Genomic DNA, 144,179 nt, shown 5'->3' with positions numbered 1-144,179 from the left:
ACTCTGCGGCAGGTCCCCTATCAATCCCTTAAGGGCCTCCCCACCCGGTTGATCCCATACCAGCACTGACTGCAATTGTGCCGCCACAAAGTACTTTTCATAATTTGGGAGGCCCAGTCCCCCCTCTTCTCTAGTTCTCCGCAGTATATCTAAAGACACCCTCCTCCTCCCCGTACCCCACAACAACTCCCTAATCTTAACGTCCAGCATTCTAAAGAACACCTTTTTGGCCATATATGGTATGTTAGTAAAAAAATAGAGCAACCGTGGCAGAATGACCATTTTGCATAGCGCCACCATGCCCATCAGAGAAAGGGGCAGAACCTTCCAAAATTGGACCGAGTCTCCTATTTTAGATAGTGCCCTCCCTGTGTTGTGTACGAACGTGTCTGCCATCTCATGGAATACCCGAATACCCAAATACTGAAATGACTCTGTCTCCCATTTTATCCCCAACTCCGGCAACTCCTCCGGTGGACAATCCCTTAGCCCCCCTACCCGGAACAACACCGACTTCCCTGGGTTGATGCGGAAACCCGATATACATTGAAAATTTCGCAGTACCTCTAACAGGTCTGGCAGGTACACCCTGGGGTCGACCACATACAACAACAAGTCATCCGCATATAGGGATACTATATGCTTTTGACCACCCGTGTCGATTCCGGCATCTATCATTTCCTGCCGCAAGAACGCCGCCAAGGGTTCCAGGGCCAAGGCAAGCAGAATTGTGGAGGCAGCACACCCCTGCCGCGTCCCCCTTTGCAATTCCCACATTTCAGACACCCAGTCGTTAGTCCTCACCATCGCCAGTGGTTTCTTATATAAGAGGGCCAGCCATCTACAAATGTTTTCCCCGAACCCGAACTCCTGCAACACCCTGAACAGCCATCTCCACTCCAAGGAGTCGAACGCCTTCATGGCGTCGAACAAAGCTATTGCCATCTCCCGCCTCTGTGATTTCACTAGATCCATAATGTGATGCAAACGGGAAATATTACCGGATGTATTCCTTCCCCCGATGAACCCGCATTGGTCTGCATGGACCAAACCCAGTGCCACCCCCGCGAGCCTGGCCGCCAGGATCTTCCCCAAGATTTTCCCATCCATATTCAAAAGGGAGATGGGCAGGTACGCTGCACAGTCCCTCGGATCCTTCCTCTCTTTTAAGATCACCGTAATCACTGCTTCCCTCATCGACTCTGGGAGGCAATCCTTCTGAAAAGCCTCCTCATACACCTTTTGGAGCTGCGGCACCAGGAGGTCAGCAAACACTGCATAAAACTCTACCGGGAACCCGTCACTACCCGGCGCTGTGCCTCTTCTCAGGGGCGTTGCTAGGGGGGGGCTAAGGGGGCTATAGCCCCTGATCTTTTGGTTGTAGCCCCGGATAGAATCTCAGGAGCTACAGCCAAAAGACTAGCTAGCCCCCAGTCCCAACAGTTCTGACATCAGCTTAGCCCCGGGTCTTTTCCAGACCTAGCAACTCCCCTGCCTCTTCTCATTGTACGGATCGCCCAGCGAATGTCCCGCTCCCCAATCGAGGCCTCCAATTCCTCCCATTGGTCCTCCCCAAGTTTTGGTTAACCTCAACGACTCCATAAGGTCCTCTACGTCCACCTCCATGTATCCACCCTCGCTTGTGTACAACTCCTTATAGAATGCCACAAAGGTTTCATTGATCTCTCTCTGGGTCCCTACTACCTCCCCCGTGCTTAACTTAAATTGGGTTATAACTCGATCCGGGTTTTCCCTGCCTATCAGCCAAGCCAACAGCTTACCCGCCTTATCAACTTCCACATGTAGTCTAACATCCTGCCTACTGCTGTCAAAGAGCGACAGCTCTGCCAGAGTACCCTGATAGAGTTCCAGCTCCCGCGCCAAAGCCTCCCCCACCTCCGCACCCCTCGCCGCCTCCCTATCTAGTTCAGCCACTTGAGCCTCCGTTTGCTGCAGCGTACCTAGGAGCCGCTTACGCATCCCTACCGTCATAGATAGGCATTTCCCTCTCATAGTCACCTTGAAGGCCTCCCACAGCACTCCCCTAGACTCCACCAAACCCTCATTCAGCTGGAAATACGTTCTGATCCCTTCTCTAAGCTCACCAGCAAATGCCCCATCCTACAACACCTCCCTTTGCAAACGCCACAACAGCCGCGGGGGCCTCTCATCGGCCCCAAACAACGTAGCTACCAAGGGGGAATGATCCGATAGGGTCCGCCCCAGATACATCGTCTCACCAAAATGCCTACAATGCTCCCTTCCCGTTATAATATAATCCAGCCGCGAATAGGAACCGTGCACACCAGAGTAATAGGAAAACCCCCTTTCCTCCCCATGCTTCTCCCTCCACACCTCCACCAAATCGAGTTCCTGCATTATCCTACGAAGACTGCACGTCATATACTTCTTTGGCACCCCCCTGCTTCCGAACCCATCTAGCCATTCATCCAGATGACAATTAAAATCTCCACCCCAGATTATCATGTTCCCGCTGTATAACCCCATCATGCGAAGCAGCAAGGGAAAGTATTCCTTGTCATCCACATTCGGCGCATACAATTTAACAAAGCAGACTGCCCTACCCTCCCATGAGCACTGCGCGAATACCGTCCTACCCACCTTATCCTTTTATATCGCCTCCACCTTCAATGGTGTCCCCCTCGCCACCCAAATAAGCACACTCCTAGCCTGGGTTGAGTATGTCGTACCAATTACTTGCCCTCCCCACATTTTCCCCAGTTTCCCCAGCATCTCTGCCCCTGCATGCGTCTCCTGTATCAAGGCCACTTGTATCCCCTGCCTCTTCAGGAACTCACCCACTCTACGCCTCTTCTGGTAGCTCCCCAACCCGCGAACATTCCATGTCCCAATTTTCAGACTCCCTAGCCTACCCGTCTCAGAAGTTGGTGTCTTCACTCAAGTTACCGCCTCATCTCTCCCAACCTCTTTAATACCTACACTCACCTCTGCCCCTACTCCTACCACATACCTAATTGCTGCTGTGCCAAACTTCCCATCTCCTCCATATATCCAGCCCTTCCCTCCCGTGCCTGTCCCCAACCTGGCACCCAAACACCCACCCCCCCACTCAGTATCTCTTCCCCCCAGCTCCCACCCCACCCCGTCTCCTCCCCCCCTGTCCCGCGCCCCCCTAACCTCCCCCTTCAACTCCCGAACCCCACAACTACTATAGGTGAGCCCACCCTCCTGGGCACCCGCCCTCCCCCTGCCCCCTCCCTCCCCTTAAATGTTGACCCATTAGCTTGCTAAGCCCCCCTTCCTCCCCTTCCCCGGGGTTAGCCGACAATAGCGTTGTTTGATCTGGGGGGACCACCACCCTCCCCATGCCACCCCTCCACTATCATATCCCCCCCGCTCCCAGATAGATCGAACCTGTAGTGCTAGCTCCCATTCATCTCTCTCCCACCTTATCCACGTTCCACAACATCTTGGCGCACCGCCTCCTTAGGACCCTCGAGCGGAGGATCTGCCTTTTGCGGCCTCGTATCTAGCCAGTCCCACACCTCCCTTGGGGATGCAAAAACCCAAGACTTCCCCCCGACAACACCTTCAGCTTCGCCGGGAAGAACATCATATACTTCAAGTTAAGTTTCCGTAGCAGCCCTCTCACAGCATCATATGATCGCCTTTGGCGCTGCACCTCCAGCGTGAAGTCCGGGAAGATCCGCAACCTAGCGCCCCCAATCTTGTAGTGGCCCACCCTGCGGGCGTCTTGCAGGATGGCATCCCGATCTCGGAAATTCATAATTTTGGCCACCATCACCCTCGGCAAGGCACCCGGCGGCGGAGGCCGTCCTGGGACCCTATGGGCTCTCTCCACCATGAAAAGGGCAGACAAACTTTTAATCCCCAATGTCTTTAGGATCAGTCCTTCCACAAAAAGCTCTGCACTGGGGCCCTCCTCTCTCCTCGGTATTCCAACCAAACGGATGTTACAGCGTCTGGGGCGACCCTCCACCTCCTCTGCTCTAGCTTCCAGCACACGGGCCGCTCCCACCAGGCTCGCCACCTGGTTTTTGAGCTTCTGGACCTCGTCTTCCACCGTACTGACCCTCTGCTCCACTTCCGTCACTCTTTCACACACTTTACGAAAGTCCGCCCTCACCAGGGATACGTCCACCCCCACCTCTTTGATGCTCTCCTGGAGGGTGGTCCTGGAGACCTGTATCGCCTACATTAGCAAGTCCAAAGTCACTCCACTTGCCTCCCCTCCTGTAGGTCTCTCCCCTGCCTGGCACTTAGGCCCATCCTGTCTGTGCCCTCTGTCCTTCGCCTCTGTGTATTTTTCCATTCGCTGCTTGCTTTTGCCCATGGTGAATTCGGCGGTGGACCTCGCCCCCCGGCCGCAGGGTCCTCAGCTCCCTTGAGCACTAGAATCCCAAGACCAGCACTCACAAACACTCCTTGTGCCACCTGGGAGGCCCACTCCAAAACAGACCAGCTCCTGCTGGTATCACAGCACAGTACCTTAGTCCCTCACCAAGGTTCACTCTCTAAAGTCTGGTGTCACGAGCCTTAGAGGAGTCCCCAGTCCCCAGGTGTCAGGACTCTTGCAAAAGTTCCTTGTGGAGGCTCCTGTAGCAGTTCCTGGTGGTGGGCCGCCCTGCTATCCCTCAGCCCGGGCCCCCCAACCCCTCCAACCAGAATGCAGGGGCCTTCCCGCCCCCTCCTCAGCTCTCCCTACTCTGCACCCACTCCAGCCATGAGGGAGTCTCCGCTGTTCCAGTCCCGGTGACACTTCACCCCCCTCTGTCCACCGTGGGGGGCTGCTCACCCCTCTCGTCTGCCTTGCACCTGCGCCACCTGGGGAGTCCTGGGGGGCCACTCCTGAACCCCCCACTCACCACAAACAGGAGGCTCTCCCCAGTGGAATCCAGCTAGGGTATGCGCCTCCCCCCCTCAGCTCATGCGCCGGCTCTCCCTCAGCCCCTCCACCGCCTCCAGTCCTTCTGTGCCGTACCTTCTCCTCTGTTCCTGCCGCGGGGCCACACTGCAGTCCGTGCGCTCGGCCCCCGTCCTGCCACCAGTTCGCCGATGCCGATCCCCAGCCCAGAGGGCCCGGCCAGTTCCGCTCCGGGGGAGGAGAGGACCCGACCGCCTCACCAGTCCCGGGTGGCGCTCCTCCTCGCTGCCTCCCTCCTTCTACCCGGGTTCGCAGACTCTCACCGGGGGGGAGGGGAGAGACGCCTCCCAATTCTCTGCCGCACCACCAACTCCGCCGCCTCTAAACTCCTCTGTCACGTCGGTGCAGGACCGCCGTTCCCACGCCTCTCCTCCACCAAGCGGATGCGGGTATGCCCCTCAGACGTCTGGACACCAGGCGGATCGCCCCTCACATCTGCAGTCCGCCACCGGGGCCATCTTGAGCATGCTTCTTCCCGCCGGTCGCCAAAATTTCACCATGCATTAAGGCCGATCCCCCAGCGTATTCTCCTTCCAAATGAAATCATGCGGCTCCCTGTAAATCCAGCTTCCTTCCCCTACAACACCATCACCGCTCATGGAGGTTATTCTTCAGGATTTCGATAGGATTCCTGCGGTGGCTTGGGAGCTCTGTAGGTTTACCTGCTCATCGCTTGGCAGTTGGCCATGCCCCCCTACACTTTCATTTAAATTTCACCTCTTAAACAGTGTGTGATCATGGGCTTCTCATGTAATCCCCTATTGCCCAACCTGTCAAAATGGCCTGTCTCTAAACCTTTCAAAATTGTCAGCTCTTCAGAGTGATTTCATTCTCAATGTATGATCGCTAAAAGAGCCTGAGTCATGGTTTCACCGCCAATAGTGTTGCTTCATCTATAATAATAGTGAGCATTGATATGATTGCACACCACAGCCACTTGTTTCTATGCCCCCCAAGAGCAACACCATTTGAAAACCATGTCCCTCTTGTAATCTCTGTCCATCTTGACATGGACACATTCCTGGTAGCTTCTAATCTTCATCTATTATCTATTATATGGTATGTGTGGCTTTCTCATAGCTTCCAATTGGTCTCCTAAATTCATGCTTGTACATTGTTCCATTCTGTGAGGCTGCTAATCCTAGTCCTCTATCTATTCCTGACACCTTTTCCATACAATGTGTCCTGCATTTATGTCTCAGCCCGAATACCTTCCTCGTGGCGGCTATTAATAAAAGTGTCCTATAGTTATGCTAGAACACAAGTACCCTTGTCCTGGACTGCTAATGTGGCCCCTGAAGTGCTACTTGCTTACTACAATTACAGCAGGAATGAAGTTGGTAAGGGGACTGGCAGGGATACCCATGCTTATTGGGATTGCTGTGAAGCAGAACAGCAAGTTTTGGGTTGCTATCACAGCAAGGGGGCACAACCAGATATGCTGGATTCTTTCATTTCTTTTGTTCCGTGCAGGGGAGCCACAAAGGTGTCCGTGCCCCGGGCCAAAAAAGTTCTTAAGATGGCCCTGCCACATGCCTCTCACTCACATCACCCTCCTCCCCTTTCATCTGCTCTCAACCCGCCACCTACTTTTCCTCCAAGATTACCTCAAACCATGCTCCCCTTAGACCTCTTGCTCCTGCTTTCCCTCCCCTCCAAAATTACCTCTGGCCAATCTCCTACTTACATTCAATTTGCATCTCTGTCTTCATACAAAATAACCCCCAATTGATCCAATTTCTCACCCTCAACACCTTACTTCTTCTTTCTGTATATACCCCAAAGTCTCTCCTCTCTGAAGTACTTCAATGCCTCCTCCAAGTGTTTTGTCAAGATGCTACACCCTCCTCTCTCATCTTTTCGTCCTCCTAGACCTACTTTCTGACTTTACCTGTACACCATTCACTGTCAACAGACTGCTGGGCATTTATACCCCTCTCCTTCCTGCCTAGAAGCATCCCTTTGCTGCCATTGGACACTTGAGTCAGCTGTCCCTGGGCCCATCTCTGTCTGGGCTATCCCCCGGTGGGCCAGGCCTGCCCCTGGAAGTCTTCTCTAGCTATGTTCCCTCTTCAGTCTCCATCTTTTTCATGTGGTCCATGCATTCACTGTGATCGTTTGCTTCCTGTTTCCCTCCTGGATCAAGCAAGACTTTGCTTACAAAGGTTTTGGGAGGGTTCACTAGTCTGCTGGCCAACTTGCTGCTGGTTCTGTTTCCTATGCTCCTGTCCACTGCTCCCCTGTAGTCAGTCTGGGGTTTGTGAGGTAGATGTTTGGTCTCCTGTTCAGTTTCTGAGGGATGAAGTCTAGTCCATTCCCACTTGGGTAATGTGAGACATGCATGGCATCAAGAGAGATGACACAGACAACAGAACTCAAGTTTCAACAAACTTTATTAAAATGTCAGGATGGTGAAAGGCTTAACTTGCCCTATAACTAAGATATGTTTTTCTCTTCCGAAAGAAAATGACAGAAAGTCTGAGTCTATAAGTCCAAATCAAAGTTCTGTCTGTGTCCAAAACCTATGCTTGCCCTCACATCTAGAAATAAAGAAAGTGTGGGATTCTTCTCAACCAAAATAATGTTAACAAATAAAGTCTCAGCTGCTCTCAGCTCAGCTTAAATTCGTCTTGGGACTTCTGTTTCAAGCTCACTACTGTTCCAACAGTTGTTGGTCAAACCAATGTTCTGCCAAATCTTGCGGTTGCCTTCCCGAAGTTCAATTTAGCACAATTCACAAAAAGGGGCTCTTGAGGTTCCCTTCCCCAAGACAGCGTTTCTCAGTTCTTTAAGTTCTCAGGATTCGTTCACAAAAAGGGGTTCTTGAGGTTCCCATCCCCAAATCAGCAACTCTCAGTTCTTTGTGTTCTCAGGATTCCCTTGCCCAAGATTGCACTGCAGTACTCATATGACTTGCTACAAAGTCTTGTGCTTGTCACTGTCTAGGGCCCCCTGGTTTAGGTGCAGTTGTCAGACCACACGGTCCACCCATCCCAGGGCACACAGCCAGGCGCCCTGTGCTTCTCCTTAGCTTGATTGGCACTGTAGGTATACTTCACAATGAGGAACTCCTAGGTCTCGGCAAAGTTGTGAGACCGCACGGTCCACCCGTCACAGGTCGCACAACCATATGTTCCCCCGCTTGGCCTCTGTTGCAACACTCTTGCAGATTAGTCTTTTGCAAGTCTTCTCCACCTTGGTTTGTCAACCTCTTTGCTTTAGTACTGTTCGAAATGCTGCTTTCATTCAGTCTGACATTCCTTGTCAGTTTATTTCCTAATGTTCATTCAGTGTTTAATATGCCAGTATTTAATATACCTTGATTTTAATTCAAACAATACATCCCATTCCACTCAGCATTCAATATTGCCTATTTTCATTCCCACTGTACTTCTCATTCAGTTCTGTATTCAGGATTGCGTAATTGTATTCAAGCAGTACTTTTCGTTTAGTTCGGTATTCAAGATTGAGTAATTGCATTCAAGCAGTGTTTTTCATTCAGTTTGGTATTCAAGATTGTTCATATTTACTCAGTCCGTGAACCGCTACTTGCCTGCGGGGCTGGACTGGGAACTAAAAGAGGCCCTGGAAATAATTACTGGGGACCGAAAGAGGCCCTGGAAATAAAGTTCAAAGAGGCCCCATATGACACATTTTCAGCAAGCCCAATGCTTTGCCTATGAGAAAATGTGGAAATACCACAGAAAAGAGGCCCAGGGTGCAGAGGCCCACGGGGAAATCTCCAGAGTTCCCTAAAGGCCAGCCCACCCCTGCTTGCCTGCGGTTACCTGGGAGTGCTCCGGTGCTTCCGAGTCCCTCACCGGCTCTTTGTGTTTCCACCGCGGCAGTCCCTGCTGCTCCCGCTCACCTTCCTGCCAGCCGGCATGCAGCCCGCCTTAACTTTGCTTCCTCGCCAGCCACTTCTCTGCACATGCCAGCGATCGGAGCTGCTGCGCTTGCAGCCGTTCTGCTTTCCAGTTGGTTGACAGCTCCAGCTGTTCTCTTTCACTTTAACAGGCTCCTGGTTCTGTACCCACCAAGCGACTCCCTCGCACTGGTTCTTCTGGGTCTTCCAGGATCGTTGCCTGCCTCCCGACCTCCTGGTCTCTTTCCACCACAGAGGTTCTCTCTCTTCTCACCATGGCAGCTCTCTCTTTTTATACACCAGAGTCTTGTTAATGGGTCTCAGGTGTGTGTTGTTAGCTGATATGGTGACAAAGTGTTTTGTGGTTTGGCGTTAGTACGTACAGGACAATTGTGAAGCTGACTGCAGGAGCAGTTTCAGGCAGACAGCAGTCTGTTTTCATAGCTGAGCAAGTCAAAGGCGGGGATTACCATTCAAAACACCAGCCGCTCGCGGAGCACCAGAGTGTTTTGGCATTACCAAGTGCAGGACAATTGTGAAACGGAATGCAGGAGCAGTTTCAAGCAGACAGCAGTCTGTTTTCAGTACTGATCGAGCCAAAGGCGTGGCTTACCATTCAAAATATCGGCCTCTCGCGGAGCACGCAGAGTGCCAGAGTGTTTTGTGTTTTGTGGCTTGGTGGCGGGTGTAGGCAACAGTATACCACAACAGCCCCTGGGACAAGAACCCTGCAACTGACTTGATGCCTGGAAAAGCAGACCCAAAATCAAGGACGCACTACACAAGAAAAGGTAAGTATTACTCTAAAACTGTTACCCTTGCTGACACGCCCTCGAGAAATGTAATGGTCCACAGGGAGGCCTCTCCTGAGTCAAATGAAGAGATTAATATGTCGGCCACATAATGGGGGAAAATCACAGACTATTCTCAGTCAGATAAAGATGCCCCTGACCAAGAAGTGGTAAACGAGTGAGGCCAAAAACACTTCCTGGTCGGGTGACTTTGGGGATATATACAACTCCTTGCTTGAACTATGTTATTTACTTCAGGCCGCGGCATGGGCAAATGGGGCATGTTAAACTGAATTAAGGGACCAGGACACAAACCAAGTGCCACCCCTGGCTGAGAAACCCATACCCATCCTCTCATCCCCTGCATCCCCGCCCACCCAAACTGAGAACCCACGGCTTTCAGCATCCCCAGACCTCTTCCATGCCTCGGTATGGGAAAGGCATACACCAGTCTTCCTGATAGTAGCAAAGTGTTGGAGCAAACAAGCTCAAACAGATCAACTACAGGGTTGGTGCATTTCGCGGTAAAGATACTGCTCAAGCTGTGTCGGTTGATATTAGATGGTGTTCAAAAACAAGGCAAGACCTTATAATCAATGGAGGGGAAAATAATTAATGCAAATGACAAAAGACAAATGAAACTCGAACCACTGCACAGGCGCCCGAAAGATTATCTACGGGCCCAAATAAACGGCGAAAAACTCCTGACCCCCACCCCCATTAGAAACATTGATTAATGTGGGGGCTTGCTTACACATCGTCTTTCCATATCTGACCAAAAGGGAAAGAAGGATGGCAAAATGCACCAAAGCTCGAGTTGCAGTCAGTCAAATCAGTGAGCATCAAGAGACCCACAAAGCCCCTTGACCCGAGCACCTGAACTCTACTATTATTCATCTAGTACCATGGAATAAAAGATGCTCAAAGAAAAAAGTGGTACGGAAGTAAAACGCCCACTTAGACCAGTGAGGACTCTGACAAGTTGGTTGATGGGGGAGGAATTCCCGCCTGATACTCAGGGAAGAAACAAAGAAGCAAGTATTCCTCATGTTGCCCTAAGTGACTCTCAGTCAACAGAATTACAACTAGGTAAAAAAGATCAAACGCAGGCCACTCGGCCCCAGGGGCTGGAAAACAGGACTCAGGCTGTGGATCCTAAGCAAGGTGGTTCCCTGAACGAGGACATCCTGGTGATTTGGGAAGAAAAGATATTTACACTGGGACGAGGTCCACAGACTTTCACTGGAAATAGAACAAACAGGTCGGATGTATTGCTGGTGTGCAACAAGGTCCTGGCGCTTCGGTGTTGTCCTCGGCGACTTCAGCTTTGTGGAACCAGTGTTATCAGAGGGAGTTACTATGTTCGAGTACACTGTGTTTCTCCTGAAGTGTCTGAACTAGTTTCAGCACACCAAGAAAGCATTCAAAAGGTGGGTTACCTGATTGAGATGCGAAACGCATGTCCCAGTAAAGAGAATTGCTCAGGCTCAATCCTTTGCCCAAGTACTTAAAGGCAGTTTGGCAACAAAAGCAATCACAACGCAGGGGTCAAATCACTACCCGAAAAAACAGAAGATGCGTCAGGATGGGAGTGGTTCAAAAGATTCATCATGAAAATTCTGACATACATGAACATTAAAAGTGATGCTGATTCTGACCCTTAGCATGGGAGAAGGGGTTATAAGACAACTGGGTTGAGCAGACATCCAGACTAATAATGCGGGAAACCGAATAATGTGGACACTAAGATATATCTGTCGAGCTGCTAGAGCAACACGTTCCCTATTCGTGTCTCGGGAGGATACCTCAGGAGCAACGTGCTAGCCTTGGAAGCAAGACGACACGGAACACAACAGGTTCGATACTCGGGTCCGCGCTTAGAAACCTCTGGGTATTAAGAGCGTTATAAATAACTTATCATATCATATTTAGGTATGCATTACACTGAGTCTGTAAATATGATCTGGTTGAGATGGGTGATAGTTTAAGTACCCTTGCATTTAATACTGGGTCCTTGGGACATAGGAACCTACTGATCCAGTGTAATAAGCATACATACCCTGAGGTGAAAAGGGAAAAAAGACAGCTACGGAGAAACATCAGGAACGTGTTGAAATCCTTGGTTAATTCAGAGGAAAAAGCGCTTCAGATTAGAAAGCACAAAAGCGCATATAAAAAGTTCTATCTAGGTGTAAATTCTCTAAGATAAACGAACAGTGGCAACCATTGTTAACCGCATTGTGTAATAATAATACCAGAGACATCTGGCAAATGCTGTCCAAGATGAAAGATGATGGGCAGCGTAAGCTGGTTAACCCAATCCCGGCGCGGAAATGGACAACTTTTCTCACAAATATGTCCAACTAAACCCCACTCCTGGCGAACATAATACAAATGTCAAATGGTCCCTGTTCGTTACGAGGGCAGACATCCATACTGTCATAACGAAACTAAAGGGCTCTCGAGCCCCGGGATCAAACAGGCTTTCTAACGCAGTATTAAAAGCAAACACAATGGAATGAGCACAAATCCTTAAAATTCTATTTGATAAGGTATGTAAGCTAAGGGAGGTCCCACCCTTCTGGCAAAATGCAATTATATTGCCAGTCCATAAGAAGGGCGACAGAGTGCAGCCCGAAAACTACTGGCTGCTTTCACTATTAGATGTTAGAGGGAAGTTATTTGCCTCATTTATCCAGGCAGAAATGCAAAAATGGGCAGAAAACTGCAATATTTGGCATACAATACAAACCGGCTATCGCCTGGGATCAAGTACCATGCACAATATTAGGCTGCTTGATCAAATGATGGTACTTGAAGGTACTTGGTACTTGATCTTTGTCGACTTCACGGCGGCTTTTGATTCAGTAAACCGAGATAAGCTCTGGAGAAAACTTTGCAAATTGGGTTGCCCAGATTGGCGGGTGGACATAAATATCCACTTATATACACACAGAGTTCACCTGGATGATGAAGGCTCTTTGTTGGACGAAGTGGTTATAGACAGGGGGGTCAAACAAGGTTGTGGGTTGGCCCCCTGTTATATAACCTATATATGTCAGACCTTCCTGTAGCGATTAGCCCTGACTCGGGATATTCAGTAAAAGTGGGCTTGACCGTAGTCACTAGTGCCCTTCATGCCGACGACCTGGTACTTGTGAACGGAACAGTCAGCAGGGCGAGAGAGTAATTTAAGGTGTTACTGGAAGTTGCTGAAATAAATGACCTCACGATCAATATGAATAAGACCAAGATGATGGTCATAGCCCGGGGGAAAATCAACCGGGTAAAATTTGGCTTTGAAGTAGGCACATTAGAATATGTGATTAGTTACCCCTATTTGGGAATGGAACTCTCAGCCAGAGGAACCTACAACTTGATTATCGAGGGTAGGAGACAAAAGCAAGTCAACTGACATACATCATTAATACGTTTGCCAGGGATTCTGCAGGATATACCCTGAGGACATATTGAAACTCTACAACACATGTTTCATACCTGCAGTCCTGAATGGGCTTGAAGCTCTAGTAATAGTAGACCTGTCTTGGCTGGGGGTCTTAGAGGGTCACTTTTGGAGGAGGTTTCTGAGACTCCCACCAGCGATACCCATGGCGTTCATCAGATTGGAATTGGGCTTGGTATCACTTAAGGCGCAGGTGCAAACCCGACGTGGCCTGCTCTATCTTAAATCAAAGAGTGAGCCAAAATGTCCCTTGTTGGACATGCTGAGTAAAAGCTATGAAGATACGCTATGAAAAATTACTATAAAATAAATGAGGAATGCTTTCAAAGGGGGGTCCAATTTGAAAAACTTAAACGCATTTTCGTAAATAAAATGGAAAAATATGACTGGGCCAATAATTATTCTGAATTGGAAAAATTACAGAGCTATGGATCAGTGGTGGGAGTAACACATAAGTATTCACAAATGAAGTCTTACCTCCTAAGAACCCCAATCCCCCTGGTACAGGATTTTAGGATACCGCTTAGAATAAATCAGCTTCCTTTACTTTACTTTCCAAAGGGTTCATTCTCAGATGCCCACAGATCGGCAAAATTGCTGTATTTGCAAGGACCGAGACAAACTCGAGACGGCCAGACACATCATGACCCAATGTAGCATGATGAGCACAAGGTATATGGGCTTATTGGGCACATTTGTTAGTCGATACAACGACTCTATACAAACAGAGTAGTGTTGGCAGTTCTGTCTAAATACTGACATGGAGACAGTACAGATTGCGCTATATCGCCTCTAGTGTGAAATAAAAGGCAAAGTGGGCACATTCAATGAGCCAAATAAGAAAGTTACAATAGCTCAGTAACCAAGGATGCTAAGTGGAGTGGCGATTGAGTCCTGTGAAATGTACTGTATTGCTATTATTGATAGCCTGGAAAGGCAAATAAATGCGCACGTAAGTGTGAAGTAAGACAGAAGTGAATAAGGTTTTATGATCATAACAATATTTTAAATAATGGTTTTAGAGCTGGGAAGAACTGAATGGATATTTATTAATCTGCATAAAATGATGAATTGAACTGATGTCTATTAATTGTATAAAAATGTTTTGTAAAAAGTTTATTATGTGAACTAAATAAAACTAAAATTATTATTATTATTAAAACGATATTGCCTGACCATAACAAATCCAATTACTGGGACATGCCTGACCTTCAGTAGAGGATGTCTGCACACTCCTCTTCTTCGTCCCAGTACTATAGTGGTGTTTCACATAGGAAGTGTGTATTACTCTTAGTTCCCTCTTCTTCATCTCAGTACTATGTAAGGGTGAATGGGAAATTATGGGTTGGGATTGTATATAACCCATAAAGGCTGAGGAAGGGTCAGATAGGACAGTATTAGGAAAGGGGGGGATACTACAGCTTGCCCTTAGTCCCTCTCTCCCCAATCCCCAAGGACCCTTCACCCAAGTGATCTTCCCTCGCTTGTCCACCTCCAGGGTTGGGATCCAAAAGCGATGGCCCTTCCCGGCCACCTGAACAGAAGATCCCTGGGAAGTAGATGTGAGAGAATACCTTCTGGTTTCTCACAGTAACCAGTCCGTTCCTCCTGTTCCACACCCTTTCCTGTCCATTGGGCCAGGTGCCTTGTGGTACTTGTAGCTTTTCTCCGGCTGGTGCTTCTTCCTGGGATCCATTATCTATCCCAGGGATCTGAAGAGTCTGGGGAATATTGTTCATCATAGTTTCTTGGGAACCATCTGAAAGAATAGTAAAAGAGACCTGGCCATGACAAAGGATGATGGGTATTGGGAGAGAGACAGAGATACCAATGTACATTTGTGGCTCTGCGCATACCAGGGAGCTGGGACAAGGGTCCGGCCTCAACTCCCCCACACAACCTCTGGGGTAGGTCTGGCTCTAGTGTGGCCCTCGTAGGCCACCAACTCAGTTTGAGAAGAGTTCCAGGCCCCCCTTGGCAGGATCAAACCCATGACCCTGTCACAGTGCAAATGGTCCCCAAGCCATATCACTGGGATAATCAGGCTTACCCAATAATCGTTGGCCCACTGATTCTGAGCTGTTGGCTGTGTATCAGATTTCCATTTGCTACAGGAATCCCCACTGATTATTTGAATTTTCAGGAGCTTTGAAGGAAAATTAGGCATGCACTCCGGCGCTCAGGACGGCCAGCCACTCAACGGGTAGAGTACTGCTGACGGGCTACTTCTGGGAAGGCTCTTACATCTTGCAATGCGCTCGTTCCCACCTCCGAGCCATGTGGCACACCATGGACCCTCATACTGCCGTCGCCTCTGCACCATGGACTCTCTCCAGCCTATCCTACAGACCTGAGTTATTTTTGCATGTACCTTTCGTATGCAGGGCTCCTCGTTATACATTGGTTCTGGCAGCATCTCCTGGTATACCCTGTAACCACCACTGACCCATGACTCCCTGTTGTGTCTTCCTTTTCTGTCTGCTCCGCTTCTCGCAGCGCTGCTTCTGGAATGAGTGGCTGCCTGTTCCTGTTTGCTATAAGGCTAGAACTGTTATCCTTCTCATCAGAACGTTGGTCATTCTATATAAGAAAGAGCATGGTTTAGGGCCAGGCCTTTCCTGCAGATCGTGTGTATTTGTGTTTGAACAGCGCTTTTAGCGGCCTGAGTGTTACAGACTTTATACAAGTACCCCACATTAAGACTTCTGGAACTATTTTGTTACTCCTGTTCTGTTCTGTTGCTCGAGGGGTAGGTTCTTCTTTCTGTTCTCTGTTATCTCCAGTTCCCTGTTTTCCAGCTCTGACACAGGGTTGATCTGTATCTTTTCAAGATCAAGTTGCTGACCAAGAACCACATGTGATCAATCCAGGGTATTTGTTTCTTCTCCCGCTATGCTTAACACTCCTAGGGAACAGGGCAAGCAGGATCCCACTGGGTGTACCCCCGCCCCCACCTCTGGGAATAGGAGATTCCCTGAGAGGGATATCATTAATTTTCCCTATTCCCAAAGTCCCAATATCTTTGGTGGCTACATGGGTTTGAACTCCCTGTGAAGTGATCTCACTTGGAGTGAGGAGAGGCTGGAGCTGCCCACCCCCTTTTAGAGGTAGATGCCCACAGAACCAGAGAATGGCAGAACCCTCCTCCTGGGATGTGTGGCAGGACGAGGAGGAGCCTATGCGAGGCGTGGCAAGGAAAGCCAGTGCTAACCCACTGAATGAACACAATGCCTGACCGGTTCAAGAGCCGGAAGTGCTCCTTATTCCTCTCCGAGAATGGTGAATTCTTAGTTGAGTCTTTCGATCCATCTCCGTCCCACACCCGCCAGTGTTGCTACAGAAGCATTCAGGTGGAACAGTGTGATGATGGTGCATCATGTTATGCAGATGGTCTGAGTGGTCACATTTATGACCAATTCCCTCAGGCCTATGCCCTCCATAGCCACTAGGGTCCACTGTACCAGAATACACACTGGGAGCTCCCCATGCTCCAATAGTCTTGGATGTTGCTCCTCTCTGAGTCTCACTCTGCCAGGAACCATGATGGTGGTGTAAGCCATGATAGTTATCTGCCCATACCGGGTGGTGCGAACATCTTCCACAGGTCCGTCTGATGGTGCTCTGGAATTGATCTCTCTCTGTAAGTACTCCTGTTGGCACATGGGATGCATGGACAGTGTGCTAGCATATCACCGTCCAGACATCTCCCGACACAGTGCAGCCAGTGCATTGAACATCAGGGAATTGTATTCTATCACCGCCCCGTTTACAGGTTCTACACTCCAACTCCTACAGGCCAAAGCCAGGCTGTTGATGGGTGCCCTGACTCTGGCTTCATTATGTGAAAACTGAAGTCTGACCCGGTTAAACTCCAAATAGTTGCAGGTGTTGTCTCTGACACCAAGAAGATTCAGCCCACTAAAGGGTCCCAATGGGATGTGCAACCACTGTTTACCGTAGAACAGCTTGTACACGACGGAACCTCTCTGTCATCTTGGTGTAATCTTGTGGGTTTGTGCATATATGGTAGGAGTGGCTCTCCTGTGGCAGAACTACTAGAGCTGGAGCAGTGTGGTTAGTCATTGGCACCCTCTGGCTGCATTGGCTCTTGAGCACGTTGGAAGAGCTGGTGTTCCCTCTCCCGGGATGGCAGTGCAGAGCCTCTTCCATGTTCTAATGGCCTGAATGTCACAGTAGGTAGTGCTACAGTAGGCATCTCAGCAGATGCATGCCATGGATGTCTGCCCATAACTCTTCCACCTGATGTCTCAGGTTGTACACTGAGGGTGTAGATGGGGTCACCAGGTGAGTGAGTAGACTACATGGTGTCCTCCATGTCTCCCTCCCGGGTATGCACTTCCCGGACCAGTTCCTGAAAGGATGATGACTTCTGGGTCCATTCCCAAGGTTGCAGCTGCATCAGTATCAGCAGTATTGATCTTGGTGTGGGCATGCCCTGTTGCAACCTGATCAGGTTATGGCTGTTTGGTTAATCCCCTTCAGTTGAAAGGCCAGCTGGAAAATCGGTTCAGTCCTGGCTAGGTTTTCCGAGAGTCTCTCAGGCAGGTGGCATAGCATTTCGCCATCAGCTCTGTGCCAGATTCTGTAGCTCACGACTCCACCCAGCACATACATGTTGTCGTCCATGGTGATGTCTGGATGCATACAAGGAGCATCTGTATGACCTTTAGTGCAAAACCTTGCAGACACTCAATCGCTTGCTGCTGCTTCACCCGGTCCGAAGCTCTCCAGTCATGCAGGATCTGTTTGGTTTGGTCCATCCAAATCTGATATTCGTCTTCACGTCTCAGTGTTGAGATGGTTTTTGCAGCATGACTTTAAAAGTTTCACGCATGCAGGAAGCAATCAATCTGGCGCCTCTATCCTTAGAAGTAGAACTGGCTAGCACGCTAGGCACGGTGGAACTGGTGGTGCTGGCTGGCGAGGGCATGATGACACCTACACCAGGTGTTGCTGCAGGACTGGGCATAACGCTGAGCAACACAGGGCTTGGGCTAGGAATATGTGGTAGGCTAGTCTGAAACTGTGTCCAGGTGGGTAGAGCCCAAAGAGGATAGGTCGCTATTGGGTCTCTCGCAGAAATGGTGAAGGGCAATGGCTTCCGAGAGCAGACCACGATGCTGGACCCAGCTAGGTCAGGGGCTTTACCCAACACTTAACACAGCCATTGTGGGAGTGTACGGACACTGTCAGCTTGAGAACATGGTGGATGGGACAACTCCTCCGGACGTCACCTATAAGGAGCTATGTTCTATTGTAACTCCCTCACCCTCAGCACAGCTAATTAACTGAATCCAATCCATGAAGGTGGTACCTGTCTAGCTGGCAAATCCAGTATAATCGAACACAATGATCAAGTATATTTTCATAAAAACCCTATCAACAAAATGTCACAAATTAAATCGAAGGATGAAAAGGGAAATGTAATCTGGCTACATACTGGCTAAATTATATGTACACTGTACCCCAAGGACAAGAAGGTTGGCGGATAGGAGTGGTGTAAGACAAGCTAGGTAAAAGTGGGTAGTGATAGGCACAATGCCAAAGGGCGATCTCAGCTATGCGTCCGAAAATATAATGGGGAATGGTGGGGGCGATGTAGGCGTGAAACACTTTATTATAGTTGTATCTCTATTCAGCACCCTTGACATGCCATTTACGGGTTTTGAGTGCCGGCCACCCCTTCTCCGCTCCACCTGCCGCTTGTTAATAATACTGGGTTGTGGTTTGGTGAGAAGGAGTAGACATGTCAGGAAAAGGAAAGGCAGGTAGTAAGGAAGTAAAATACTAGGTTCTGAAAATATGGCTTTTAAACCCCATAAAATGATACACAAAGAGCAAGGGTGCTGGTGTACGATTTCCTTAGTATTACAGTCTCTGGCTTTGCCCCTGGGTCTGATAGTGACAAAGTCGCTCTAGTACAGCTGCAGTTTTTAGAGATTTTTATATAAAAATCAAAAATGTGTTAACACACTTAAATATATTAAAACGTAGCTATCCATAACATTATTTAAAACTATCCCAGAGTAAGCGGCTGCAGTAAAAAAAATAGAAAAATAGTCTAAAAAAATGTGCAATGTCTATAAAGTGCAGTTTATATAAAAAAACAATCTGTTAATAAAGGGTCCTGAGTTGTAGCAGACCCCTGTCCACGGATGCCTGGATGCAGTCTCAAATGAATTTCCCTCCTCCAAATTCTCACCCAGTGGTCCAGGACGACGACGACAACGAAAACAACAACAGGCCCACGGCAGACACTTGACCTAGTGTGGGCCGGGATTGGGTGTACTGGCAAGGAGGAAAGGAAAGCAGGAGGGCTCAGTGGGACTTGGGGGTCCCGCTGTGTTTGGCCTGACTAGCGTGGCGCATGATAAGTGGGGCCCCGCCTCACACTTGGGCGCCATGTTAAAGATGAAGTCCCACGCCGGGGTAGTGCACGGTGCGTGTCACCTCTGCTTGCAACCGAGGCTCCATTATAAAATCAAGGAAGGTTTATTTTGCTGCCCTCTGGTGACCGTCAGGCCCAACTCAATTAATGCCACTCGAGCCTCCCTTTACGTTCCTCTCTGTTTTCATTTGAAGGGGTCGCACACGTGCTGAGGGAATCTTTAATGTAGGTGCAGCCTATGGGATCCCAAACTGTACCACTTGTATTTGTTCTTCTATTTAGTTGAAGAAGGTGGTCAATTTCAAACAGAAATGACTTGCAATAGCATATTTACAGATCTTGGAGATGTTTCCACGAAGGGTGCCTGTACCTAGATTTAGACGTAATCTGCTGAATTGGCTTCGAACCAAGGATATCTAACAAGTCGCCCACCCACTTTACCTATCTATGCTTCTGACCTTTGGATGATTCTCTTGATTCTATATGTATCACACTATCGACCCTATTACTGTATTTATCTTGTACATTGTACCCATGTACCCCAAATTGTATGCATTGTAATTACCATTATGTTGTAACTAAGCTTCAAATATTCTTGTGTCTGCTGTGCCCAGCTACCTTAGGGTTTGGTGCACATTACCAAATAAACAAACAAACAAACAAACAAACAATAGCCCAAAGATGAGAACAACCAGTGAGTGTGTTTGTAAGGGTGCAAAGAAGTGGGACATACCCCAGGGACAAAAGAAAACGACCAAAATAAATAAATAAATACATGCATATGTAATAAAACAGGTGACTTACTAAAGTAACAGTAACTTAATGGGACAAATGCTTCAACTAAAGAGTATTATTTAAATATACCAAATTAATTTATTATGCCACTGGAGGCAATGGTGGGGTCAGGAGGATGAGGGGAGAGCAGGAGGAGATCCCTCATTAGCAAGTAAGGGACGTTTAAGCAGAGCTTTGAAGAGAGCCATAGTTGGGCTTGGTTTGATTTTTATAGGCAGTGGGTTCCAGTGGATAGGGAGAACTATTGGAAGCGAGTGCAGGGCAGGATTGGAGGGAACAGAATGGTGAGATACAATCAGACAGGTACTGAATGTCAAGGATTGTGTCCCGCTGTTGACGCTTACCTGCGAGTCACTTGACGGTGCGGATTGAGGCAAGGTCGCGGTGCAGAGTGATGGGTGAACAAGCAGGAAGTAAACGAACAACAAACCCCAATAGTGCGGCACCGGGGTGTGTTAGTGACACGCTCCCTACCCCACATCCACTAGCCGTCCACCATTAACGTGGAGTAAGGACAGTGAAGACTCACCGAGATGGACAGCCAGTTCCTGTTGGTTGTTATTGCAGAGGTGATAAGGTTTGCAGACAAGATGGCAATGTTCAGAACAGGTACTAAGAGGCAGGACAAGGAGGGCACGGTAACAGCCACAAGGCTTGAACAAGAACCAAGAACATCACAAAAAGTACAATTGTCAAAGACATGTACAGACTTTCTTTGCATTCCCTACTGCTTGTCAATTGTTCACACACCAATCCCTTTTATAGAGATTAATTTCAAAACTCATGAAATATTTATTATGGAATACATTTTCTTCTTATTTTATTAATATTTTCTTTTTTCTCTACCAGATATAATATTCATCAATATAGAGATAGTATACACAAACTAACAATCATTGATACACAATCTTTAACATTCTTACTACAATTTGTAATAAAAATCAGCTAATCCAATAATGCAATTCCATTATATATCATAAAAAAACCACACCATATTGTAATCACCCACACCTATTCATACACCTCAATCATACCCATTCTCATTCAAAACCAAACAATCATACTGTGCAACATATGCTGCTGTAAACCTTTTTTTTATAAACACATAATGACTATCTATTAGACCTTTAAAACAAATACATATTTATCATCTAACCATACATCACTGAGTTAATATCATATTCTCAAATTGTTCTGAACATGTACAATTCACCAGATACATATATATAGACCAAAAAACTGTCAAAATCCTAAAACGAGAAACTAGAATGATAGATATTCGTGTTGACTCGAGTTTCAGGACTGGTTGTTGATGAAATATTTCAACCAACACCCTTATCAGGACGTATGAGCAGTCTTCAATTTTGACCACAAAGGTGGGTGTTCAATTTGCTTGAGTCAACGGATTTCCTGCAGACATTTCATAAAAAAAGAGAACAAGTACATATCTAGATCAGTATTCTCAACTGCTAAATTTATTTAAACATTCTTTACTCTTTGCATCTGCCAAATTAATTTCAGGAGTTGAATCTCCATCCTCCTAAATTAACCTTACAACAGAAAACACCTACTGGTGAATCAGTCTGTCTCTATTCTGGCTCATTTTGTATTATCACTCAGAAAGTAAAATCAAGACCAATTTTATCTGTCTAAAGGTTTGTGGAACCATCCACCTTCACTGGAAAACCCAAAACCCACCTAGGACAACACTAAGTCAGAGGGAGAGAGGTACACTACAAAGGCCACAACACGCTGTGGCCAGAGACCGTGGAAAGCCACATGTAGCTCTATATATCAAAGCCTGGACCCAATCCTAGAAGAGCTCAGGCCTGTCTAACCAAAAGATGCTATTATTCCTGTATAAGTTTGGAATTGAATTACAACAAGGGGAAGAGAACTATCATTCCTATACTGTAAACACATCCATATTCGATTAGAGGAGGTTCCTTGCCCGGAGCGGGCCCCCGGCCTATCACAGTTTCTCTGCAGCCAAAGGAAAGACTGCCACTCTGCTACAATGTACGTGCCACTACTGCGCATGCCAAGCTTGCACACATGTATGTCTCTGTAGTATATAAAGAATACTTATCAAAGGAACTATGCGATTAGCCATTTGGTACTTCCAAGGAATACCTCACATTTGATTACCTTTGCAATAGGGATCTGGGTCACACTCTGCGGGGAGATACGGTAATTAACCCATGTGGTGGCAAATTGACGCAAAATTCTTAACTTCTGCGCTGTAGGCGGATATGTTGGCCAGAAAAGGAGCTCACCCCAATGGAATCTGTTGGAAGATTAACACAAAGCATTTTTGAGAGTGCTTGCAAAAAAGTATCCCTTTGCAGCCACAATGGAACATTTGCACATCCCTCTACGCTTTTACAGCATGCTTTCTTACTCGGGCATACAGGTACACCTGTGACCTTTAGAATTTGTCAACACTATATCCAACAGACCTGTTTATGGCCATTTTCGGTAGCCTGAACCTTCTACTCTCAGTTCCCAAAGTGAGTTAATGTGCAGGTCGGTGCACATGTATATGATTGGCATGTTATGCCCAGCCCAAGCGAGTCTGTCATGATCCGTCACCTAATGTTTGACCAAATCAATTTCCGGGAACAGCAAACTGATTGCTGCTCCCGGAAACAGGGCAATTAAACCGAAAAAAGGGGGCCTGAGGTAGCAGCCCATAACCTTGTTCTGAGTTCCATGGCATAAGAGCATTTGGGACCAGTCCTACTGATCCAAACCGACAGCAACCAAGGTTACACAGTAGAAACCACAACCAAGGGCTAATTGGAGGCTGGTCTCAAGGGACAGCAAGCCGGTTGCTGCTCCCGGAGCGCAGCCAGCGGGCACCTCAGCCAGAATCAAACTCAATCTATACCTCGTCCTTACGTGTTCGTGCCATGAACAGAGTGAACAGCCTTGCGGTCGATGCTTCCCACAGTTATTAGGGGTCATCAAATTAATTAAAAGGGAAAAAATGAGCTATAATCCCGCCCACCTCATGGGAAGGAAGGGGGGCAGGGGAGAGAGAGAGGGAAAAAGAAAACTGTCTGGTGACTGGGCGTCTGAACCCTTATGAAAACAAGACATCCCGCCATCCCTATAGTGCTGGATTACCTTTATGTGTGGGCAAACGTCATTGTACGATGCTGCACGCTCGAAACGCAGCATACCAACTCTGCTTCCCTAACCATGCAGATTTTACCTTCTGGAGGAACGGCACAAAACTGGCCCATTGCGTGCCACAGAGTTATTTATATGTTTTTCAGAGCCCTTAATGAGCAGGCTATTAGAGCGCAAAAAAGGAAAACACACCTCGTATGGCGTTAATTCAAACTGATATAGACTGGGGTAGCAAGGGGCCGCCGTATTGGAGTGGAAAAAGGACAATGTTATTACGCATTGCACATCGTGGCAGAACAAGAACCAAAGCAGGAGGGAAGGAGAACCAAGGTAAGGCATATCTGGTCAATATGGCATTGCCCATGTCACTGGTGCCTTTGGACGCACTGCGTCCCCTCCATCTGCCGCGAGTAAGCTGTGGCCTGTGACCACGACATCCCAAACACCACTTGCGGTGCACCACTGGAGAGACTCCAGGAGCCGCATAAGCACCCAAATAGGGCTGATGGTAAACTGAGGAGCAAGACCATTTATAGCTTGGTAGACAAGGAGAAGGAACTTAAAAAGTGAGCGGTTGTGCATAGAGAGCCAACCAGCATGTTGTCAATAGGTAGAAGTGGTGGAGGATATGGGTAGTTGTAGAAAGGGTGGGTAGCAAAGTTCAGGACTTTTTTGAAAGGTAGGAAGAAGTAGAGAGGAAGGCCAAAGAGTAGGTCTGATCAGTAGTCATGATAGTAGAGATTAGAGTTTTTTTAGAGTGGTTATCAGGAAAGGATGAATTTTCCGAATGTTGAAGAGGTTAATACGAGCAGCAGAGGCAATGGGAGTGACGCATTTTTGCAGCTGTTGGTCATTTTCAAAGAGGACCCCAAGATTGCGAGCCTTGGATAAGGGAGGAAGAAGGCCAGGTGTAACTTGGGAGCAAGATGATTTGTTTTTTGAAGAGTTCAGCATGAACCTGTAGAGAGCCATCCAGTGACGAATTGTATTGATACAGTTTGTAATCCTTTCAGAGGTGACTAAAGTGAAGGAGGGAAAGGAGAAAAATATTTGTGTGCCATCAGAAAAAAGGTAATGGTGAGAACCAAAGGATGAGATAACTCTACCTATGGACCAGGAGGATAGCTCAGGGGCAATGTGTTTGTCTAGGAAGCAAGATAACGCAAAGCAACATAGTTTTGAATCCTTCTCCCATGCCTACAGACTGGTCTATGGTATTAACAGGCCGATTCATGGAATAATTTGCGCGGCGCAAGTGGGCAAAAACGTGCGATTCGCAGTGGAATAGCGAAAATCGCAGTGCAAGTGCGAAAATCGCACGAAAAGCAGCGCACATCGATTCATGGAAGTCCGTGCGCGAGAAAACCAGCGGATGTGCGATAAAAAAGTGCGCGGCGCACGTTGGCGCACAGGCCATCAAACAGCGTGCGCCAGGTCACAGCGAAAATCGCACAGGCCAGAGCAAAAAGCGCACATAGCGCGGCGCACGCAACAAAAGTAGGCGGAACACGGGGCGTACCACTCGGAATGGGGAACAACTTACCAAAATGTGGGCGTCACGGGGGAAGCACAGGGTACAAGTGCGCGGAACGCCCACACGCTCGCCTACAACACGTATTCATGGAATAGAATAGGGCAAAAAAGCGCACGCTCAAACCAGCGCACAGGCACAAACACGACCGCCACAAGAAAGCAGGCGGTAGCGTCTCTGCGCCTGTAAGAAATGTGCGCCAAAAGGTGCGCCAAAAAATAGCACCTATATACACCCATGATGAATGCCCAATACTGTGGCCCTCCAGGACAAATGACGTGCAAAGGGGTACCCACAAACACAGACACGCGCTGACAGAAAAAAAACGTGTGCGTGTATACCGGGGTGCGCGGGAAGTCTCACACGCGAATTGGCCGGGTACATGGATTACAGGGGTGCGTGGGAAGTACCACACGCGATTTGTCAGGGTACGTGGATTTCAGGGGTGCGCGGGAAGTTCCACACGCGATTAGGCAGGGTACGTGGATTTCAGGGGTGCGCGGGAAGTTCCACACGCGATTTGGCCGGGTACGTGGATTTCAGGGGTGCGCGGGAAGTTCCACACGCGATTAGTCAGGGTACGTGGATTGCAGGGGTGCGCGGGAAGTTCCACACGCGATTTGGCCGTGTACGTGGATTTCAGGGGTGCGCGGGAAGTACCACACGCGATTTGTCAGGGTACGTGGATTTCAGGGGTGCGCGGGAAGTTCCACATGCGATTTGGCCGGGTACGTGGATTTCAGGGGTGCGCGGGAAGTTCCACACGCGATTTGGCTGGGTACGTGGATTTCAGGGGTGCGCGGGAAGTTCCACACACGATTAGGCAGGGTACGTGGATTTCAGGGGTGCACGGAAAGTTCCACACGCGATTTGGCCGGGTACGTGGATTTCAGGGGTGCGCGGGAAGTTCCACACGCGATTAGTCAGGGTACGTGGATTGCAGGGGTGCGCGGGAAGTTCCACACGCGATTTGGCCGTGTATGTGGATTTCAGGGGTGCGCGGGAAGTACCACACGCGATTTGTCAGGGTACGTGGATTTCAGGGGTGCGCGGGAAGTTACACACGCGATTTGGCCGGGTACGTGGATTTCAGGGGTGCGCGGGAAGTTCCACACGCGATTTGGCCGGGTACGTGGATTTCAGGGGTGCGCGGGAAGTTCCACACGCGATTAGTCAGGGTACGTGGATTGCAGGGGTGCGCGGGAAGTTCCACACGTGATTTGGCCGTGTACGTGGATTTCAGGGGTGCACGGGAAGTACCACACGCGATTTGTCAGGGTACGTGGATTTCAGGGGTGCGCGGGAAGTTACACACGCGATTTGGCCGGGTACGTGGATTTCAGGGGTGCGCGGGAAGTTCCACACGTGATTTGGCCGGGTACGTGGATTTCAGGGGTGCGCGGGAAGTTCCACACGCGAATAGTCAGGGTACGTGGATTGCAGGGGTGCGCGGGAAGTTCCACACGCGATTTGGCTGTGTGCTCCCAGGTATTACCTGTACACCCTCCACGGCCCCTGCAGGCAGCACACACCACAGGGGACTACCCTGCACACCTGCTCATGTCACCCACCACCCCCACCCCCCAGCCACCAGGGGCACCCTCCACCAGGCCCCCACCCAAATCACCCACCACCCCAACTCCCCATGCCACCAGGGGCACCCTCCACCAGGCCCCCACCCATGTCTCCCACCACCCCCACCCCCCAGCACTGTGGGGCACCTGCCAGCAGGCCCCCACCCATGTCCAACCCATGTCTCCCACCACCCCCACCCCCCAGTAGTGCAGGGGCATCCTCCACCAGGCCCCCACCCATGTCTCCCACCACCCCCAGCCACCAGGGGCACCCTCCACCAGGCCCCCACCCATGTCACCCACCACCCCACCCCCCAGCCACCAGGGGCACCCTCCACCAGGCCCCCACCCATGTCTCCCACCACCCCCACCCCCCAGCCACCAGGGGCATCCTCCACCAGGCCCCCACCCATGTCTCCCACCACCCCCACCCCCCAGCCACCAGGGGCACCCTCCACCAGGCCCCCACCCATGTCACCCACCACCCCCACCCCCCAGCCACCAGGGGCACCCTCCACCAGGCCCCCACCCATGTCTCCCACCACCCCCACCCCCCAGCACTGTGGGGCACCTGCCAGCAGGCCCCCACCCATGTCCAACCCATGTCTCCCACCACCCCCACCCCCCAGCCACCAGGGGCACCCTCCACCAGGCCCCCACCCATGTCTCCCACCACCCCCACCCCCCAGCAGTGCAGGGGCATCCTCCACCAGGCCCCCACCCATGTCTCCCACCCCCCCACCCCCCAGCACTGTGGGGCACCCTCCACCAGGCCCCCACCCATGTCACCCACCACCCCCACCCCCCAGCCACCAGGGGCACTCTCCACCAGGCCCCCACCCATGTCTCCCACCACCCCCACCCCCCAGCACTGTGGGGCACCTGCCAGCAGGCCCCCACCCATGTCCAACCCATGTCTCCCACCACCCCCACCCCCCAGCAGTGCAGGGGCATCCTCCACCAGGCCCCCACCCATGTCTCCCACCACCCCCACCCCCCAGCCACCTGGGGCACCCTCCACCAGGCCCCCACCCATGTCACCCACCACCCCCACCCCCCAGCCACCAGGGGCACCCTCCACCAGGCCCCCACCCATGTCTCCCACCGCCCCCACCCCCCAGCACTGTGGGGCACCTGCCAGCAGGCCCCCACCCATGTCCAACCCATGTCTCCCACCACCCCCACCCCCCAGCCACCAGGGGCACCCTCCACCAGTCCCCCACCCATGTCTCCCACCACCCCCACCCCCCAGCAGTGCAGGGGCATCCTCCACCAGGCCCCCACCCATGTCTCCCACCACCCCCACCCCCCAGCACTGTGGGGCACCTGTCAGCAGGCCCCCACCCATGTCCAACCCATGTCTCCCACCACCCCCACCCACGAGCACTGTGGGGCACCCTCCACCAGGCCCCCACCCATGTCACCCACCACCCCCACCCCCACCCCCCAGCCACCAGGGGCACCCTCCACCAGGCCCCCACCCATGTCTCCCACCACCCCCACCCCCCAGCACTGTGGGGCACCTGCCAGCAGGCCCCCACCCATGTCCAACCCATGTCTCCCACCACCCCCACCCCCCAGCAGTGCAGGGGCATCCTCCACCAGGCCCCCACCCATGTCTCCCACCACCCCCACCCCCCAGCCACCAGGGGCACCCTCCACCAGGCCCCCACCCATGTCACCCACCACCCCCACCCCCCAGCCACCAGGGGCACCCTCCACCAGGCCCCCACCCATGTCTCCCACCACCCCCACCCCCCAGCACTGTGGGGCACCTGCCAGCAGGCCCCCACCCATGTCCAACCCATGTCTCCCACCACCCCCACCCCCCAGCCACCAGGGGCACCCTCCACCAGGCCCCCACCCATGTCTCCCACCACCCCCACCCCCCAGCACTGTGGGGCACCCTCCACCAGGCCCCCACCCATGTCACCCACCACCCCCACCCCCCAGCAGTGCAGGGGCATCCTCCACCAGGCCCCCACCCATGTCTCCCACCACCCCCACCCCCCAGCACTGTGGGGCACCCTCCACCAGGCCCCCACCCATGTCACCCACCACCCCCACCCCCCAGCCACCAGGGGCACCCTCCACCAGGCCCCCACCCATGTCTCCCACCACCCCCACCCCCCAGCAGTGCAGGGGCATCCTCCACCAGGCCCCCACCCATGTCTCCCACCACCCCCACCCCCCAGCACTGTGGGGCACTCTCCACCAGGCCCCCACCCATGTCTCCCACCACCCCCACCCCCCAGCAGTGCAGGGGCAGCCTCCACCAGGCACTCACACATGTCCCGCTGCCCCCAGGTCCTGACGATACTCAATCATGGCAGTAATGGGCAGCATACCCAGCACAAACACCCAGGCAAGGATTGCATCCACCCACATAGTGAATGCAATTACATGATATAACCCCAATGGCAAGTATGTAAATGAACACATGTCCGTCACACACACATACACAATGGGTGCAAGTGAATGTCAAAACCCGTATCATGACATGTATGAAACCAATGAGAAAATACCACAAGTGAAAGTTAAAAAAACATGTATTAAAGATGAAAAATAAGTAAACAAATCAAACATACAACAATGGGGATAACAAAATAAATGGTCCATGTCCGAGAACAAATGTTAAAATAAAAAAAACAAAGTAATCCAAAAACAAATGTTGTCCAAAGCAATATCATGTGGAAGGAAAATAATGAAAAACCATTTCCTCATGGTGAACACAATAATTAATAAAAAAAAATGTTCTTCAAAAAGCAAACTATATACACGAATATTCCAGGGTCCATGAGCCCAACACCATAAATGAAACCTACTACTACCTAATGAAAAAAATATATACAAAAAAGTGGCCATTGTCCGAGCGGTCCAAAAAAATAAAAATTAATAAAGGAAACCTAACACTAACTAACTAAATAACTATATACAAAGGCAGCGGGCAAGTCCTGCGGCTCACTCGGTGATGTTGCTGGCCAGGGCATCATCGAACTCCATGTCGATGTCCTGGAGGCGGGACTCTGTCCTGGCCCCGAGGTCTCGCAGGGGTAACCCCATGTCCAGCTCAAACTCCCTGCGAGCTTCCTCGAGGCACTCAGCCCGCCTCAACGCCCTGACCATGGTGAGCCGCTCCTCTTCCGCCCGCTGCCGCTCCGCACCTATCCGCTGGACCAACTGCTCCCACACGGAAGACACCACCATCCCAGGGTTGCCCTGCCCTCCGGCCGATGCCTGCCCCTCTGATCTTGATGGCCCCGAGCCATGATGCCTCCCACGTCGAGCCCGCTGCTGCCTCCGACGCCACTGCCTCTGCCAGCACGACGGCATCCAGGCTGATGGAAACCACCGGCGCCGTCGTGCACGTGCCCTGCCCGATGATGCTGTCACATCTTCCATCTGCTGGGGTCCAGTTGCTGTGTTGTCCACCCCTGCTGGACCTCCGACTCCCAACTGTGGCAGGGATGGGATCCCCACCGAGCTGGCTGCATTGGTCGGGGCAGGTCCACAGGGGGCCCTGGTGGCATCTGGGCCGGAAGACGGCAAGGAGAACGACTGGTGTATAGCCTGCACAGAGGAGGAGAGGGCCGCCAGATTGGCCAACACATGCAGGAAACCCCCGAACATGGCCGATCCCAATTGGGCCACGTCGGCACGGTGCACTTCGTGATGACGTGCGTGCTCCTCCCGGGAAGCACGCACGGCATCACGAATCACAGCCGTGCGCATCGCGACCCCAATCAGGACCTTCTCCACACGGCCAGGGGTTCCCACGTCCGCAGGTGGAGGGGAGTCAGGTGACATGGACATCCCCTCTACCTGCGGACGGGCCTGGGACGGGGCATCCCTGCTGGTGCATGGTGGTGCACTCACAGGGTCAGAGACAGCGACATGCACAGGCCCCTCCACGGTGACCTGTGCTGCCTCCTGCCCCTGGCCCTGGACTGCACCACTTGCACCAGCAGGGATGCCCCCACCAGGCCCCATGTGTGCCCCAGTGGCGGCCTCCTCCTCCTCTATGCAAACCACCAACCTGGATGGCTCCTCACCGTCTCCCACCGTAGCAGGCCCCTGTGGGGGCTCACCCACCCCTTCCGCTGCAGCCGTGGGGGCATCCCCGCCGCCTTGCTCCACAGCGCCGTCTCCGCCCTCTTCTTCACTAGCCGCTGCGTAGAGGGAGACAAAGAACACAAGCATCAGGGCACTGTAAAATGGTCCCCTAGACAGGAAGCAATAGCAGATGAGCACCACTGTCAAAGTACACTTCCATCATGTCCCTCCACAACACATGGATCAGTCCAGGCAAAACACACACAGTAACAGGCATGGTGCATGCCATGGACATTTCCATGCATGTCCAATGGACTCTTGAAACATTCAATGATATGTAACTCACATGCATCATGGCTCATGCCTATCACATGCACACACTTCACCTCAGTCACATCCATCTGGCCCCAAACACACCAAACACAGCGGATACAAGGGTAATTTGGCTGCTTCACTGAATCTGTGCATTGTCACACACATGTGTCATGCATCCATGGCATGTACAAGTCACAGACACGCAGGTCAGGCACACAGACATGGCTACCATATATGTACCTGGCATCAGCACCCATCCCTCACCCCCACCCATGTCCAGGTACAGAGACTGGCATGCTCTCATGTTCAAAATCTGCATAGGGCTCCCCATGCGGCATTTGAACACATGCAACAACCATGTGGGTCACACATCACTGGTCGCACATGCATTACCATGATGTCCCTGCACACATACATGCATACATGGCCTATGGCACACATACAGGCAAGTATCATAGAACCAGCACACCGCAACATGCCCTGTCTCACACAGTAATGCTTGGACACTTACCGCTCAACTCCAGACGGGCCTCCCTCTCAAGGATCTGGGCGTGGAGCGCTGGGCGTACGTGTTCCAGGACCCTCATCTGGATGGAACTCATGCGGCCCCGGCCCCCCTCCACGAGGCGCCGGGCCTTCACAAGGGTCCTGGACCTCAAGTCCTCCCAGCGCTTCTTGATCTTCTGGATGTTGCGGGTTGCCACCCCCTCCGCGTTGATGGCAACCACACAGTCGGCCCAGATCCTCTCTCGTCCTTCCTTGCTGGCGCGGGACGATCCAAAGAGGGCATCATACTGCCCCAGGACATGCTCCACCAGGACACCAACTTCGGTGGCAGTGAAGCTGGTGCCCCTCTGCCCCTCTGGCCTGGGGTTGCCACTGGTGCCAGATGTGGAAGTGCCCGACATGGCAACCCCAGAGGCAGGTGTGGGTGGGCAACTGGGTCCTGGGGCTGGGCTGTGGAGCGATGTAATCCTAGTCGGGAGTCTTCAGTTCCAGCAGGGGTGGACACAGCAACTGGACCCCTGCAGATGGCTGATGTGCAGGCACCAAATGGCAGGGCACGGTGGCAGCAGGCAGGCAGGCAGGCAGGCAGCAGCAGATGGCACGTGGGAGGCTGCTCGGGGCACTGGGGGGCAGTAACTCGGCCTTCTGGGCAGGAGCGTGGTCTTCCGTGTGTTTTCGCGTGGCCAGCTTGATACGGAGTGATTTGGCACGTGAAAATCCGGCACGTCAGCGTGAAATCCGAGGAAAGGCCCTTAGCGCGTAAGCGCGTCAGCACGCATACGCGATTCTATTGGTCCAGAGTCCCTCAGCGCGTAAGCGCGTATGTGACGTGACCCGCACGGGTGTTCCCCACTCAGCACGTGATGACGGAGCACACGTGTAAATACTGCACGTCAGAGTGTCATCGCGTGTAATTGGACAAAAGTGCGCGTACACGCGATTGGCCTATGTACGTGTATTTCAGGGGTGCGCGGGCACTTACACACGCAAGTACGTCAGCGCACCTGTATCCCGTGGTGCGTGGGAATTTCACACGCTATTGGACTGGGAACCAGGTGTGCGCGGGTCACACGCTCGCCTAGAACACGCGCAAAGCATGAATTTGCGCACTTTAACAATAACAAGCTCAGACGCCAGGATGAACATACCGTTCCTAGCAGCAGTGGCAATGGGCTACCAAAGGAGGAGGAGGAGGATAGTCAGGGCCAGAATATTCATACCCAGAACCAGCCTTTTCGGGATGCCTGATGACCAGGTGTATGGAAGGTACAGGTTTCCACCACACATAATACTGGACCTGGTGAGTGAGTGGGAGGATGACCTCACATCACCCACCCTGTGCTCCCAAGCACTCAGCCCCCTGGAGAAGGTCCTCAATGTACTGCACTTCTTAGCCACTGGATCATTTCAGCGGACAAGTGCCATAGTGGGTGGGGTGTCACAGGCCACCCAGTCACGCTGCCTACACCAGGTCTTGAACATCATCACTGCACGCCCATCAGTCGCAGGCACATATACCTGCCCAGAACACCTGCAGAAAGGCATGCTGCCGCCCTGGATTTTTACGGTGTGGCACGATTCCCCAAAGTGCTAGGTGCCATCGACTGCACCCATGTGGCTCTACGTCCCCCCAGGGCATCTGAGCACATCTATAGGAACCGCAAGAACTGGCATTCCATCAACGTGCAGGTAGTATGTAATGCCAAGGGAATCATCACCTCAGTATATGCCAACTATCCCGGGTCCACCCACGACAGCTTCATTTACCGAATGTCCACCCTATGCCGGGACCTAGAAGCTGGGCGGCATGGCGATACATGGCTGCTTGGTGAGTATGTATGCCACTGCACATGCATGCATGTTGGATACTGAGCAAGGTCACAACCCCACCAATGATACCAATCACCACCTCCACAGGGGACAGTGCCTATCCTCTCAGTCCCCACATGATGACGCCAATTCGGAACCCCACCACGCCACCCGAGGTAAGATATAACACAGCCCACATTACAACCCGGGGCATAGTGGAGCGCACATTCGGAGTGCTAAAGTCACGCTTTCGCTCCCTTGACCGTTCTGGCGGGCAGCTGTTATACGCTCCCCCAGTAGTGTGCAGGATCATAGTGGCAGCATGTGTCCTGCACAACGTTGCAACACGCCGGGGCCTGGCCGTGGACATGGTGGTGGCCCCACAACCCCAACCACATGCACAGCCGCTGCGCATGGGAGGGGAAAGGGCACGGGGGGAGGCTGCCCGTACACAGCTAGTGGCTAATTACTTCACATAGTAATCACACCCCTGTGGACTGCACACTGGCCTGGCACATTCCATCTGACAATCAATGATGACTCATCCTGACACTGATCCTGAATGTCTGGAGATTCAACCGTGAAAAGCATATCAGCCTGAGATTGTTCACCTGGAAGTGTTACAATGTGTGCATCCCTACCCACACACACCACCAATGCAGTTTTGTGAAGAAACACATTCAAGCAGCTAAAATGAATACCCACTTGCTAAATGCAACAAGAGGACAGTGCCATATCACCCAACCCATCCCCAGCACCGCCACACAACACACCGTGCCATGTCATGCTATGTGCAGGTAAACAAAGTAATCCCCACAACATGACAAGTGTCGCGATGTACAGTGTCCCCAATTGAAACTTGCTACACCTGAAATGCTCTCTGTAATGCAGGACCAACAACAAACTTGAGCAGGTACTACCATTGACATGACTTCACTAATGTAATAAATCAGTAGTCTCACCACCTGGAAATGCCTGCACTCCCACCACTTCCAACTGTACAGTGTTGGCGCCATGTAGAGTTGTAGGTGCACTGCTGCCAACAAGGACCCCATCTCCAGACTAGAGGGCCTTGTGTAGACATGAGGAAGGGACCTGCAAATTGGGAGGCAGACACAGATGATGAGTTACACATCAATGCAACATGCAGTGTACAACACAACAGCAATATGCACTAGGAATGTATACACAGTATTGACTAGACTACCCACACATGTAGTGGGAGTCCAATGTCACCATGTACTTCAATGTCACTTGGGCACACCCTTTGCAAGCCCATGGAAACGGGAAGCAGGAGGGGTGTGTGTGACTCAAACCCAGGCATCTGAACCTAATACATGACAAGCCTGCATGTGCCCAGCCACAATGCAGCGTATGCCCACAGGAACCACGGAAGCCAACAAATTGTCCCAAAAGAATTGGGAAAAATATAAAAATAAAAATAAAAATAAAAAAAAATAAAAAATGGCCATTAATGGGCCCGGGGGGTTGGGGAGGCCACCCAGGAGGTCCGAGGACAAGGTGCACACCAAAACCCACCTGTGTGGATCCTGGGAAAAAAAAACACCTCCATGGGCTCATGGCCCACACGGCTACCCTATTGTGGGAGTATCACTGCTGTCGCTATTATCACCCTGTGCAGCTGCATCCGGAGGTGGTTGCACTATGGGAGGCAGCCCACGCAAGGCCCTACTCTCATGGCTGCAAGCATGCGGGTGTGGTAGGTCTCGTTCTGGAGGATGAGGGTGCGGAGGTCCCCATGCAACAACTCACGGGATGCCTGGACCTCCGCCCTCGTTGCTTGCATCTCAGCTGAGAGCGTACGGGTGAGACGCTCCAGCTGCTGTTCTGTATTTTGGTGTGTTGAAGCCTCAAGCTCAACAAGAGTCGTCCTGAGTTGATGTAGCTCCTGCCTCAGGGCTTCCCTGTGGCCCTGGGACTCTATGGAGATGGCCTCCTGCAGAGTCGCCAGTGCCGCCCGCCTGTCCCTGTTGGACGCCAACATGTCCTCCCTGTGTGACTGGCAGATGGAGTCGGTTGCCTGCTCTAGTCGCTCGATCAGCCTTTCAGGGGAGACAATGGAAGTGGCCACCCTATCCATGGCCTGAGCCATCATCTCGGATCATGCTGCCTGTTGGGTAGCCATACCGTAAATGGATTGCTCCCATGCGGTATTGCCAGGTGGCGTACGGCCACCACGTCGGCGGGCACCACACCTGTCTGGAGCAAGGCGGACTGCGCCTTGCTGTGCCGGCACTGCCTGAGGCTGCAGGACTGCATTCCCCCTCTGATCTGCTGGCCCAGGAACAGGATCAGATGTCGCGGAGTGTGACCCTGCATCCGTAACCACCAAAGGCCTAGCTGCCAACACTGACATCCCCATTGAGGGTACTGACCCTGGTGCAGGTGGGTGGGACAGAACAGAATCCCTCCCTGGAACACTCACCTGCGACGGCACGTAGGTCTCATCATCCGAATCAACAGCTGAGTACAGCTCGGGGGAGGTGCAGCCAGAGACACCCCTTGAGAGCATGACCTGCAGCACTTGTGGGTTCTCACCCACCAGCACACCACGTCCCTCACTGGTGGATGGTCGGCCCTCGGACCCCTCCTGGCTCTGCACCATCTCCACAACCCCAGCAGTATCAGGTGCGTCTTCCCCTGCAAAGACATAATAATAAAGAAATGGAACAGCCATTAGCACCATGGCACACAATGAGGGCTGAGAAGCAAGAGAACCAGTACTTGATTGACACATGTCCCACATGACTAAGACCCTCCCATGCATGCACCCTCACTGCGTATGAAGGGCAGGCAAATGGCACACACTGATGACACAAAGATGGAAGAAGAACACATTTTCTGCATGCTGCCTGGCAGTGGCATCACACATTGGCCTGTGATTGCCAGGTGACACACACATGCCATCACACAGATGGCATGTACCATTGCTATTGAGTGAAGATGGAGAGGAGGGCAGCACTTATTCATTCAGTCCAGTTCCCGCATGCAATAGCTTTTCTAATTCAAACAGGTCTGATTTTTCACCTGGAGCTGCCAGTCCAATATGGTCCAATTGCACAGGGACATGTGTGAACATATGATATCCAGGTAACAAAGTCACTCCACTTTACCATAGCCATGCCAGACGTGTGACTAGAGGACTGAGGAATGTCTAGTATAAGTGGTGGAATGCAAACAATCTGTCTGAATGAACATAGAAAAATAAGCAACAATTTTGTGGCAAGGTGACACTTCAAGGGCAACTGGGGTGCTGTTGGGCTAGATGTCTACTGTTGGCAGAAGGGATACTGCAATGGCCATATGCAGCTGCGCAGGATGTATTGCATGAAGCACATGGCTGACCCATACGACTCAGGCGCACACACTCTCACCTGGCACACAAACAGATGCCCTCACACACACACCATGCACATGGATGACACACACATGCATGTGCACTCACCGGACAATGCCTCGTAATCAGGCAGATCTCCCACGCCTTGGATCTGTTCCTCCGTGACGTAGGTCCCAGCGACTGACTCATGTGGAGTGAGTTCCATGTCTAATACTGGAGACCCACCTCCAGTCACTAGAGTTGCGGCATGACTTGAGGCCAGCTTCTTCTTTGCCCTGCGCTTTAGGTCATTCCAGCGCTTATAGCAATCATTGGCTGTGCGCCTCACGATTCCAAGGGCACTTACGATGTCCGCAACGGTCTGCCAGTGTGCCTGGCGTTGTGCAGGTGTGGTCTTGGATCCTGCAACAATGACCATCTCGTTATCATGTCCGGACACATACTCGATAAGTGCATTCAGTTCATCATCCGTGAAGCTGGGCTTCCTCGACGGGCCGGACTGTGTAGCCGTGTCTGGGGCATCAGCCTGTGCCGGACGAGCACTCTTCCTCTTCCGCTTGGAAGGTGGTGGTGATCCTGAGTGTCCTGCGCCACTCTGGACACTAGGGGCAGGAGCCCTGGTGGGCTCTGTATCAGGTGTGTGGGATTGCACACTCAGCATGGGAGTTGGTGCAGGCATTGGCTCAAGTGTAATGGTGTCAGGGGGAATGTCAGCAGGATGGACTAGGACCGACACTGTCCTGGCTGGGTGTGTGAGAGCTGGGGTGGATGGAGCCGCAGCTGCCCCTGCAGCCTCTCCGCCCTGCCTACTTGGGGCAGCAGATGACCAGATCCACGTGGCATGATGGCATCAACGTGCACCAGCGCACGTGTCGTAGCCCTGCTGACCTGGAAGTCAGCCATGGAGTCAGCCAGGTCTGGTGCCACAATGGGCTGGTCCAACAAGGGCTGAGCATGGATGGTGTCAGCCACATCAGCCTCAATGGGAGGGGGGGAGGGGGGCATTATGGGTGCCCTTGACTGGTCCTCCACACATGGGGGGACAGGCTCACCCTGCAAGTTACGACCACGTCCCCTACCGGATCCACCACGGCCACCACTTGTGGCTCTTCCACCTTTGCCACCCTTACGGAATCCTCGCCTCCCAGCCATGGCACTGATATTAATGTGCGTATGGGAGTGGCTGTAGACTATTGTCCTGGGCAATTGGGGGTCAAAGGGGTTGGGTACCAGATGGTAATTGTACCCTAGTGCTCTAGCAAGGCTGAATGTAACCCCTGGGGAAAGATGACGGGTCACGCAACGCACAGGAGGCCCAAAAAAGGGAGATGACGTGCACGCAACCCCTCCTAGACCACGTGTGCAGAAAGAAAAACCTGCACTACGCTGTGGCACCCAGTAACACAAGAATGAACGTATGCGTGTCACACGCAGCCTAGAATGACCTCTGAAGGGGTAGGCTACACACGGGGCAAGCACAGATGTTAGATACGTGCGTGACTCACCGTCTGCCAGGTAAAAGAGCGTGAAAAATGAGCGCGTTTGGTTGGCAACACCCCCGCCAAAAGAAGATATGTACGCTGTCTGAGGAGACAGGACAACAGTAGAAGGGAACACTGTTTGAGGGAACAGGCCCAGGTAAACCAGTACAAGAGAAAAAAGAGAAAAAGCTGTCAGAGGTAACAGGGAGTACGAACTGGAAACGCTGTGAAGTAAATCGCGTGTGAAACGACAAGAAGTACAGAATTCACCCACTCGCTCTCCACGAAAAGCACGTACAAGGAATTGGTGTTCTACACGTACCTTATATGCAGGCCCACACGTACAGCGTCACTTACGCGGCGTGTACGTGCTAGGCCCATTCCCACCAATTACACGCTTTGACACTTCTGCTTGTAGGTCCATTTTCACCAATTACACGCTTTGACACTTCTGCGTGTAGGTCCATTTTCACCAATTACACGCTTTGACACTTCTGCGTGTAGGTCCATTTTCACCAATTACACGCTTTGACACTTCTGCGTGTAGGTCCATTTTCACCAATTACACGCTTTGTAACTTCTGCGTGTAGGGCTATTTCCACCAATAACACGCTTTGAGACTCGGACGTGTCACGCAACTTATTCCTACGCGTGCACGTGACTTCATAGACGCGCATACGCTGGTGACGCGTTTACGCGCTAAGGGCCTTTCATCGATTTACACGCAGACGTGTGGAATTTTCACGTGCAAAATCACTCCGTATCAAGCTGTCCACGCGTACACACACGAAAGACCACGCTCCTGCCCAGGAGGCCAAATTACTGCCCCCCAGAGCCCTGAGCACGCTCCCACCTGCCATCTGCTGCTGCCTGACTGCCTGCTGCCCACGTGCCCTGCCATTTGCTGCCTGCACATCAGCCAGGGGTGCTGTTGCTGTGACCACCCCTGCTGGAACCAAAGGCTCCTGACTGCTTTTCCGTCGCCCCACAGCCCAGCCCCAGGACCCAGTTGCCCACCCACTCCTGCCTCTGGGGTTGCCATGTCGGGCACTACAACATCTGGCACCAGTGGCAACCCCCGGCCAAGGAGGCAGAGGGGCACCAGCTTCAGTGCAGGGAAGTTGGTGTCCTGGTGGAGCATGTCCTGGGGCAGTATGATGCCCTCTTCGGAAGGTTGCCCGCCGACAAGGAAGGACGGACTCGGATCTGGATGGACATTGTGACTGCCATCAACGCGGAGGAGGTGGCAGTCCGCGACTACGAACGTGTCAGGAAGCGCTGGGAGGACTTCAGGTCCAGGACCCTCAACAAGGCCCGGCGCCTCATGATGGCAGCAGATGCTAAGGGGTGGGGGGGGCCACTTGTCGGAAGATCAGATGAGTGTCCTGGAACGCATATCCCCAGCGCTCCACATCCAGGTCCTTGAGAAGCAGACTCGTCTGGAGTCGAGCGGTAGGTGTACATGCATTCTGATTGTAAGCTGTGCGTGTGGTGGTGTGCCAGGAGTGTGCAGGTTGAACATGTATTTTTATGTGGCCAAGTAGGGGGTGTGTACAGGGCTGTGAGGGTGACACATGCGAGGGGTCTCATGTGTGACACATGGATGGTGCTTGTGTGTGTGGCCTTGCATGGCACAGGATGTGGAGGTATGATTGTCAGGTGTGACATGGATGTCAATCGAGACACTGCGACAGTTGGCGGAGGTGTACACATGCATGCAGGTTTGGTGTTGTGTGTGCATGTGTAGTGTACTCCCTATGTTGCATGTGATGTGTGGATGACCTTTGGCTGCCCATGCTGTTGTATGTGAATGGATGGTGCTGGCTGTTGCATTATGGCTGTGGTATGGCTCATGTGTGCAAGTTGAAATGACATGTGTGTTGGGGATTGTGATGCCATGTGTGAGGTTTACCAATGCCACTCATGTATAACTGTCATGTGTGTATGAGTCCATTTTACAGTGCCCTGATGCCTGTGTTTTCTTTCTCCCTGTCTGCAGCGTCAACTGATGAAGAGGGCGGAGAAGGTGCTGTGGAGCACAGCGGCAGGGGTCGCACCACCAGCCGGAGACGCAAGGCCCGGATCCCCTCCCAAGTTGTGATCTCGTCGGGGAGTGAGGAGTCTGGTGCCACCTCCCAGGCCGCAGCTGGCGAGGGGAGGTCCAAGAGGCGGAGGTCGGAGTTGGACTCCTCGGCAGCAGAAGGGGCAGCTGGGACCCCACAGGGCCCAACGGGGGAAGATGGCACGGAGTCATCCAGGTTGGTGGGGGCCTGGTGGAGGGTGCCCCTGCACTGCTGGGGGGTGGGGGTGATAGGGGACATGGGTGGGGGCCTGGTGGAGGCTGCCCCTGCACTGCTGGGGGGTGGGGGTGGTGGGAGACATGGGTGGGGGCCTGGTGGAGGCTGCCCCTGGTGGCGGGGGAGTGGGGGTGATAGGGGACATGAGTGGGGGCCTGGTGGAGGCTGCCCCTGCACTGCTGGGGGGTGGGGGTGATAGGGGACATTAGTGGGGGCATGGTGGAGGCTGCCCCTGGTGGCTGGGGGTGGGGGTGGTGGGAGACATGAGTGGGGGCCTGGTGGAGGCTGCCCCTGCACTGCTGGGGGGTGGGGGTGGTGGGAGACATGAGTGGGGGCCTGGTGGAGGCTGCCCCTGGTGGCTGGGGGGTGGGGGTGGTGGGAGACATGGGTGGGGGCCTGGTGGAGGCTGCCCCTGGTGGCGGGGGGGTGGGGGTGGTGGGAGACATGGGTGGGGGCCTGGTGGAGGCTGCCCCTGGTGGCGGGGGGGTGGGGGTGGTGGGAGACATGGGTGGGGGCCTGGTGGAGGCTGCCCCTGGTGGCGGGGGGGGTGGGGGTGGTGGGAGACATGGGTGGGGGCCTGGTGGAGGCTGCCCCTGGTGGCGGGGGAGTGGGGGTGATAGGGGACATGGGTGGGGGCCTGGTGGAGGCTGCCCCTGCACTGCTGGGTGTTGGGGGTGGTGGGAGACATGGGTGGGGGCCTGGTGGAGGCTGCCCCTGGTGGCGGGCGGTGGGGGTGGTGGGAGACATGAGTGGGGGCCTGGTGGAGGCTGCCCCTTCACTGCTGGGGGGTGGGGGTGATAGGGGACATGGGTGGGGGCCTGGTGGAGGCTGCCCCTGCACTGCTGGGGGGTGGGGGTGGTGGGAGACATGGGTGGGGGCCTGGTGGAGGCTGCCCCTGGTGGCTGGGGGGTGGGGGTGGTGGGAGACATGAGTGGGGGCCTGGTGGAGGCTGGCCCTGGTGGCTGGGGGGTGGGGTGGTGGGAGACATGAGTGGGGGCCTGGTGGAGGCTGCCCCTGGTGGCTGGGGGGTGGGGGTGGTGGGAGACATGGGTGGGGGCCTGGTGGAGGCTGCCCCTGGTGGTGGGAGGGTAGGGGTGGTGGGAGACATGGGTGGGGGCCTGGTGGAGGCTGCCCCTGGTGGCGGGGGGGTGGGGGTGGTGGGAGACATGGGTGGGGGCCTGGTGGAGGCTGCCCCTGGTGGCGGGGGAGTGGGGGTGATAGGGGACATGAGTGGGGGCCTGGTGGAGGCTGCCCCTGGTGGCTGGGGGGTGGGGGTGGTGGGAGACATGAGTGGGGGCCTGGTGGAGGCTGCCCCTGCACTGCTGGGGGGTGGGGGTGATAGGGGACATGGGTGGGGGCCTGGTGGAGGCTGCCCCTGCACTGCTGGGGGGTGGGGGTGGTGGGAGACATGGGTGGGGGCCTGGTGGAGGCTGCCCCTGGTGGCTGGGGGGTGGGGGTGGTGGGAGACATGAGTGGGGGCCTGGTGGAGGCTGCCCCTGCACTGCTGGGGGGTGGGGGTGGTGGGAGACATGGGTGGGGGCCTGGTGGAGGCTGCCCCTGGTGGCGGGGGAGTGGGGGTGATAGGGGACATGGGTGGGGGCCTGGTGGAGGCTGCCCCTGCACTGCTGGGGGGTGGGGGTGGTGGGAGACATGAGTGGGGGCCTGGTGGAGGCTGCCCCTGCACTGCTGGGGGGTGGGGGTGATAGGGGACATGGGTGGGGCCTGGTGGAGGCTGCCCCTGCACTGCTGGGGGGTGGGGGTGGTGGGAGACATGGGTGGGGGCCTGGTGGAGGCTGCCCCTGGTGGCGGGGGAGTGGGGGTGATAGGGGACATGAGTGGGGGCCTGGTGGAGGCTGCCCCTGCACTGCTGGGGGGTGGGGGTGGTGGGAGACATGGGTGGGGGCCTGGTGGAGGCTGCCCCTGGTGGCTGGGGGGTGGGGGTGGTGGGAGACATGAGTGGGGGCCTGGTGGAGGCTGCCCCTGCACTGCTGGGGGGTGGGGGTGATAGGGGACATGGGTGGGGGCCTGGTGGAGGCTGCCCCTGCACTGCTGGGGGGTGGGGGTGATAGGGGACATTAGTGGGGGCCTGGTGGAGGCTGCCCCTGGTGGCTGGGGGGTGGGGGTGGTGGGAGACATGAGTGGGGGCCTGGTGGAGGCTGCCCCTGCACTGCTGGGGGGTGGGGGTGTTGGGAGACATGAGTGGGAGCCTGGTGGAGGCTGCCCCTGGTGGCTGGGGGGTGGGGGTGGTGGGAGACATGAGTGGGGGCCTGGTGGAGGCTGCCCCTGGTGGCTGGGGGGTGGGGGTGGTGGGAGACATGAGTGGGGGCCTGGTGGAGGCTGCCCCTGGTGGCTGGGGTTTGGGGGTGGTGGGAGACATGGGTGGGGGCCTGGTGGAGGCTGCCTCTGGTGGCGGTGGGGTGGGGGTGGTGGGAGACATGGGTGGGGGCCTGGTGGAGGCTGCCCCTGGTGGCGGGGGGGTGGGGGTGGTGGGAGACATGGGTGGGGGCCTGGTGGAGGCTGCCCCTGGTGGCGGGGGGTGGGAGTGGTGGGAGACATGGGTGGGGGCCTGGTGGAGGCTGCCCCTGGTGGCTGGGGGGTGGTGGTGGTGGGAGACATGGGTGGGGGCCTGGTGGAGGCTGCCCCTGGTGGCGGGGGGGTGGGGGTGGTGGGAGACATGGGTGGGGGCCTGGTAGAGGCTGCCCCTAGTGGCGGGGGGGTGGGGGTGGTGGGAGACATGGGTGGGGGCCTGGTGGAGGCTGCCCCTGGTGGCGGGGGAGTGGGGGTGATAGGGGACATGAGTGGGGGCCTGGTGGAGGCTGCCCCTGCACTGCTGGGGGGTGGGGGTGGTGGGAGACATGGGTGGGGGCCTGGTGGAGGCTGCCCCTGGTGGCTGGGGGGTGGGGGTGGTGGGAGACATGAGTGGGGGCCTGGTGGAGGCTGCCCCTGGTGGCTGGGGGGTGGGGGTGGTGGGAGACATGGGTGGGGGCCTGGTGGAGGCTGCCCCTGGTGGTGGGGGAGTGGGGGTGATAGGGGACATGGGTGGGGGCCTGGTGGAGGCTGCCCCTGCACTGCTGGGGGGTGGGGGTGGTGGGAGACATGAGTGGGGGCCTGGTGGAGGCTGCCCCTGCACTGCTGGGGGGTGGGGGTGATAGGGGACATGGGTGGGGGCCTGGTGGAGGCTGCCCCTGCACTGCTGGGGGGTGGGGGTGGTGGGAGACATGGGTGGGGGCCTGGTGGTGGCTGCCCCTGGTGGCGGGGGAGTGGGGGTGATAGGGGACATGAGTGGGGGCCTGGTGGAGGCTGCCCCTGCACTGCTGGGGGGTGGGGGTGGTGGGAGACATGGGTGGGGGCCTGGTGGAGGCTGCCCCTGGTGGCTGGGGGGTGGGGGTGGTGGGAGACATGAGTGGGGGCCTGGTGGAGGCTGCCCCTGCACTGCTGGGGGGTGGGGGTGATAGGGGACATGGGTGGGGGCCTGGTGGAGGCTGCCCCTGCACTGCTGGGGGGTGGGGGTGATAGGGGACATTAGTGGGGGCCTGGTGGAGGCTGCCCCTGGTGGCTGGGGGGTGGGGGTGGTGGGAGACATGAGTGGGGGCCTGGTGGAGGCTGCCCCTGCACTGCTGGGGGGTGGGGGTGGTGGGAGACATGGGTGGGGGCCTGGTGGAGGCTGCCCCTGGTGGCTGGGGGGTGGGGGTGGTGGGAGACATGAGTGGGGGCCTGGTGGAGGCTGCCCCTGGTGGCGGGGGGCTGGGGGTGTTGGGAGACATGGGTGGGGGCCTGGTGGAGGCTGCCCCTGGTGGCTGGGGGGTGGGGGTGGTGGGAGACATGGGTGGGGGCCTGGTGGAGGCTGCCCCTGGTGGCGGGGGGGTGGGGGTGGTGGGAGACATGGGTGGGGGCCTGGTGGAGGCTGCCCCTGGTGGCGGGGGGGTGGGGGTGGTGGGAGACATGGGTGGGGGCCTGGTGGAGGCTGCCCCTGGTGGCGGGGGGGTGGGGGTGGTGGGAGACATGGGTGGGGGCCTGGCGGAGGCTGCCCCTGGTGGCGGGGGAGTGGGGGTGATAGGGGACATGAGTGGGGGCCTGGTGGAGGCTGCCCCTGCACTGCTGGGGGGTGGGGGTGGTGGGAGACATGGGTGGGGGCCTGGTGGAGGCTGCCCCTGGTGGCTGGGGGGTGGGGGTGGTGGGAGACATGAGTGGGGGCCTGGTGGAGGCTGCCCCTGGTGGCTGGGGGGTGGGGGTGGTGGGAGACATGGGCGGGGGCCTGGTGGAGGCTGCCCCTGGTGGCTGAGGGGTGGGGGTGGTGGGAGACATGAGTGGGGGCCTGGTGGAGGCTGCCCCTGGTGGCTGGGGGGTGGGGGTGGTGGGATACATGAGTGGGGGCCTGGTGGAGGCTGCTCCTGGTGGCTGGGGGGTGGGGGTGGTGGGAGACATGGGTGGGGGCCTGGTGGAGGCTGCCCCTGGTGGCGGGGGGGGTGGGGGTGGTGGGAGACATGGGTGGGGGCCTGGTGGAGGCTGCCCCTGGTGGCGGGGGGGTGGGGGTGGTGGGAGACATGGGTGGGGGCCTGGTGGAGGCTGCCCCTGGTGGCGGGGGGGTGGGGGTGGTGGGAGACATGTGTGGGGGCCTGGTGGAGGCTGCCCCTGGTGGCGGGGGAGTGGGGGTGATAGGGGACATGAGTGGGGGCCTGGTGGAGGCTGCCCCTGCACTGCTGGGGGGTGGGGGTGGTGGGAGACATGGGTGGGGGCCTGGTGGAGGCTGCCCCTGGTGGCTGGGGGGTGGGGGTGGTGGGAGACATGAGTGGGGGCCTGGTGGAGGCTGCCCCTGGTGGCTGGGGGGTGGGGGTGGTGGGAGACATGGGTGGGGGCCTGGTGGAGGCTGCCCCTGGTGGCGGAGGGGTGGGGGTGGTGGGAGACATGGGTGGGGGCCTGGTGGAGGCTGCCCCTGGTGGCAGGAGAGTGGGGGTGATAGGGGACATGAGTGGGGGCCTGGTGGAGGCTGCCCCTGCACTGCTGGGGGGTGGGGGTGGTGGGAGACCTGGGTGGGAGCCTGGTGGAGGCTGCCCCTGGTGGCGGGGGGGTGGGGGTGGTGGGAGACATGGGTGGGGCCCTGGTGGAGGGTGCCCCTGGTGGCAGGGGGGGTGGGGGTGATGGGAGACATGGGTGGGGGCCTGGTGGAGGCTGCCCCTGCACTGCTGGGGGGTGGGGGTGCAGGGGGACATGAGCAGGTGTGCAGGGTAGTCCACTGTTTTGTGGGCTGCCTGCAGGGGCTGTGGAGGGTGTACAGGGAACACCTGTGAGGAGCCACCCAGCCTAATCGCGTGTGTGACTTCCCACGCACCCCTGTAATACACGTACCCAGCCAAATCGCGTGTGATAATTCCCGCGCACCCCTGTAATACACGTACCTGGCCAAATCGCATGTGAGAATTCCCGCGCACCCCTGTAATACACGTACCCAGCCGAATCGCGTGTGAAACTTCCTGTGTACCCCTGTAATACACGTACCCAGCCAAATCGCGTGTGATAATTCCCGCGTACCCCTGTGATACACGTGCCCTGCCTAATCGCGTGTAGAACCTCACGCGTACCCCTGTAATACACGTACCCTGGCCAATCGTGTGTTAAACTTCCCACGTACCCCTGTAATACACGTACCCTGGCTAATCGCGTGTATAACTTCACGCGTACCCCTGATATGCACGTTACCCGCTTTGCGTTCCTTGTTTGCCAGCCCTGTAAACTGGTCCAGGGTTAGCGCAGCCCTTTGCGATGATTTAGCGATTTTGATGGCTTTTCCTTGCGCGAGGGCGTTTTTGGGGGCGTTACTGGCGCTGCTGCAGCGTCTCTGCGATACTCTGTGCCACGGCTGGTTTGGGAGCCTAAAATCCATGAATACGCTGTGCACGGAAATCGGTTTTAGCGCACGTGCCTGGCGCAGACAATCGCACGCGGACACTCTGCGCCAGCCTCTTGCGACACTTTTCTGCGAAATTCTATGAATTACCCTGTAAGTGCGCACTAAAAGGTTAATTCATTTCATTTCATTTAGGGCGCACAGGTATAGCGGGTGAAGAGAAGAGGTCTAAGGACTGACGCTTGGGGGCGCCGACTCGGTCAAGGGGTGGGGTCAGAGGTTAGAAGTTCAAAATGATTTTACAGGATCAAACTTCCAGGTAGGAGGCTATGCAGGCAAGAGCAGATTTGCGAAACCCAAGATCCTGGGAGAGAGAGAGAAAAAGGGTAAGGAGCTCAGAGAGATACAGGCAAGTGATTGAGATTAAGTCTGTGACCATTTGGGGAGCAAAAGGATCGATAGGAGCACAAGATGGTTTGGCACTGCAAATGATGGGTGCTAATTCAAAAGAAGAGTTAGGGGAGATGTAGTCAAGTGTAGAAGAGGTAGGGGGAGAGGTGGTAGACAGAGCAGGGTTGAGGAGGGTCGAGAGATAGGATGGCTTCGTGAATGTCAGAATGTTTAGACATGTTAGGGGCAAGGTAGTGAGCAAAGCCATTAGATAAAAGGGAGGAGGTGATGGACATTGGCTTGGGAGGTGTGAGCAAAGATTGCAGGGTAGAAAAAGGTTTTCTGAGGTAATGTGAAGGGAGGAGATTGGGTTTGTGAAGTAGGAGGATTTGGCAGAGTGCAGTGCAGAAGTTAGGACAGCGAGGACATATTTGGAGACTAGGAGTAGGATAGGTGTACATAATGTGTGCCAACGTCATAGGTCACAGTGCATGTTTGTTTTGAGGATCTTAATTTCAGAAGTGATCCAATGCTGAGGACAGGGATGGGAAGGTGTGAATGTGCAAGCAGGATAGTGTTTGGCTAGCGTACATAGTGAAGGTCAGAGAAATCACAGTCAATGAAAGAGGCATGAATATGGGAAAGAGATAGGTAAGGGGCAAAAGATCCTGCCGGACTTTCCTCTTAGTCATTTGAGTGGGGAGATAAGGAATAGATGGTTGAGGGACTGAGATGATGAAGTGAACAATGGAGTGATCAGTGGGAGAGTGATTCATTGAGAGGTCAGAGCAGGAGAGTGAATTAGAGATAAATACAAGGTCAAGAGAGTTTCCACCAGAGTGGGTAGGCTGGTCGTGGAGGGAACTGAGGATGTGGTTGGATAGCAGGAAGTTAAGGTTAAGGCAGGTGGCTGCAGAAGGCATTGGGGAGACAAGGTGTTACATTGCGGTTCAAGCATCACTCCGTTTGGAACCGATGGAAGAGGATTCCTGTTACATATCTCCCTTCTTCCAAGATGGTGCTTGTTGTGCCGGGTGCAGGTCTAGTGCGCATATCAAATTCTACCTCTTTCCTTTGCAACTCTGAGACAGAACTGGTTATTTGCAGTCTCCATGGGGACCACGGTGCGTCGCTACTCTTCACTTCCGGCACTCCGTAAGTTCGCAATTCTTGCTTGCTGTCCCTACTAACAACGCTTTCATTTCTTGTATGTATGCCTACTCTGTTCCTTTCCATACTCAGCTACTTCCTTGTGGTGCACATAGAAAGTGTCCTCTTCCCGCGCTAGGTGTCATCGTAGAAGAACACATAGGTACGTCTTTATAAAACACATGAAGTAAATCTAGAAGCCAATTGATTGTGCGCTTCTTCCCGCTTATGATTTTCTGTACTCTTCTGTCCCAGCGCGGCATGGCCATCCACCCTGCATCAGAACCCACACTCTGCTAACCCCATTGGATGACACGGGCAGCCTACCGTATAATCTTCCAATTGTATCTTTGACCCGATAATTCTTCGTGAGGCGCAGTCAGCGACTGCTACGCTCCAGTTCTAGGCGTTAGGGGTTTCTTCCCCATGAGGGCTTCCTGTCTTTAAAAATAAGCGAAGATTTGCTGAATCCTTATTAATCCCTTTTTTCTGTTCTTTTCCTTTTTCCTTAAGAAGCGGCGTGCCAGGATGGGAATGACACAGCAGAAGATGCCCGCAGAACAGAAGGAGAGATGAATGATGGGCAGAAGCGCTGCAAGGTAAGGCTGTTCCTAACAGTGTTCTTGTTCTTGCAGGAGCTGAGCGCAGAAGAAAGATGCAGGCCTACTGGAGACCGATCCGAACACGGTGAGTGTCACGCTGCAGGTGCAGAAAACACAAAGCATGTTTCTCAGTCTGGGCATGGCTTAAATAGTCTCTGGGTATCCCAGGTGTCTCTGGGCTGAACCACACCCAAAAGACTAGACTGCACATGTAGTTCTGGGAACCGAAATATGTGGGGGCATCCATCTTGTCCCCATCAATGCACTACAAGTCCAATCCCCAATGTTATCCTACGGGAGTGAGTGAGTCTGGTGCCACAAGCGGACTCCAAGTGGATTTTTGGAGGGATGGAGAGGCCCTTGAGGGCCATGTAGGTGATCGTGGCCTGGCTCCAGCCTGACATCTTGGAGGGCTGGGGACATGAGGGGCAGGAATCATGACAGCACGCCCCCCAAGGCCCTTCTCAAGGTGGCTCTTCTGTCTGGTCCTGGTTTGTTTGGATGGTTTTGATGAAATCGTCTAAGCAAGCGAGGTACATGGATGTACTCACAAGGTTCCCATGTCCTGTCTTGTGGACCATACCCCTTCCATTCTACTAAGTAGTGTAATTTGGATCTGACGTACTTTGAATCCAGGATGTCCTTGACTTCGAATTCTGGCTCCCTGGCGACTACTACTGGCTGCGGTGGCGTTGCTACCCGGGTCCCAGGTTGAACATGTTTAAGGAGAGACACGTGGAACACAGGATGAATCTGCATGTTTGACGGCAGAGCTAGTCGGACCGCCACAGGATTTATCACAGAGGTGACGGTGAATGGTCCCAGGTATCTTGGACGGAAAGTTCAGGTTCATTTAATGGACACGTGTTTAGACGCCAGCCAGACTTTGTCTCCCACTTGGCAGTTGGGGGCCTTTGCTCGGTGTTGTTCAGCAGACTTCTTTTGGCGATTCTTAGCTTGAAGTAGGTGTTCAGCTGCCCTTTTAAAGGTTTGAGAAATGGTCGTGTGCAAGGTTTTGACTGCTGGCATTTCCAGGGCTGTAGGAACGTCCAACTCAGAAGTACGTGGGTGCCTGCCATACATGGTATAAAAGGGTGTCTGCCCAGTGCTGGTGTGTAGGGAATTATTATAAGCATATTCAGCTATCCATAGTAGGTCGAACCAGCTTCCTTCAGCTTGGTGTAACATGCAATGCAGATACTGCTCCACCGTCTGATTTGTCCTCTCAGTTTCACCATCCGTTAGTGACTGGTGGATAGCCGGATGTCGAACTGGGCCATAGAGCAGCATTTTCTCCAGAAGTTAGATATGAAATGAGTACCTCAGTCTGAGACCAAAACTGAAGGAAACCCATGGAGCCGTACGATGCCTTCAAGAAATACCTTTGCCAGAGTGGAAGCATTTGGGAGCCCCTTAAGAGGAATGAAATGTGCCATTTTTGAAAATAGGTCCATGACCACAAGAATAGTGTTAAACCCTTGACTAGGTGGTAAGTCAGTAATAAAATCGAGGGACAACGTGCGCCAGGGTGCTGGTGGGATTTCCAATTGTTGTAATAGCCCAGCCGGTTTCTGCTTGGATGACTTGTTTTGAGCACACACTCCACAAGATAGGATAAATTGTATAATGTCTTTACGCCACGTGGGCCACCAATAATTTCGTTTTACCTTGGCTAGTGTTTTAGCGATTCCGGGGTGGCCCTCGATCAAGGAATCATGATAACCGGACATGACTTGTTCTCGTAGTTCTTGGTTTGGTAAGAATAAACGATTCCTGAAGTAGGGCAACTGATCTTTTATCATGTTATGTTCTCCTTGTGCACTCCACACTTGTAATTGCTCCGGACTCATCAGGTTTTGGATTTCTTCATGTAATTCTTTCTGAGTTATGGTTGCTGTGATTCCTAGGAGCTTGTCACTCGGGATGATTACTATTGGGTCAGGGGTCTGATACCCTTGCTCTTCCACCCCCAGATGGGAAAGGGCATCGGCCTTTCCGTTTTTCACCCCTGGTTGAAATGTAATCACGTAGTCATATTCAGCAAAAAAAAGAGCCCAACGTAGTTGTCGTGAGGATTGGGCCTTTGCCGTTTTTAGGTACTGGAGGTTCCGGTGGTCAGTTATAACGGTGATTGTGTGTCTGGCACCCAAGAGGTAGTGCCGCCATGCCTTAAAGGCTAACTTAATGGCCAGGAGTTCTTTGTCTATGATAGTGTAATTGAGTTCAGGGGGTGTGAATTTATGCGACCAGAAGGCAACAGGGTGTAACTGGCCCGTTCTGGAGTACTTTTGTGAGAGGACGGCTCCCATAGCCATGCGTGAGGCGTCCGTTTCCACCATGTATGGGAGATCAGGGCGAGGGTGGAGGAAGATTGGGGCAGATGTGAATCTTGCTTTGAGTTCCTGGAAAGCTTCCTCGGCTTCTGTTGTCCACTGGAACTTTTTGTTGCTTTTCCTTAGTAATGACGTGATGGGATGCATGATTTGCAAAAATCCTGGGATGAACCGGCGGTAGAAGTTTGCAAAACCCAGCATACTTTGAACCCCCTTGAATGAATTTGGGGATGGCCAGTTCAGGATAGCATCTACCTTGTGTACATCCATTCGGATTCAATTCGGCTGAGAATAAAGCCCAGGAATTCCACCTCTGAGATGTGGAATGAGCACTTTTCAAGCTTGGCGTAGAGCTGGTGTTGACAGAGTTTCTCCAATACGGATCGGACGTGTTTAACGTGGTCCTGCTTTGATGCGGAATATACTAGAATATTGTCGATGTACACTAGAGCACAGACATCAATCAATTCCCGTAGGACATCGTTCATGAAGTACTGAAATGCTGCAGGCGCGTTGCAAAGGCCAAAGGGCATTACTTGATATTCGTACAAGCCGTATTTGGTGTGAAAAGGGGTTTTCCATTCGTCCCCCTGTTTTACGCGAACAAGGTGATAAGCCCCCCTCAGGTCTAGTTTTGTGTAGATTTGGGCATCTTTGACTTGATCAAGCAATTCAGGGATCAGTGGCAGGGGGTGGCGTTTTTTTACGGTAATCTGGTTCAGTGCACGATAGTCGATGCACGTTCTCAAGTCCACCTCCTTTTTCGGTACGAAGAATAGAGGACTGGCTGCTGGAGACTTCGAGGGACGGATGAACCCGTTGGCCAGGTATTGGTCAAGATAGGCCTTCAGGGGCTGGTTTTCTGGTTCCGTGAGTGTGTAAATTCACCCACAAGGGATTTGTGCGCCGGGTATCAGGTCGATTTGGCAATCGTATGGTCTATGCAGTGGCAGGGTATTAGCCTGTTCTTTCTGAAAGACATCTTGAAAGTCCTGGTATTCACTTGGTAGTGTGCCGATTGCCACAGTCGCAAGCGTGGAGGTTCTGGTGTCTATTGGTTGTTTCTCTTGGCGATAACATTTGTGGGCGCAAGTCTCGGGAAAGGCCAATTCTTTTGCTCGCCAATCGATTCGAGGATTGTGAGCTACCAACCATGGCATTCCCAAAATCAACTGGAACTGTGGTGCCTTAATGAGGTCGAAAACAATAGATTCTTGGTGTCCATCCTGGCACAGAAAGGTTAAAGCTGCAGTGCATTGGGATACTGGACCAGAAGCTATTTCCGTGCCGTCGACAGTGGTAACAGTGTCGGTGGTTGATTTAGGACGTAACGGAAGCCCCATCTTTGCCGCAAGATCCTGGTCGATGTAATTCCCAATGGCTCCACTGTCAATGTACGCTCTTACTGCTGATGGTTGTTGGTGATTGATCAAGACTACAGATAGTGCAAAATGGGAGGTCTGTAGTTCACTTTCTTCGCTCGACAAGTGGACCCCTACACTTGCCGGGCTGGGGAGTTTTCCGATTCCTTGATGGTATCTTCCTTGTCCGTGGCTCCTACCGTCCTCCTCGGTGGCTTTACAGGGCACTCTTTAAGGAAATGACCTGCACTTCCACAGTACAGACATAACTGCTGCTGTCTCCTTTTATCCCTTTCCGCTTTAGTCAAGGGGGATCGGACCCCCCCGATTTGCATTGGTTCTCCTGAACCTTCCATTGTGCGGGCTATATTGTCCTTTGAACGCACATACATAGGGCGAGGGTCCGGTCTGGTTCGATCTGCTCTTCGGTCCTGCAACCTATGATCCAGTTCAACAACAAGGTCAATGAATTCTGAGCAGTCTTTCGGGGGGTTCACTACTTATACAAGAACATCCTTGAGCTCCCCCCGCAATCCCTGATGAAATAACGTGGTTCTCTTCTCCACTGGCCATTCTGCTTCAACTACGACAGAAGTTTGTTGTCCAATGCCTGCCCATGAGTAAGAAGGGCGAACAGCTTTTCCATATCCTGCTGAAAGCCCCTGAAGTCATGCAGCAAAGGATCGTCTTGGGCCACAAAGGGTACAGACCAGTCCGCGGTGCTACCACTTAGGTAGGATAGCACAAAAGCGACCCGTGATTGGTCATTCGGAAAGGCCCCTGGTCTACAAAGGAAGTGCAGGCGGCACTGGTTCATGAACGTTGCAAACCTCTTGGGATCCCCCGTAAATCGTTCGGGCGGGGCCAAGGTAACTACCCCAGGAAGGGTTATCTGAACGGGATTGGCTGATGGTGCTGGCATCGAGGGCATGCTTCCCGGCAATGGTGCATGACGTGCTTGTGACTGGAGAAGTTGCCGGCTTAAATCATCAGTGCGTTCTTTGGCTACTATCAGCTCTGTCCTCAGGGTGTTTGTCTCCTGCCTGGCTGCATGTACTTTGGAACATAGCTGCCCCAACATGTGGGCTAACTGGTCGGTTTCTGACGTTTCCATGACGCCCAGGTGGATTTTGATGTGAGGCTTTGTGTTCTGTAACGCCCACTTGGTATCCACGCGGACGTCACTCAGCCTGTTCTGACCTCTTACGACCTCAAACCCTTCCCTGGAGTCTACTTGACTGGAGACTGGGCCTGAAATACAGGATTGGTAGAGTTTAACTCCCTATTGTCTCTGTGTGCTTGAACCCCTTCTTTTCCGGGGTCCAACCCTTCCCTTTGATCCACAGCTCACCTTGTTTTCTTGGAAAGTATGCTCTCCGTCCTGCTTTCAGCGCAGGGGCGCGTTGATTGATGCGGTCTCGTTGCTGCCTAGTTACTTCACTGGCAAGAGTCCGACAGGTAAGTATAATGAGTCTTTTGAACTGTTCTCTAACTTCGTTCTTTTCCTTCCTTAGATGATGGCCGGCGTCCGGGGATGGCGACGTGCTGCTGAGATGAGTAGCGCTGAAGGTGAGTGAGTGCGCGATGCGTGATGCGACCCTTTCGTATTTGTATTGAACTGAGTTCTTTTTCTGTGTCTTTTAGGTGCCACAACGTTTTCAGCATGGATGCTGGTTATGAAGAAGAAATGCGGTGAGTAAGCGTGGTATGCGGCGCCTCTAGATGGTTCCACGCTAACCTGGAGTGTCTTTTCCCTCTTGCAGATGGGTGAGAAGTTCCGGAGACAGAGTTCCCCCAGAGCGGCTGGGATTCAGGTAATCGTTTGAAGCTCGTACAGTCTTTAAAAATAAGCGAAGATTTGCTGAATGCTTACTAATGCCTTTTTTCGTTCTTTTCCCTTTTCCTTAGGAAGCGGCGTGCCGGGATGGGAATGACATCGCTGAAGATGCCCGCAGAACAAAGGAGCCATGAATGATGGGCAGAAGCGCCGCAAGGTAAGGCTATTTCTTACAGTGTTCTTGTTCTTGCAGGAGCTGAGCGCAGAAGAAAGATGCAGGCCTACTGGAGACCGATCTGAACACGGTGAGTGTCACGCTGCAGGTGCAGAAAACACAAAGTATGTTTCTCAGTCTGGGCGTGGCTTAAATAGTCTCTGGGTATTCCAGGTGTCTCTGGGCTGAACCACACCCAAAAGACTAGACTGCACATGCGGTTCTGGTAACCGAAATATGTGGGGGCACCCATCTTGTCCCCATCAATGCACTAAAAGTCCAATCCCCAATGTTATCCTATGGGAGTGAGTGAGTCTGGTGCCACAAGCGCCAAGTCTGACTCCAAGTGGGTCTTTGGAGGGATGGAGAGGCCCTTGAGGGCCATGTAGGTGATTGTGGCCTGGCTCCAGCCTGACATCTTGGAGGGCTGGGGACATGAGGGGCAGGAATCTTGACACTAGTGTAGCGGAGACATGAGGAGAGATCCAGGTTTCTGTGATAACAAGACTTGAAAGTTGAGAGTGATAAGAGTCAAAGTGGTCAGTGATGTAGGAAGACTTGTTGCAGAAGGATTGTGCATTCCAGAGGCCAAATGAAAAAGTGATAGGAGGTGGGGAAGAGGAGCAGGTGTTGTGCAGTAGGCAAGGGGGGATAGATGAGGTTGAAGATCCTGGGAGCATGACAGCGGCTTATTTTAAGGGTGCGGTTGCAGAGGGGGTAGGGGGTTTGAGAAACGGAGGCCGGAGACTGATGCAGAAGTTACACCAAGTTGAGGCTGAAGGCTCTGAGAGAAGGTAGAAAAGTGAGTAGGAGTAATGTAGAAACGTCAAGATATATGGTAAAGAATAGAAGAAATAGGCAAGACAATGAAGAAAAGGTTCAGCCCAAGAGAGGGAGGGAAGGTGGGTTAACAGAAAGGGAAATGGTGGAGGATTGGCTGAGAAGAAGCAGGTGTAAGGCTACAATTGGGCTTTAGGTAATCAAAGAAAGTTAACAGGCCCAAAAGAAGCAATCTTCCTTGGTCTTGTCTCCACAGTGACTGGATGGTCAATAGCCATTTTTATTTTAACAAAGAAATGCAAACAAAACCTACCTAAGCCTACTCAGCAGGGAATTCCCTGCCTAGTCTAGAATCTATTGGAACATCTCCTAGCATGCATAAACTGGCCATCACACTAAACAACAGAACAATCAAAATAAAATATTAACAACATAAATAAAAGATGACCAAATAACCAGTGTCTTGGATGACTTCTACTTGTCCTGGGTAGATCTTGTTCCCCTAGGAATGTCCAAAGTCAATTTCTCCCAAGGAAAAAGAAAGTCTTAAATTAGTTCTTGAAAAGTTTCAAAGAAAGAAAAGTTCACTCAAACAAAAATCCACTGGTAACGGGTCTTCTTTGTTTGATGAAAAGATTCCCTTCCAAGTTCCACAAAGAAAACAGCACCAATGGTGATCCTAGATAACCTCCTTCCAGGAAAGAATGGATAGAGTTCAGAACAAATGTACCACTTCTGCTTGACAACAGCTCCTATTCTTGTAGTCTCTGCAGCGTCTTGAATACAATTTTTCAAGATGCTTCGTCTTAGGGATTGCTCTCTTCTTAGCAACTCCCATTTGCCAATGAATCTGTGGGAGCAGGCTGTAACGCTTACCTGGACCCTGCGGGGACACTCCTGGAGCTCCTTAATTTTCTTGCAGTGTACAATTAATTTCTGTAGAGACAAATACAATAATCTTTCTTAATAATGACCTCTCAACTCTAATACACTATTCGGTAGGTCTTTAACTAATAATTCCTTTGGCTCACCTTAAGTTTTATTTTTGTGAGCTCTCCATCCTGTTATAACACAGGGGCGCTAGTCTTGAAGATAAGGTGATGTCTGAAGAAGGGAAACTAACTGATGACGAAATGGGTAATGAGGGAAACACCATATGAAGGAAAAAACCATGTGAGGAAACCACCTGCTAAGTTCACTGCTGAGGAAATACTACATGAGGGGGTGAAAATAGTTTCTTTAATGACCCTCACTAGTTCCAATGAAAAAAGAAATACTGTTCCAGCAATAACAGTGAAAGCCTATGCAAAACTCCCCTATATCAAATTATGAACACAAATAACTAACTGCTAGTTAGCCTGCGTGTATGAATGCATTTGCTAAATGGGTAGTCAAGAAAGCTTTTAAACCAGCGCCAACACAAATGAATGCGCACTAGCGCAGTGCGGTCCTCACAATGACAGAAGAACAAAATGAAGAGTCCTCTGAACCGGCCAGCGCACGAACAATAATTGCGCACGAGCGGAGAGAACGTTTCTATTTAACACAAGACAAGTACTCCATGAAGCGGAATGGAAAGCCGCTACAGATAACTGCTACAGTCCCGAAACGTCAAAATGGACTGATAATAACACACTCCACAATCACACATGGTACTTGCGTGAAGTCGGAACAACGCTCTCCGGAGTTCTGAGGAGAAGCCGTCGCCAACGAAAATAATTTCTGCAGGGAAAAATCAAGGAATGGGCCAAAACGGACAGGGACTACAGACTAGAAAGGGAAGGGCAAAACTGAAGCTAGAATAAGGGAATGACTGGAATTTAACTGACAACAGCTGTGAGGGGATTCCAAGGAACCACGGTAGGCGTCACAACTGCAGAGCAGTCAAATGACGCGAAGCGCGCGTCTCCAGGTGGGCTGTCATTATATAGAATGACGTTGCCAAAGACTAGACTGGTAAGGCTTAGTCAAAAGTGGCACAATAAGGCGGTCATGAAGGAAAGAGGAATTCCCATTGAATATTACAGGAATTAGCTATCTACACTAAGTAACCCCTCCCTTTTTCCATCAAGGGTTAAACCTTACAGGATTTCTATAGAACTAACACTCAGCAACTAATCTGTGGTCATGACACAGGGTCCTTTGCCTCACAGTTTACTACTGCTTCTACTACGTTCAAATAATGTTCTGACGAAATTATAGACAACCACAGTTCTACTGCTTCTGCTTCAATTTGATACGTGTAAAGTATCTAGGCAACTTAAACAAAACTCTTCAACCTCTACATGTTAGCAAAACACTCTTCTTTCTTGTATGATGAGGACGGGCAGCCTCTTTGCCTTTCCTACCAGGCTTGCAGCTACCACAAAATATGTCTCGGCTTCCAGACTGCTTTTCTCTCTCCTCTATAACAGTCTCAGCTCCACAGATTAAGACAAGCACCCAACTCCCTTCCCCAGCTTGATGTTCACCTTCTTGTTTCCAGTAGTTACCCCAATGCTGTATTACCACTCTTCCAGCTTTGGATAACCTTGTCACCCTTGTATCAGAGGACTCAGGATTTACAACAGTTTCACACCTTCAAACAATGGTGTTCAGTTCTTAATTGGGCTGGTTTCACCTTAGAAAGGCTTTGTCTACTGGCTTGGGCAATGCTTGTTATCTTCGTGACTTCAGCAACTTCTATGTCTTCTAAAACCAGTGTTCTGCATGTTTCAAAAAGCAAGTTTCTCTGTAGAAACACATTTAGGAACATGTGATTTCCTTTTGATGACAAAACTTCCACGTAAAGGTATGGTCCCTTTTATTCTGGCAGCATTGTGCTCTAATAGGAATAGGGAAACACAGTTTCATATGTGCAACCTCTCTTTGATGTTAGTGTAACTATGCAAACGTGTACTACTGCTTCTTAAATGCTTACCGGAAATGTTCTCCTCCTTAATAGGAGACACGCAACCGTTCAACAACAGTTCAATTATAACAATGGGGAAAAGAAAGGCTTTTTCTTCACGCAAGCACTTTAACTTCGGTGTTACAAGCATGTGATACAATTCTCTTGTTATAATGACTACCCACGGCTGCAAACAACTTTACTTGCTTTTACCTATACACGAGCATCAATTACAGTTCCCAGCAAGGTATTCCTGATGATTTGGAGTACAGAACTTCATTCAAGAGGTCCACAATCACAGCAGCTGCAGGCTGCTTCTACTTCCTGTCTTTATTTCTTCTGCTACTACTGCTACAGGCACTGTTGGAACCCACACCCCTCCACAGACGGGTGTCTCCGATCCAGCCTTGATGACAGAGAGTCTTCCTTTCTCCAGTTTCCCTCGGCTTGCTTGTGCACATGGGTCTCTGGATGATGCACGACTTCAGCTGTGCATTCACATCAATTATGTGCACCTGGAAAACTACCAGTTCCCTCCAGGCTTATCCAATGCAGCCAGAGCCAAACAGGGTTAGTGAGCACAGGACCAACTCAGAGCCTGCAGGTGAAATCTGCTCTTTCTTTGCTCCGGCGTCCCTTCTGTGATCACACTTCCTAGTTGAAAAACCGAAACAACAGAAAGGAAAGAATGACTAAACTTAAAGGGATGGTCTAGTAAAAATGTGTTTTTAAAAAATAGATAGGCAACATAAAAAAAAAATACTAGCATTCTCCGTTTTAAAACTTCCTATGTAAAATTCTGAGCTATTCAAGCTCAAAATTCGCAAAAGCAAGCACATGGGCGCATCCATTTTGTGAAATGGAGGCCCTCCTGTGCTGGCTTTTGCTTTTGCGGCACTAATGAAGGAAAAGCCAGCCAGCTGTAGTAAACAAAGGCTACCGCTGGGTGGCTTTCCCTTCATTAGTGCTGTAAGCGGAGGACGGGGACCGGAGACCAGAGCAGGAAAGCTGCAGCTGAATCTCGGTAAGTGCTATTTATTTTTTTTAAAAAAAATAAGCACTAGCTGCGTTTTTTTTTCTAAGTGTCCCGGGCTGGAGGAGCCCGGAAAACTTAGAAATAAAACTGCAGTTTTAAAAACGTTGTATTTATGTTTGCGGTCGCTTTTGAAGCGACCGCAAACATAAATAAAACGTTATTGTGTTGGAAAACGCTGCGGTTTTTCTTTTCAAGGAGCAGGGAAAAACGAAATAACCAATGCAAACTTCCCCCTACCCCTCCAAGGAAAAGACAGGAAGCTAATCTAAGAGGAAGGCTAAGGCATACGGGTTTACAGCAGCAAAGGACAGAGTCAAAGAAATATAGAACACAGACAAACTGGGCTGCATCTAAAAGGGGAAAGCACTGAGAAATGCTGCCTGCAAACAGAGGAAGACAAAAAGGGAATCAAGGGAGCAGAAATCAATTAGCGCATGAATCCGAAATCCAGGGCGGAGGAACAAGAAAACAGGAACTAGGAACTAGGTACAAAAGCTAAGATCAAGGAAAAAAGGGACTAGTCAGAACAGGAAACACTGCAACGATGACCAGCGCTGGACTGAAGTAAGACTGACGCTTTTAAAGCTGCTTAACGAGCACACGCCTCAGGTGTGCTGATTGCTGCACCTGCAGCCACAGGTGTTGCCTATCCTCCACCCAACCTTGTCCTGCAAGGGTGGAGGTGAAGCAGTGGGCCAGGCATTCTGGGAAGCATAGTCATTTGGTTAAAGAAGCATGCTGGCTGCCAAAAACCTGGAATGGATCCGGAAGGGAAGTAGCTTGGAAAATAGGGATTTAGCACTCCCAATTCATCACAGCACTGTAGCATAAGGTTCGGAGGAAAAGTCCAGTAGGGAATAAACCCCAAATCATGCCCCCAAGTGGTGGGAACGGGAGCGAAGGGAGCGAGTCGTGACAGTATACCCCCTCCCACGGCCGTCTTCGGGTGCCCGCCACCCGCACGAGACATCTTCTTTCCATGATGGGAGTGCTTTTTCTTTGGAGGTGGTACTGATGGAAACGGTGGCTTCTGGTGAGGAAGAGACTCATGGTTCGAAGAAAGGCATGAAGGACTTGCAGGACCTGAAGCAGAGTTGGAAGGTCCAGGAAGCTCAGTCACTGGGAGTGGACCCTTATAAGTCTTTGAGGAGGGAGGCAGGTTGGTGCAACATGCCTTAGACAATGGTAGAAGCCCTGTTAGCCTTTCTGCCGAGAGTGGACATGCGGGAGGTGAGGAAATTGCTGGCTTCAGGAAAGGTTTATTTTCAGCCATTAGAGAAGGTGGCGGCTGAGGTAGAAGTTCAGATTTTCTTCTGTCATTCATCTGGGAAAAGGCTTGTGGTTGAAAGTGACTAAGGTTTGACTGCACATGTTCTACGCCTTGGAGACCTGAAAGTCCAATGGGTTGTACAAGGCTGGTACTCCTGGTGACAGTCGTGTAGCCACTTTGTTGCACGTGGGAAACAACAGCAGGGACGTTTGGCATACTGATAGGAGTGATAGACGCAGTACTCGGTATTTCAGGCACACTCGCAGAAGGAGCAATAACAGACACATTTTGAACTGCAGCAGTCATTCCCTTCCTTTGGCTACTAGCACCCAACTGGTGCTTCTTGGCGAAATTCTCTTGCACAAGTCCTGTAGGTAATACGCCGGTCTACACCACCCCCTGTGCACACCCAGGTGAGTGGTTCTGACTCATCACTTGGTCCAGCTTCATGACTCTGAAGTGGGAGCTGGCAAAAGTCTCAAACTCTGATGCTGCATTTTTAGGAGGCTCTGATGCTAAAGTGAAGCAGTTGGGAGAATCGTCTTGTGGAAAAGGCAGGCATTCTGGTGCTCCTCCTGAAGCAAAAGAAAGGCAGGCTAGACGTTCATCGACAGTAAATGGTTGGGATTCAGGAGGAATCGCTGGAGCAGAAGAAAATACAGCAGGATCTGATGGTGTAGACAGGTATACCTCTGATATTGGCAGCGAGGCTAAGCAGGATACAGGCGTCTCATGAACTGAAGGCAAATACTCAGTATACTCCGGGACTGAAGACATGCACTTATGATGGACTACCGGAGGCTCTATAGCTGAAGGATGATCTGCAGAATGAGTCACTGTAGCTGAAGACAGGCAGGCCAGAGGAAACCTTGAGGCTGAAGGCATGCAAGCCGGAGCAATCTCGGTTGCTGGATACAAACATGTCCAGGTCTTTGGGACTGGCTCTAGAATAAATGGCAGACATGGCAGCGGTTCATTGGGTGAAGACACGTGTGCCAAAGATGACTGCAGGGCTGTGGGTTGGATCATAGAAGAGTCAATGGTTGTAGGAGGACAGACAGAAGTCTCAGAAGTTGACAGACACATTGGTGGCTCAGGAATGGAGGGCACCTTTAGGGCAGTAGACTCCTTGGCACCAGTAACCAAAGACTGAGCTGTACCCTTGCAGTCCTTTTCTTTAGTGGGTGACACAGAGTCTTTTTCTTTGTAGAAGTCAAAATCAACCAGTGGAATTACCATAGTAAAGTCTCTGTTAATCAGGATTTCGTCAATTGTCCATTCCTCTGTCTTAGCTTCTGAAAGAGGCAGACTTACAATCAACAGTTCAGGAATCGCCTGCCGGTCTTTTGGTTCTGTATGCTGTGGAATGAGACCATCAGAAGATGAAATCTGTACTGTTTCTGACTGTTCGTATTGATCAGAATTGGCAGAAGGAAGAGTGAACCCAGAGGTAACATCGTTTTCCACATCAGCTTGAACATCTACTTCAGTCTCAGCAGCTGTATCAAGAGCAGGGCCTAAGCCTACTGTGGTGACTGAATCTGTGTATGCCACCATGTGGATTATGTTTGGAAATCAGAAGCTTGCATGTGTGCTAGCTCAGGATTATGACATACTGGTACACATGAAATTTTAGGTAAAGGAGTGGCTTGTAAATCTTCAGTTAACTGCAATCCCTGACAAACAGCAGAACCATTGTCAGAAACTGTGCCCAGATTAAGCGCTGTGCTAGAAGAAAGACTTTCACTCCCAATAGATCTAACATATTGACAAATATCATGGTTTACCAAAGTCTCTGCACTCAGGGGCTGAACAGTGTTCACTTCATCAACATCAACGGATAAAGTCTGAGGTGTATTCAGTAAAGAGTGCAAGGTTTTATTCTCCTCTTGTAAAGAAATGGATTCTTGTCTTAACTCCTCAAGCTTAGCTCTTAGCATGCCCTGCATTAACTGTGCATCACTATCAGTAGGCACAGGGCGAGGCATAGTGGCATCAGGGCTGGATCCTGCACTAGCAATCTGGATGTGCACCGATTGTGCATTGTCCTCTACTGCTTTCAGGTTCTGAGATTTATACTTTCTCTTACTAACTTGGTCTGTGTTTCCCTTAAGCAAACTATTGACATTAGACCTCTTGGCATTAGGGACTACAGTATGTACTTGTGCAAAGGAGTATGCTTTAGACTGAGGGTAGAAAACAGAAGTTATGCAAGGAACCCCTCCATTCTTTATGTTTGTACCATGAAACTGTTCTATCTGAGGTGAAGCACAACTGGAATCATGGGGTTCAACAACAGAGGTACTCTTGTATAATAAGTCTAACAGTGTGTTGTTTTCTGCGGCTAAGGCTTGCGCTGACATAGAATCTGGATCAAAACAAAAGATAGAACTAGGATCAGGCAATGTAAGATGTGCCATCCTGTGGGAAAAATACCTTGCACGTAAATGCCCATTCGTGACAAGGAGTTCATTTAAGTCAGGACTAGTGATTTGATTGTCACAGGTAAATGTAGGGGAAGCTTTCTGTATAAACTTGTTAGAGGCCTTGCTGCCTTTCTTTCATAAACTTGCCATATTCAATGGGAATTTTGGGCTGGTCATTCTGTCAGGATTAGTCAGGCGAGTACAAAGGCAGCGAATATGGCAAGGGAAATGTGCACTAAATCACACAGTGAATAGCTTCGAATTAAACTACGTGCACACAGGAACAACGACTCATGTATGCTAGAAACCAGGAGTGCAAATAGAGTGTGACAACAAAACCAATATATGAAAAGGGATGTGGGGTAAGCACCTGACCGCGAGGAAAGTCGGCAAGCGCCTTACCCCCCAATTGCTGTTACAGGTACTGACAGCGCTAAACCCACGTGGAGGGCAAGCAATGACAGGATCTGTGAACTAACACTCTTGATGGTATTAAATAAGGGAACTAAAGAACAGTACTCACGAGGCCGAGATAAACCTCTTGAATGTCAGCTAGCCCACGAATCCTGTTGATGAAACTGGGACCCAGAAAGGCTATAACAGCAATGGGAGGAAAACTAAATACCTAAGTTGGAATAGTGATTACAAATTAGTGAGGAAAACATAAGCATTCACACAGGAGCTAGCTACAAACGCACACCACACCTAATAATCAAATGGGAAATAAATGCAGAAGTGCAATGGAAAACATGGAATGGATCCCAATAGAAAGTAAGGATCAGGAGCAGGGAAAAACGAAATAACCAATGCAAACTTCCCCCTACCCCTCCAAGGAAAAGACAGGAAGCTAATCTAAGAGGAAGGCTAAGGCATACGGGTTTACAGCAGCAAAGGACAGAGTCAAAGAAATATAGAACACAGACAAACTGGGCTGCATCTAAAAGGGGAAAGCACTGAGAAATGCTGCCTGCAAACAGAGGAAGACAAAAAGGGAATCAAGGGAGCAGAAATCAATTAGCGCATGAATCCGAAATCTAGGGCGGAGGAACAAGAAAACAGGAACTAGGAACTAGGTACAAAAGCTAAGATCAAGGAAAAAAGGGACTAGTCACAACAGGAAACACTGCAACGATGACCAGCGCTGAACTGAAGTAAGACTGAGGCTTTTAAAGCTGCTTAACGAGCACACGCCTCAGGTGTGCTGATTGCTGTACCTGCAGCCACAGGTGTTGCCTATCCTCCACCCAACCTTGTCCTGCAAGGGTGGAGGTGAAGCATTGGGCCAGGCATTCTGGGAAGCATAGTCATTTGGTTAAAGAAGCATGCTGGCTGCCAAAAACCTGGAATGGATCCGGAAGGGAAGTAGCTTGGAAAATAGGGATTTAGCGCTCCCAATTCATCACAGCACTGTAGCATAAGGTTCGGAGGAAAAGTCCAGTAGGGAATAAACCCCAAATCATGCCCCCAAGTGGTGGGAACGGGAGCGAAGGGAGCGAGTCGTGACAGTAGATCAACAATAAAATCCATAGAGACCATATACCATGGTTTGTGCGGCACTGGCATAGGGAGCAAAAGACTGACAGGCTTGGAACGAGAGGATTTGCACTGAGAACAGATTGAACAGGTGGAAAGATAGTCGATAATGTCCTTGGACATGGACGGCCACCATGCCCAGCGGCGCAAGAATTCCAGGGTCTTCTGTTGACCAGGGTGCGCTGCAATAATAGAATCATGGGACCAGGTAAGTGCACAAATACGTGCTTCTCCGGGAGGCATAAACAGGCGCCCCTGGATGTACGCATACCCTGTACAACATCCGAGTTGAAGGAAACGCACTCCTCAGGATACAAGGTAACCCATTCAGAGATGATCGAGTGCAGCGAAAGTTGAGGCATACAGCTGCACACCACCCTACATGGCAGGTGCAAGGAATGACCACCTGGATCAGCGAGAGACTCAGAGGACAATTAAGACAGTGGGCCTCCTTACGACCCAGGCGTTAAGGGTTAACGCCGTCGTTAACCCTTAACGCCTATTCTGATTTTAACGGCTGCTTTTAGCAGCCGTTAAAATCCATGGCGCTAACCTGCCATGATGCTAATTACGCCACCGTAATTTACGGTGGCGTAATTAGCACCTTCCCCACTCCCATTATGCCCTATGGGGCAAAAATGGGAATGGGGAAGGGAAAATGGGAAATGGGGATTTACCGCCCCACTCACCTTGGAATGGGGCGGTAAATCCGCCATCCACCATGGTGTAAACGAAGTTTACACCATGGTGGTAAAGTTGGCGCAATTAGCGCCTGGGTTGTAATGACCCCCAGTGTGTCTGCACAAGTGTTTAAGCGAGCCGGACGATATGTGATAGTGGCATCAAACTGAGAAAAAAATAAGTGCCAGCGAGCCTGCCCGGCAGTGAGGCATTTCATAGATTTGAATGCCAGGAGACTGCAGTAGTCCGAAAAGACAGTCACCGGGTGGCGTGCCCCCAACAAGTGATGGCTCCAGTCAGAGAAAGCTTATTTAATGGCTAGCAGTTCTCGCTCCGTGATGGGATCGTTTTATTCGTATTGGGTCAAATTCCTGGAAAAGTAGGTATTGGGATGAATTTCCCCCGAATCGGGACAATGCTAAGAAAGCACCGCCCCAGCTGCTAAAGCATAAGCATCAGCTTCCACTAAGAAGGGCAAAACCGGGGTAGGATGTTGCAGTGGAGAATGCCGCCTTCAAAGCACCGAAAGCCAGCTGAGCTTCCGGATTCCAGTGATAAGCTTGTTTTGAACTGGTTAAGGCCGTCAGGGGAGCAGAAATGGAAGAAAAGGAATAGATGAACTGTCTATAGAAATTTGAGAAACCCAGAAATGACTGAAACATCTTGGTTGTTGTAGGAACAGGCCACTTGAGTATTGCTTTGACCTTTGAACGACTCATTCGAATGCCCTGGTTGGTTAGGTCATAGCCCAGAAACTCCACTTCTGTGGAATTGAAAACACATTTCTCTGCTTTCACAAAGAGGTGATGGTCTCTCAGTCTTTGAAGCACTAGGCAAACATGTATGGTGTGGCACTCGGTTGATGAAGAATAAATCAGAATATCATCCAGATAAACCACTACAAATTGGTCCAAATAGTCATGGAAGATTTCATTCATGAACACCTGAAAAGTGATAGGGGCATTACATAACCCAAAGGGCATGACCTGATACTCAAACAACCCACAACAGGTTTTGAAAGTTGTCTTCCACTCATCCCCTTTGCGCATGCGAACCAGGTTGTACGCTCCCCTAAGATCCAACTTAGTGAACACCACTGATGGAAGCAATGCGGATATCAGAGGCAGAGGGTACTGAGTTTTTATGGTGACCGCGTACAGTGCCCGGTAATCAATACAAGGCCGGAGGTCCCCCTCTTTCTTGGGAACAAAGAAGATGGGAGAAGCTGCAGGTGATTTGGACGGTCGAATGAATCCCATAGCCAGAGCCTTGTCAATATTCTCCTTTAGGACTTAGTCTTCAGGTAGGATGAGGGAGTACACTGTACCTGTTGGAAATTTGGCACCAGGAACCAGATCTATAGGGCAGTCATAGGGTCTATGGACGGTCTGCACCCCCTTTATCAAAAACATCCTGGAAAGCCAAATACTCAGTCGGAATGTTAGAGCCCATATCAGTGGTTATAGCACCAATGAGCACCATGGAGGCCACCATGGCTTGACATGAAGACTTTGGGGATATGCTTGTGTTTTGGAAACAGTTGTCATTACATACTGGCGAGGGAAACTGTACGACTCTCTTGGACCAGTCAATAGCAGGGTTATGATGCCGCAACCAGGCTATGCCTAATATGACCCTGAATCGCGGTGCCTTGATCAGGTCGAAGAATATGTTCTCAGCATGACCTTCCTCAGTATGCATGCGAATGGGTGAGGTATGTTGTGTGACTAGACCGGATACCAACGAGGTGCCATCCACTGTGTGAACAGCTTCGGGCTCTGCTTTGGTTAACACAAAAATGCAGTTAGTGATGGCCTAATCATAGTCCATATAGTTTCCAGTCGCACCAGAGTCTACGATAGCCATGGCTGGAAAGGAAATGTCAGATGCCGGGGTAAAAATCACTGGAAGACTGACCGGAGTGGAGGATGATGTCCCGTGAGAGTCCAAAGAAAACACCCCCGGTTTAGGGACTCCTTCGACTGCCGGGTTCTTGCGTTTCCTGTCTTCTTGACAGGTTTTTAGGGACAATCTTTAAGTTGGTGTTTGGCTGATCCACAATACATGCGCAAATTGTGCGATTGGCGATGCTCTCATTGTGCAGGTGTGGCCCCCACCTGCATGGGTTCAGGAGCGGACGTTTGGGGGAAGGCAGATTCATATGAGGAGACAGCTTGTGGCAGAGGTTTCTGTTCTCCCTTTCTTTCTGCTCTGTGGGCGTCGATCTGCAGAACCAGATCCACAGCTCTCCAAATACAGTCGGGACAAAAGGGACAGTGGCAAGCGTATCCTTGAGTTCTTCTGAAAGACCCTTGTAAAAGACGGCTGATTTTTTTTCTTCAGGCCAGTCCATTTCGGCCACTAGCTGGTTGAATCGTGCCAAGTACGTGAGCAGGGAAGAAGTACCTTGGCAGAGATTCAGGAACTCCACATCCGTAGCCAGTGACTTATAGCAGGTATCAGATACCCTATTCATGGCCATACTGAGTGCATCACAGTCATAGAGAAGATAGCTATTTGTTTCTAGTAGGGGGTTAGCCCAGGCTGCAACTGTGCCCCCCAGATATGAAAGAACGAACATTGCTTTAGTAGTGGAGTTAGGAAAGGCTGTACAATGACAAAGGAAATGTAGTTTACATTGATTGATGAATGTTCGGTATTGTTTGGGGTCACTGGTAAAGCGTTCTGGAGGATCCAAGGAAAATTGTGTGGCCATAAGGCAGGGGTCGCCTCCTGCCTAGGATATGAAAAACCAGAACTGGATGCTGTATCCCATGAAGTGTCGAACCCTTGAGAATGGGTACTTCACAAATCCTGCAGACTCAATTCTGTGACGTAAAGTGACATGCGCTGTTGTCATATCGTTTCTTAAATCAGTTACAAGCTGCATCAGGGTAGCCAGGGGGTCTGCAGTTTCCATGGCTTCTGTTTCTGTTACTCACCGAACTGGTGAATGCTTGGAGCAAGAAGACAGGACTCAGAATCTTAATCTCCGGGATTGATTGTAAAGCTCGGGCTGTTTAGAGCACAAGCCTCCTCACTTGAGGGAATCTCTTTTCTATGATATGCGCCTTTGCTTTTGTAATAAGACAGACAAAGGTGCTAATCACCTAAAAGAGCGGGGATAGTGCACCGCCACGGAACCAGCTGAAAAAAGAAGGTTCACAGATCAATAATAATGTATGCGTTAAGAGACAAACTAACTGAGATTTTCAGTGTATATCTACCTGAGCCAACAGTTCCCCTCCCTCCTAGATGATGGTAACCAGGGTTCCCTACAAAGGGAGAGGGATATGGTATGGACTTTCTGAATAGTTGACTGACAATACACCAGTCAAAGAACAGAGGATCTCTTACCATAGTAGAAAACAACGAAAGGCTAAAACAATAAAAAGGTATGTTAGTATGGGATAACTTCATCCGGGTGGCATAAGGGGAGCCCTCGCAGCGGGTAGGTGCCCTTACTGCAAGATTTCCAATAGTGCACAGAGGTTGAGAACAAAATAGGTTTGTAATGCAGATAAATGAAGGAAGAGCTTGGTCCAGTATAGAGGCAGTGTTGAGAAGTAGAGGTCGTATGGCAGGAGTAGACTGTGTGCAGAGAAGTTGGTTTCAGTACACAGATGTTTCAAGCAAGATAGAAGGCAGTCCGTGTGGACAGAAGCAGGATTTGGCACACAGGTAGGCAAGCAAGGTAAGCCGCAAAGAGAAGGCAGTCCATGTGAACGCAAGCAGGATTCGGTACACAGGTAGGCAAACAAGGTAAGCCGAAAAGAGAAGGCAGCCCGTGTGAACGGAAGCAGGATTCGGTACACAGGTAGGCAAGCAAGGTAAGCCGCAATAAGAAGGCAGTCCGTGTGAGCGGAAGCAGGATTCGGTAAACCGGTAGGTAAGCAAGGTAAGCCGCAATAAGAAGGCAGTCCGTGTGACCAGAAGCAGGATTTGATACACTGGTAGTCAAGCAAGGAAACCAGGACAAGGACGTGAAGACGTTACTTAAATTCGCCGGGAGCTACTTCAAACAGAAGCAGCGTTTGGTGGGTTGATGGCGTATATATATCCCTTAATGAGGACGAGGCTCGGTGCGCTCGTTGGACGATCCAGTCACATGTCAGTTTGTGCATGAATGGGAACAAAGGGAAAAGCGGTCTTTTGGCAATAGGCTGCCGCTGTAGCCTGTCTCCATGGCAACTTCCAATACCTCAGGAACGGAGCAAAGAAACGCTGTATGCCATGCCGAATAGCAGGAAGCAGTCTATTACCAGCTATCAGAGAGACGTGTTTGTTGGAATGCGCCATGAGGGCCGGGAACCTCGAACCTAGCTTCTGAGGTGTGACATTGGGCCTCATTACAACCTTGGTGCTAAGTGCACCAACTTTACCACCATGGTGTAAACTCCGTTTACACCATGGTGGATGGCGGATTTACCGCCCCATTCCAAGGTGAGTGGGGCGGTAAATCCCCATTTCCCATTTTCCCTTCCCCATTCCCATTTTTGCCCCATAGGGCATAATGGGAGTGGGGAAGGCGCTAAATTTACGCCGCCGTAAATTACGGCGGCGTAATTAGCACCATGGCAGTTTAGCGCCATGGATTTTAACGCCTGCTAAAAGCAGGCGTTAAAATCAGAATCAGGCGTTAAGGGTTAACGGTGGCGTTAACCCTTAACGCCTGAGTTGTAATGAGGCCCATTGCCTTAGAAGGCCTGATGGATCAAAACAACAAACAAACAATAGTTCCTTCTGTAATCTTGCACCTTGGGGCATGGCTCATCGGCCCTCAGATCTCCCTCTACCGGGCATGGGTCCTCCTTGCAACTTCGGTCTCCCTCCGTCGGGTTCACTGCGGCCTTTCGAATGCACCTTGCAATATTCAAGAGTCTTATGCTTGAAACTTGGGCTTCCCTCTGTCGGGTTCACTACGACATTTCAAATTCAGTTTACAATATTCAAGAGTCTTAATGTCTTTTTAAACAACTTCCTACTACGGACAATCACTCTTGTCGCACAATGTTCACGGGTGTATTACTCTTCACCCCAACTTGCAGGCCTCCCTCTGCCAGGTTCACGTTTGCCAAATACACAGTTCACTTTGCTTTATCAAATTGTGGGATTCATTCCCATTAGCTTTCCCCTTGGCATCCCTCCGTCGGGTTCACATAGCCATTTTTGATACAGTAAGCTTTTCCACTGGCATCCCTCTGTCGGGCTCACATAGCCATCTTTAACACAGTTCATGATTTGCTCATCTCATCTGAAAGCCGGGTTCCCTTTTCCTAGCTTTCTTTCAGCATCCCTCCGTCGGGTTCATACTTGCCGTATTTTATAATATGTTCTCTTCAGAAAGTGGGGAGGGATCCCTTCCCCTAGCTTTCTCTTGGCAATGGGTCAGAGACTTTTGAGTGTACACAAGATTTGACGTCACCCTTGTAGGACCACCCTCACACCTCACGCTGCCCTTTCCCAGGGCCTTCTGGCACTTGCAGTTTCACTACACGAGGGCCAGTGAGAGTCCTTCGACTGGGCACTCCTACAGCACCTGACCACTCTTCAGCTGGCCCTTCTCTGGGCTTTCTGAAATGTTCAAACACACACGTTCTTTGTTTTCAAGTTCTTGCATTCATCTAATGTTGCCACTTGCAACCTTGCGCTCAAACACAGTTCAGTTTCCTATCAGCCTCCTCGGAGTCAGACTGTCTTGAGTCTGCTTGGCTTGTCTTGCTGCTGGAGTCAAGGACGGTACCACGGTAGACAGCACTCCTCCCCACTTGTGTTATCAAGGCGTGAGGCCCCTGTGTACTGTTGACATCTGTTGCTCCACACGTCAGCTATGTTTCCCGGCATTGTGTGAGTTGAAAAGGGGAAGGGCAATTCCCCCTTCTTCGTCCCTCCTGGTCCTGCCACCTATATCCTCCATTTGAATGGCCGGTCGGAGTAGCTGTTTCCTTGTGCGTTCGGCCTTGCTCGAAGTGTGCTCTCGTGCTCTGCCTTTTATCTCTGTGGGGAAGGTAAAGGGCTGTCGGGTGTGTGTGGTTATTGTCAATTGTCTGACCCATGCGTTGGGACATGTCAGGTAAACGGCTCTGGTGCTAGTCTGCTGTCTTTTATGGTGTAAGAAAGTGTTTGTGTCAGAAAGATGGGTAGAGCTTATAAGTATCCTACAGGATAGGAAGAGGTAAAGGTGTTATGACCAAGGGGGTACCGCGTCTCAACCTTCGGTGTCCTACTTCCACTCCCTGAAGACCCCTCATCTAGGTGATCCTCCTCCACTGGTCCACCCCCAAGAACTGGATCCAATAGCGATGGCCATGTATGACAACCTGGATGACAAATCCCTGGGGACCAGTGAGTGAGACGCCTTCAGGTTTCTCGCACCACCTTCAAGTCAGTATACATAAAACCACTGCTAAAAAAGGAATCAGAAAGTGCAGAAGACCCAAGAAACTACAGACCGATATCCAACTTTACCTCCCCTGCAAAGATCCTGGAGAACCATGTCTGCAAGATTCTACTTAAATACTTCGAAACAAATGGAATCCAAGTTGGCTTCAGACCAATGGGAGGAACAGAATCAGCATTCCTATCAATATGCGACGACTTGAAAATAAATGCTGACAAAGACGTCCAATCAGCCAACATGCTATTGGACATACCTGAGCCTTTCTAAACAAATAGCCACACAATACTAATAAAATGACTCCAGGAATGTGGCATACAGGAAACCACACTAAGCTGGCTTACCTTATTCCTTACAAACTGAATCAAAAAACATACTTACCACCGTTCATCTCAAATACCAAAAAGATCTCCTGTGGAGTTGCACAGGGTGCCAGCCTCTCTCCCCTGCTTTTTCAGCATTTACATGTGCCCCCTGATAAAAAATCATTCGAACCCACAGACTAACCGCCTACAACTATGCAGATGACACACAACTGATTATGAAGACAACCACGACTGAGGAACAAAATAACTGCCTCAACAACTGCCTTACAGACATCTTCAACTGGATGACAACAAACAACCTCAAACTGAACCCGCCAAAAACAGAAATAATAGTCTCACTCACAGAAAACAAAGCAACAAACGCACAACTGGACTGGCCGGCCGGCATGAGAACAAAACCGGAAACTTCCAATGTAGTAAATAACCTAGGACTACTCATGGACAATGGACTATCCCTGGAACTGCAAGTCAACACAATCACCAAAAAATGCTTCTACCTCCTAAGACTACTCATAGGATTACTCCCATACCTCTCCTTACCTCACAGAACCCTTCCAATCATATCCCGGATATTTACAAGAATTGACTACTCAAACAGCCTCTACCTCGGAATGCCAGAAAGACTCACCAAGAAACGCCAAAGTGTACATAATACCTGTGAGGAACTCATGGTGACAACAAGTTAGACAGACACAAGTGATCACAGTTCAAGGGTGTTTATTGAACAATGAATGCTGTGTGCGGGTTGGAAAAAAATCTAAGATGGGAGGAAGCGTCGACCATCAAATGAAAAATAAGGCAGTCATATTGGCGTTGTGTCAAAAAAAGGGCCTATACTAAGAAACCTATTACCAATTACCAAAACCAAAACCTCACAACTAATACAAAAAGGGGTGTGGGATAGTTCTCAAGGAAAGTAAGAAGTGTTCTCAAATAATATGTCAGGATGCAATAGCTTGGGTCTCCCTGCCCCACGTTTTGGACACTGGGTAAGATGGGAACTCGGAGCACAAGTACTGTTTCGGGCTACTCCAGCACGAGACGACAGTTCCAATGGCAGTTCTTAAGATCGTCGATGGCCAAGTCTCGTTTCCTTAGAAAAGTCTCTTGCCTTCGGGCCTAATATGTTCAAATAACAAAAACAAAGTTCCTTTAACCAAATGAAAGTTTGTTCCCAATGTTCGCTGGGTGATGGTTTCATCCCTGGATCCCCCTCTTCTGGGTGCTGACACTTCTCAATTGTTTTTCATAGTTTCACGTATGGTGATGGTTTCACCTATGGGTCCAGAAGACAGAAAGAATTAGGGGGAAAAACACCCAATTGTCTCTGGTGCTCACATATAGCTGTCACTGTGAGTTTCTTCGTTCTTTAATTGTTCAAGTAGGAATGCTGTGTAGACTGTATAGGTAACTCATATCTCAAAAGTAAAATTCAATCTCTTAGTGTTATTTCTCATCCCTTTCATCCAAAAATATTAGAAGCCAAATCTCTTTTTTGTAAACAAATTCTCGAACTATGTTTAATTCACACGGTTCTTGAGGCAGAAAGACCTTATGGTTTACATATAACATAGTCAAGCCAATGCATTTCGGTGTACAACACCATCATCAGGGCCAAGCAGTTAATGTATTTCAATTACATACATTTAAATAGAAAACAAGACAAAAACATAATTATTTCGAAAGATTTCTAATTAAATACCACACGTGTTCCTATACATGATCCATGTTCCAAAAATCACAGACAAAAAAATAAAGAGGAAGGAGTAATCAATCTCAATATTGTAGTTGTTGGGGGTCAAAATCTATTGCATGCGTACAAAAAAAGTATCTTTTATCATACCTTTATGTTCGTGTATTAACCAGAGTATAATCAATAAGTGGTCTTCCAAAAATGGCATCTCGTCAGGAAATCAAATGCCTAGAACGGATTTAACCGTCAAAGACTTCTATCTTATGTATCTGGGGACCTTAATATGCACTGTTTTCCCACCTCGTCACTTACCTAGATAACATTTGTGCTGTCTCCCAATACTTGAGGCTGCCTGCATGAACGCACAGTGTCTCGAGGTTTTATGCGTTGCCTAGGTTACCTGGCATCGCCAATCAGCTGTATGCAGCTTCCTGGCTTCGCTGATTACTTCCAAAATCTGGTTGATAGCAATGAAAGGGCAATTCAGAAATTAACACGGGACTGTTCACAATCTGATATCGCCCCGGAAGAGCTTGCAGGCTGTCGCACAACCTTGAGGTGCAGTGTGCAGTGTGAAGACTTGGAAAACAGATCACAGTGCTCTTATATACTTATATAAGGAATTTGCTGTTAATGAATTACAGATGCGAATTACAAAGAATCAGTAGCTCATATCTTCACAGATCTAATCGCAGAAGACGAATCGCCCACAGTCTCATTTGACCGCACCACAGAATGGTTCCATGTCATTTCCTCGCCAGAATTTTCAAAGCTTGGCATTTCAACGTGGAAATGTTCATCAAATTTATTTTTAAAAACCCTCTCTGCCACTGATTTGATCTATTCCCTAACCCCGAAACCCTTATCTTCCTTTTCCCACCCTCCTAAAAAATGTCAATGAACACTAGTGCACGTTGAAGTGGCAAGCTTTGAAAAATCCAGCGATGAAAGAACGCCGTACGCACAGAACAGGCCCGAGAAGGACTAATCCAGGGGCCGCCCACAGGATATTTTGGCTGCATGCTCCTCTTGCCCACAAAAGGAGCTGATCCACAAGAAAGCACGAGAAACGTCCACAATCATGTATAATGTAACTGAGATCCAGTTATTTCAAGACCTGTCGCAAATTACCCTCCAAAAGAAGCGTGAGATGCAGCTCTACAATCTAGGGGAATCAAGTACAAGTGGATGTTTCACTTCGGCAGATTTTTACCATGCAGGCCAGACAATTCAGGATATCTTTGCGAGAAAATGGGATGGGCTACTTCAAATTGAGGATCAAGATCTGGAAGTGTCTCCCGTGATTGTGGACAGGAGTTCATCTCAACAAAACAAGCCCTGGGAATGGTCTGTAGAGGAGGTCCCAAATATGGCCTGCACTCCAGCCACTCATTTTGAGATACCAGAAGCATACTCGCCAAGATATGTGACGTATAAAGAGCAAATGAACCAACAGCGAGCCACAGTGGGGCTCTGTCCAGTACCCATCAGAAGGAATTGTATACCTATTGAAGCGCCAATAACCAGACAACCATGGACTGCACGGTACCCATTAAGACAACCGGACCAGCAGCTGACGTGAAATGAAGACCACTTACAAACTGTCCCTGAAGAGACCCAAAGGGCTCTTATTGGAGACGAATGCTGACGACACAATGGCTCACAGATGAAAGAAAAGACAACCAAAAAGGTGATAAACAAAGACGAAATGTTGCGAATAACGATGTAAATAGGCTTGGAACGCAAGAAGCTCAGGAAACGATTCTGCTTGCAATGCTTAGTAGAAGGATAGAGCCGCAAAGCGCCAAATATATATCGACCTCAGCAGCACATTATACAAGTGCGACTCCATTTTACAAAGGCAGAATTAAGCCTAGGGTGATAGAGGACAAACAGGCCAGGATTCATAATCTAGCTCAAAGTCAGGCAAAAGAGCGGAATCAAAACTCAGCAAGAAGCAGCTCATGGCTAGGAATTCGAGTTTAACCCAAGGAAGGGAGGAGAGCAGCAACTCTGAAGAATTGAAACTTAAGAGCATAGAAGCCTGCCCCGTGAAGGTCGAGATAAGGAGGCCCAGGCAGGTGGCGAGGCCGAACAAAGAATCAAATACACAAATAGAGGGAAAATGAAGCTGATCCAAGCTGAACTGACATGTGACCAGCCTGGCGCAGAGAGGTGCCCACATTTGATGTCATCCAAACCCAGAGGATGCCATAACCTTTCCGGATAACAAGCTACAGTTTGAGGCCACTCTCAGCCAACTAATTGACACATAGGTCTAAGGGTATTGATTGATAGAAGTGAGGCAGGGTGAATCTTGGGCCATCCCGCACCTGGGCGACCATTCTGCATGCTGCTAATTAAAGTGAAGATGTATGCTTAGGGGTGTAACTGACCCAATCACAATGGACCAAATAATCTAGGGTCCTATAGCGAGTAGAACCAATAAGACGTCATACTTTTAGTGACGTCTATCACGAGTGATGTAGAGTGATGGACATAGACGCCCACCCGATAAGAGTTATCCAATCCCCACACTCTGTTACCATATACAGATATAGTACCTATACTTAAGTTACCTTTTTCAACCAATAGAATTGCATGTCAAATTTATGAGTTTTACACGTCAATGATGATGAGAATTTGCTATAAAAGTTACTGTTTGCATGAAGAATTTGGAAGTTGAAGCGAGACAGGCGATCGCAGCTCTGATGATTTCCATTTGTTTCCTTGTTTTTTGTACTTGTCATTAAACGGGCTTCCCTTTGTCAAACCATTGACTTTTCCTTATTGATTGGTGTTGAAGTAAGAGAATCCTGTACCCCATCCTTCTCAAGGTGCAGCTATCTCGACTTAAGGTGCCGAAGGGCGAGCTCTAAATCTCATGGTCCCGTTCAGAGGCAGCAGAGGATGGTTTTGACCATCAACTATTGAATTTTGATTATTGATAAGACACCTATTGACCATCGACACAAAGTAACTATAGGGGCCTCATTACACGGATGGCGGTAAGGATTTACTGGTACCGGTAAAATACCGGTAACGGTAAATCCTTACCGGCTTACTACAAGGTCCCTTTGTGGGTTGGGGGATTTAACGCCTGCTTTTTGCAGGCGTTAAAATCCAACCCGCTAAGGGACCTCGGAGCTAATTACGGCACCGCAAAATTGCGGTGACGTAATTAGCGCCTTCCCCATTCCCATAGAGCCCTGTGGGGCAGAAATGGGAATGGGGAAGGGCAATGGCGGAAAGAGGATTTACCGCCCCTCCAACCTTGGAATGGGGCGGTAAATCCCCTTTCCACCAAGGCGGTACCGGTATTTTACCGGCATGAGCCATGCCGCTAATAGCACCATGGCTCACCGCCTACCGGGTAATTAGACCCCAGGTCTTCGGCAATATCACAAGTCCTTCGCCATTTTGGCCGAGTAGACTGTGAAGCTTCTCGTGGACAATGATAGCGTAATACTGTCCAAAAAACTGCAGTGGGTTGAAGGCACCCGTTTTAAAAACATAAACCCTTCCATTCCTACGGGCAGTGAATCAGATGAAAGACCAAAAGAAGGCGGTAACGGACGCTTTGATCCCGAAGACACAGAGAGGAACGATGCGAGCGGTGAGTGGAGTGACAATTGATGCTTTGGCAAATGTCCTTAAGCAATAGAACAAGTAAGGGGAAAGGTAACGGAGGGAGGTGGAGAAAACAAAATAGTCAGAAATAGAGAAGACTGTATGTATATATATATAGGGGGATAATGACTTGAGAATAACTGAATAAAGAGAGAGGATACCGGGGAGGACACCCGAGATAAAGAGATAGGATACCGGGGAGGACACCCGAGATAAAGAGAGAGGATACCAGGGAGGACACCCGAGGTAAAGGATACGCCTTGTTCCTGCGCTTTAATATAGCGGTCAGAAGAAACGTGAACTCATAGTCCCAAATAATAGGGAAAGATTAGGCTACTACGACGATTAAAGACGTTGTAAAAGGAGTTTGTTTAAACTCCGTGTCGGGGTATTGATTAGAAGGCAGAGATATCTGTGTCCAGTTGGTGTCTGTCTAGTCTGTTTAACGTTTGTCATACATGTTCTGTTGATGTGTCACATGTAAGGAAATTTGTCTTCTTGTTGTTCGATGGAATTTTACACGATTCTATAGTTAAGAGGGAATCGCACATGAATTGATGTTCTTGAGTAAATTGGTGATATAAAATGTTGTGGGAAAAGATTGGATTGGAGCCTGCGATATTTGGTGCTTGCTCATATTTTTGGGTGTGGTGAAGTTGCATGAAAGTATTGCTAGAACAGATTTAAGCATGGAAGATATTACTCCACTAGCACACTTATGTAAACAATTGCCTAAACATGCACCCAAGCTTAGGAAATACAGTACAGAGTGGGTTAAGGGTACCGCCCACAAGATGTTTATGCCGTGGCAACAAAACAGGTCCTTATCTAAAGCCGTCTTACAACATATGACGACTTATTTACATGCCACATATACAGGCAAGAAACTAAAGAAACACCACGGTGTTCTAGAACTTTGGAAAATGTTCGAACAGTCGAAGGATGAAGAGCCACCTGCAGACTGGAAATTAAATGTATGCACGGAGGGGGGTGAGACGCCTACCGCGCCACCTGCCCTGCCTGAAACAGAAACCGAGGGAAGTAAGTCAGAGGGACTCTACCCATTAAGAGAGCTCAAGGCAGCTACGGGGTACAGCAACCCTGCATATGAGTCACCTACGTACAGTAGTGACGAAATTAAGGGGAAGGATCAGGATAAAAATATTACCTCCGCAGTCCCAAGGGACAAGGAGAGACGCGATGATGAGAGGAAGGATCAGGCACAGACAAGTGCACCTCTCCATAAGGAGAGAGAGGGAACGAAATGGAAAGGAAGTGAAGACAGAACTGATGAGATAGCATTCGCGAAAGACGAATGGATGGGAGGACAGATATTGTTGAAACTCGATGGTAAAGGAAGTGATGATGTGAGACCGAGAGAAAAGTCTGATGAGACACAGAGAAGGAGGAGAAGGAAAGGGAAATAAGGGACGAAAGAATAAGAAGGAAAGATAGGCTAAGGCGAGAACAGCTATATCGTGAAGAGCAAGGAAAGCAGCACAGTCGCAAACAGAGCGCAGCCTATGACCAGTACAGGCGGAACCTGGAAAAACTCAAAGAAGAGCAAAGAGCACGTGAAAAAAGGATAAGGAGGCGAAAGGATGAGGAAATTCGAAGGGCAGATGAACGTATAAATGAAAGGAGAACAGAAGAAGATAAGGTCAGAGAAGAAGCGAGGAAGCGCAAAGAATTTGATGATGATATTGAACGTAAGCGTAGACAGAGGGCATCTCGAATATCTGGAGCGGGGAGTTAAAAAACCCAATCCTGTTGTAGAATGGGAAGACATTGAGGAATGTTTCCCTGCGTACGAGTCAGTACCAGGTACTAGGGGGGCGAATATTGAGGATGTCTTCGACACCAGAAGCATCGGGGAAACGATTGATAAGATATATGATGAAATGGGGTTAGAACTAATATCCCAAGGGGAAGACGAGCGCTTGGAAAGCACTCAGCTGTATGACACTGAAGACATCACCCGAAGTAGTGGTAGCAGGAGACTGTCCCTGGATAGGCTAGAAATCAGTAAGAACGACGATGACACAAGGAGTTGCGTGAATTGGGAACAATCAATGTCCGACTCTGGAGAGGAGACGGCGTGCGAGACAAATAAAGAAGGGAGACGGCGTGAAAAGTGGTTCCCAAGGGACAAGGGAGTGAGATGGTCAGCGGCTAGCGAGTCCGCAGCAAGGGCATCAGAATCTACATCACAGTCTGACCGACACAAAGGAACACCCCATGGTCAGAGGGGGGTGTCAGCGCCCGCCTATGTGGACAGGTTGAGGACATTGCCAGGCAGACGGCGATGCAGGAATGTTACCCCAGCGATAGACAGGAGAGCTATTGGGGAAGAGAAAGAAGGCTGCGCATTCCAATTTCCACTGTTAGAAAAAGGGGGAGCAAGACTGCAATATATTCCATGGCCACACATGGATCGAGAGAACTTGAAAAACAAGCTTCCATTGCTGAAATCGGGAGCTGGGAAGTGGATACACGAGTTAGAAAAGATGACACGGGGTGCCACGTTAGCTATAGGGGACATTAAAAGTCTCCTGATTGCCATACTTTGTGAGAGAGCAGATGATGTATGGGCACGGGCTGGGTACGCTGGTATTACCATAATTAACACTGCCCACGACGGAGCACCATTCAACAATTGTAGAGCAGCAGTATGGAAAGCACTACGAGTGCTTTACCCAGACACTTCCGATATCGGAGCTATAATGACTCGCAAAATGAAGGAGTCAGAAGATCCGTTAATTTATATCCAGAATTTCCAAGACGCGTGGGTGCTCGAAACTCATGAATCTTGGACAAAATCCATACCTGTGTTTTACCACATTTTATGCCAAGGGTTGCCAGAACCAGTGCAGAAACAACTCAAGAAATTGGTAGGAGTTGAGGCCAAACCTTGGGCTGAAATACATCTAACTATTGCACATTACTGTAGATTGTTGCAAGAAAAGAATCGGAAAAAGGAGGCAACTCGAAAAGGTGAGGAAACAAAGCTAGTGCAAAAGAAATTATCCAAGTACGCTCTCGAAGGAGTCATGCTAACTAGCCCAGCTGAACAGAACGCACAACAGGTGGCTATCCCACAGCAGAACACCCAGGGTATTGTAGGACAATACCCAAGGGGAAGGGGATTTAGAGGAAGAGGATGGCAGAGTACTCAGGGAGGTTTCCAAGGGAATCAAGGAGGGTTTCAAAACGTGCAATACAGATATGGCGAACGGACAAATAGCCTGACCACTGCTGGTGTGTTGGCTGTGTGGAATGACAGGGCATCTGGTGCGCTCGTGCAGAAGCCAAGGAATGGGAACAGGTACGGTGAATCTGCCTGCAACCTCCCAACAGGACGGTGCACAGAATCACACAGTGCAGCAGCAAGCACCAAGTATGCAGCAGGGTGCGCAGCAGGGGGTTCAACCCCCGAGCATGGGGAACTTGCCGCAAGATTAATTCCCACAGGCCCCACCGCAATTATCTCAGGGCACAAACTCCGGAAAGGGAGGAAACCCTGGAAATGGAGAAAATCCACAAGTGTACAGTGGACCAAACATATATATGAACTAGGACAGCTCACTTGGAACCCTGATGTGCTCTATCCTATCGGTGACACCAGACCCTAATAGGGAACCTAGGGTGAATGTCACAATAGGGGGTAAAGAATATTCCTTCTTAGTTGACACGGGGGCAGCACGCTCGTGCATACGAGAAGGCAAGTAGCGAGGCTATAGATGCTCAGAATTTTACAGGAGCTCACAGTGGAGTTCCCTTTACAGACGCACTCCCAGTCTCCATAGGGTAATGCGAAATGAATGTACCTTTGTTGTATTCGCGTCAGACCCCAGTAAACATTTTGGGTCGAGATTTAATGACAAAATTGAATATGACCATCTCGTTTACAGAGGAGGGCATAGTATGCTCTACTCCGGGAATGCATTATTCGAACGTGTGCGATATGATCAGACCCTATTCAGGACACAGAGCCATGAGAGCTATACCACTGGAACCTGAGGTTTTCGCAGATGGCATATGTGTACTTATGGCAGGATTACCAGGCCTTGCAGACAAGGTCAGGAGAACCTCTGACGAATTTTTATTCAGGCCGAGAATACCAATGCATGAAGAGGAGGGACAAATATTTCCCTTGACGATATATGCTGCAGCAGTGCGAGGCAGGATAGCATTAGTTGAAGGCTATGATGACGAAGACAATGGTGTGTGATTATCGCCATTGAAGAGGGCTATTGAGTGACTGACATCACCGATGACGATCTGTTTGAAGAACAACCAGACTCAGAGGAGACAAGGGTGGAAGTGAGTCTCGTATTTTGGGTAAAAATGATTAAAAGAGAAGTGCCTCAGAGAATGATGTTGGCACTGGTACGTCCAAATGCTTTGATGATGACATGGCCCAAGTGCCTGTCTTCGTATGGACTACAGGACCTCATGACATAGGCCTCCTGAAGGGGGTGGGGGAAGTGAAAATTAAATTGAAACCAGGAGCAATTTTATCAAGAGCACGACTACATCCCATGTCCAGAGAGGCGGATGAAGGGATCTGCCATGATAGAACAGGGCTACCTAGTGACGTCAGAGTCACCATGTAATACAGTGATTTATCCTGTCAAAAAATCAAGGGGAGGGTCTTGGCATCTAATCTAAGATTTAAGAGCATTAAAACGATATTGTTGAAGCCGAGTTCCCTCTAGTCCCTAATCCATCTACAATTTTATGTAATATACCAGTCGAGGCAAGGTATTTCACAGTGATTGACTTGAAAAATGCCTTTTTCTCAATCCCGTTGCACCGCGATTCACAGGATCTGACGTTGTTCACATTCAGACAAGTGCGTCTGAAAAGTACGAGGTTGCCACAGGGGTACTGTGAGTCCCCGCCCATCTTTAACAGAGTCCTCCAGATGGGCCTGAGCAATATTGCAGTAGAAAGCCTGTCTAATGTCTTGCAGTATGTGGATGATATTCTAATCTGCTGCTCAACAGAAGAACAATGCAGGCGCGATTCAGTTCAGCTACTGACTATACTGGCTGAGAAAGGCTATAAGGATGACAAGGAAAAACTACAATATTGTCAACAGGAGGTGCTGTACATAGGCCAATTAATTTCACATGAGGGGAAAAAGGTAACCCCAGAAAGGGCTGAAGCTATCATGAACACGGCAAAGCCACTCACGGTAAAGCAAATGCAAAGCTTTTTAGGCCTGTGCAATTATGTTAGAGCATGGGTCTTCGATTACAGCTCATACACCAAGCCCTTGCTCCAGGTCCTAAAGAAGGCCCGGATGACAAAGGAAAAGATTGAATGGACTGAGACAATGGAAAGGGGGTTTAAAAAATTCAAAAGAGCGATTTGTACGGCTCCAGTTCTCGGAATTCCTAATTATGCAGAGGAATTCTACCTGTTCTCGCACACAGATGGCAGCGTTATGACGGCAGTACTCGCTCAAAGAACCTTGTTGGGGTACAAGCCCCTGGCTTATTACAGTGGGAATCTGGACCCAGTAATGAGAGGCCAGTTCCCATGCGAACAAAGCTTAGCTGCCGCAGCGTTCGCCATAGAGAAGGTGACAACCATTTTAATGGGATGTTCCATGACGTTATATGTCGAGCACTCATTATTTTCCATCTTAGAGAAATCAAAGGGTATGCTGACATCTCAAAGAGCTTCTGCCTATGAGGTGATTATATCTAATCCATCGATCAAAATAGTTCGATGTAAAACAGTAAACCCAGCTACGTTCATAGCCGAGCCAGCCACTGAAGGAGAACCGATACATGACTGTGCAAACTATGAAGAATTCTATGATGAAATCCCCAGGGTAAAAGAAAATGCCCTAGCAGGAGGAGAGATTGTTTTCATTGATGGTTCTTCGAGAATCGACCAAGAAGACGGACACAGATACACAGGCGTAGCCGTAATGAAACACATAGCAAACAGAGAATTTCAAGTACTCGTCAGTGCGCGAATACCATCTCATTACTCAGCACAGGCTGCAGAGTTATTGGCGTTGATACTCGCCATTGAGAATCACACAGACCCAGTACAGTGACTCCGCCTATGTGACGTCCACAGTGCACGCAGGCCTAGCGTGCTGGAAAAGGAGGGGCTACCTACAAACAGACGGCACGCCAGTGCAGCACGCAGCCTTATTGGACAGGCAGATTAAGGCACTGCAGCTCCCAGTGGGCATAGCGGTCGTAAAATGCACCGCCCATACTCACAGGACAGATTTTGTGTCGCACGGAAATCACGCAGCAGACACGGAAGCCAAGCGTATGGCATCCAAGAGTGAGACGATCATGGAAGTTGAAGTGGCGTGCACCCATGAAAGAATGATGGTAGCACAAACCACACAAGAAGCCTATAGTAATATGGGGCAGATACAACTAATGGAACGTCAAGGTGAGGCACCGCAAGTTGAAAAGAACCTTTGGAAACATCGAGGGTGTTCTTTAAACCCCTCTGACGGATTGTGGCTGCAAGACAGCACTGGTAAACAAGTCATGCCTGTAGGCCTACTAAGAATAGCATTGAAGTAATTGCATTACCCATTACATATGTTAAAAGAGAATATAGCTGCAACGCTCGCGGAATACTGGTTTATACCGAATTTAGGTGAGCATGTTGCATTTATGGTGAACTGCATAATCTGCCAGCAATTCACCGCTGGGCACACATTAAAAGTAGTCAGAGGAATCCTCCCCCAGCCAAATGGGCCTTTTCAGCACTTACATATCGACTACGTCGACATGATCGAAGTGTGTAATGGGTACAGGTACTTACTTGTATTGGTGTGTCCATTCTCTAGATGGATAGAAGCAGGTCCTTGTACACACCCAGACTCAACCTGTGTGGCTAAATTCCTGGTGAGGGAAGTGTTCCCTAGATGGGGGGGGTGTGAGGTGATGAGGTCAGACAGCGGGGCTCATTTTGTTAACTCAGTCTTTGAGCAGATCAGCTTGTTGCTTGGTATAAAGCACAAGTTCTCGTTGGCGTATCATCCGGAAGGTAATGGTATGTGCGAGAGGCTCAACGGCTTGTTAAAGGAAAGGATAGCCAAGTTGAAGCTTACTCTAAAGAGGGGATGGTTGCACTGCCTTCCATGGCATTGTATGCTCTTCGGAACCAACCAGGCTCTGACCATCATTTTACGCCGCACGAGTCACAGGAAGGAGAATGAATACCCCTCTTACCCCACGAGATAGAGCTAGATGTGATACCCAGCCAACCCGAGAGGTCCTGGGAACCGAATTGTCTAAGTACCTGAACTGTATGACATCCAGCCTTACTGTAATTTCATAACAGCTGCAGCGGGGATGAAAGGGTACAGCACAGCACAAAGCATTGCAACAGACCCATCTCAAGGTCTTTGTATTCCACTCATTTTCCCTGGAGATGTAGTCCTAATCAAGAACCACACGAGGAAAAGGTGGGATGAGCTGAGATCCAATGGTCCTTTCATTGTAGAAAACTGCACTCCATCAGCAGTAAAATTGCAGGGCAGGAAAGCATGGATTTTTCTCAATGCCATTAAGCCCTACATCAGAGAAAACCCTCTAGCTGCACCCCCACCGGGTAGAAACTACATACAATGGGGAAGAACCTCAGCACGTGCAGACGAGATCCATGACGAGGAAGAAGGACGCATGAGCAGCAAAGCCAATACAAATAACCCGTTTGCAAGTTGTGGCTTAAACTGGACAGTTCCTCTAAGCAAAAAAGGGGATAAGGACATAATGGACACTCTATGCATCTCAGTTGTAGGGTGAAGAAGACAATTGCTTATCTAAGCCCCAACACGTTTGTTGACACAAACTTGTAAATAAATCACACTGAAGCGTCAGTCAAAACAAGACTCAAATAGATTGTGATCAAAGACTTTGCCTAAAGAGCTAAACACAGCATCCTGACTCATCAAAGAGCAAGTCATCGCTTTGCAGCATTTATGGTGTCACCTAGCAGAAATATCACAAGGGATGTGCTGTCCTGTTCCAATTAGTAATAGAGACATATCCATCACTTGTAGGGAGAGTCACCAGTATCACAGACTTTAACCAAGATCCTGCCAACAAGAAATTAATCTCGCAACTACTTACCATCATCGTAGAGGCCTTCATTTCCCTGCCTGAATACAGTGATAAGGACACAAATGCTTCCACCACAGGCAATTATAGATGAACTCGTCAATACACTCTTCTTTCGCATCATAGAAGAGTGCCCAGCAATTGTCGGAAGAACCACAGACACGTTAACTTTTATTAGAGATCCAGCAAACTCCGAACATTTGAGCCAACTGTGGACTAAGCTGAACTACTTGGTCGCAATCCACGCAGCAGGAAAGTGCAAGGACTGTTCACGTCAAGGGAAGAGCCTATAATCCTGAACCCAGCAAGGCAGGACAAATGTCCCTATCACCTGAGGACAACCGACTGGCTCACAACGTCCTCTTCCGCCTAGTAACTGACTTTCCGGAAATGGTGGGGAGACCTGTCGAGGTTGACGTCCTCACTTTCATCAGAGATTCAGCTAAAGTCGTACAGATGGGAACGCTCCTCCACGGTATCATGCTTCAAGTGGAGCTGTCCAACTTTCAGAGCGATTACATGAGGAGATTCCAGTGAAACCTTCCACCGAGGGACAGATCGGGGGAGCAGAGACTAGAACTTCACCTTTTATTATTTTTGATTTTTGATTTTTAATTTTTGATTTTTCCATGTTTTCTATTTTCTTGCATTGAACAGGTTCCAGCATGTCCTCAGGACTGAAGCAGATTCGGGCTGGACTGGGAACTCACATATTTTGAATATATACAGTAAAAGTGACTTATCTAAGTGTTAGTCTAATCTATTTTCCATAATCTAGCAAGGATACTGAATCCTGTATCAAGAGACAATCGCCACCCGCAAGAGGGGGGATCCTTGTGAAGCACCAGGCACTTTATGATACAAACTGTTTGAGATCAAGTGAATTGGGGGAAAAGAATAAACAGTGACATTTTGTTATGATTGAAATGGGGGCCCAGAACAGTAACCTGGTCATCCTACCAGCAAAGGTGGCCCCCGCTTCCCTGGAAGGAAATGCTACCAGCTTTCATACCGTGTGATTATATGTATATGCATGGTGATTATCATTGTCTTTCTGTCATTAACAATCAGAACTGCATTCTTTATTGGTGCACGAAACGGTCCAATTGCAGTGCATCCACCTGATGATGTACGCTTGAGTCCCACAAAGGCACCCAGACCCTATATAGTAATTCCAGTCCCAAGAAAATCTGATGGTAAGGTAAATGAACTAAAATTGAATGTAATTAACAGTAATACACACACACGTGAGGTAACGAATGAAGAGAAAAGCTGGAGACAGGGTCAGCCCGGAATGAATGAAAACATAGCACTGACTACTACACACACCCACACACTAAATGCACACGAACCTGGGCAAGTGTCAATGGCTGCAGAACCTCAAGCAAAGGCAGCAGAGAGCACAAGACTGCCTACCGGACAATCAGTCCCAGTAAGTAACGAGAAGGATCGAAAGGAATTAAGTGAAAGGCCAACTAAAATAGACATAGCAACAGCGCTCGAGAAGACGGAAGCAGCTACTGGAGAATTCATTGCAGAGACACAAATGATAATAGAACATTTACTCCCGTCCATAGCTAGAGCGAAGAAGCGATATGAGAAGCTGAGAACCAAAACCACAGAGACTAAAGTGACAAACACACAAGTTCCAACCCAAGGGACAAGCATCAGACCTACCATACAGCCATATACAGGACTAGTGCCAGGCTGGATAGCATGGGCACTGGCACGCAGAAAAGAAAAAATGCATGAGGACCAGGAAAGAGCAGACAGAATCATGTCCACTCAAATGGCACAGATGAAAAAGCCTGCACCATGGACTGAAATGCCTAAAAGTCCTCCAGCAAGAAAAAGCCATACAGATGCTTTTAGGGATGTAATCATAGCGAACTACAGGAAGACACTAAGAATCAAGAGAAGGCTACATGAATATAACAATGAATTGAACGATTAGCTGGACAGCGCAGCACCCACACACTAAATGCACACGAACCTGGGCAAGTGTCAATGGCTGCAGAACCTCAAGCAAAGGCAGCAGAGAGCACAAGACTGCCTACCGGACAATCAGTCCCAGTAGGTAACAAGAAGGATCGAAAGGAATTAAGTGAAAGGCCAACTAAAGTAGACATAGCAACAGCCCTCGAGAAGATGGAAGCAGCTACTGGAGAATTCATTGCAAAGACACAAATGATAATAGAACATTTACTCCCGTTCATAGCTAGAGCGAAGAAGCGACATGAGGAGCTCAGAACCAAAACCACAGAGACTAAAGTGACAAACACACAAGTTCCAACCCAAGGGACAAGCATCAGACCTACCATATAGCCATATACAGGACTAGTGCCAGGCTGGATAGCATGGGCACTTGCACGTAGAAAAGTAAAAATGCATGAGGACCAGGAAAGAGCAAACAGAATCATGTCCACTCAAATGGCACAGATGAAAACGCCTGCACCCTGGACTGAAATGCCTAAGAGTCCTCCAGCAAGAAAAAGCCATACAGATGCTTTTAGGGATGTAATCATAGCGAACTACAGGAAGACACTGAGGATGAAGAGAAGGCTACATGAAGATAACAATGAATTGAACGATTACCTGGACAGCACAGCGCATCTGGGGAACAACATTTGGTACCAACACATGAAAGAAGTTGGAAGACGAAATTCAGAAGGAAAATGCTTTGTTTGTGCACTTCTACCGTATAGCATGGGAAAATCCAAGATCTTCGTGGCTGTAGGAATTGATGTCCCAACAGCACACTGTTTGTCACACATAGCCATGTGCAACACCAGAGGACAGTTTATGGGAAAAGATGCCTCACTGATATGGGCAACTGAAACAGCATATCCCGATGAAGATTATTATGTCCAGGACATTAAGACAAGAAATAGAGCTCATACCAGGAATCATGTGATCAGGTATGAAAATCCAGAAGTGTAAGGAGCAGGAACAAGATGGGAAATTAACCCGAGACGGAACGTCCAAGGAAAAACTGCAGAAGAAGCCCAAATTTGGAAGAACAGAGGTCAAATGCAGATCTGGGGAACAGTGCTGTCACCAGATGGATGGGAAGAAGGAGTAGTGATATGCCAAGCATGGATGGTCCTGGGAGCTTGCAAGGAAGCAGTAGAAAAATCACAAAAACTGTGCAAACCTCTATGGACAAAGTTGGTGAAGTTGCTAACATGGGTCGAAGATAGAGGAGGATCCTTGCAGATAGTGCAGCTGGAAAGCCCAAAATTGTGCTTCAGGAACAATGGAACGAGGAATATGGGAGAGAATCAGAACTGCGGACGCATCTTTGAAGCTCCAGGTATGACTCACGGAACCGCAGTAATTATGGATCATTACTGGGCATATGGATCCAACGCATACATAAGGCTGCCGAGAAATTGGGGAGGCATATGCACAATAGTGAACGTCCATGTTCCTGCACTAGTGATCCCGAAGAGTGACCTGAACATTGAAAGCTTTCCGAAAGCAGATGCCCACCTGAGGAAAAGGAGATTTGCAGAACTGATATCCCTAATGAAGAGAAACAATTACTTCTCAGCCAAATCAGAAGAAGCATTCCATGCAATCCCATATGAACACAGGCTGTTCAGCCTCACCTCATCAGTATTCACAAACATCATCATGCCAAGATTCCAGGTTGGAGCAAATACGAAATGGTTGCAAATAACAGTTATTGCAGACCATTAACACTACCATAAAAGGATTCAACGTGATTAAGGAAGAACTAAGAGCAATCTGACTGATGACCCTCCAGAACAGATCATGATCACTGCGATGGATGGAGGTTTTGTGCAAAAATCGAAGAATCATATTGCACATTTATACCCTCGCATGATGAAGAAAATGGAACCTTAACAGAAGCCATAGGTATGCTGACAAACCTACAGAACCAGATGATCAATGAAACTGACGAAGTTGATGATGATAGCTGGTTTGAAACTCTATTCTCATGGGTCCCACAATTGATGGCAGATGTATTCAAGTTTCCGGGAGCCCTGCTATTGATGATACTACTAGGGTTTTGTGTAATCAAGGTAAACATCACACAATGCCAGAAAAGTGCAAAGAAAGCCATTGGCATGAAGATCATGATTGACGTCAAACCAGGATGGAAGCTGAGAGACCTGACAGATGAAGAAATAAGAGACTTTGTGAAGGCCAGCAAATTTGCGCGAGAAGGAACAAAATGTGTGTATCCCAGAAGACGTAGACATTATGAAGGAAGATGGATCTATTGCAACCCAAATGGACAATGTCAGCTTATGACCTGGAACAAAGACGAACATGTAAAAACAGCAGGAAGCCTGAAAGGAATGATAAAAATATGGACTCCAAAGAAACACACATTCACACCATCATGTACAAAGCCAGAAGACGAAGAATTGGATGCAGAAGAACCAAGTAAGAGTAATTTAAAGGAGGAAGAAGAAGTGGTCGATAAACCGACCAGAGGGGTTGTAGAGGAGGTCTCAAATATGGCCTGCACTCCAGCCACCCATTTTGAGATACCAGAAGCATACTCGCCAAGATATGTGACGTATAAAGAGCAAATGAACCAACAGAGAGCCACAGTGGGGCTCTGTCCAGTACCTATCAGAAGGACTTGTATACCTATTGAAGCGCCAATAACCAGACAACCATGGACTGCACGGTACCCATTAAGACAACCGTACCAGCAGCTGACGAAAATGAAGACCACTTACAAACTGTCCCTGAAGAGACCCAAGGGGCTCTTATTGGAGGCCAATGCTGATGACACAATGGTCCGGACAGGCTCACAGATGAAAGAAACGACAACCAAAAAGGTGATAAACAAAGACGAAATATTGCGAATAATGATGTAAATAGGCTTTGAACGCAAGAAGCTAAGGAAACGATACTGCTTGCAATGCTTAGTAGAAGGATAGAGCGGCAAAGTGCCAAATATATATCTACCTCAGCAGCACATTATACAAGTGCAACTCTATTTTACAAAGGCAGAATTAAGCCTAGGATGATAGAGGACGAACAGGCCAGGATTCATAAACCATCTCAAAGTCAGACGAAAGAGTGGAATCGACACTCAGCAAGAAGCAGCTCATGGCTAGGAATTCGAGGTCAACCCAAGGAAGGGAGGAGAGCTGCAACTCCGAAGAATTGAAATTTACGAGCATAGAAGCCTGCCCCGTGAAGGTCGAGATAAGGAGGCCCAGGCAGGTGGCGAGGCCGAACATAGAATCAATACACAAATAGAGGGAAAATTAAGCCGATTCACGGTGAACTGACACGTGACCAGCCTGGCGCGGAGAGGTGCCCACATTTGATGTCATCGAAACCCAGAGGATGCCATAACTTTTCCGGATAAGAAGCTACAGTTCGAGGCCACTCTCAGCCAACTAATTGACACATAGGCCTAAGGGTATTGATTGATGGAAGGGAGGCAGGGTGAATCTTGGGCCATCTGCACCTGGGCGACCATTCTGCATGCTGCTAATTAAAGTGGAGATTTATGTCTAAGGGTGTAACCGACCCAATCACAATGGACCAAATAATCTGGGGTCCTATAGCGAGTAGAACCAATAAGACGTCATACTTTTAGTGACGTCTATCACAAGTGATGTAGAGGGATGGGCATAGACGCCCACCCGATAAGAGTTATCCAATCCCCACACTCTGTTACCATATACAGATATAGTACCTATACTTAAGTTACCTTTTTCAACCAATAGAATTGCATGTCAAACTTATGAGTTTTACACATCAATGATGACGAGAATTTGCTATAAAAGTTACTGTTTGCATGAAGAATTTGGAAGTTGAAGCGAGATAGGCGATCGCAGCTCTGATGATTTCCATTTGTTTCCCTGTTTTTTGTACTTGTCATTAAACGGACTTCCCTTTGCCAAACCATTGACTTTTCCTTATTGATTGGTGTTGAAGTAAGAGAATCCTGAACCCCATCCTTCTCAAGGTGCAGCTATCTCGACTTAAGGTGCCGGAGGGCACACTCTGAATCTCATGGGCCCGTTCAGAGGTCGCTCCGCCCTCCTGCACAGGTCAATGACAACCCGTCTGGGGAGAAAGGGAAGGGCGCAACAACAGCAAGATTGGAAAGCTCGTCTTTGAGGCCTTGCTCCCAAGCCACCGCTGGAATCACCAGAATGAAGAGGCACTTAATCAGGGGTTCTTGAAGTCCACCTTTACATTATTGGAAACTTTTGAAGAGGGGAAAATACTTCTTCTGGGGATCTAAATCTAGCTTGGGACCCATCTCGTGACCGTAGTGCCACTACCTACTCATCACAATCAGTGCAATCGACAGCTCTCAAACAGAAAGTATCGAATCTCGCCTTTGTGGATGTCTGGTCTACCACCAAAGGGGAGGACAGAGGCTATACCTTTTATTCACATGTCCATTAGACCTTTTCTCATATAGATTACATATGGGCCTTACAGCCACTTTTGGGTCTGGTAACTCAAATGTCATGTTTGATGATCTCACTCTCAGATCATGCTCCCCTCATTACTGATTTGGCAATAGATGGGATGGTACAGAGGGTTTGGGCGTGGCGATTTCCACATTAACTTTTGCGGGGATGCTATAGTGGTAAATAAGATAGAGCCTAAGGTAGGTGAGTTCTTTGAGATTAATCAGACGCAATACAATGTGGGAAGCTTTTAAAGCCACAATTTGTGGGACTCTTATAGCCGTAAATATCGTATAGATGCAAGCAAATAATTGCCCTGAAAATAGAATTGGAGCAAGAGTTAAAACAAATAATGGCTAAAATGGAAAGTACAACTAATCCGTCCATTCAAAGAGTATATAGAGCGATCGCAGGAAAATTAAATTTACATTATGCCAAAAAAGCAGAAAAATCTTTATTATACCTTAGACAAAAATGTTATGTTAAAGCCAATAGGGCAGATCGTTTACTCACCCATTGTTACGGCAAAAAGCCGCCTACCAAACTAGTCAGTCAATACAAACCCCTTCTGGGATATCAGTCAGAGAAACACCCCAGATCAAAACAGAATTTTATATTTTTTATTCAAGTTTGTATAGATTAGAGCACCCAGATCGCCGGACACAAGAGTTGTACTTAGCATTGGTTAATCCCCCCCAAATAACGCTTGAGGAACAGGAAAACCTTGAGGGAGATATCACTTCTGATGAAGTATTACGGGTCATAAACTCTCTCCCCCCCAACAAATCTCCTGGCACGGATGGTTTCTCTGCCTTTTTTTATAAAACATTTTGGAAGGTACTGACCCCACGACTCGTGTGTTTATTCAACTCATTTCCACAATGAGGGCATATCTCCCCCTCTATAGAAGAGGCAAAAAAAAAATATTTTTTTAAACCAGGGAAAGATCCGGCAGCTGCGGATCATATCGCCCCACTGCCCTGATAAATATAGATGCAAAAATGTACTCAAACATTTTGGCCAATAGGTTAGAGAATTTGCTCCCTTTAATGATAAATCCTGATCAGTCTGTTTTTTTTATAAAAAATAGGCTGGCTCATGATAACATAAGACGCACTTGCCATATACTGGAAAAAGTTCCAAAGAAGGGCTCATCTGCAGTCCTTCTCTCTCTTGAGGCTAGAAAGGCTTTTGACCAAGTTGCATGGTCTTTTCTCATTTTAACATTAATGAAGATGGGCTTTGGCCCAAAAATCATTGAGAAAATAAGGGTGAACTATAAAAACCCATTGGCCCGGCTCTTAATCAACGGACAACTATCCCAACCGATTACACTCCAAAGATGAATTAAACAGCGATGTCCTATGTCACTGCTACTTTATGCCATCTCTCTGGAGCCACTTCTTGCGAAAATTCGGCAAACTAACAAAATGCAAGGGATAACATTCGGGGATCCTGCATAAAATAATGGCATAGGCAGATGATGTGTTGTTATTTATAACAGACCCGGTAAATACATTGATTTCAGTACGCAGGGAATTAAATCACTGTGGGGCAGTGGCAGGGCTAAAATCAACCATAAAAAATCTGAAATCTTATATCTCTTTCCCCGGAAGATGTGCAATTTGGCTGGGCACAGGTTAGAATTAAACTTCTAGGTGTAATAGTAACTCCTAAATTAACAGTGATGTACTTGGCTAATTACCCCCCCCCTACTCCTGGACGAACTAACGGGGCAACTGACGAAATGGGGCCCATTGACGATATCTTGGTTAGGCCATATTAATGCAATTAAAATGGTAATCCTTCCCAAATTATTCTATTACGTTCAAGCTGTGCCTAACCAGGTTCAGACTCTTATTTTAAAAAACTACAAAGCAGGATATCAACATTTATTTGGAACAACAAACCTCCCAGGGTGGCATTTGAAGTGCTCTCTACACCTACGCATAGGGTAGGATTGGGCCTTCCTAGCATGAAAATGTTTTACCTAGCATCACAACTTCGGTTAATAAAGGACTGGTGGGATAAAGATGCTAAGAAGATGTGGGTACAAATGGAGCGGTCGATAGCGGGGCCCGAACTCGGGGATAATCTATGGCTCCCTAAAAGGGACCGCCATCAAAACTTCCACGAGAGTGAGATTACAAGCTTGGTTGAAGAGGTCTGGGACACTGCTGTTAATAAATACCATTTCACAACATTTCCCTCTCCTTTGACACCAATATTATTTAACCCTCAATTTACTCGAGGCTTGTAACCTCAGGCTTTTAGTAAATGGAAGGAAGCAGGTTGTACGATACTCTACATTGTCTTTCAGAGCATGGATCCCAACCCCTTAATTCAATACAAACTAGAGTTAGGCCTGAATGAATCAGCCCATTTTCAGTATTTGCAGGTTTGCCACTGGATATTGGATCCCCCAAATAAAAAAACGGCTACCCGGGAGCTCACCACATTCAAAAAATGTGCCAGCTCTAATCCTGGGGATAAGGCACTCATTTCAAATTTATATAAAATGATTGCTAAAGTACACCCCCGTCCATCCCTCACAATACCGAATTTGTTGGCAGCAAACTTGGGGGATGAAATCTCACAACTTGAGCGGCAGGGTTTGTGGCAGGATATCCCCAAGTATACTTGCTCTACTCAGATTCTGGTATAAGCTGATGGTTCTGTGGCATCATACCCCGGTACGCTTGCACAAAATAAAACCAACCATCTTTCTGCAATGCTGGAGGCAGTGTGGTCTACTTGGGGATTGGGGGCACATCTGGTGGACATGTTCAGAATTGAAGTGTTATTGGGCACAAATTGAGGGCTGTAAGGTGCAAATATTTTGGGCTGTGGGACAAAGTATAATGAAGTCTAATCACTTGTTGATCCCTAAGCTACAACTGAAACTCTTTTCGAAAAAAAAATTTTGTAAAACATTTGTAATTTTGCAATTTGCTGCTCTATTGTGTATCACACAAAAATGGAATTCTAAAGTACCACCAAACATAGCCGACTGGTTTTCCAAAATATGGAACTTTGTTGCACTTGGGTGGATAACATACTGTATTCAGGGGGATCAATCGAAACTTGCACAGGACTTGGCGGAAGTACTTACATTTTTACACAGTGACTATAACTTCGATACTGCCCTCACACCTCCGAATCCTGGGAATCAACTGAATTTATCTCTTGGCTTCATTGATGTGATTTGTTAATCTGTACCATGCTGGAACTTGTGGGCTGGGGGAGGTTCAGCACTGATTAGGGGAGTTGTTTGGGTTAAATCATTGTTTGTTATATTGAAAATGTTAATAAAAATAAATGATTTTTTAAAAAAAAGGAAATTCTGAGGAACAGCATTCTCACGTCTAATTGCTAACCTTTGGAACACCATGCCCAAAGAAATAAGAAACACAAAGTCCACATCACCTTCAGGAAACAACTCAAAACCTGGTTACTCAACGGACAATGACAGCTGCAATGGCACATCGGCAGCAGTAATATTGCGGATGAAAAGAGACACACTGGGGAACACGGTCACAGATAACAGTGGAAATTTCATAGAGGTCAAGAACACCACACCCCACTCACGCTGCAACCCTCCAACCCTAGCAATGCTCAACAACTAGAGTGTTCAATGAAGAGTAGGCTGACCAACCAATCGGACAGTTTAGGGATATTCCGTGAGTGCATTATGCACCAAGGAAAACTTAGACCGGTAAAGCATTAAAACTTAAGCATCACCCAAACTGGCTCACCCATACAACGAGGGCCACCAGGGCGAGCACCACCTTGTCTATCTATTGTAACCCCAACTGCACACCCATTCAGCAGCCAGCCAGACAACAGGCCACAACTAACTGGAACGAGTAACCAGGAACACACTAGGTACAACCGTCGATCTGCCATCAAACTGCAGAGGAAGTCAGCTCCTGCCCTGGAAAGGAGGGTGAGATGGGCCAACAAACCACAACCAAGGTACCAGTAGATACCGTCCAGCAGCAACCAAAGACCCACACCAGAGGATTCAACAAACCGACAGACCTACTAACCTATTTCCCCTTCCTGCTCCTCCAGCATAACCAATGACATTACACAGGACTAGGAGCTAGCCACACTACACATAAAAACACCAAGGATTAATCTAATGTTCGCACCCTTTCACCTCTGTGAGAGTCTGGAAACAACAGTAGGGGGAACTCCCCGGCACATAGTCCATAAATCCATCAACACTACACAAATACACACCAACACATTGGATAGTCATACACCTAACAGCCATCCTCGACTCTGGACTGTTATGGATACAACTAACCAGTGTGCACCACCACAACCCCACCCTAACACCACACAACACACACACCAACACAAATACAAACACAATCCTGAGGCATTGAGTCCTACCCATACAGTCACAACACACAGGGCCTCCTGAACCAACTCCCACATGTAAGACCACGCTGACAGATGCCAGTTTCTCCTGGTTTTGAACCTATCCTATCATCCTATCCCCACTAACACACCCAGCCCTCCTCTCTTGTAGAGCCACGTGAGTGCCTGGAGGCTGCTCATTGGTGTTAGCGGTGCATGGTATAAATCAACATTTACATAACTTCTGCATCGCTCCCCAGGCTCTCTCAGGCGCTGCACGACCAATTGGTGTTCCGGTCATGAAAGAAAATATTGAAAAGGCGATTATTGCCCTTCTCAACCAGAAGGACATGGTGTCAGGTTTCTTGATTGTCGTGAAGAGTATGAATACCTCCGTCCACAAGTCTCGCAGAGAGAGAATAAAAGATTATTCCCTATGCAATCATTGAAGCCACAGGTGGGTGATCCTCGAAGTCCGGAACCGTGGAACGTTGATAACCCCAAGACTGCTGCAAGGGAAAGCGTTAATTAGCACCAGATGAGCACAGTACAAGTAGGAAAACTTGGATATATAACAACCGCTTACCTAGTCAGGGAGATGGAGTGGCCGTACCCCCTGGGGCTTGGTGTATTGTTCCGTGGGAGGGGCACGTGAGCTGGTTCCCCGATGACAGAAGGTCGAGAAGCAATGGCCTGGGTGCAAGCCCCAGCCGACCCGCCTGTAGAGTTCAGATGGACCAGAACCAGAGACCTGAAGATCTGATGTAGTAAAGACAGAGAAACGTCAAATCCAAGAAGGGTAATCCAAAGCAGTCCGAGTTACAATCCGAGGTCAGATGATCCGTCGAGGTAGCAAACCAAAGAGCAAAACCAGAGCAAGTCCGTGGAGAATTCCGAGTCGTAAATCCGTGAAACAGGTAAGTCTTGATCGCCGTACAGAGTTCTTGTGAACAGCTGTGAAGCAAGGATTTGCGGGCGTTCAATGTTTAAATAGAGGACGCCTCCGTGTCACGTGACCCGCAAGGGAAACAGGTAAGCGCATCACGTGACTCGCGAGGGAGACACGTGAGCGCAAGTTCCATGTCACTGATAGCGGAAGCGGCTGTCCGCGAATACCATCTTGCAGGCGCCATGGGAGATGCCAACGTAGGAGCAGGGAGTTCCATGAGCGCATGCTGTGTTTGTGTGCCCGAATGCAGATGCGGCGGCCCCGGGGGTGAATCTGCTCATGTGATACCCTCCCGCCGTGAAAAGTAGAACGGGAGGCTGCAGGTAGTGTGAATGTAGTGTGACCCCTGTATGCCTTAGGTGCCTGTGCATGATGCGAGATGGAAGGTGAGGTGAGCGTGACACATGGGTCCAGATGGGTTCACACTGGTGTTTTACAAAATGTTTAAGGCCTATCTGATTGGCCCCCTCACTGGACTATTTAATTATATTGTGCGGTCTGAGGTTGTGAGGGACTGCCTGTTGTCTTTGAGCCTTAAGTCAGGTAAGTATACCACATTTTGTGATTATTACTACCTGATTTCACTCCTTAACACATATGCCAAGATGTTTTCAAATGTGATGGCTTCAAGGCTGATGGGGACTCGTCAGACTGGATATATTGTTAACTGAAGTACGTACAACAATATTAGGAGAACTATAAATATAGTGGAGATTGGCCATAGGTGTAAAATCCCAATGTCAATCCCATTGGAGGTTTATTTCCTTGACGCTCCAGGCGTTTGGGTCCAATTGTATTGCCCTAGGGATGACCTGTTACAAGGTTCTCAAAATGAGGATTTGTTTTAATGGACTCTATTCTTGCTTTATACCGATCTCCAGGGGTACTTGAGTACCTCGACAGGGTTGCCACTTGTCCCCCCTGATTTGCACTCTAGTAATGAAACCCTGAGCCAATCGATTTTGGACTAATCCTGGAATTAGTGGTATCTCCACCGGCGCGCTGAACATAAGGCAGTCTTATATGCAGATCATGGCTTATTGATGTTGTCGCACACTTGCTCATCGCTGTCAGCTTTGATGGTAGAACTAGGGAAGTTTGAACGTGCTTCGGGTTTCCTGATAAACCTAGATAAATCCATGGGATTGAATGTTTCAGAATCTTCAGATGAAAAGGCCTGGATCAAAAGTGAGTCCCTGTTTACCTGGAGCGAGAGTGAGCTGGATTACTTTGGGGATAAGTTGAAACTGACTTTTCTATATCTGGCCAATATTCCCTCCTTATTCAGGAAGCTGGGTGATGACCTAACATGGTGGGGGAATCAGGAAATCTCTTGGATGGGTTGCATTATGGCTATCAAAATGAATCTCATCGCCTTACCAGTATCACGGGGTGGACCTTCCGGTTATGATTCTACGCTCCGCTATCTGGGTCCTACATTTAAAAATGATGACATTTGTTTGGTCTGATTGAAAGCTGTGGGTGAGCAGACAAGCTCTCCATGCTGACAAATACAATGGAGGTGTGGCTCTGCCCATCCTCCACAACTACCTTTTGGTGGCGAATCTATCACACATACTGGAGTGGCACAATGGTATTGCCATGTTGCATTGGGTTGATATTGAGCAGTCAGCCCCTAAACTGACACTACAATGCCTGTCACACCTTGGAAGGATGCTCAAACTGGTGCTCTCCTGTCCTCCACGTTGGTATCACTCTCCTCCTGGGATAAGGCTGTCAGGTTGTGGTGGGTACCGAGTGGGATGGGCCCCTTTGCACCAGTCATTGGTAATCCCGACTTCTCCGCTGGTTTAACTGGGGGGCCTTTTGGGAATGGAGCAGGGGTGGGCTTACTCATTTGAGTCAACTATACTACAGAGATACCCTGCTTACTTTCAAGGAATATAAGATTTCATTTAATATCTCTAACACTGACTAATTATGTTACTGTCGACTTAGGAGCTGGGTTAAACACGGGGCTGGGACACGCTCCCACACGGCGCCCAAGTTTACAATGAAGGAGGGATGTCTTAAGAAGAATATCACTAAATTGCACAAATTGCTGGATAAGTCAGACCCACCTGTGAAGCTCGCTTACATTTCACAATGGGAGAGGGCTTTGGAACAATCCGTTTCTGAGTAGTCCTGGAGAATGATAAGGGTGAGGGCCACTAGGCCTCCCGTTGTCTGACAAAGAAAATGCGTACTAAATCTTATTTAGATGGTACATGTATCCAACTAGTCTTAATGGGATTAATGAGGCTATCTCCCCCCAATGCTGGAGAGGCTGTGGGCACAAGGGTGATTACTTGCATCTCTGGTGGGCTTGTGGGAAGGCCTGTACATTTTGGAAGGAGGAATTGGCCCTGATAAGAGATTACTGGTTCGCAGTTGCCGATGGATCCATTGGTGGTCTTGCTGGGTGAGACAGTAGAATCTGTCTATCCTCTGAAGGGTTCAGTAGCAACTCTGATCAGCCACCTGCTGCTGGCAGCTCGGATCACACTGGCTCATTGCTGGAAATCCACTGAAGGTCCACCAATCGACATTTGGTGGTATACCATTTGGGAGAGAGCCTCGGTGGAGAAGATTTGTGTCACCTCCCTGGGCCATCTACCTAGTCATATTTAAGGCCTGGCTCTCTCTCCATGAGTTCTGTGAGAAGTTCCCTCTTCGAACTTTCCAACTACAGATGCTTACATTTTTCTCATTGATTTGACCCCTAGTCTAGACACTCTGTTCTCTCCTGATGATACATCTGGAGGTGATTGGTAATCTGGTCTGATGCTGGGAGAACTCTGTTCTAGGACTGAGTTGGGGTTTTGCGTATGTACTAACCTGAGGACTTGAGTATGTCCGGTATCACTACAAAAAACATAGAAAAAAACCTGAATATATAGGTTTACTGCACATTTTGTATCAAACTAAAATGTTGATGCCCCGTTATACTGCAACCTCGGATCAGGAGTTACAGGGGTGTCCCCTGCTCTCCTTACACCAATAAGGAGCTCAAGGTTGGGGATATCACCTGCCGTAGCAAGGGTGGGATTGAGCCATGGAACCATAGATGTGTGATCTATGTAATCACTGCTCGCCTGCATTTTTGGATTCGGAATATCCGTTTGCCGTATTTTCGGGTGAGCAGTGATCAAATCGATCTGGTATTTTCCATTGTTGGCTATGCTTGGCGATGATAGCTCCTTACAGATGCATTTCTTCTGCATTCTCGTGATTCACCCTGCATTTGTTTTTGGTTTTGATTTGGGTTTGATTTTGTATGCATTTGCATTGCCAACCTTGCTTTCTTGAAAATGAAAGTCTTTAAAAAAAAAACAAAATAAAAACTTTGCCCTGGTGCAAAAATGCATTGAAAATGTATCTTTTTTGGCACTATGGAAATTTGTGTCCTGGTGCTTATACATGCCAAATTGCACATGTCATGGTGCAATGGTTTTCTAATATGTCCCAGTGTTTTGAGAAATAGGGCAAACTTTGCCCTGCTGCTAATACCATGCAAACTTGCACTTGCACTGGTGCAAAGTTTCTGTAATCTGGCCCCAGATTTCGATTTTGTTTAATGCACACAGAAATATTGTGGGAGAGCTTTGTGATTAGCTGGTGTGAGGAATCTGAGGGTGTCCTCACTTCGTTCCCTAAAATATCCTCCCCCCTAGTGGCCAGGGAAAGGCCTTTGCTCTTGGTTCCTGACCCTGGTGAAGGATATGCGAGGGAGGGTCAACTGAGAGGAGGAGTCTTGGGGAGTGGTAATGAGACACCCTTGGGTGAGACACGGTATCCCCCATTTCCCTTTAATCAGGAATTAAATGTCCCCCAAGTTTTATGGGATATATCCAATCCCTTCCCTATTGTGTTAGAAAACCATCTCCCAGTGTATACCACTCTGGTACTGAGACGAGGAAGAGACCAGTGAGGAACTTCCATTAATCCTTTATTAGCTCAAACACACACCACTCTGGTACTGGGAAGAGGAAGAGGGATGCCGAGTACCAAGACCGAAGTGAATTCAATGTGAATGTCCTGCACTTGGAGGCAAAGGGGCGGTATAAAAGGCCTGCTCAAGTGATGCTAATAAGGAAGGCGAAGAGTCAGGTGATGAAGGAGGGAAGCTGCTTGCAGACTGAGAAGTCGGAGGACAAAGCAGGGAGAAGCAGAGTGTGGCTGGCGTTGTCGGAAAGGTCTGTGGTGTCAGGGTTCGGCTCCAACCTCCTGGAGTCAAGAGAACTCCCGCTCCGGTAACCCGAGGTGTCGGATGCCCAGAACGAGGCTCCTGCCGAACCAGGAAAGGGTGCAGCAGTGAAAGACAGACCGAAGTGGAGAAGCGCACACGAAGATAGAGTACCCGGTGAGTCAAGTGAGGCTTAGTGAATCCGGGATGCTGTAGTGCGACCTGCGTGATGAAAGAAGGTCGGAGAGCTTGCGAGTGAGCGAGCGACAGAGGAGGAAATGTGATTACCGGTACTAACTCTTCCCAAATTCCTTTACGTCTTGCAGAATGCCACGCTCCCAATCCCCAAACAAACATTTATGTAAATTGAGGGATCCCTGAGTGGCCTGCTGTAGGGGGGAAGCAACCGCGAGTGGCATTAAAGACGCTTCAGAGGTCGGTATGGGAAGGGGGCATAGGCCTGCCCAACCTGCGCAGGTGTTACTGGGCGGCACAATTGGGGGCGGTAAACGACTGGTTGCATGGCGTCCCGCCCCTCCCTCACATTGCGCTTGAGCTAAGGAGGATGAAGGGAAGGACGCCTAGCTAGGTACTGTACAAGGGGGAGAAGGACATAGCGGCCCTCGGGTTGACATGGCACACTTGTCAAATAGGGGCCGAAGCACATTTGGACATTGGGTGGGGCTGGTTAGACTAACCCTTAACCAGCCCATTTGGGATATAACACACCTGACAGAACTGCTAAAAGTGGGACATCATAGGTGCTGGGAGGCAAATGGGATAGCCACCATAGCAAATGTGGTGCAGGAGTGCCGACGGTTTCGATATATACAAATTACACATGCTATGGGTGCTCAATGCATGCTCAATTTCCCTCTCTTGGAGCTGTCCCGAGGAGTTCACCCCTGGAGGCTAATCTGTTCCCAAAAGGAATCCCCTCCAAGTCTAAGTCCAAGTAACGTCTACATTATACCAGGTGATCACAGCCTATGGGGCCAGGGAACTGACCCACTTGAAGGAAAGATGAGTAAGGGATGTTGGTCGACTAGAACCCGAAGAGTGGGTGGGGCCTTAATGTTTCCAAGAGAGGTGGGATTCGCGCTCAGGCTGCGACTAATACAATTCCAGATTCTCCACTGGGTGTACTACTCCTGCTCCGCACTGGCCAAGTGGGGCATCGTGGGGAGGGATGCATGTCTTAGATGTGGACAGGAGGGCGGCCCCTTTTATCATATACTGTGGGACTGTGTAAAGATCCGGGTCTTCTGGAGAAATGCCTGCATAAACGGTCTGCTACATTGGGCACTCAGTGCCACTCGAACCAAAATTGGCCCTGCTAGGGATCTGGGTAAATACCGGGTTCATGAACCACGAAAAAACTTTTCTGGGGGTGACATTGGGGCACGTCAAAACATTAAGCGCAGCGTCCTGGGTTTCTGCGGAATGCCCGAGACTGAGCCAATGGATAGCAGAGGTGGACAGACGCTCATCCTTGGAGAGGTGAGTGTACATAGCGAGACTTGAAAGCTTGTGGAAGGAAACCCCCTTAGTATTGAAATTGAATTATTTGGAAACCGTGGGGCATCCTTAGTTCCATTTCGGTAGGGAAATCCCAAATTAGCAAAGCGCGGAACGGCGATCGAACCTGTGTTGCTCTGCATCTTCTTGCTTCCAAGAGTGAGTTGCTCCTGAGCTATCCTCCTGAGCCTTAACCTAACCTTTGTGATTTTAATAAAGGTTCATAGCACAAAACTTTACGCATAATTGTAGCAGGAAAGATTTAATAATCTTAAAAAGCAATTATTGTAATATAACATCCTATATTATTTAATGTTACTTTATATTCCTGTAGTGCAGCTCTGGCCTTTTTTCGGTACTTCTAAAGCCGCTCAATGGAAAGCGCGATTCTCAGATTTTCCGCCAACCTCATTGAAAGTCCACTTCAGCTTTTTGGGTGCCCATGGCATGGTGGAACCCCTTCTCTGGTCGTTTGGTGACTGGCTGCAACCCTATGTGTATGGCGCTCTGCCACTTTCCGGAGGTAGGTTTACCCAATGAATACTCAAAATAAAATGGAACATATAAATTAAAACATCCACTGCATTCTTACGGCGAGATCCACGAGGAATGACATCGACCCAGCCTGTTCCTTGGGCGAGAAGGGACTTCCTCACGCATCCATGTGTGTGTGTCAGAGTGGTAAGGTTAATTAAAAAGAAATAGACGAGTTTTGATTCCTGGCTGGAAATAATCCAGCATCCGTATGGCCAGATGCTTCAAAGGGCCACGTGTGATTGTGGCACTGTATGTCCATGCCACTGCATACCACACCTGGATGGGCCAAAGCAGATACTGCACACTTGCTTTCAACGGTATTTATCAATGCAAAATCCATCAACAAGGCCATGAAAAAAAAATTGGGTCTTGTGGGGGTGATGGGCGGTGACAGCTGCCAATAATGCACGGGAGTGGAATCCCCAGGCCACCACTGGGTGAGGTGTTCTTAATGAGCCCTTTGCTCCTCAGCATAAACGAATGATCATCCTTAATGAGGCATGGCCAATCGCATGCCGAGTGAAGACTGTTCTTAATGAGCCACTGTGATATCACGCCTCTGTGAGTACGCAGTCGCCTTGGTGATTGTGGTCATGGGGCCGAGTGCCTCCCCTGTGAGTTAAAGGAACTGCGCCATCAGCTGTGTAAGCCCCGCCATCCCTTGCAGTCTCCCTATACCTGATTGACCATTGACAGAGCACAAACACCACTTTTAAAATTTTACTTATGGATTTTAGTATTTTCAATTTCGGAAGCATGACAGGCTGAGTAAACCCTGTCTGGCGTAACCGCTGCGACTGCGACATGACGCCGATTTTTGTACCAGGTGCCCCACGCCCATATTCCCTATCACAGTGCTTACAATTGCAGAGAATTCTACCTCCCAGATTGCAAAGCTCCTTGTTAAATTAAGCGCCGTCACACGTAACATCAAACGAAATGTTTATTCAGTATAAACATGCGGCAGCAGGCTCCGCCACGGAGAATCAACTCAACTGCCTTTCAGAACCTTCGATCTCTCGAATCTCAAACTGGAATGAAATGAAGTCACAATGGTGCCTTGTATATATACTTTGCCTAGACTAATGCACACATAACTTGAACTAATTACATACAGCATAATATAAACTGGTTGCATTTCTACCATTGAACAAATATGCTGTCCTCATTATTTCACTGTAATTGTTTAACATCTTAACACATCTCCCTCCTTCAAACACAAAGTTTTACTCAACATAATCTCTCAACCATGAAGGTTTGCTCCTTGTTCTCCTAGTACCTTCATCACTATTCTCTGGCTCAACACTGTTGTTCCCTGAATCCTGTGTTCTTTCTATAATACTATCTTGACTCTCACACTCTGGAAGATCTTCATTGAAATTACTCTTTACTAAACTTGACATTGACCAACATTCTCCTCCTTCTAAAATCACCACATTGTTTCTTACCTTAGCTATTCTTTTTGGCCCTACGAACTTGCTAACAGTGCACTTAGGTGACAATCTGGGATTCCTTATATACACCCACTCACCTTCCTTCACATCCAACCTCTTACATTTCTTGTCAGAATTGAACCTGTTTTCATAACCACTTTGAGCCTCCTTGATTAATGTCACAATCTTACTTCTATCAATGTTGACTGACTTATCCAAATTCAACCACCCTGGACACAATTGAGATCCCGGTTGCCTCCCTTTAAGAGACATAAAGGGAGAAATCTTGGTTACAGTATGCGGTGTGATACAATAGCCCCAAATCATTTCTCTTAGAAGTTTCTTCCAATCTAACCTTGCAGCCATGGCCAGTTGTAACCCTCCCTTTATAAACCTGTTCGCTCTTTCTACAAGTCCATTAGCTCTAGGGTGATAAAGGGCCGTTCTATAATGTCTTATACCATACTTCCTGAAAAACTCCATTATTTTACATGAAGTGAATTGGACACCATTGTCCGATATCAATTCTGTTGGAAAGCCTTCCTTGTAAAAGATATCTTCAAAGAATGCAATCATCTGTTCGGTTGTAGCTTCTCTAATAGCCCTGTACTCAATCCACTTAGTGTGATAATCTACCATAACTATTAGGTATTTGAGGTCCCCCCCCAAGTCTTGTAAAGGGCCTATTAAGTCTACCGCCACCTTCTTCCAAGGCTCAGAGGGAACACTTACTGGTTTCATGGGTGCAACTCTTACAACCTTGGTTTTATCACTCCTTATACAATCATAACAATCTCTAACACACCTGTCAACTTCCCCATCAATTCCCGGCCACCAATAGGACTCTCTAATCTGTCTCTTTGTGCCAGCCATACCCAAATGTCCTTGATGAGCTAAATTTACCAGTGTAGGCCTGATACCACCAGGTGGTATGACCTTCAAACCTTTTCTAAGATGAATCCCATCCTCGTCGCCAATGTTAAATTAAGCGCCGTCACACGTAACATCAAACGAAATGTTTATTCAGTATAAACATGCGGCAGCAGGCTCCGCCACGGAGAATCAACTCAACTGCCTTTCAGAACCTTCGATCTCTCGAATCTCAAACTGGAATGAAATGAAGTCACAATGGTGCCTTGTATATATACTTTGCCTAGACTAATGCACACATAACTTGAACTAATTACATACAGCATAATATAAACTGGTTGCATTTCTACCATTGAACAAATATGCTGTCCTCATTATTTCACTGTAATTGTTTAACATCTTAACACTCCTTTGCTACTGAAATAAAAGATATCGCCCCAAAATTTCGCAGCCCAAAATCCCAAATTTGGACTGAGCATTTCAGCGCAATTATATGTGGGGAGTGGGTAATATATGATTTGAGGGGAGAATGGGCGGGGGAGCTGTGTGGGGTGCATAAAGAAAAAGAAATTCAACATTTTGGGAATCGGGATTTTCCCCCCGCAGTGTTCACATGTATCCGAAATAAATTACCTGATAATGGCAGTCAGCTCCACCCGCTTCCAAGACCATGATTAAATCAGACAACACATCCCAAGAATTGTCCTGGACTGTTCACTCTAGAAACTGGGAGTCAGCTTTGCAGGGTTCGGAACTTTTTAGAATTCCTCGCTCCCTTGAAAACCTCTCCTGTTGGGCAAGGTTGTTGGACAAAGTTTCCAATACCTCGCACCCACATATTGGAACACTCTTCCCCTCCCCATCAAAAATGAGCAAACGTTCTCAGGCTTCAAGAAATCCCTGAAAACGTGGCTATTTAACCAAGACTAAAAAATCCCCCTCCATGCTTCAGGAAATATCATTGTACTGAAACCCTGCATTTAATGTCTTCGTGTATGATTATTTTGTATTCACATGCACTGCGCCCGATTGGCAAAGTCCAAGAAATGTTTTAACCAAGCTGTCTGTAACATCGCCGTGGTACCCAAGGGTTTGGGCGAGTAATAAATGCAATAAATAAATAAATAAATAAATAAGGTTCCCTAGGATTCAGTAGGGGAAGAGTCTTTAGATTGGGCATAGTGATCAGTCAGTCCTTAGATGGGACTTGAGTGGTTTCACCTCCGCAATGTTCTTAGTCAACTGTTTGCTCAACTTAGCAATTTCATGCAGAGACAGGACTAAGGGGGAAGAACCCTCTCATTATAAGAAGAAAGAAAATGATGATATGGCAAAGGTGAAATTGCCACCGCCAGACAGTCCACCATAACAATTGAACAGTTGTAGAGGTGAAACCACATAGAAGCGTTTGGAGGCTGGATGCAGAGCCTGGCGGGTAGTGTTTAATCAGTGTGTGCTCTGAAGGACAGTGGAGGTGGTATGTGTCTCGTGCAATAAAGCTTTCGACGCAGGCGTGGCCACCAGCAGCTGTTCGTTCAGGCATGGCCGGAGTCTGCGCGAGGCCATTGGGTTAGCAAAATAGCCTGGAGAGGCTAAAAAATAGAATCTTGATTCCATGCACTAGAAGAGTATCCCTTGGGCCCTCTATGGACCCACTATATAGTTCTGGTCCTTTGCTACCAGCTATCTTGGACACGGTTAACCTGGCATGACGAGGAGCCTCATAACGCCGGAAGGAACCAATGAGACTTGCCCATGCGCAAAAGGGGATTTGCCGCGTTCGTGGCAGAATGTAAAAGAATAAAGAGAAAAGCATGCATTATTCCTGGCCCCGTGGCCCTCATTCCAGCGTAGCACGCACAGGGGCCTAGAGGCCCATCCTAAGGGGCACCACAGAGTGAGACAGGATAACTGGCGATGAGGATGGGATTTTGCTGCACCCCATTTAGAAATAAATGATAATAATAATAAAATCAGAGGTAAAGAGACAAGAAAAACTGATCCCTGGTGAACACCCTGCACCCTTCAACAAAAGTGTGCAGCTGAGAAGCACCTGATTGCAGCACGAAGCCTGGGGATGATGTACAGCAAGACAGCCAGAGGCAGGCAAGTGACGCTTCCGAGGATGAAGGGCCCAGTGCCACTGCCTTCCTGCGACCAGGCCCATTTGACATGGCGATCAACAAGCCCTACGACAAAGATGAGAGAGATAGCTAAGGAGATTTGAAAATTACATGGCCGCGTATGATGAAAAAGCCCCCGACAAGTTTGCCAGAAGAATACTCATCAACCTCTTTGGGGACAAAGTTTAAGATCTCATCCCCACATTCCAGCCTGAAGAGGTCAAGATGTATGAAGGACTTAGAGAATTGTTGTGTACGTACTTCGACCCCCAGCGCAACATAGACCACGAGAAACACACTTTCAACACGGCCTGTCAAATGACTGGTGAGTCCAATGATGCCTTCGCGATTCAACTGCGCAAGTTAGTGGCTCACAGTGACTTTCACTAATTCTCGAATGAGGAGGCCATTCGACGAAGGATCATTGGAGGGTGTCATCTACCTTCAGAAAGAAACTAGTCCGGGAACCGCTCCCTCTGGCGGCCACCATTCTCCAGATGGCATAGACGATAGTGAGAGCAGACTCACAAGCTACGCAGATAGAGACTGGCAAAGGACAGGTGAAAGAGCAAGTGTACTATGTCAGTCAAGGCAGGAGAAGTGGCGGAAGTGGTCACGCCCGACAAGAAGGTATAGCACCACTGGAAAGAGTTACAGGTGTGGTCTGCCTTTTCCCCATGAAGAAGGAACACAGTGCCCTGCGTTTGGAAAGAGCTGCATCTATTGTGGACGTAAAAACCACATGGCGATAGTATGCAACGTGCGGCCAAACAGGGCGCAAGGAAGTGGTCCCAGTGGGGCGAGACAGGAGTATAGTTTACGTCCCCCGGGGCCCAGAAAAGATACCAATGTGAGAAGAGACCTGGTCAGTCATGCTTGGCAAATTACCCGACGGTCACCATCGCCTCCACCAGAGCGAGAGAGGGACCCACATGAATATGCATACATGATAAGCGACATAGTGATTTCCCCATACAGAGATATCGACATCCAAGTGGGTCAGTACCCCGGCAGTTTGTCATTGACACGGGAGCCAACGCTAAACATCATGTGCATATCTGAATTTCGCAAGATGGCACACCCGCCAGAGTTAGAACCCTTAGAGCTGAGGATATTCCAGTGGGCTGCCCGAGGTCCAGTTTGGAATCATGGGAAGTTCTCGACGCTCCTGAATTACAAAGGGAGAAAAGCCATGCCAGAGCTGCACGTTCTTCAAGGGGAAGTGCCTAGAAGTAATCTGTTAGTTCGACCAACAGCCCTTGAAATGAAGATAGCAGCTGTGACATACTCCATGCAGCACAAAGTGTGAGTGGTGCAACGATTCCTAGAATTAGTCAAAGGACTGGGTTGCTTGAAAGGGGACCCAGTCACCTTACACAAAGGCAAGTCAATACTTCCAGTGGCACAACACCCCCAGCGGATACCCATCCACCAGACGCTGCAAGTAGAGAAAGAGATACAGAGTCTGCTGAGGGAATACATCATAGAACAAGTTTGGGGCGCCACCCCATGGGTCTCGCGGTACCCAAGCAAGGGTCTTTTGTATTTGTATTTGTATTTGTATTTTATTATTATTTATATAGCGCTTTAATCCAAAGTGCTTTACAGTTTAACAACCCGAAAACAACAAACAAGGAACATAGAAGCAATAACAGTATACCTGATTCAAACCAGGAAAACAGCACGTGGAACAATTTGCATTTGATAAGGAAGAAGAAAGGAGGGGGAGGGGAGGAGAAAAGGGAGAGAGCGTGGAGAGTAGCGGGAGAAATAGGGAGGATGGAAATCATGGGGAGACAGGGAAGATAGAGGAAAATCTTTTGAAAAAATCAGGCTCTGTGTGGACATGCGCCAGGCCAACAAAGCAATTCAACGAGAGAGATACCCCGCCATGCATCTGGACGACATGATCGGCATGCTAAATAGAGCCAAGGTATTCATGAAACTTGACCTGTACAAGAGGTATCACCAGATCCAGCTAGATGAGCCGTTGCGGTGCATACCCATGTTTGCAACATACAAAGGCCTATTCAGATATAAGAGATTAAGATGTGGGATATCGTCAGCTGCTGAGATTTTCCAAGAGAGCCTCCGGAGAGTCATTCGGCATATAAAGAACTGTTTCAACTTTAGCGACAAAAGTAATTTTGAGTAGTAACCTGATGTCTCATTGTGTGATAAAATAAACTATAGCGACGACATCTTGGTTTTTGGAGCAAACCTCGAACAATGTGACTAGGCACTACACCAGGTATGCTTAGCTCTCTCCCGGGGGGGCTGATGCTGAATGCTGAGAAGTGTGCAATTCACAAACGGAATCTCAAATTCTTTGGTCTCGCATGAAGGAAAGAGCCCGACCCGGGGAAAGTCGCAGCGATCGAAAACATTTCGCCCGCAAGATGTGAGCGACGTAAAGTCATTTATGGGGATGGCAAGCTACTGTAGTAGGTATCTGAGAAACTTTGCCACCACTAGTGCACCGCTAAGAGAACTCACCAAGCAGGGGGACACATTTCAGTGGGACCAAGCCTGCGAGAGGGTGTTCAGCCAGGTCAAGAGAGACATTGGATCAGCTGAGTGTATGGCCTATTTCAACCCAGCAAAAGGCACTGAGTTCATTGACGCAAGCCCGATCGGCTTGGGAGCCATCCTAGCACAGCATAGACCTGGCAGAGACAGTCCAAAGGCCATCGTTGTCTATGCGTCCAAGAGTCTGACGGATGGCGAAAAGAAATATTCACAGCTGGAAAGGAGGGGCTGGCAGTCGTCTGGGCGTGTGAGCAATTCCTGATGTTCCTCCTGGGTAAATCATTCACAGCGGGGACCGACCATCAGGCATTGGTCACAATCTACAGAAACCTGCAGTGCAAAATGGCTCTTAGGATTAAAAGGTGCGGACTAAGACTACATGATTTCAACTTCACCATCTTCCACGAGCCGGGCAAGGAATACAATCCTGCGGATTTAATTTGAAGGCACCCGCTTGTGAAACACGATCATGGCTCGTCCATGGCGGAGGAATACATAAACTTCTTCACTCAGCGGGGACCACCAAATCAACTCATGACGAGCAAGGTAGCAAGGTGAGAGTCCACACCATGAGCGATCGGATACTGCAGAAAGTGAAAGAGCTCATTATGTCGCGAAGATGGAGGGACACCGAGTTAGAACACACCCAAAGAGACCAAGAGGCTGTGAGGCAAGAAATGCTGGCTTTCAAGCAAGCGAAAGATGAGTTGTCAGTCACTGTAGAGGGTCTCGTGATGTGTGGAAGGCGAATCGTTATACCCACAGACCTATGACAGCAAGTAGTGGACCTGGCACATGAAGGGCATTGTGGTCAGGTGGCCACCAAGCGTCAGATGAAAGATACGATTCCCAGAGATTAACTCCATGATGGAAGATACCGTGAAAGGATGCCATCTGTGTCAGTGCACGTCAAAGCCCAATAATCCAGAGCCACTAAGGCCCGAGGCACCATGGACACATGTCACGATCGACTTCTTTGGACCGTTTGGTGGAGAGAAATACTGGAAGGCGATCATGGACAAATTCTCTCTATTCCCTCTGGTACAGATGATCTCATCCACAGCAACCAGCACTGTCATCCCTGAGTTGAACATCATATTCTCAGTGCAGGGCATTCCTGAGACGCTCAAGTCAGACAACGGGCCTCCGTTCAGCAGTTGGGAGTTTGCCCGATTCATCAGCCACATGGGCATATGTAATAGAAAAATTACACCCCTGTGGCCACAAGCCAACGGGATGATAGAAAGGTTTATGACAAGTTTGAAAAAAGAGCTACAACAGAATGTATTGAGTCAGAGGTTGCTGAACCAGGCACTGTGCAGCATGCTCTGGGATTATCAGAACTCACCATATGTAACAACAGATAATTGGCGAGCGGAACTGGTGTTTCAGAGCAAAGTGAAAGCCTGATTGGCCCTTAGAGGGGACTTCCGAGAAACAGACCTGAAGGGGCCCCAGAATGATGACCCAACAAAGAAACAGGAGATGAAAAGGTATGCTGATGAGTAGAGGGGAGTAAAGTGGTCAACACTGCAATTGGGAGATTTAGTTCTCGTGTGTCGGAAGCAAGAATGGAAGTCAGAGTCCAGATTCTTTTTATAATTTATTTTTATTGGCATTTCTCATATATAACTTTTCTTCAACCCCCAACCCATCCCCCCGAGTTCCACTTAACTTAAATTTCACCTCACCCCTCCCAGCCTATTTAGCAGATGTATCAGTACTATTGTATAACTTATATCATCAATTATACATTAGTTGTTATGGCCGACTAAAGTAAAGCATTGTCCAGCATGAGTACATTCTGGGACAGTACACAATATTGTAGTCCTGATGCAAGAAAGCAATCAGTCTGCAGAGAAAGCTGATTGTTACCCTTGTAGAGAGTACATCATCCATTCCATCGCTAGAAAGTTCCACACTTTGGAAAGCCATTCTGGGATTCTTTCACCTTCCATTTTTGTGCAATAACTAGCAGTGTGGCCAAGGATATCATTACATATGCCTTCTGTGTTGGCTTTGGTTGCCACCTAAAGTCTTCCTCAATCAGCACCAAAAGGCATGTATGTTGGGATCTTGAATTTAGAGAAGGAAATATTCCACACATATGTTTATTCACTCCATCCCAAAACTGTGTAAGCACCGGGCAGCTCCACCATATATGTTCCCAGTTCCCCACCCGTCCGTACTCCCTCCAAACTTCATCGGATAGTTTTGGTTGCATTTTCTTTAGGCGAGCCGGGGTATAATGCCATTGAACATTAATTTATACCAAAACTCTCGGATTTGGATAGATTTTGTGAGTTTGGGTATTGCTTTCTACCGTTTTCCCCAATCTTTATTGGAGAGCTCTGCCACCAGGGTTTCTTGCCACCTTATTAGTTATGCCTTCCCCCATACATTTCTGCAAGTTGGATATGAGGGCTTAGATCTCTGGGTCATGAGTTACAAAGTCTTCTAAGGGTGTTAGATCTTTTACCGCGGCAGACTTTATTGGTGGGGCCAGGATCCAATGTCACACTTGAAAATATTGTAATCTAGATTTTGTGGGCACACCGAGCTCTTGTTTGATCCTGATCCCTGCGTCATCACGCAGATGAAAGGGTCTATGGTGACTGTCAGGTCCCCGGGGCGAGTGATCACCAAAACATGTCACAATTCCGACTCTACCGAGAGGGGGAGAAAGAATGTGAGGACGAGGAGACTGCTGCGGAAGGTGTTCAATTGAGGTCAGGGAAGGAGTGGCAGAGGTGTCGTTGAGGCCCAAGCGGTGCATCACAAGGCCCATAAGACTTAGTGAAGAGATGTGAAGCCACCTGGGAGTAAAGAGGTTTTCTGTTTGCCCGTGAAGGGGGAGATGTGTCCCGCACAGACACGGTTAACCTGGCGTGACAAGGAGCCTCGTCACGCCAGAGGGAACCAATGAGACTTGCGAATGCTCGTGCATGCGCAAAAGGGGATTTGCAGCATTTGCGGCAGAATGTAAAAGAATAAAGAGAAAAGCACACGTTATTCCCTGCTCTATGTCCATCTTTCCAGAGCGGTTTGCACAGGGTCCTAGAGGCCCATCCTAAGGGGCACCATAGAGTGAGACAGGATACCACCCACCTGTTGCTTGCCGAAACTACACCTTCGGCAGCACTCTCGAGTTTTTTTGTGCCTTTAAGGCTTTTTCCCCACAAAGGCTGCCTCCCAGAAAGTCCACTTTGCCTGGGTTGTTTATCCAACCAAGCACGGTGGGCTCCAACAGGGGCAGACCCTATCTTTTCACCGGCATATGGACTGCCAGAAAGAAAAAGGAGAAAAAGAAGAAGGGGAGATGTCCAGAAGCATCATCAAGCACATCTGGTGAGGACGCTAATCCTGATAAAGAAGGTTTTGAGAACATCTGGGTACCGTTCTCGGCATCATTGGGAGGCACAAACGTACAACAGGTACTCCTGATTTTCTGGCATACTCCGCCCTTCATTGCTGCGAGGAGGTTGAGTAAACACCAGTTTTGCAAAGTCATAAGCCTGAGTGCATTCAATTCTTCCCTATTGGCACTGAATGCTGACTCAGAAGTGTTCATGAAGAGTAATAGTTCATACCTGGTCACTTGGAGCCATTTGGCATTGGCCGCTGCTTGGGCACCAGCTGCCAGGAGGGATGTGAAGAAGGTCTTGGTGTGGCTAAACAGCTGATACAATCAGCAATGTCTGCTATAACTTGTAATGTTACTGCTGAAAGGTAGTTAGATCTTCTCCTATTTTGCAATTGTTCATGATTTTTCACCGTCAATCACCGTCTTTGATTTGTCCATATAATGTGATGAGGAGGACACAAGGGGCACAGATGTAACTTTGGGCTTTGGGCGGGCCAAAATCGGGTCGACTCTGGGATGATAAGAATGGGCACATGAAGAAGTGAGAGACTGCTCATACCTTGTAAGGCTGGAGACAACTGCCTATATACATACTGTCCACAGGTACAAAAGTTATCAAGAAGAGCAGCTGTACCTCCAGCCATATCTGTGATGTGAAGCGCGCAGATGCAGTTCCCATGTGTGCCAACAGACGCCGTGCCATTGCCCTTAAAACACAGAGAATAATGGGTAAATGTGTGTATCTTAACAGGTTTTTCTAGCTCCTTGAGTCACGTCACATATTGCAAATGATTTCTCCTAACTGCCCCATATTTTTCTTATGGCTCTACCATATATTATCCGCTGCCAAACCATGTGCATTCATTCTGGGATCTGATTCATCATCATCATTAACAAAGAGATCATTGTTAACATTTCTTTTTACTCCTAACCTTTTCCCCTCGAATTTAAAAAACAAGACACTACACTAGCTGTCATCTTCAGACATGATGACACAAGGACCATAGAAACCATAACAATATTCATTTTCAAAAAATTTACAAATCTAAACATCTCTTTATTCGTAGACAAAATTATTTAAATTCCAGATCTCTATCCTCATCCCCCCTTTGCACTGAAATGAACAGTGAATCCTTAGGGCAAACTTAACTTTTATGCTTTCTCCTGTGCCAGTGGAGGGCTGCCAGTATCCCCTAGAGTGTCACTAATGTGAATCCAATTGTTGTTGCCCTCCACCTTCATGGCAGTCGGATTCACATAGATTTGGTGTGGCCCATGGAAATGCTGCTTGTTCCAATGATGCACGAAGGTACGGATGTAGATGCGGTCCCTTGAGAGAAGCTGTGTCTTGTGCTGATCATCGGTAGTCTCGCCGTTTTCTCCTGTTGTCTGTTGGTGAGAAGAAACAACCTGTGAAGATAGTCTTAACACTTTTCTTTAATGCCTTAAGATACTCCCTAAAATACTCCCTAAACTCCTCTCCTGGGACCGCTGCAGTCTTGTGTGTGTCTGATACCATGTGTGTAGGTGAGAGTGGTGTATGTAATCTACGCCCAGTCCTGATTTTGTGAGGGCTCAAGTGGTGGTCCCTCCCTCAATGTTTTTGTACATAAAATAGTACCAGTGAAGGCAACCAAACCACAATTTATTCAATTCTGCACACAGTTTGGCTAATCTGGCCTTTGGCTAAGGTCCCCATTGAGCCTCTCCATAATCCTGTTGGCCTGTGGGTGGCACAACAAGCACAACCTATGCTTTAGTCCTAACAGCGAAGTGATTTCTGTGAGCAAAGCATTAAAGAAGTGGGTTCCATTATCGGATTTTAATAATTCACAAATTCCCCACTGCGGAAACACCTCCCTCACCAGAAACCTTGCTGCTGATTTAGCATCAGGATGTACACAGGGACCAACCTCAAGCCACTGGGAGAATGGACAAGCAACAACAATTAGATATCTGAAGTTACGGCACCTCGTGATCATGTCCACAAAATCGATGTGGAGCTCCTTGAATGGACCAGAGGGCCTGGGCAAGAACCCACTCACGACTTCATGGTATTTCTTGGATTTAACCCCTTTCACACTACACAATTCCCTACAAATCTACTTAACAGCTCTTGTAAGTTGGGATAAACCAGTCCTCCTGAAGCTCTGCTGTGGTTTGTCATCAAGAAGTATGCAATTGGTAGCGTAGTTGCTCTAGAACCAAGAGAAGTAGCTCTACAGGCACTACTACCTTCCCTGTCACCTCCTGTCTCAAAAGCAAATCTGTGGGTGAGAGAACACATACTTTCATTTTCCAGAGCTCATGTTCTTCTCTAGGGGCTTTCCCTTGCATTTCTATTATCTGGAGCACCAGGACTGCAGTGTACGGGACTGGTAGCTGTATCTGTTAGGATACGGTTGCCATTTTCAGGGAATCTGTTAAAGGTAAATATGCTGTTGCCTTCGACACCTTGTCTGCGGCCTCATTCCCAAGAGCTATTGAATTAGTGCGCTTAGTATCGGCCACACATTTAACTAACCCTATTTCCACTGGCAAGGTTAGCGCTTCAATTAATTGGGATAGCAGTGCAGCATGCTGGACAGTGGCCCCGTCAGACCTCCTAAACCCTCTTCTCTGCCATCTCAATTACCCAGATTGGACGTTGGAGGTGACGTACGCTGAGTCAGAATAAACAGTGACTGCCTTCCCCTTACTCATTTCTAGCACCTCTAGTAGTGCTGCTAGTTCCGCCCCTTTCATAGAGTAAGGAGAAGGCAAGCGTATCTTCAGTCTGACGCGGTACTCCCCATCCACAAGACCCATGACAGCTGCACCTCTATGCATCTCTCCCCTCTCCTGGTTGATTACCCATCAACAAAACTCACCTTACCCCCCACCCCTACATTCATCTTCTTTCACATTGCCTTTCTCTTCCTCTTCACCCTCATATGTGGCACGATTATGAACAATAGCCTCAGGCTGCACTGGCTCGGCAGTGGGATGAATCGATGAATTTCACAAAATTACCTCATACCCTGAAACTCTCTGAGTGATTAATGTGGAATTACATTTCTCTAAAATCACAAAAACTGCATGCTCCACATACAGTGTCACTGGGCAACCCATAGTAATGTTGGAAGACGTTTGAATCACAAACTCTGCTGCCGCTAAAGCTTGCTTACAAGGGAATGTCTCTGCATCACTGGGTCTAGGAGTCTGCTGTAGTATGCTAAAGGTTTGTGGCCTAGCAATGCGTGCTGGGCCCGGACTTCTGTCATCACCTGCCCATTTGAATGGGAAAACAGAAAGAATGGCTTCTTGTCATTCGGGTTTGCCAAGACCGGAGCATTGCTGATCGCAGCCTTGAGTTCCCAAAAGCAAGTCCCCATTTCCTATGACCACTCAATCGGACCTTTCCCCTTCTGTGCTTCATTGAGTCCCTGTAGTAGGGGCCTTGCATAACTCGAGTAATCAAAGCTCCGCGATCTACAATAGGTACAAAGCCCCAAAAACTGCTGCATCTGTTTCACTGTGACTGACTGAAGCGTACTGTGAACTGTAGTGACGCTCTCTGGCATTACCTTTCTTCCTGCAGGCGATATTATTTGCTACAGATATTCTACCTCTGTCTGCCAGTACTGCAATTTTTCTTTGTCCTCTTTGTACACCTTCTCTGCAAGCAGGATGAGGAGCGTTATTGATTCTCCTTGACACTTCTCCACTGAAGTGCTACAGACTAATAGATCACCCATGTACTGGTTTACGGTACTGGACATGTGCAAATTCCCCAAATCCATTTGAACCACCCTGTTAAAGACACTCGGAGATCTGCAGTACCTCTGGGGCAACTTCATGTGCTCGAATCTCTGACCATGATACGTAAACACTGTGAGGTACTGAGAATCGGGATGTAAGGGAACAGCGAAAAATTATTTTTTTAAGAATTACGTGAGGTGGGTCGACCCATTAGAGATGTTACAGAGAATGGTGGCAGAATTCGGTACTACCAGAAATTCGGCCTCAATAATATTGACGGGGCGCAAATCCTGGACCATCCTCCAACTGGAGCCCCTTGCATTCTCCACAGGGTAGATAGTTGAATTACATGGGGACACAGAAGTTTTCAGTATGCCTTGCTTCAACAACACCATAATGATCTCGTAAACCCCTTTGTCCGCACCTCTAGACATGGGGTACTGCTTAACCCATGGTAATATCACACCGGGTTTCCATTTTATCTTCTATCTTCACTGCTCCAACAGTCTTTAGCTGCCCCACATCATGAGGATTGCTGGTCCACAAATGGTCCTGCACTTTTCCCAAATTCTCCTTCCAAAATGGAAATGTATTTCTAACGATGAGCATGGTCTGTGGTGCTTTCCTTTGCTCTATCGCTATCTGGCAAGGCACCCCAATTTCAAAGACCATGGGGCCGATTCATGGAACAAATGTGCGCCGAAAATCGTGGTGCAAGATGGCGCAAGCGTGAAAAAGCAAGCGCACAAGCACGTGTGTGATTCATGGAAGGGCCTGCGCATGTTTTCCCCGGGATGTGCGCCAAATCCGTGCGTGGCGCACACGTCATTGCAACATCCAGAACGCCATGTGCGATGCGCACAGCGAAAGTACACAACGTTAGCGCACACACCAAAAAGGGGGGAACACAGGGCGGAACACGCGGAATGGGGAACAACACATGAAAAAAAGGGCGTAACTGGGGATGTTCTGCTGGGAAGTACACAGAACGCCCACACGCATGCGAACCACACGTATTCATGGAATCGAATAGTGGAAACCCGCGCACGGCCAAAGACATGCACAGGCCTAAACACGTCCACCACACGAAGGCAGGTGGTAGCGTCCCTGCGCATTACAAAAGTGTGCAAAAACAACAAACACGTATATACAGCTCTGATGAAAGTCCCATTCTGTGGCCCCCTAGGAGAAATGACGTGTCAAGCAATGCTCAGGCATCCCAAAAAAGCAAGAAAAAGAGATAAGCGACCCCTGTAGCCCACGTGTGTGCAAAAAAACACATGCAGTACGCTGTGGCAGCCAGGAACACAAAAAATACGTACGTGATCAACATGCAGGCTAGTATGGCCGGAAAAAAAGGGGCACCCGACTAACAGGGACACCCGCATTATGAAAAATAGCGTGTGCGACTCACCGTCTGCCTTGCGTGTAGAAGAAGAACACGTAGCCAGCACCCACGCCAAAAGAAGAAGTACGCACTATAGGCACTGTGAAGTAATTGCGTGTGATCCCCAACGCCTGGAAAACATATGCACCGCTTTCCACGAAAATCACGTACAGAGCAATGGAAACCCACGTGGGACCTTCAACCCGTGCCAGGGAAACGCCTGCGCACACATTACGTCACCTACGCACTTACGCGCCAAGGGCCTTTCCTCGGAATTCACGCAAACATGCTGTTGTTTACATGCCAAATCACTCCGTATCAAACTGGCCACGCGACAACACACGGAAGACCACGCTCCTGCCCAGAAAGCCGAATAACTGCTCCCCAGAGCCCCGAGCAGCCTCCCACGAGCCAACTGCTGCTGCCTGCCTGCCTGCTGCCACCGTGCCCTGCCATTTGGTGCCTGCACATCTGCCATCTGCAGGGGTCCAGTTGCTGTGACCAACCCTGCTGGAACAGAAGACTCCCGACTGGTGTTTCATCACTCCACAGACCAGCCCCTGGACCCAGTTGCCCACCCACACCTGCCTCGGGGGTTGCCATGTCCGACACAACACCTTCCGGCACCTGTGGCAACCACCCAGCACAGAGGCAGAGGGCTACCAGCTTCAATGAAAAGGAAGTTGGTATCCTGGTGGAGCAAGTTCTGGGGCATTATGATGCCCTCTTCACACCATCGCTCGCCGACAATGATGGACGGAAGAGGATCTGGAAGGACATAGATGGTGCCATCAACGCGGAGGGGGTGGCACCCCGTGACATGATACACGTCCAGAAGCGCTGGGAGGACTACAAGTCCAGGATCCTCAAGAAGGCCCATGCCACCAAGCAGATGAGGGTCCTGGAGCACATTTGCCCAGTGCTTCACCACCAGATCCTCAGGATGCAGGCCCGTCTGGAGTCAAGCAGTAAGTGGCCATGCATTCACCTTTAAAACAGTGCATGTTGCAGTGTGCTGGTAGTTAGCTACTTGGCTGCATGTGTGACATGGGTCATGTATGGATGTGTGTGTGCAGGGACATGATGGTGCTGCATGTGAGTCCAGTCAGGCATGACCCACATGGATGGTGTATGTGTTACAATGCATCATGCGGAGCAGCATGCAGAATGCACACATGTATGCATGACTGTGGCTGTACTTTGACATGTTTGGGGTGTGAGAGATGTGTGCTGCTGTCATGGACATGCATGATGTACATGTCCGTGTGTCTGAGTAGTGTGTGCACCATGAATGCATGACACAGTCCGTGACGATGTGTTGAATCACTGATACAGCCTACTCATCCTTGTATCCACTGTGTCTGTGAGCATACAGGGCCAGATGCATGACCCTCTAGTGATGCGTGTGCATGTGATGAGCATGTCCGATGATGCATGTGAGTTTCAGCCCACCATTGGATGTTTCTACGGTGCGGTGGACATGGATGCAAATGTTTGTTGCATGTGCCATGCCGGTTCCTGCATGTGTGTTGCCTGCACTGACCCATGTGTTGTTGGGAGACATGAAGGAAGTGATGTTTGACAGTGCCCCTCATGTGCTATTGCTTTCTGTCTAGGGGACTATTGTACAGTACCCTGATGCTTGTGTTCAATGTCTCCCTTTACACAGCAGCGAGTGAAGAAGAGGGCGGAGACGGCGCTGTGGAGGAAAGCGGCAGGGATGCCTCCACCGGCCGGCGACGCAAGGCCCAGTCACCCTCCCAGGAAATTCCATCATCCTGGAGTGAAGGGACTGGTGCCGTGTCTGCCACTACGGCTGCAGCAGAAGGGGTGGATGAGCCCCCACAGGGGCTTGCAACAGCGGAAGACGGTGCAGAGCCATCCAGGTTGGTGGTGTCTATAGAGGAGGAGGAGGCCGCTACAGAGCCGCACATGGGGGTGGTACCACTGGTGCAAGTGGTGCAGTCCAGGGGCAGGAGGCAGCACAGGTCGCCGCGAAGGTGCCTGTGCATGTCTTTGTCCCTGACACTGTGACTGCATCACCATGCACCAGCAGGGATGCCCCGTCCCAGGCCCGTCCGCAGGTAGGGGGGAGGTCCACGTCATCTGGCACTCCTCTCCCTGGGGGGACCACGCACGTCATCACAAAGAGCTGTGTGCCAATGTGGCCCAGTTGGGAGGGTCCATGGTCGGGGGTTTCCCCCATGTGACGGCCAGTCTTGCGGCCCTCTCCTCCTCTGTGCACACTATACGCCAGTCGTCTTCCGGCCCAGATGCCACCAGGGCCCCCTGTGGATCTGCCCCAACCAATGCAGCCAGCCAGGTGGAGAGCCCAACCCTGTCGCAGTAGGGAGTCGGAGGACCAGCAGGGGTGTCCACTCCACCAACTGGACCCCAGCTGATGGAGGATGTGCCGGCATCATCGGGGAGGGCACGTTGTGATGCTGGAAATGCATCGGAGGGACAGGGCCTCCGTATCCTTGTCCTTTACTGCTTTTCATCGTGTGTTCTGTCGTGTGTTCTGCGCAGCAGTTCATGTGGGACTCCTGGCGGTGCAGCTCTCTTTCTTTTGGTTTGGTGAACGGACCTGTGGGATACCCTTATGGCACCCATGTGTGGGGTGTACAACCCTGTGCCCCTAGTGTATGTTTTTGGGCACCTGTGGGTGGCCAACAGAGCAGGGTATGGGCTGGTGGCAGCTCCATGCTGAATTTGACAGGTGCGCGGAGTATCCTCCATTTTGGGATACCCCGGCCCTGCCATTGGGATGAGTTGATTCCTGATGGAAAACAAGATGGCCCCGGTGGCCTCTTGCTTTCTATTACCCATTACCTTGTTTTCCCAAAGTCCTGGGAAGCCCTGACTCTGTCCCTTCCCCCTGACTGGCTGTTGGGTGGAAGTGCCATATATGGTGTTGTTGCGAAGGCCCAGCCTGACTAGCTGGAGCCTTCCCGGTGATGTATGTTGTGGGTACCTCCTGTGGGTGGGACCTGGGTGAATAGAGTGTGTGACGAATATGCATTCTGTGTTGTGGGTGTCTAGTATCTGGTGGTTGACACAATAACTGAGACAACCCTGCCCGAAACCGGTATGAATGCAGCTTGGAGTGTTGAATGGCTCAGTACTTGTCCCAATACACATAACTTGTTGTGAGTGTCTGGAGAGAAGTGAATGGCCTGAATACCTTGTGTGCCTGATTGGCTGCCTGCCTGCATGATTGGATGCTTGAGTGTGACCCAGCGGAATGAATGGGAGATCCACAGTATATCTGGGGACCTCTCACTGCTAAGAATTGTGTTCAGAAGCAGAAGTCCACTACGACGAGTAACTGGATTAACTGACGCTTGACCTTGAAGCCCTGCTGGACGAGAAGAATTGCTGTTGCTCTCCTTCACAATCTGAAAGCTGCTGTTCCTCCAAGGACTGACCCAGAGAGGACCTGGTAAGGCGCCCTCTTCCCGAGCTACGAGGGACCATCGTGCACAGCTGATCTTTGCCAACGCTCCCTGGTAGACAGACCTACGACAGGCTGCCGACCCGATACGGGGACTGCTGCGGAACTCCAAGGAGAAGCCCTCGGACTGTTGTCCGCCACTGTCAACGACCGCCGTCGCCGACCAGAGCCGCCGTGCTCCCGTTTGCCTAGGAACTTCATTGATCATCGGATGCTCTCGTCTGCATCGTTACCCGCTTGTCTCCCGCTGGAGAAGGCCCGACCGTTGACGCGCTTAGGAGCATCCACCGGTGGGTTTCCCGCCACCTACAGACCGCAGAGACGCCGACGACTCGACATCCTTGCTGGGCCACAGTTCTTCATCATCTCTTTGCGGTCCAGAACTATTGTCACCGAGGTGCCCCGCACGCCTCTTCCTTGCAGGACGCCAACGCTCTGTCGTCGACGAGCACCGCTAGGAACGAAGCTGCCCCTTCCCTGCCATAGTTCACCCTGTTCACCGTCGGACGTTCGACGACCCGTGACTCCTGCCTTAAAGGGATGGCACTCAAGAAGAGCCGTCGATTCCCTGACCCCGAACGCCAAGTTCCCCGACACCTTGCGACGATCTGTGGCTCCCGCCTGAAAGGGAGGCACTCAAGAAGGATCGACCGGTGCATCGTCGGAGAACTCTACTCCACCAGGTACCTTGGGGGGGTAAAACCTTAACAGGAAGAAGTAAGACTATTGAACATTTGGACTGGGCTTGTGCTATATATCTTCATCTATAGGTTGCCCAGGTGGGGGGATCTCCACACAGAACTGTGTCTAGGTAACGGGGTCAGCATTCTGCCTATTGTTTCAACCATCTTACGTTCCTGCCTATCTCTATTGCTGGTTTCCTCGTTATTAATCTGTGTGACATTTTAACTGTACAGTTGATGCACTTTAATGAGATTCGATAACATTAGTGGTACCACTCTAGACGTGTATATATTTATCATTATTGACTTCCAAGTACAAAGTGCGTTATTGTGATCATGTACATACCTTTGAATATTAATTATATAAAGACTGTGTTTTCAGTAATACAGTGTGTAGACATTCCTTTGTGGGGGTTCGGGCACTACACTGTACTTAAGAACCAGCCCGCATCACCTCCTGAGAAGATAGGCCTTGATTGCTCGTCCATTGCTACCGTAATAGAGAATCTTGGCTGGGGTCTGCTGTGCCTCTCCTCTACCATATAGAGAGCGGAAGTACAGACACCCCCTACCGGTCTTTACACTGGTGGCAGCGGTGGGATGCTTATGGTTTTAAGACTCAGTGTATAACCGTGCCACTTACAAAATATCTGCACTTTATTCGATTAAGGTTTGGGTGTGTACAAAATAACTGCATTACAAGCAATGGAGTCTATTGCAAATGGTAAATTGACTCGGATGAGCTTAGAGGCTCTCCAGAGTGCTTGTGAAGCCAGGGAGTTAGACTTTGTGGATAAGTCTAGGGCTGAGCTGATAGCTGCCCTGGTGGACTACCAGACCGATGGTGAAACTCTTGATGAGGGGGGGAATGCAACCAATGAGGACTCTGCCCCTGGGGTTTCTACTGAATCTGTTTCTGGGAATGCCACCATTCCTGCTGCCTCTGTTCCGAACCCCAGCAATACCTTGGAACTTGAGTTATTAAGGATGAAATTGGCCTTTGAATATCGCAAGTTGGAAATATATGCTGAGCTTAAGAAAGAGGAGCTGGCGCGACAAGTGGAACTCAAGAATAGGGATCTTGAACTCAAAGCCAAGGACACTGAATGTCAGAGAATCCAGCTAGTGAAAGCTCGAGTGGAGACTTCAGCGAAACCCAGTGAGAGTGTCAGGTCCTCAGCCACTAAATTTATGAAGGATTTGGTTGGGGTGTTTTCGGAGGGTTCTGATATCCTCCAATGGATTGAAGCGTTTGAAATGGCTTGTGCAATTCATGATGTTGACAAAAGAGATTGGGCTAAGTGTTTGCTAAGCAGAGTGCCTCAAACTGGATATGACTGTATTCTGAAGCGGAGTGTGGAAGAAAGGGGTCAGTATGAGTCTATGAAATCTGCTTTGATTGCCAAGTTTGGCAAGACACCTACCCAATACCTTAAAAGGTTCAGGAATTTTAAGAAAAGAGAGAATGTGTCTTGGGTCGACTGGGTGAGTGCTGCGCACATGAATATGATGGGGTGGATTGACGGTTACAAGGTGAAAACTTTTGCTGAATTGTCCCACCTGTTATTTTTTGAGCATTTTTCTGAAGCCTGTTCACCGGAGCTGCGTCAGTATGTTGCTGACCAGAACATTTTTGATCCCTTTAAGCTGGCTAGGTTGGCTGACAAGTGGGTCTCCCACCGGGTGTCCCCTAACGACTCCAGTGGGAAGGACAAGGACAAAGAAAAGGGGGCCTCTCAGAAAGCTGAGGAGTCCCAAAAGCAATCACAGTCGAATAAACCTAAACCCTCCTCTCCTAAGACCCAAAAATCTAGTGGGGATAAGTCATCTGTGGGTGGGAATAAGAGTAGTGGTCCACCTGCTGCAAAGCAGGCTCCCGGTGGTTCCAGTACCGTACCCCACACTCCCGGCACTTGTTGGGACTGTGGGGCTCTGGATCACAAAAGGGGTGACTCCAAGTATAAAGGTAAGGCACTCGGAGTACAGGCTGTCAGCCTGACCTAGCCTTACCCCATGTCTAAGGTGGAGGCCACTGTCCTTCCCTCCTCTACCGGAATCACATTTGGTGCTCCCGTAGAGATTTCCTTAGTGTCCCTTGTGGCCTGGGACCAGTACGCGGAAATACTGGCGACTATCCCGCAGAACACCCGTAGATTTTTGAGAACGGTCCTCCTGAATGACCAGCCTTCTACTGGTTTGGGAGACACTGGGGCAAGCCTGACAGTGGTGGACAGGGCCCTGCTCGAGCCAGAGGACTATGTAGATGCTCCTCTGAGAACCACCAGGTTAGCTGGTGGGCCTCCCAAATTATCGCCTGTAGCCCGAGTCACACTCGTAATTGGAGACAAGACAGCAAAGCTTCCTGTCCTGGTTCAGGACAACGTCCCTGCTAACATTCTGTTAGGTAACGATCTAGTCGAGTTGGGATTGATCACGGATGGTCTTCCCATGACTGCTGCTGCGGTCACTAGGTCACAGGTGACACTGGGTCTGGCTGTGAGTCAGGTACTCGAGCCGAAGGCGCGGCCTAAGGCACCACGAAGGAAGAGCAAGAAGGCCACCTCTGTGGAGGGAGCCCCTTCTCTTCCTGCTGTTCCTACAGCACCCATTGGTATCCATGCTCCGAACGGGCTGGGTCCAGTGGTAAACCCTGTCTCAACTCCTGTGGGAGAAGAGCCAGAAGACTCTCCTGTGGGAGAGGTTCTCAACCCGGAGGATCATCCCGATCTTCAATGCTTGTTGGCTGAAGGGGGACCCTCCCGGGCAGACCTCTGTAAAGGACAGAGAGAGTGTCCCTCCCTCGAGGGTCTGAGGAAACAGGCCCTGTCCCAGGCACAAGGCGAAGTGCCTAGGACTTTCCGGATTTACTGGGAGGGTGAGCTCCTTGTTAGTGAGCCCACTAAGCCTGAACCTGGTGCCCTCAAGAGGTTGGTGGTACCCCAGGTTTACAGGCCCTTCCCACTGCAGTTGGCACATGAGGTGCCCTTGGCTGGTCATCTTGGTACCAAGAAGACTAAGCAGAGGCTTTCTGCCCATTTCTACTGGCTTCGGATGGGAGTAGAAGTGGAGTCCCACTGCAGGACCTGCCCAACTTGTCAGTTGTCTGGCAAGACTGGAGGCAGTGTCATTGCCCCACTGCAGCCATTGCCAGTGGTTGGCACTCCGTTTGAGAGGGTGGGCATCGACATCGTCGGTCCCCTTGACCCTCCCACGTCAGGTGGACATCGGTTCATCCTGGTTTTGGTAGATCATGCCACCAGGTACCCTGAGGCTATACCCCTTCGGACTGTTACTGCCAAGGTGGTTGCTCGGGCCCTCCTGGGCATTTTCACCCACGTTGGATTCCCCAAGGAGGTTGTCTCTGACCGAGGATCCAACTTCATGTCTAGTTACATGAAAACCATGTGGAAAAAATGCAGGGTAACCTACAAGTTCTCCACTTCTTACCACCCACAGACCAATGGTCTGGTTGAGAGGTTTAATAAAACTCTCAAGGCCATGCTAGGTGCTTTGGAAGAGCCCCTAAGGAGGAAATGGGATCTCCTCCTGCCATGTCTGCTGTTTGCTTACCGAGAGGTACCTCAAGAGGGTGTTGGTTTCAGCCCCTTTTAGTTGCTCTTTGGACATCCTGTGAGGGGGCCCCTCGCCTTGATCAGAGAAGGTTTGGAAGCCACCCCTCCCGGTCCCGCCAAGCAAGTGGGGGACTATGTGTTAGGCCTCAGACGGAGGATGACACAGATGATGGGACAAGCAACGGCGAATCTCAAGGCCAGCCAGGAATTGAACAAATACTGGCATGACCTTAAAGCATCGCAAGTGGAGTGGACTCCGGGACAGGAGGTTCTCGTGATGGAGCCTACCAAGCCTCAGGCATTGGCAGATAAATGGACTGGACCCTTCTGGATAGTCCCAAAGCGCCCCCAGTTGTAAATTTGGGATGCACGTTTAAATGCCCTGACACGCCCCCTGCTTTAGCAAAGAGGAGAACCAGAGCCTCTCAATGAGGAGAGACTCTTTGTGACTTGGGATGCATCTTCTCCTCGCTTGCGCCAGCACAGGTTGAGAATCATAGGGGGGTAATTCATAGAATCCAGCGCACAAGTGGCGCACGCGACAGTCTGAGCCAGCCGCGTGCGCTAAAATCCATTTCCACGCACAGCGTATTCATGGATTTTAACATCCAAAACCAGCCGTGGCGCAGAGTGGCGCAGCGACCCTGCAGCAGCGCCAGTTACGCCCCCAACCCCTCCCCATGCGCTGTGCACAGCGCACAAATTCCGTACATGGCGCACAGGCCATTGGACCAGCATACAGCCCCCCAACCACGAAAACGCCTGTAAAACTCCCCGCGCACCCCTCCGAATACATGTACACCCCGGTGCAGGGAGTTTCACACGCGATTGGCCCTGTGCGAGCGGGGTACGTGTATCACTGGGGTTTGCGGGGAGTTTCACACGTGATTGGCCCTGTGCGAGCGGGGTGCGTGTATTTTGGGGGTGCATGGGAAGTTTCACACGCGATTGGCCCTGTGCGAGCGGGGTACGTGTATTTCGGGGGTGCGCGGGAAGTTTCACACGCGATTGGCCCTGTGCGAGCGGGGTACGTGTTTTACTGGGGTGCACGGGAAGTTTCACACGCGATTGGCCCTGTGCGAGCGTGGTACGTGTATTACTGGGGTTCGCGGGAAGTTTCACACGCGATGGGCCCTGTGTGAGCGGGGTACGTGTATTACTGGGGTTCGCAGGAAGTTTCACACGTGATTGGCCCTGTGCGAGCGGTGTACGTATATTACTGGGGTTCGCGGGGAGTTTCACACGCGATTGGCCCTGTGCGAGCGTGGTACGTGTATTACTGGGGTTCGCGGGAAGTTTCACACGCGATTGGCCCTGTGCGAGCGGGGTACGTGTATTACTGGGGTGCGTGGGAAGTTTCACACGCGATGGGCCCTGTGCGAGCGAGGTACATGTATTACTGGGGTTCGCGGGAAGTTTCACACGCGATTGGCCCTGTGCGAGCGGTGTACCTGTATTACTGGGGTTTGCGGGGAGTTTCACACGCGATTGGCCCTGTGCGAGCGGGGTACGTGTATTACTGGGGTTCGCGGGAAGTTTCACATGCGATTGGCCCTGTGCGAGCGGTGTACGTGTATTACTGGGGTTCGCGGGGAGTTTCACACGTGATTGGACCTGTGCGAGTGGGGTACGTGTATTTCGGGGGTGCGTGTGAAGTTTCACACGCGATTTCGCTGTCAGAGCGGGGTATGTGTATTTCGGGGATGCGCGTGAAGTTTCACATGCGATTTTGCTGTCAGAGCGGGGTACGTGTATCCAGTGAGGTGCACAGGGAGTCCCACACATGAATTAGCAGTGTGGGTCCTCCCAGGTGTCCCCTCTACTCCCTCCACGGCCCCTGCAGGCAGCCCGCACCACAGGGGACTACCCTGCACCCCTTGTCATGTCCCGTAGGCAGCCCATCCACTATGGGCATTCCCCCCAGCCAAGCCACATGTCACCTTGCATGATCACCAACTCATGTCCCCCAGCACCCCCACCCCCCAGCAGTGAGGGACACCTGCCAGCAGGCCCCCACTCATGTTCCCCAGCACCCCCACCCTCCAGCAGTGAGGGGCATATGCCAGCAGGCCCCCACTCATGTCCCACTCATGTCCCCCTGCACCCCCACCCCCCAACAGTGAGGGGCACCTGCCAGCGGCCCCCACTCATGTCCCACTCATGTCCCCCTGCACCCCCACCCCCAGCAGTGAGGGGCACCTGCCAGCAGGCCCCCACACATGTCCCCCTGCCCCCCCAACCCCCCAGTAGTGAGGGGCACCTGCCGGCAGGCCCCCACTCATGTCCCACTCATGTCCCCCTGCACCCCCACCCTCCAGCAGTGTGGGGCACCTGCCAGCAGGCCCCCACTCATGTCCCCCTGCCCCCCAACCCCCCAGTAGTGAGGGGCACCTGCCAGCAGGCCCCCACTCATGTCCCACTCATGTCCCCCAGCACCCTCAGTAGTGAGGGGCACCTGCCAGCGGCCCCCACTCATGTCCCACTCATGTCCCCCTGCACCCCCACCCCCAGCAGTGAGGGGCACCTGCCAGCAGGCCCCCACTCATGTCCCACTCATGTCCCCCTGCACCCCCACCCCCCAGCAGTGATGGGCACCTGCCAGCAGGCCCCCACTCATGTCCCTCTGCACCGCCACCCCCCAGCAGTGAGGGGCACCTGCCAGCAGGCCCCCACTCATGTCCCACTCATGTCCCCCTGCTCCCCCACCCCCCAGCAGTGAGGGGCACCTGCCAGCAGGCCCCCACTCATGTCCCACTCATGCCCCCTTGCACCACCACCCCCCAGCAGTGAGGGGCACCTGCCAGCAGGCCCCCACTCATGTCCCCCCCTACATGACATAAAGATGCACAATCATGGCCCACTTCTACACCAAAATACCACAGCACGCCACCCCATTCTTGAGACGCAATGATTTCCCAATCCACCCCACACTGACATGCCTATCTCAAGACACAAACCAAAAGTCAACTATGTACATCAACACATGTCTGTCACACACACACACACTGGTTGGCATTGATTGTGTAAACCCACATTTTCACATGCATGAACCCAATGAGCGAATCCCACACATGGAAGTAAAATATCAAAATGTATTATATCCAAAAATAAAACAATGAAATGAAAGCATAACAAAATAGCAATCATGAAATGAAAAGCATGTGCAAAAGATGAGTAAATGAAAAGTATAACCAATCCAAAGAAATCCGAAAGAAAAATAGTCCAAACTCTCCCTCCACCAATGCAAATCCAAAGGAAACGTAAAAAGAAAAATCCATGAATCCATGGTGAAATCAAAAGAAAAAGTTCAAAATAATCCATTGTCCAACTATGTACAATCCATTGTCCAAAAGAAAAATCCATTAATCCATGTTCAAAATCAAATAAAAAAGTTCAAATAAATCCATTCTTCAACTATGTACAATCCATTGTCAAGGGTCCATGAGCCCAACGAAAGAAATTAAACCTACCTAAGAAACTACCTAAGAAAAAAACTATATACAAATGTGTGGGGCATAGTCCATTCATCCCAAATCAAAGGAAAAGGAAACCTAACTCTAAAAACTATTCACAATGGCAGCGGGCTAGTCTGACGGCTCACTTCCCGATTTCCCGGGCCAGGGCATCATCGGACTCCTGCTCGATGTCCCGGAGGCGGTCCTCTTCCATGGCCCGAGGGTTCGCAGGCACGATGACATGTGGACCTCCAACTCCCTGCGAATTGTCTCGAGGCACTCGGCCCGCCTCAGAGCCCCCCGCATGGAGTTCTCCGCCCTGACCATTGTGAGTCGTGCCTCTTCTGCCCGCTGCCGCTCCTCACCTATGGCCTGGCCCAACCGCTGCCACACGGAAGACACTTCCAATCCTGGGTCCTCCTGCCCTCTGGCCGATGCCTGCCCCTTCGATGTTGAAGGCCCTGAGCCATCATGGCTCCCACCTTGTTGCTGCTGCTGTGCCTGTGCCCTGGCTCTTGCTGCCTGCACGTCCTCCTCCGGCTGGGGTGCAGTTGTTGAGGAGGCCACCCCTGCTGGACGTCCGACTCCCGACTGTGGCACGGATGTGTCCTCCACCAGCCTGGCGGCAGGGTCATAGGCAGCTCCACAGGGTACCCAGGTGATACATGGGTGGGAAGATGGCATGGAGGACGACTGGCGCATAGGGGGTTTAGGTGAGGAGGGGGTCGGAACAAGGTCCAGCAAACGGAGGAATCCGGCCCTGGACGGGCCCAGTAGGCCAATGCGGTCAACGAGGCATTCGAGATGACGTGCAGTATCCTCACGAAAACACTGCAGGTCACCTCGCATGCCCCGTTGACGCAACGCCATCCCACTCAGGACAGGCTCAACCCGGTCCCGGATAGCCATGTCCGCAGGGAGAGGAAGGCCAGTTGTTGTAAGCGGATCCCCTCCCTGAAAACGGGTCTGGACGTAGGCATCCCTGCAGGCAGCAAATAGCAGGGCACGTGGGCAGCAGGCAGGCAGCAGCAGATGGCAGGTGGGAGCGTGCCTGGGGCTCTTGGGGGCAGTAATTCGGCCTTCTGGGCAGGAGCGTTGTCTTCCGTGTGTTATTGCGTGGCCAGCTTGATAGGGAGTGATTTGGCACGTGAAAAAATTGCACATCAGCGTGTAATTCAAGGAAAGGACCTTAGCACGTAAGCACGTGCGACGTTATGCGCACGGGTGTTTCCCTCGTGACGGGTGCATATTGAATCAGCACGTGAAGACACCGCACGTACGTGAATTCATTGGACCAAAGGCCCGTTAGCGCGTAAGCACGTCAGTGACGTGACGCGCAAGGGCGTTTCCCTCAACACGGGTGCATGTTCATCGTACACGTGCAAAAACTGCACGTCCGAGTGTCAGCTCGTGTAATTGGAGGAAAGGGCCTTATCGTGTACACGGGTAAGTGACGTTGTACGTGTGGGCCGGTTGAAAAGGGATGTGTAGGACGCCATTTTCTTGTACGTGCTTTTCGTGGAGAGCGAGTGGGTGAATTTTGTACTTCTAGTTGCTTCACACGCGATTACTTCACAACGGTTCAAGTTCGTACTCCCTGTTACCTCTGACATCGTTCAATTCTTATTTTGGTCTGTTTCCTCAAACAGTGTTCACTTCTTCTTTTGTCCTGTTTCCTCAGACAGTGTACAATTTTTCTTTTGGTGGGGGTGTTGCCAACTGTCTTTTTCATGTTCTTTTTCCAGGCATACAGTGAGTCGCGCACGTATTTACCAACTGTGCTTGCCCCGTGTGTCGCATACCCCTTCAGAGGTCAGTGTAGGCTGCGTGTATTACGCGTACGCTTATTTTTGTGTTTCTGGGTGCCACAGCGTAGAGCAGATTCATTTTTCCACGCCTGTGGTCTACGAGGGGTTGCGTGCATGTTCATTTTTGTTTTCGGGGTGCCTGTGCGTTGCGTGACCCATCATCTTCCCCCAGGGGTCACAGAAAGCCTTGCTAGAGCACTAGGGTATGAATTCCATCTAGTACCCTACCCCTTTCACCCCCAATTGCCCAGGACAATTGTTTACTGCTACTCCCATACGCACAACAACATCAGTGCCATGGTTGGGAGGCGACCAAGCGGTAAGGGAGGCAAAGGTGGCCGACCTCCAAAAGGTGGGCGTGGTAGGGGACGTGGCCCGGATTTGCAGGGTGCCCCTAGACCTCTGTGTGTGGAGGACCAATCAGGGACACCCATGCCACCCCCCCATGGTTGTGGGAAACGTAGCTGACACCATCCCAGCTCAGCCCTTGTTGGACCAGCCCATTTTGGCTCCTGAACCGGCACAGGATGACTCCCAGGCTGACTTCCAGGTCAGCAAGTCTAAGCCACGTGTGGCGGTGCAAGTTTCTGTCACCAGGCCACGTGGGTCTGGGCCAGCAATGTCATCTGCTGCCCCAAGTAGGCAGGGTGGGGAGGCTGCAGGGGCAGCTGCAGCTCTATCCACCCCAGCTCTGAGTCTCCCAGCCGGGACAGTGTCGGTCCAGGTCCATCAAACCGACGTTGGCCCTGCCAACATCACCCTGCAGCCAATGCCTGCACCAAGACCTATGGTCATTGTGCATTCACACACTCCTAGTACCCAGTCCACCGGCGCCTCTGCCCCTACTGACCAGAGCGGCGTAAGCCACTCAGGCTCCGCACCACCTTTGAAAAAGAAGAAAAAGGGTGTTCTGGCAATACAGGCTGAGACCCCTGACACCGCTACACACTCCGGCACGTCAAGGAAGCCTAGCTTTAATGACGCCGAACTTGATGCACTTGTGGCCTATGTGTCAGCACATAGCCGCAAAATGGTGGTGACTGCAGGGTGCAAGACCACACCTGGTCAACGTAAGGCACACTGGCAGACCATCGCGGACATCAGTAGTGCCCTTGGATTTGTGAGGCGCACAGCTAATGATTGCTACAAGTGGTGGAATGACCTGAAACGCAGAGCAAAGAACAATCTGGCCTCAAATCATGCCTCTACTCTGGTGACTGGCTGTGGGTCTCCACCAGAGGACAACCAACTCACTGAACATGAGTCTGTTGCTGGAACCTTCGTCACAGAGGAACAGATCCAAGGCGTGGGAGACCCACCAGATTACGACGCATTGTCCGGTGAGTGCCCATGCATGTGTGTGTAATCCATGTGTATGTTGTTATGGTGATGGGTTCTGATTGAGTGCCTGGTGAGGGTGTGTACTCCTGAGTGGTATGGGTCACCCATGTGCTTCCTCCAAAACATTCACTGGCCTTGAATTTGGGTATGACAGTATCCCTTCTGCCCACTTTAGCCAATTAGCGCAACATTACTGCAGTTGCCCTTGAACTGTCATCTTGCAACAACATTGTTCAGATTTTTTCAGGGTTCATTGAGGCTGATTGTTTCAATTCTCCAATTTTTACAATGCATTTATCAGCCCTAATGCCACATATGTGACATGCTTCTGTCATTGATTACACCCCTCATTGGGCCACATTTGTTACCTTGTCATGTGAATGATTAGACCATTCAGGCTGATTGAGTATTGGCCTGCTCACATAGATTGTTGGTGCCTGTTTGAATTTGGTACATGATAGTTGTTTCCTGTCATGTTGAAGTGACCAACCATTGATGTGTATATCTGCCTGCCATCACTGTATTATTGTACACTGGATGTGTTATAGTGTGTGGCACATGTGTATTTTGTCACACTATTTTGCATTTTTCATCTCATCGTGTCCATCCCACATGGATGGGTGACAGTACTCATTCACTGACATATGGCTGTAATTGTCAAATGTACCATGGCTATGCTACATGCCATCTGTGTGCTGGCATGTGTCATGTAGTCATTTATGTGTATTGGACATGCCACTCACAGGCTAATGTGTGATGCCAGTGCTACCCAGCATGCAGCAAATGTGTTGCTTTTCCATCTTGGTGTCATCAGTGTCTGCTTTTTGCCTCCCCTTCCAACTCATTGACAGTGCATGCATGCCAGGGTTATAGTCATGTGGGACATGTGTAAATCATGTACTGGATCTCTGGCTTGTCAGGTCTATGTGTGTGCTATGGTGCTAATGCCTGTTTCCATTTTTTGTCTTTCATGTTTTTGCAGGTGATGATGCACTTGATGCTGTTGAGGTTGAGGAGATGGTGCAGACCCTGGAGGAATCTCAGGCACGACTGGGCACCAGTGGGGGACGTGGTGTGGTGGTGGGTGAAAATCCAATCTTACTGCAGACCATACTGTCCAGGTGTGTCTCTGGCTGCACCCCCCCAGACCTCTATTCAGGTGCTGAATCAGATGATGAGACTTATGTGCCGTCGCAGGTGAGTGTTTCTGGCAGGGATTCTGTTCTGTCCAACCCACCTGCACCAGGGGTAGAACCCTCTATGGGGATGTCAGTGTTGGTAAGTCCGCCATTGGCAGTTACGGATGCAGGGTCACACTCCACAACATCTGATCCTGTTCCTGGGCCAGCAGATCAGAGGGGGAATGCAGTCCTGCAGCCTCAGGCAGTGCCAGCACAGCAAGGTGCAGATTGCCTTGCCCCGAACTGGTGTGGTGCCCGCCGACACAGTGGCCGTACGCCACCAGGTAATATTGTATGGGAAAACTCCATTTACAGTATAGCAGCCCAACAGGGAGCATCGGTTGAAATGATGGCTCAGGCAATGGAGAGAGTGGCCACTTCCATTCTCCCCCCTGAAAGGCAGATGGAGCAACAACAGCAGGCAACAGACTCCATTTGCCAATCACACAGGGAAGGTATGCTGGCGTCCAACAGGGACCAACGGGCGGCGCTGGAGACTCTGCGCAAAGCCATATCTATAGAGTCACAGGGCCACAGGGAAGCCCTGAGGGCAGAACTCCATAACCTCAGGGAGACTCTGGGTGAACTTGCGGCTTCCCGAAATTTAAGGTCAGAACAGCAGCTGGAGCAGCTCATACGTTCGCTCTCAGCTGAGCTGCAGGCAACTCGGGAGGAGATCCGGGCATCACGGGAGGCCATGTGTGCAGAAATGCAGGCAACCCGTCAGGTGCTGCATGGGGATCTCCGTACTATCATCCTCTAGAACGAGACCTTCCACACCCGCATGCTTGCTGCCATGGAGGACCATACCAGAGCTTTGCTTGGGCTGTCTCCCATAGCACCACCACCTCCTGATGCAGCAGCAGAGGGTGATGAGAGCGACAGCAGCACTCCTCCCACACTAGCGTAGCCGTGCAGGCCATGAGCCCATGGAGGTATTTTTTTTCCGCAACATCCACGCAGGTGGCTGTTGGTGTGCACCCTGTCCTCGAACCTCGTGGGTGGGCTCCCCCCTCGAACCTCGTGGGTGGGCGGTGGTCTCCCCCCCCTGGTCCCCACATGGCCATTTTTGATATTTTATTTTTCTTTCTTTTTTTTTTTACCGTGTGTCGCCTTGTGTGGCTCCCGTGGGCATCCACTGTGCATTACAGCTGGGCACATGCAGGCTTGTCCTGTGTTTGGGTTAGATGCTTGGGTTCCTGACACACACACCTCTCTTCCCCTCTTGCGTCCTTTTCCATGGGCTTGCAAAGGGTGTGACCAAGTGACAGTGCCTTACACAGTGACATTGGGCTCCCATGAGCTGTGTGGGCAGTCTGTAGTCAAAACTTTGTGTACATCCCTAGTGGGGATTGTTGTATTGAACACTGCATGGTGTATTGATATGTGCTTGTGCATCCATGTATTCCTCCTTATTCACAGGTACCTTCTTCATGTCTTCACAAGGCCGTCTCCTTTGCGGATGCAGTTCATGTTGTATGCAGTACACTGACACATTTGCCTGACGTCAACACTCTGCAGTTGGAAGGGGTGGTTGTGCTGGCTTATTCAGGTTGTAAAACTTGCACTACTTTTATTTGGTACTGTCATATTTTGGCAATGTTTCATCCTGTGTTGCTGTATTGTGTTGCTGGTAAGTATTTGGTCATGTGTGCTGTTTGTTATTGATTACTGGGAGCATATTGTCTGTGGCCTGTTTCCATTTGGGACACTGCACTTTGTGACACTTGTGTCATGTGTTGTGCATTCCTTTGTTTGCTTTCACATTGCATGACATGCCATGGTGTGTTGGGTAGCGGAGATGGGGAGGGGTTGGGTGACATGGTGCTGTTTTCATGTTGTATTTTGCAAGGGGGTAGTCATTCATGCAGCATAAATGTGTGTCTTTTTGTGACACAGCATTGGTTGTCTTTGGGTAGGTAGGGATGCACACAATGCACACAATGTAACACTTCCAGGTGACCAATCTCAGGCTTGTATGGTTGTGACAGTTGACTGTCCCTTATGTCATCATCATTGATTGTCAGCTGCTATGTACCAGGGCTGTGTGCACTCCACAGGGGTGTGATTTTAGGTGAAGTAATTAGCCACCAGCTGTGTACAGGCTGCCTCACCACGCGCCCTTTCTCCTCCCATGCGCAGTGGCCGTGCATGTGGTTGGGGATGTGGGGGCACCACCATGTCCACCGGCAGGCCCCGGCGGGTTGCAACGTTGTGCAGGACACATGCTGCCACTATGATCCTGCACACTACTGGGGGCGTATATAGCAGCTGCCCACCAGAGCGGTCAAGGGAGCGAAAGCGTGATTTGAGCACTCCGAATGTGCGCTCCACTATGCCCCGATTTGCAATATGGGCTGTGTTGTATCTTACCTCGGGTGGTGTGGTGGGGTTCCGAATTGGCGTCATCAGGTGTGTGCTCAGAGGGTAGGCACTGTCCCCTGGGGAGTTGATGATGGGTATCATTAGTGGGTTTGTGACATTACTCAGTATCTGACATGCATGCATGTGAAGTGGCATGTATACTCACCAAGCAGCCATGTATCGCCATGCCGCCCAGCTTCTAGGTCCCGGTTTAGGGTTGACATTCTGTAAATGAAACTGTCATGGGTAGACCCTGGATAGTTGGCATATACTGAGGTGATGATTCCCTTGGCATCACATACTACCTGCACGTTGATGGAATGCCAGTGCTTGCGGTTTCTATAGATATGCTCATTTGCCCTGGTAGGACGTAAAGCCACATGGGTGCAATCAATGCACCTATCACTTTGGGGAAGTGTGCCACCCCGTAAAAATCCTGGACTGCAGCCTGCCTTTCTGCAGGTGTTCTGGGTAGGTATATGTGCCTGCGGACTGATGGGCATGCAGTCATGATGGCCAACACCTGGTGTAGGCAGCGTGACTGCGTGGCCTGTGCCACCCCCCCCACTATGGCACGTTTCCGCTGAAATGAACCAGTGGCCAAGAATTGCAGTACATTGAGCACCTTTTCCAAGGGGCTCAGTGCTTGGGAGCACAGGGTGGGTGATGTGAGGTCATCCTCCCACTCACTCACCAGTTCGAGTATTGTGTGAGGTGGAAACCTGTACCTCCCATACACCTGGTCATCAGGCATCCCAAAAAGGCTGGTCCTGGGTGTAAAAATTCTGGCCCTGACTATCCTCCTCCTCCTGCGGTGTCCCACAACCACTGCTGCGAGGAACCGTATATTCATCGTAGCATCTGAGCTTGTTTGTTGTTTGCATGCACTTTTATGCTGCGTAGGTCTGCGTACGCCTGCTTCCTGCTGGCGTACGTGTTTCCGGATTAGCGCGTCTTTTTTGGTGCACGCGTTTGCCCTGTTCGATTCCATGAATACGTGTTGTAGGCGCGCGTGTGGGCGTTCCGCGCTTTTGCCTCCTGTACTTCCCCCGTAACGCCCAAATTTTCATGCGTTGTTCCCCATTCCGCGTGTTACGCCCCGTGTTCCGCCTACTTTTGTTGTGTGCGCCGCGCTATGTGCGCTTTCACTGTGCGCGTAGCACACGCCGTTTGATGACGTGTTCGCCCGCGTGCGCCACGCAGAACTTTAGCGCACATCCCAGATTTTACACGCGCACATCCCAGATTTTACATGCGCACTGACTTCCATGAATCGATGTGCGTGGATTTTGCACGCTTGCACTGCGATTTTCGCACTTGCGCTGCGATTCGCACGCTTTCACACGCTTGCGCGGAGATTTTCGGCGCACATTTATTCCATGAATCGGCCTGATAGTGTGTTACCTTTTTTTTGCAAAACCGCACACTTTGCTCACATAACTTACAATAACAAGCTGCATCTGCGTGTCTTTAAAACCACTCATCGCCCGCTCTTCTTACAAAGACTATCTAGTGCAGGCATAGGGAAAAACTATCTCCCTGAAACTTGAGGAGAACCAACTCCGGTTCTGGAAACACCTCAAAACCTTCCTCTTTGCTTCTGCCTTCTCTGCCTCTCTCCCCTGCTGAAATTCCCTGCTGAATATGCACTGGTTACCTGGCCACCCCATCTGATCTTGGGGCCAGGCCCACCTTTTGCTCCCCTGCCCTGCCTCCCTTGCAACCCCCTGCACTTGGGGACTGGTTCTGTATCCCTTAAGTCCCCCTACCAGCACTTATGTCTGCTCTTACCTTGCACCTGCCATCATCAGGCTGTTTTATTTATCGTATTTATTCTTTTTATTTTTTTTATTTATTCTATTTTCCCATGTACTGCCCTTTCCCCTTTCCCTTCCCCTAGCACTCCTCCCTTTCTCCCTACCCTCGCACTTGAGCAATCTGAATGACACCTGGCCTAGTAGGATCGTTATCTGTCTTCCACTGTTTTCCCCTCCCTTGCCTCGTCGCGCCTTGAAACACTTGTGTATAGGCGCGTTATAAATGCCATATCATATCTAGCGCGGGCATAGGGCGAAATACTTTTAAATAGCGCACGCCTTGCTTTGGGTGTCTGCTTACAGCCAGTTAGAAAGGCAGCAGGTGGACCACCCCCGCCCCCCGTCCCCTGCACACCTGTTTGTATTGTAAGCCAATCAATATATAGTTCCTTTTATTTATACAGTTAACAAATCATAATTAGATAGATAGTAAAACAAGGTCTTTATACGCTGTTTCAAACAAGATATGTTTTATATAAATATATATATAAATTATACCACAACCATTAAAATGAAAAATCAACAGTCCATGAACTCTGGGTTGTGCTCAAAGCGTTTTGGGAACATCCTTTGCCTTCCTGAGCAGCTATTCATCGATTCCACTTGTCCTCCTCTACATCATTTTTGACCATTCGATCTATGAAAATAAAGAGTGTATCTATCAATAACTTAATGCATACAATTTTACGAGTTAATTACATATTTATATTTTTATCTGTCATGACTTGTTAACTGATAACAAGTCACCAGGTGATTATCAGCTAACAAGTCACGACAGATAAACATATAAATCTATAATTAACTAGAAAGATTGTGTAAATTAAGTTATTGATAGATATACTCTTTATTTTAGATGAATATTAGATTGATTTGTCATGCAAATTGTTGTGGTTGGTGAAGTACTATAACACACTGTATTGCTGCATTGCTATATACATAATTCCGGGAAGATAGCTTAGCGCAATGTACTCGCCTTGGAAGCAAGACGACACGAAACAACACAAGTTCGATCCCCAGGTGCGCTTAGAAACCTCTGGATGTTTAAGCGCACTTATAAATACGCAACTAAAACAAAAAAAAAACAATTACGCCACTAAAAAAACAAAAAACAAACAATTCCTGTAACAGCGCCTCGATGCCCACGGGCTGTGTGAGCGCTTTAAAAATGCAAAATAAATAAATAATATATTTATATAAAAAATATCTTGTTTGAAATACAATTGTTCTACTATCTAATTATGAATTGTTAACTGAACACATAAGAGGAACTACATATTGATTGGATTGGAGTTCAGGGGACGGGAGTGTTCCACGAGAGTGGGACGCCTGCTGTCTTTCTAATCGATGCCACAACCTTAGTGTCAGGGCTGTTTTCTCCCCCGCACCCTACCGCTTTCCCAAAAGCAAATGCTACTGATAATAGACAGTAGAGGGCGCTCCTAGACAACAGTAGTTTGCATCGCTTACAGCAGTCGCCACCTTTACCTTGTCACCTGATCCGATTCCTCGCATACGGGCTCCCACAGGGTGCTTCATTCTGACCCATCATGCTCACTCTTTAAATACACACCAGCTTCCAAGCGCTTCCATTCCTTTGGCGGCTTATTCTGTTCTTACGCAGATTCTCCTCCGTGTGGAGGAAGACTGATCGGCCTCATTGGGCAATTTTTAAAACTGCCCATCACTCCTGAAGCGGTGAATGAGAGATCACTGGCCAATGCTCAACTCTTATAAGATGGAGGTTTTGCTATTGGGTGAGTGATAGGGCCTGCTGAACTCTAGTTGTTGGCACACTATCACGGGTCCCTTTCTGGCACTGATCCTTATTGTATAGTACCGTCTTTTTCCATCTCTGGTCACTCTGCAAAATCAAACATTACTTTCGGATGGCCTATAAGCCAAAACTATTGCATTAGAGCACAGATAGGGAGAAAGGGCACATGAGGAGGGACACACAGCTTGTAGGTGTTGTTTGCTTATTTGCCCACCCATTAACTGTCCCTGACCATGCTAACCCCTATGGCCATGATTTTCACACAGTTCCTGCCCCTCCCTGCCCAGAACACCTCCACGTGGGAACTCTTTGAGCTTGCTTTAATCAAGCCTTACCATCCAACGTTGCACTCAAAGTGCCTGCCGGTGTTTTTTTTAAAGCAGTCTTCTGAGAGTCCATGACTTAACTGGAGCTGTAAACTAGCTATTGGTGTAATAAAAATGTCTTCACCAGGTCTGCCTCCAGCCACTCGTTTTAGAAGTACTTTTTTAAATTAAAACGTATATGGTTTTATTACACTTCTGTAACAACAAAGCAACTAAAAAACCTTTTACATGAGATCCGTTTAAATACTACAGGGTGAAAAAAAGAAACCACTTCATTCAAACCCAATCATTCCATCCCTCACAAAGGTTACATTCACCCATATTTTCTCTATTTCCACTTCCGACCCTTCGATCTATATCACTCACAGATGTCGCAGTTAATACTTCCATGGGTTCACTTGTTTCCATTCCCTATTCTTATTTGAGCACAGATTCCACAAAAGACATTAATGCAAGTTTCAAACGAACCTTTCCCCCTAGCAATGGCCAATCCCACCATTACCTGGGTGATAATGATTCAGCTTGTTTAAGAAAGTTTCCCAACAGTTGTGTTCGGGTCTCAACTAAGGCAGTGCAGTTAATTACCCAATGGAAGATGGACTCTATCTCCTGGGGATCACCACTGTGTCTACAGCTGGCATCTTCTGCCGATATTTGCCTCCTTACAAGGAGCCCCTCGTAACATATTTAGGCAACATCCCATAAATAGGTACCGCTAGTGCGCAGACAGAAACTGTTGCAAATATATCGTGATTTGATGTACTCCTTGCTGATCCCCAGGCAGGTGCGTAGCAGACCCTTAAAATCTATGGGGGACAGGGGACACCTTGGGGACTGTGCATGGTAAGATGACACAATCCATCAGGGCAGGCCAGGCCAGCAGATGGACAGTCCATGTTGTGCGCCCTGCTGTGTGCTGCCTTACTGCTATACGGGTTGTTACGTGCGTCTCCATTCCATTACATAGCAACCAGGTTCAGGAAGTTGTCATGGGTCTCTCCCTACCTGTAGAAGCCGCGATTCCCCAGGGAAAGTTTTGGCGGGTGGTGCCCGCTCCCTGGCGGCAGATGGAGTGGGTAAAATATGGCCCTGTGTGTTGCGTAAATGGGCCGATAACTAACGCCACATAATGGTTGCCATTACTTCTTCCCAAGGGTGTCAAAGTACTGTCCAAGTGGTTGTGTTGGCCCAAAAAGAAACAAAAGTGGTTTTAATGAGCCTATATGTTACACCTGTGCAGCGTTGCCATGGCAGCTGGGAGCGCTGGGATTCTGCAACAAGAGGAGCCTGCATATGACAGCATGTCCAGGGCAATCCAACAGCATTAGACCAGAGAGCATGGCACAGTAAGGAGTAGGTTGAGCTGCCCCAAGGAAGAAGACTAGAGTCATTTGGGTTAAAAGCAGGCAGTGTGAAATGGTGTCAGTAACAGCGCAGAGATCATATAGTCCAAGAGCTTGGTGATGGGAAAGAGAACAGTTCAATAAAACAAAGGATGGATGTGCCCTTCATCGCTTGACAGAGGGGAAGCTACAAACAGTATTCAGACAGAGGTCCTGTCAAGCGGAACAATGCAGGTTAATACATGAGGAAAAAACAGACTATCATGGAAAAAGCATCCAAAACAGACACAACAGATCAGATCAAAAAGACCATAGTCTGTTATTATTATTACAACAATAGATAAAAAATGCATGTGAAATCTGCATAAACCCATACTGAATATTGTCTAGTTTGTAATGGAGTAAAGTGCATCGCAATTAAAGTGCTAGCCATGCCCTTATACTAGCCGTATAAATGGTCCAACACGCTCGCGCACAGCTAGACCACCTGGGACCCCTGAGTGAGTGAAGGGGATCACTCAGAAGGGGGCTGGTGCCTGCAAGTGCGTCTCCGGCTTACTGACTGGAATCTCAATAACATACATTCGAACAATAATAGAGTGCACAGATAGTGGCACTGGGGTGCCGTTCGTCAAGAGAATAGTTCAGGCAGAGTGTGAGGGAAGGGGGCATGGGAGAGAATGAGAGCTGTATGCAAGGATTGAAGAGGAGTTGGGAGCCAGGATTATGTAATTGGAGGAGACAAACAGAATAAACAGTTACAGAGGGAACAGAACTAACATTGGAGAAAGCGGTCCATGAGTGGATAATTCTGGGCAACAAACAGCTAATAATGCCCAGAATTCCACAACTCTGATTGTTGGGTGGGCCACCATAAACATTCTGGAAAGGGTCCTACAATATATTTGTACCTTTGCTGATCCAACTCTATGTTCTAGCTCATATTTCTGTTTGTATTGTTCAACTGAGGCAGAAAGTGGTGGCATAATAAAGCATGACTAGCCAGTGTGTCCCAACCAGTAATGGCCCACCACCTGAATTAAGGCGCAAATGCAGTGAGGCCTTTTGGCAGCTGCTGCACAGAGCTCTTTAGTCCCAGTATGGCCTTTTGAAGCATGCTTTATCACCACTCTCACCCAATTTCTTTGTGGCAAACAGATGCAAGCTGGAAGTGCAAACTCGTTTTTCAAAAACAAATACAACTACAGAAAGGTGGCTGTCTTTGAGAATCCAATAGAAGCTTTATAAATATCCCGCTTTGCGTTTCAATGGCAGTCACAGTGCTTAAGTTAATATTGGTCGGGAGCAAGGGCGGAGTAAGCAAGCAGACATATGGATTTTGATTTATTTAATTCCATTAATTCCAGATTTAAAAGGAAATGGAAAAACAGGGGAAAGCAGCAGAGATGGATAGTGAGCAAATGCTGTTCGCAACTAAGAAAGTGGGCTGGTTAAAATGGATAAAGCCCATGTCCAAGCACACTCTTTGGCTGTAGCATCCATCGATAGTGCTAATGAATGATAACACATGAGTCTGCAGGTGAATGAATTTATTCATTGGACGGGAATACATATTTCTCATGGATGTTTGTGAGCAACCAACCATTGTGAGGGCTTCCAAAACCAAGCAATGGGAGATCAGAGGGATAAACCCAACCCCCCTTAGATTATTTATTTTTAAATAAAAGGTTACAATTGTGCATTTTATGGCAGAGCTTTTTTGAAACAATGGGTAAATACCTATAAAACATACAATTGGTTGTGCGAGGTATCACATGAATACAATACAAAAATGGAATGCTAGGTTACCAGCAGTACACAAGAGTATTGTTTAGTGTATTTCCGGATCCTTCTGCACACAGACATTTTCAATCTCCATGTTTCAATATACGCCAGTATTCCAAAAATAAAAACACGCTTATGTCGGTATTGCCCATAATGCCAGTAATGCCACTGTAAGAAGAAAAGTTCACACTGGTCAGACTCACATATGGCAGTATTCCCACATATGTTAGTACTCCCATGTAAGAATACTCATGATGGATTGGCCCATAATGTTGTTGCCACATCTTAGTTGTGCTAATTAAGGGCAATATCCCTATCTAATAAAACTCAAATTGCCTTTTCACATAATACCTAAATACTGCATATGTAACTAGATTAAAAAAAGTGTCAATGTTGGCTGTGGCAGCAGTGACCAGTATCTCCATGGAGGAACCCTCATGATGCCTTTGCCAATAATGCCAGTAATATTACCATGCCATTATAAACATGTCTATACAGGTTATGCCACTATAGGCCATTGTCCCTCCTAAGAACAATCGCATTGTCTTTGCCAAAAATGCCAGTATTATTGACATGACACATGAAGAAAGTATGCCCATGCTGCCACTGTAAACATGTCCATGCAGAGTGTATAACATTTACACATATAAGAACACCCATTTTGGCTTTGCCCATTATGCCAATAACATTGCAATGACGCAGCATAAAACATACCCGTGCAGGCTGTGCCAACACAGATAACTACCTACATGTAAGCAAACTCATGTTGGCTTGGCCCATAATGCCAGCCACATTGCCAGGCTATTGTATACAAATATGTTCATGCAAGCTATGCCAACATAGACACCCTTAAGAACAGTCATACTGACATTTCCCATAATGCCAATAATATTGCCAGGTCACATTAAAAACATTAAAAAAAAAAAAATGCTTTTCCACGTTTACCAATCATTGTCCTCTCGCAAAGTGCCCATGCACCAGCTACTTCCATCAAACCCTGCAACCCTCTATTTCTTTTCATCACATCACAAACGCAACATCCCCACACAGACTAAATCTCACTCGAGAATTCATAACCACACAAGCTCACACAAA

Source organism: Ambystoma mexicanum, chromosome 1p, assembly GCF_040938575.1.
Source record: "Ambystoma mexicanum isolate Mex_15411 chromosome 1p, UKY_AmexF1_1, whole genome shotgun sequence".
Classification (NCBI taxonomy): Eukaryota; Metazoa; Chordata; class Amphibia; order Caudata; family Ambystomatidae; genus Ambystoma; species Ambystoma mexicanum.
This window is presented reverse-complemented; position numbering follows the sequence as displayed.